General features: G+C 39.8%; 2 protein-coding genes and 1 long non-coding RNA gene across 6 annotated transcripts; 1 reads left to right on the top strand and 2 right to left on the bottom strand.

The window, feature by feature from the left end:
• Positions 1–5,359: 5,359 nt before the first annotated feature.
• Positions 5,360–47,523, bottom strand: LOC141569644 (uncharacterized). The gene is made up of 5 exons (XR_012493359.1): positions 47,388–47,523; positions 45,673–45,773; positions 11,046–11,086; positions 10,126–10,313; positions 5,360–5,935 (listed from the first exon to the last, which is right to left on the bottom strand). It is a non-coding gene; the product is annotated as an uncharacterized LOC141569644 (long non-coding RNA).
• On the top strand, positions 47,490–65,957 carry RBBP7 (RB binding protein 7, chromatin remodeling factor). 4 transcript variants are annotated; one of them, XM_074323771.1, is made up of 12 exons: positions 47,490–47,786; positions 48,611–48,755; positions 52,870–53,015; positions 56,893–57,066; positions 58,085–58,200; positions 59,934–60,094; positions 60,808–60,934; positions 61,053–61,130; positions 61,744–61,820; positions 63,943–64,000; positions 64,617–64,727; positions 65,500–65,957. In XM_074323771.1, exons 1-12 carry the CDS (start codon positions 47,771–47,773, stop codon positions 65,566–65,568), a joined length of 1,278 nt encoding a protein of 425 aa, XP_074179872.1. In that variant the 5' UTR covers positions 47,490–47,770; the 3' UTR covers positions 65,569–65,957. The 4 variants fall into 4 exon arrangements, with proteins under 4 accessions (XP_074179872.1, XP_074179873.1, XP_019601866.2 ...); XM_074323772.1 differs by having other exon boundaries at positions 47,497–47,786; positions 56,920–57,066; XM_019746307.2 differs by lacking the exon at positions 47,490–47,786 and adding an exon at positions 47,947–48,323 and having other exon boundaries at positions 56,920–57,066.
• Positions 65,958–66,803: 846 nt separating this feature from the next.
• TXLNG (taxilin gamma) lies at positions 66,804–110,200 on the bottom strand. The gene is made up of 10 exons (XM_019746309.2): positions 109,921–110,200; positions 90,112–90,415; positions 87,789–87,880; positions 84,171–84,341; positions 82,749–82,943; positions 80,678–80,797; positions 79,181–79,255; positions 73,124–73,216; positions 70,963–71,058; positions 66,804–70,001 (listed from the first exon to the last, which is right to left on the bottom strand). Exons 1-10 carry the CDS (start codon positions 110,020–110,022, stop codon positions 69,696–69,698), a joined length of 1,554 nt encoding a protein of 517 aa, XP_019601868.1. The 5' UTR covers positions 110,023–110,200; the 3' UTR covers positions 66,804–69,695.
• Between the last annotated feature and the right edge of the window lie 201 nt (positions 110,201–110,401).

Raw genomic sequence — 110,401 nt, 5'->3', positions numbered from 1 at the left:
AGAGAAGATAACAGATAAAATATGACAACAAAATTTTGAAATCTGGAAGGTAGATGGCCAAATGACATATGATGTAACTAAGCAGAAAAAGCTAAGTGCCTGCAAGGTGGGAACCCAATAAAAAGTAAGATAATCCATGTCACAGAACCCCCAGAAGAGTTTAGGAACTACAGGGAGAAGGCTGTCTGAAGGTGGAACGCAGGGTGGAGCCGAAAAAGAGTAGGTGAAAATTCCTTCAAAGGAACAGCTAGACCCCAGACCTTCATCCTAACCCTACCCATTTCCAAATATAGAATGGATACATGTTAAAAATTTTCACTTAATTATAACGAAGGAACCTGCAGCACTGCAAAGCTGGTGCAAAGATCATCAGAGAAACTGAAATGCATAGGAGGTCTGACAATGAAGTTCGCAAACTTTCTTGCAACGATGTTGCTAACCTTTTCTGATGTCAGAGGGATTATTCATTATGAATTTGTACCCAACAGGCAAACAGTTAACCAAGTTTACTATTTGGAAGGGCTGAAAAGGCTGCATGAAAAAGTTAGATGACCTGAACTTTTCACCAACAATTCATGGCTCTTGCATCATGACAATGCACCAGCTCACAGGGCACTGTCTATGAGGGAATTTTTAGCCAGTAAACAGATAACTGTATTGGAACACCCTCCCTACTCACCTGATCTGGCCCCCAATGACTTCTTTCTTTACCCAAAGATAAAGGAAATATTGAAAGGAAGACATTTTGATGACATTCAGGACATCAGGGGTAATAGGACAACAGCTATGATGGCCATTCCAGAAAAAGAGTTCCAAAATTACTTTGAAGGGTGGACTAGGTGCTGGTGTCGGTGCATAGCTTCCCAAGGGGAGTACTTCAAAGGTGACCATAGTGACATTCAGCAATGAAGTATGTAGCACTTTTTCTAGGATCAGTTCGCAAACTTAATTGTCTGACCTCGTATACCCAAGAAAAATGAAAACATATGTCCACATGAAACTGGTGTTGGTGCATAGCTTCCCAAGGGGAGTACTTCGAAGGTGAATGTAGTGATATTCAGCAATGAGGTATGTAGCACTTTTTTTCTAGGATGAGTTCACAAACTTAATTGTCTGTCCTCGTATCTACCACATCTTCTTTAGCCAATCATCTGTCAAAGGACACTTAGGTTGTTTCCATGTCTTGGCCACTGTGAATAATACTGAAATAAACATAGGGTACATATATCTTTACACATAAATGTTTTCAAATTTTGGGCGTAGATACCCAGAAGACGGATTGCTGGATCAGGTGGTAGTTCTATTCTTAATTTTTTGAGGAACCTACGCTATTTCTTTATTGGCTATTAAGAGACATCCTGTATTCTATTGGCTTTTGAAATTCCCACAGAGAACCTGTGTTAAATAAATCGCTGGAAAAGACCAAATCAGTCTCTGAGCATAATTTTGTTGCCCAAAACAAAACACCCATCCTCATACAGTATCATTCATTTCTTTCTCCTCTCTCTTCTAAAGTCACTGTTTATGAATAAACCTTATTCCCAACTCCTTTAGAGTTCTGCCCTTTGATTTACAAAAACCTTGCCTTTCTTCAAAAACCCTGGCTCACACAAATCAAAAGCATTGGTTTTTACAGTATGTCCAACACTGGCTCTCCCAAAATACCACCAGTATAAAGCACTGATGAGCAAAGCCGAGCTGACTGCTCATTGCAGTAAGGGAGAGTACTACCTTGACGGTCTTATAGCATCTCTGAAGAGCAAAAGCAAAATTGGGATACTTGCCAGGCTTTTTGGCAGGTCTGGTTTAAGGTTGGTCTTTTGATCCAGGGGCTTGATTAGCATTGAGTACGGATCAGGTCTTGCTATATGACATAGTCGTTTTAGGATTGGTGGACCCAATGTGGTGAGTGTTTCAATCAAATCTTAAAGAACCAAGAGTTGTTTGATGCTATCTATTGAGATATTGAGTTGTCTGAAATTCCTTTAAATCAAAAGGTGTCTGAACAGAACAATCAAGTTATTTACACTTATTTTCCTAGGGGAGTTTCCTGGGGCAAAGTCATTATTGATGAAGACATGGGAATCGTAAAGGCATGTTAATATAGGTAGTAAACTATGTGGGAATAGATGATTTTCACTCTCAACCACAACCTCTGAAATGGGTTTCAGAGCCTATTTTTGTGATTAAAAGCTAGACATTGACTTTCTCTTTGCATTCCTGCTGTTATAATGTTTAAAATCTTCAAGACAGTGGATGCCTCTGGCTTAGAGTGGTAAGACTTAGTTTTATAAAGTACCAACTTGAAAGCACCTCAACATATCTCTAGCTTTTATCTTCCTACATATTATAAATATGTTCAAACCTCTTGAATTTTTAAAAATAAATCTCTCCAGGTAACCTGGATGCTCACATGGCGCTCATCATTTTCTGTGATTCCCACTGTGTGTGGCTCCTCACCTTGGTCAGATACCTACTCCTGCAGGACAGGGAGGGTTTGCCATCTCTGCAGCCCAGTAGTTCCAGGAATAGCTCCTGTGCATAGCAGGTGGACCTCAGCTGCTTACAGAGCTGCATTAATAAAGTAGACAAGAGAGAGCCAAAAAAAAAGCAAACGAGCAAAGTCCCAAACAGAAACAATAACAACCTCCAAGCTTTGTGAAATAGAGGCCCACAGTCACTGTTGCTATTCTCTTTCCTCTGTCCCTTGCAATCCGTCTTCTGTCTCCTCCACTCTATTGATTTGGCTAAAAGTATGGATAACATCATAACTACTAACTCAATGGCCATTTCTTAGTCCTTATCTTGCTTCAGCTCCCTGCCCATCTAGAATTGCGAAGGAATTATCAGAGAGGGTGAAAAATCATCTGGGAAAGTATAGCATCATGGAGGTCTACAGAAGAATCTTAAGAAGGAGTCAGTAATCAACATTGTCAAATACTACAGAGAGATAGGACCAAAAAAAATCATCCCATGCTTTTGGGCGGGTAGGAAGTGATTTACTTGGAGATAGACTTCAGCCCGCTGGGATTCAACACTTCCCCCTGTGTTCTCCTGCTACAGCAGTTTCTACCATTCAACCATGGTTTGGCATTGACTGCAAATGCTGGCAGAGGCCTGTTCTCCTCCAACCAAGGATGATGCATGTTCCTGTTGGTTTACTACTAATTCCAAGAAGCCTATGCTAATAAAACCTTGCTTCAAGTTGTATTTGGGGATGTTCTTGTTTTATCTTTTTCTCCATTCTTCACGTCCTATGCAGCAGTACGAAGTGTACAGACTTGGTCAAAGCTCTCACAAAGACCACCAGAGCCGCTCCTTTGGTCACACAAAGCTGGGTTTATTAAACTTGCTGAGAAAGGGAGAGCCCAGCCTCAAGTTTACAAAGTCTTAGTAGCAACTTAAAAGCAGGGAGTTAGAGAAGCCACATACGTATAGGGCTCTGGGGCTGGGCTCTGATGTTTCTGAGGCTGGTGTAGGCAGGCAATGAACATGTGTCAGAATTTGTAAACCACACAAGTTGCTGAACCTTGGAACACATGGGTCTGAATGGGCTGATGTTAAAACAACTTGAGCTTAAGCAGTTTTTGTTACAAGTTTGTGGTTTGCCTTTCTGGGACAGATAGTTTATGTTAGCCATTATAGGAAATTATGCTATAAACAGTGTTCTAATATGACACTGAAAGAACATGCAGCCATCCTTTTTCCTATTTCTAAGTTTTGCTTTTTTTTTCTTAACAAAAGTAAGAGCTATGCATTAGAGGTCTGGGAGAAATATGATACGGTGCATAGATGACAACCTATAGATCCAACTCAGCGCCATTGGCAACAGTGCTGGGTTAAGGAGGATTTTGAGCCTGTATCTGGGATATTAAAGAAAGAATCCTGTGATCTATTACCACTTTCTTTTAGGGTGCTTTCTGTTCTGTAGAAATTGGAAAGCTAAAAACGACATTTTCGGGCCGGCCTGGTGGCTCAGGCGGTTGGAGCTCCGTGCTCCTGATGCCAAAGGCTGCCAGTTCGATTCCCACATGGGCCAGTGGGCTCTCAATCACAAGGTTACTGGTTCAACTCCGGCAAGGGATGGTGGGCTGTGCCCCCTGCAACTAGCAACGGCAGCTGGACCTGGAGCTGAGCTGCGCCCTCCACAACTAAGACTGAAAGGACAACAACTTGACTTAGAAAAAGTCCTGGAAGTACACACTGTTCCCCAATAAAGTCCTGTTCCCCTTCCCCAATAAAAAAAAATAATAATAAAACAAATTAAAAAAAAAATGACATTTTCTAGATTCCCTTGAAGCAAGAGTGTCAGACATACTTTGGGTTCTGCCAATCAGATGCCCTCAAGGCAGCAGGGCACGAGGCCTCTCTGTGCTGCCATGGATGTGGCCCCAGCTCCTCAGCTTCCCTGGTCCTGCTCACCCAGAGCATGGCTGTGCATGTCTTCTTTGGACTCCGTAACCCAAACCAAGACGCTGCCATCAAATCTCTTTTGTTACTTTAGTAAATCCTAGCTGGGCTTGCCCCCTTGCAACCAAGAGTCCCGAGTGACATCCTTATTGGCACACAAAAATTTATATTCCATTTCAGGCTCTCACAAAACCCATCCACAAACACCAGATTTAAAAGCCCTACTATAAGGAATGAATAATTTATCATTTTACTTTGTCTGTCTACACAATACTGAAAATCTAGTAGAAGGGTTATGAAATCCTCATCCATATGCCTATAATCAAGTCGTTATAAATAATACCTTTGAAAGTTTCAGGAAAAAAATTGCCTTATTCTCCTCCACTGACTCACCATAGTACCTGAAGCCTACTCTTAAGGATATATCTCTCAGTGTTAAACTAGGACACCTTATCTATTCTTTTTTTTTTTCAACAAATAGGTACTGCACCCCTACTGCAGTGGGCACGACACGACGTGAAGAATATGGAAATGATTCATATGCCTCCATGGAGTTTTCAGTCAAGTGGGGAAGAAAGACAAGTAAGTCGGGAATCTCTTATTTAAATGCCTCTGATTATCATCCATTACACTAAATAAGAAATTTATTTACAAAATATGCAATCAGTTTGGTATTATTTACTAAAGCTAAATCTATGCCATCCCATGACCCAGCAATCCCACTGCTAGATGCAGAGCCAAGAAAAATGGTGCATAGGTCTACCAAAAGACTTATACAAGAATATTTAAAGCACCTTTATTCCTACTAGCTTAAAACTGGAAACAACCCAAACGTGCATCAACAGAACAATGGGCAAACAAAGTATGGTATATTCATACAAAGAGAAAACTACACAGAAATAAAAAGAACAAATTCTTGCTACACCCTCCACATAATGATAAGTGAAAGAAGCCAGACACTAAAGAGTACATACTGTATAATTCCATTTAAATGAAGTTCAAGAAACTGATTGATGGTGATGGAACTCAGTAAAGTGGTTACCTCTGGATTGGGGAGTGGTATTGACTGGGAAAGGGGCATGTGGAAACCTTCTGGATGGCTTTAAATGTTCTATATCTTGATCTGAGTGATCTCTACATATGGGTTTGTATATGTCAAAATTCACTGAGTTTTACACATAAGATTAGCACATTTTTATTCACTTTACTATTGTTTTAGTTATCTATTGCTGCATAACAAACCACTCAAAAACTTAGTGGCTTAAAACAATGACAACTATTTCTGATCACGCACAGTTCTGTGAGTTGATTGGGTAGTTTATCCTCTGGGCATTTCAGTCCAATGGTGGCTGAGGCTGGGTTCATCTGGAGGCTCACCTGGGATGCTGGGATAACAGCTTCGCACCTGCTCCGTGTAGTCTCAGAACCTCTCCTCATCACCTGCCCTCTCCACATGGTCGCTGCAGTAGGACGGCTCCATGTAACAGCCATAGGAGTGGACCACTCAGACTTCCCTCACAACCTGCTGTAAAGAGCACAGTTAGCTGACAGCCTCCCGGGGTTATGCCTTTGGGATCTATCACAACCTTCACACCGAGGCTACGATTTCTCTGGGCCTTTCCTAGCCAGTGTTTGAGTGCAGTGGGGGTACTAGAGCTAGGCTGCCCATCACAAGACTTCTCTAATGGGCAAGCTTTCCTCTGGGGCTCCCCAGGAGCCTGGTCGAGAATTTCTCAGAGCCGCATTGTTTCTTACTGAATCTTCCTTCCTTTCCTCTCTCCTTTCACAAGTGTCAGATCTACAAGACAATCTGACGGCTTTCCCAGGCTACTCCTGCTTTCTCTCCCTTTATTCTCCACGAGCATTTCCCCCAAGTCTCTTACATATATAATTTGGTCTTGGTGTTTGCTTCTTGGACGATCTACACTGCGAGGGCTCCCAAAACCGAGTGTTCCCAGAGAAGGGAAGTAGAATGTAGGCCCAGAACTGGCCCAGGGCCACTTCTGCCACATTCTATTGTTTAACTCAAGTCCCAGACCAGCCTTTTCACCAACCAATGTGAAAGGGGAATACCAGGGCATGAATAGTGGGACCATTTATGAAGACCAGCTGCCATAACTGAATATATGTTGTACCTCAATTTAAAAAGTTTTTTTAAGTCTTACATCTGAAGAGGCTCTGAACCCTGGAGCGGGAGGTAGGTTGTATACTGGGGAAACAGAACATCAGAGGTGGGGGACGGGCCTCTCAAGGGCATCACCTGGGTTCCTGCCACATGGCAGTGCTAAAAGGAAGATTTGGAAGTGCCGCTGCCTATGTTTGGCTTCATATGTGGGCTTAACTGTGTGACCTAGATGTATTCCATTAACAGGGGCCATTCATCTGTCAGCTCAGCCTTGTATACCTCCTGGTGATTGAGGCAGGATATACAAAGGATGGGTTAAGACAAGCACTGGTTGATTTTAGCTGTGAGCTCTTGCCATAAAGTTTTCAATTTAATCATTATTTGAGTTTAATATAAACAGTAATCTGATCTAATTAAGTAATTACATTGCATCAGATTTGGCAGTTAGAAAAGCCAAACACGCCATTATGCTGTCTTTAAAAAAAAAAAAAAAACATTAGAGAGGTAATAAGACTCAAAAGAGACAACAATTTTTTTTCATGTATACATAGGGTGCCAAAAAAATGTATACACATTTTAAGAAAGGAGAAAACTATTAAAATTGTAATACTCAATATATACCAATAGCAAAAGATGAATACAGGTCACACTTGACTTCTGCAATTACAAGCGGTGCTCAAATGGTTCCCATCAGCATCCAGACACTTCTGATTATGGGAACTACTGCTTGAGCAACGTCAACCAATGTGTCTACTTGTATACGTTTTCGTGGCACCCCGGTATTGTGCCTTACCAAGAAGTGCTTGTAGTAAAAGGATCAAAGAAAAGCTAAGACAGGAAATCAAAATAAAAGTTGAGGCAGGAAGGGCAGCCTTTACTGAAACACTGAAGTAGGATTGGAGTTACACTGCAGGACCATCAGGTTCAGACAGGTAATCCATGGAGAGGAACCAGGTTGCTCCAGTGTGGATGGTAAAGAACCGCCTAGAAGGCCTTAGTCTGCAAGAGGATCTTTTGCACTGTATGTTATTTGGGCAGATATTTTCGTGGATGGGATGCGAGTGGGAGGGTCTCTTATTTTTTAAATTGAATTATAATTGACATAAAATAAACACATCGATGTTAAGTATTACAGTTCAATGGGTTTTGACAACTATATATCCAGGTAACAACCACCTAAATCAAGACATTGAATATATCCTTCTTCCCAGAAAGTTCCTTTATGCCTTTCCAGTCAATTCCCATCAAATCCCTAATCCCCTCCAACCATTTTCTGATTTTTACCACCACAGGTTAGTTTTGCTTGTTCTAGAATTTTATTTACATGGAATCTGACAGAATGACTTTCTTTCATTCAACATAATGTTTTTGAGATTCACCTATGCTGTTGTGTGTCTATTTACTTATTTCCTTTTCATTACTCAGAAGTATTCCATTGTATAAATATACTGTTATTTGATAATCCATTCTCCTGCTGATAGATTTTTGAGTTCTTTCTAGTTTGGGACTCTTATGAATACAGTTACAACAAACATTTTTGTACAGTATTATGGGGGACAAATGTTTTCATGATTCATGAGAAAATACCTAAGAGTGGAATTCTTGGGTCCTAGAGTAGAAGTATGTTTAAGTTTATAAGGAACTAACAAAAAGTTCTCCAAAGTTGTACCATTTTAAACTCCTACCAGCAGTTCAAGAAAATTCCAGTTGCTCCATATCCTTGATAATATTTGGTGTTGTCGGTCTTTTTTATTTTACTCAGTGTAGTGATATCTCAATTGGGTTTTAATTCTACTTCCATGATAACTAATGATGTTGAGCACCTTTTCACATGCTTATCGGACATTCCTATGTCTTCTTTGTGACGTGTCTGTTTTTAATGCCTTCAATCTGCCTTTTTTACAGCCTGCTTTATCCCCCTTAAAGAAGCAGTTATTCCAAGTTTGTTGTCTGAGAGAGTTCTGTGATAAAACAGATCAATTCAAGCAGTACATTTAGCCAATATTGCTTTTTATATTGGTCCAGTTTCACTGTTAAAAAGCAAATACCCTTGCTCAAATAAATTGGTGCGATCTCCCCAAAGAAAAATGCTGACTCTAGTATCTTATTTCCAACTCAGGGGTATATGAATGCACTCTAAATAAACAGTTTCAGCACAAGCACAACAACTGGAGGCAATGGTCTATTATAAATAAATGATGTTTTAAAAAACCAATCTATTTGCTTTTAAATGAACTCTGGCCTAAAGCAACATCGCAAATCATAAGTAATTCTATTCCCACAAAAAGAGGCTGAGGCAACAAGCATTATATATATACATACATATATATAAATCAATGGGTCTTCAAAGGCTTTACAGTAATTGGCATGAAATAAACTGTAGGGCCTCATAAAGGATGAACAAGAAAACTTTATTTTCATCCACTACAAAGTGTTTCAATAAGAATGAAACTCTTACAGAAAGCAAGGCTTGTATTTCTGAGGTAGGTTTACACCAATTCATCTCACTTGAATGTTAGGTATCCCAAGGTGACACCAGATACATCTTCAGACTTAAGGATTAATCAGTTTGAATGCTTGATTATACCATCTTTGCTCATGAAGACTTATTAATTGGTATTTTTATGTGCTGTAAGGGAGTTAATATTACTGAATGTAATCATAAATGCGATGGTAGAGTGTCGTACAATGGCCATCAGGTATGTCTCATCCACTTAAACTTCACACAAAAAATAATCTTTTTTTTTCCTGTGTATCTATTGCATTATGCTCACATTATAACATTTCAAACGTCTCTGATTTCTGCCTACTTATTCTTATATTTGGACTTGGTATTTTCTTGAGTACTGATGCCAATTGGTTCCTGCTTCACAATAATAACTTGTTTTATCTTGAGTAGTTTAGTCATGTTATACTGAGTCCCCCAGAGCAATGCTTCTCAAGGCTTTCTGTGCATAGGAATCCCCTAAAAATCTCGTTAAAATGCAGATTTTGATTCATTAGGTCTGGAGTGAAGCCCAAGCTTCTACATTTCTAACCAGCTCTCAGGGGATGCCCTTTCTGCTCACCCAAGAATCCCACTTTAGTGGCAAGGGGCTAAGAATAATCATAGCCTTGTCACTGTTGTGATACGTTAATATAATTTACCATTACAAATTTTTAGCTATACAAATACCACATTATGGCAGATAATGTACTTTGCCTACCCAATTGCTATCTCTTGTCCTCCAACCCTCATGCATCTTCTGTTTGTTGATAGAACTCTCATTTTATTCAGGGCAGCAATCCAATCTTGGCTATTCTGCTCCTTTTACTAAATATCCACTTTCCCAGGGCCCCTTGCATCTAAGGGTGGCCTTGTGACCCAACACTGGCCAGTGGGATGGGAGGAAAGAAATCTCTTAGGAGGCTTCTGGGAAAGCTTTTATTTCCCTGCTCAAAGAGACTATGATGCAAGAAACATTTTTCCCCCTGTAAATCAAATTAAACCTCAACAGCCAAACACTTTGCTGACAAAGGCTATATTCGTGTCCTAGGGCAGCCATAACAAATTATCAAAAATGTGGTGGCTTAAAATAACAGACACTTACTCTCACATAGATCTGGAGACCAGAAGTCCAAAATCAACGTGTTATCAGTGTTGGTTCCTCTCTCCTAGCTTCTGGTGGCTGCAGGCAATCCTTTGCATTCCTTGGCTTGAAGATGCATCACTCCAACCTCTACCTCCAACGTCAGATGGCCTTCTCTTTGTCTCTCTGCATGTCTTCTCCCTGTGTCTCTTATAAGGATACCTGTCATTGGATTTAGGGCCTGCCATAATCCAGGACGACCTCATCTTGAGATCCTTCCCTTAATTACTTCTCTAAGGCCCTTATTCCAAATAAGGTTACATTCTGAAGTTCCAGGTAGACATATCTTTGGGGGGGGACCCCATTCAACCCACTACACAGGCCTAATGTGTATTTTTGGAGGGAACCCTCCTTTAGCTCAGACTTGAAGAACTCTGGGGCTTACAACATCCAGGACATTTGGGAAAGGACTTCTTAGTCTACCATAGTCACTGTCCAAGCTCCTAGATCCCTATGAAAGCAGGGTTTTCTCTGGTAGATCCATTCATTACCCGCCAGGCTCAGCTTCGGGGATCTGCACAGTGACTCCTAAGGTACACCATGGTCTGTTCTCAAGTATTCCTGTGGCCTCCCTGTCAGAGGAGGAAAAAGTCCCCACCACTGCCACCACTTACTCCTTGGTCTCCCAGGCCTGGCTATATAATTCGTGGGACCCAGTGCAAAATGAAAATACAGGGCCCCTTGTTCAAAAATTACAAAGAATCTCAAGAGAGTCACAGTAGAGCATTAAGACAAGCATAGGACCCTGTGCAACTACATGGGTCATTCCCCCATGAAGCCAGCCCTGCTTCCCAGTCTCCAAGGGTTGGGCCAAATCCATCAAAATTCTCCCCTGCACTCCCTGTCCCTTTGGGAACATGAATGAAACACAGAACCCTTACCTCCCTTTGGGGCCTAGAGACTGGAACTCAGAATGCAGGGCCTGGTTGAATGTATAGAAGCAAGGAGAAAGTTGTCTTAGAAGTTATCTTTCTGATGAATCCACAGCGTAAAAATCAGATAAGATATAAAAGAGTATACAAATTAATGTGTCGATAACTTGCTCTGTTAAAAAAGAAAGGTGGCTAGGGATAGCCGGTTAGTTCAGTTGGTTAGAGCACGATGCTTGTAACACCAGGGTTGCCAGTTCGATCCCCACATGGGCCAGTTTGAGCTGTGCCCTCCACAACTAGATTGAAACAACTACTTGACTTGGAGTTGAAAAAACACACTTAAAATAAATTAAAAGTTAAAAAAAAAGGGTGGTTAAAATAAAAGCCACCTTCACATGTTCTGAGTATGCTGGAAATCATTAGTGTGGGTCTAGAAGTTAAAAACAAACAATGAAACCATGTAATAAAACAAAGAACAACCTCCTACCAAAATATCACATTACTTACCTTCTTAGTCCAACTTAAATGACTTTTTAAATTCTTAAATGTTCTATGGAATAGGGAAGTTACTGACCAAGTTCTTCTGGTTTATGTTTTAAGAACTGTCACCAAAGAAAATGTTAGCCTTGCAAAGCCAACCACAAGCTGAAATGCAAAAAGAAATGGGAACTGAGCAATTTAGGGTATTAAAAATAGAAATTATAACTAGTAATATAATCACCGTTTCCTGGGTTTTTCATTTCTTTCAGGAACACAAGTATGAAAAATATTTAACCTGTTAAAACTTTTTAAGATGATTGTTTTTCTGAATTTAAGCATTGTTAGAATTCTTAACAGGTACCCACCTACTCTAAAGGAAATGGACAAAGTTTTAATTTTTCCACCTAAGTAATTATTTCTACATTTAGTACATCATGTCAAGCTGAGTTTTATTTCTCTTAGGGCTATAGAGCTATATATTTCTGCTTTCAGTATAAGCAATAGCAGATCTTGTTTCCCACAAAGTTTGCTATGAAGTTTTCAGAATTTCAAGTTTGTTGTTGTACAAAGTAAATAAAACAAAATACATATGATGTGAAAACATTTCAGTTAGTCTCTTAATATACACAACCCTACAACTGTGTATAACTCACTTAAATACAAGTAAACTTTTATCCCATGAGAAAAATGAAAATATAAATATGTATATGAAGAACGCTTAATTTTACTAGTTATTAAATTATCCCATGAGAAAAATTTGCAAGTGGTAAATATATACAGAGGGTGCCAAAAAACGTATACACATTTTAAGAAAGGAAAAAACTGTATTAAAATTGTAATACTCAATACATACCCATAACTAAAGATGAATACAAGCCATGTTTGACTTCTGCAATTACAAGAGGTGCTCAAAGTGGTTACCATCAGCTTAACTTTAATACAGTTTTTTTCCTTTCTCAAAATGCGTATACATTTTTTGGCACCCTCTGTATATAAAAATACCTGATTTTACTAGTGATCTTAAAATGTACATTTTTTTTCTTTTTTGTTCCTTTTTATCGACCTCTTCCTATTTCCCCCACCCCTCCAGCCCCTGGCAACCACTCTTCTACTCTGTTTCTATGACTTTGACTTTTTTTTTTTCCAGATTCCACATACTTGTATGTGATACCACGTAGTATTTGACTTTCTCTGTCTGGCTTATTTCACTTAGCATAAAGCTTTCAAGATCCATTCATGTTGTCACAAATGGCAGAATTTCTTTCTTTCTCATGACTGAATAATATTCTATTGTATGTAGTTATCACATTATCTTTATCCATTCATTCATTGACAGACACTTAGGTTGTTTCCATATCTTGGCTATTATGAATAATGCTGCAGTGAACACAGGGGTGCAGATATCTCTCTGAGAACCTGATTTCATTTCCTTTGGATAAACACCCAGAGTGGAATTGCAGGATCATACAGTAGTTCTATTTTTAATTTCTTGCAGAATCTCCATACTGTTTTTCAAAGTGGCTATACTAATTTACATTCCTACCAAAGGTGCACAAAGGTTTCCTTTTCTCCAGATCTTTGCCAACACTTATTATCTCTTATCTTTTGGATGACGGCCATTCTAACAGGTGTGAGGTGATATCTCATTGTGGTTTTGATTTGCATTCCCTGCTGATTAGTGACGCTGAGCATCTTTCCATCTGTTTTTTAAAAATGTACGTTAAAACAATCTATGCAAATATTCATCATCTAAAAATTGCCAGCTAAGAGACTCTAGAGATATAAATACAAAAAAGATATAGTCCCTACCTTTGAGGATCTTATAGTCTACACAAAGGGAAACAGGCATGTTAACAAATGAATACAAAAGTTATGTAGGTGTAACATTAGAAATCTCTATGTTGTTCTATAGGTTCCAAAGATGGAAATGTTCAATTCTACCTCAAGGGTAGGGTGGGCTTCCCTAAGGAGGTACACCTTTTTCGGTCTTGAAAGATGTCCAAAAATCAATGTTAGATTAGTGTGTGGGACTCAGAGTGGGTGACTAAATTCCAGTTGAAGCAGCAGGAACAATGATATAGGGTGAGAAATAGTAAGGTGCGTACAGATAACTATAAAAAGCTCAGTTGCCCGGTATCTATGGTTTTGAGGACGGGGAAAGGGGTAGAGTGAGATAACTGGGGCAAGTAGTCATATGTCAGAGCTAAGGATTCTCTGAACTTTATCCCATAGGGACTCGTAAGCCATGGGCTAGTCATTTATATTTATTTCTTAGCCTAGATCAGTCTGATTTAGAGTGGCTATTAAGGTCAATGATTACTGTAATAGAGTGTTAGCAAAATGGTTGCCATCATTGGGCAATCCCTTTCACTCTGATTCCTGGCTTAGCCAGGTGACTTGCTATGGAAAATGAGACAATAACAAACATGAGACTTGAAACGTGTTTGCACTTTGAGGCTGTTCCTGGGAACCATTCAGCCATCACCATGTGAATAAGTCCAGGAGAGCCTGCTGGAGACACATGACCAGTCACCCTGATCACCCCAGCCAACACCAGCACCCACTCCAGATATGTCAGTGAAACCAATAGTTTTTCTTAACACATACTCATTAAGGAAAACCAAAAAGATAGAAAGAAGGAAACGTGTCACCCATAGTTGTGCTACCTAAATATAACCATTATAAGCTGTTTTAAGGCTCTTTATTTCCAATCTTTTTCTCTGCACAGATTTGTTTTCTATAAGGTGCTAATAATTCTATATGGATAATTTGGCATTGTGCTTTTCAAATTGTATTTTAAACGTATGGTTTTTTCATTACTTACTCTTCAAAACTTCCATCTTTAATGAAAGGATCATAGTCCATCCAGTGAATGAACCATAATTTCTTAACTGTTGTTGGGTATATGTGGCAGTAAACCTGCATAAGCATAAATCTCTTCCCCAATTTAGAATTATTTCCTTAGAATATTCACATTGAGTAATTAGATCAAAGGATATGAATATATTTTAGAGCCAATACATATTGATACGTTCACAGAGGATCTCATACCAAATTACACACTCATCAACATTGTCTGAGCACCCATTTCACCAAAGCCTCAGTGACTCCATGGAGTTGTTGTTCATTTTGTTTTGCTTTCCATCTTTGTTAATGTGGATAAGAAATTAATTCTAGTTTCCATTTTAATTATTTGAAAAGTTGGAAAATCACATTTCTCAGTCCCTATCACAGCACTGAACTAGTCGATTTCTCAAAATAACTTTATTATAATCCACACAATAACTGTTCCAAATTCCTATAGAAAAGTATCTAGAAGTAGCTATCTGTGTGAATCTGTGTTTGCACAGTAATTTACAAATACTGAGAAGATGTCAGTTACCTACATCTAAGAATGGGCCTGCCCACATGAAGATCATTGGTGAGAGGCCTAAACATCCCCCAACCTACCCCGTGGCATTGTTAAAGAAGAACCAGAGCTGGACAGCAGTTAAAGTGGTAAAAACAGATTTTATTCAAGACTACTGCAATAGAGAAAGGAGATCTCAGGATAGAATGGGGCTCAGTTCTGAATACAGCACAGGCAAGTGGGAATGTATAGCCAAGGAGCAGGCTGGGGGGGCAGTGGATGAAAAATTACTAAGGGGAAATATCAGGGTAAGGAGGATTCTGGGTAAACTGACCTAATGGAATTCCTTGCTGAAGACAGCCCAGGGTAATCGAACATCACCTAGGGGATGGTGAAGGCTGTGGAACCTGATTAGATATAGAGGGGGATCCAGTATAGGGGGTGGGGCTTCTGGTTAACCTGTCTTAGCAGGGTTCTTGCTAAAACTGGATTTTACAAAGGGAAGTGCACAGATGGTCCTAGTAAAATGTTCAAGAGCCTAACTAAAGTTTGGTCAAGCAAAGAATCTGTCAGCATCACCAGGGAATTCACACCCCAATATTCTTCCAATTTACAGATGAGTACCCTCAGCCTTGGGGATTTTAAGAAACCTGCTCAAGAGTCCGGATATAGAAACATCAAAGTGTGTACATAGAATATCAGGGCAGGGTAGATGGGTTTCTTGGTTCACAGAACAAAAATAAAACGAAGTAGCAAGAAGGGTAATACGTCATTACAAGATCTTTCTCATATATCTCAAATACAACCACTTCTCACATCTCTCCTGCTGCCACCCCAGTCCAAACCACAGTCATTTCACCGAAACTACCCCAGTACGTGTAGTCTGCTAACTAGTTCCCCTGATCCCACCTATGCCCTTCTACAGTCTTCTTCCACGTGTCTCCTAAATATTTTAGCAATCTTCATGTTCCTTTTATTCATGTGGTAGACAAGGAACCTTGCATAGATAATTCTGGCCAGCCTCTTCTCACAACTCTTTCATCTCTCCCTTCAAGAGAAAACAGAACTAAAAGTGTGTGAGCCCAAGCTGACCCATTTGCCGACTGTAGGACTTGGGCCTCGCCCATGCCCAGATGAGAAAGGCAGCCTGACCATTGTCTCAGCTGCCTTAAACACTCTCCTCACTCTCCTTGCTCAATTCCCAACCTACCAGATGGAGGGAAATACCTCCATTTTGGGGTTTTTTTTCCATAAATCTTAAGTATCTGCTATGGGACAGGTGCTGTGCTATTTACTAGGGACAGGATGGTGAACAAGACACAAATGGTCCTAGTATTTTGGACCGTACATTCTAGCAAGGGACACTAAAAAACCAAGTAAATAAACAAAATAAAGAGAAAGTTCACACAGTAAAATAAGTACCGGGAAGAAAGCAGAGTGTTATGTTAGATTAGAAAACATTAGAAAGGGAGCTGATTTGAGATTGGGTGGTTGGCAAAAGTCTCCCTGGGAAAATGACATTCAAGCTGAGACTCAAAGAAGGAGGAGGAGGAGTGGGGTTGGGGTGTGGAGACACAGAAAGAGAACAATAAGTTCCAAGGCCCTGAGGTGGAACGAACATTGGCAAGTTCAATCAACTGAAAGACCAGAATGTGCTTGGTGCACAGCGAGCATAAAATTTGCCTGAGAGGTGGTCGGGAGTCCAATTAGGTAAGGCCCTAGAGACTGCAGTAAGGAGATTGGATTTTATTCAAGGTAGAACAGGATGGTATTGCAGTTAATTAGGAAAGAGAAATAATCCAATATCTCTTGATAGTTTGTGGGAAATGGAATGGAATGGTGAAGGGTGACAGTGGGAAGACCATATAGGAGACTGGCTCTGGTCAGGTTAGAGATAATGGAGGTTGGAACTGGGCTGGTAGCCATAAAGATGGAAAGAACTGGGGAGATCAAAAGACATATTTTGGAGGTAGACTCAAAGGAAACTGCTTTCAAAAATCCACTTTCATCAAATAGTAATAGACTCAATTGTTTCGTTAGTAATAAAAAACATGAAATCCCTAAACCAAAATGGCAAAATGGCTATATATATAAAGAGTATCCTAGAAAAAAAAAGATAAGCTATATTGCCATTTGTGGTTTAGGTATAAAGAAATTATTCTAAAGGACTTAGACGAAATATGGTATTAAAAAATCTGTATGAACTGTTGCATAAGTGCCATCAGATTTGGAAAAATGTATCATTCTAATTTACCTGAAATGAGAAAAAAACACACGTTATATCCAGGCACTTATAACTGGATGACTGACAACTCACAAAATGTTTACTCATTTAAAAATAGTTTTAAAAGAAATTGCAGGTTGGATTAGATGTAGAAGGTAGAATCAAGAATGGCTCCAAGGTTTCTGGTTGAGCAATCAGTTGGTTGGTATTGACTTTTAATGAGATAAGGACAACTGAGCAGGGCATGAGGTAAAGGTTGTACACAGGGATTAGAAGTTCAGTTCTGGACACGTTAAGTTTGACATATGAGCTTAGTCTTTTTGACTCTGGACAAACACAAGATGGTTCTTGAGGAAAATAAATGTGACCTAAATTGATGCAACAACAAATTGAGAACTAGTAACAGAGAGACAGAAAAAAAGAGAGAAATCTGTATACGACTTTCCAAAAATAAAAGCACCCAGAACTGTTGTGTTTCTTAGAGAAGTTATCTGAAACTTGCAAATAATAACACTATGAAGCAGGTACAAGATTACTGCTCGCTTATAGATGAGTAAACGAAAATGGAAACTTTAAAAAACACATGCAAACTGCACAGCTAATAAGGGAATGAGTTAGGATTACATAAATTGTAATAATATATGGTAAATGTAGGATAAGATTACTTTATTTTTCTATCACCTTGTGTCAGACAGTATTTGTCCCCAGCTCTAAATCAGTCATATTCTAGCTGATGATGTCAGGGCTTGGAACTCTGCAAACCATATCTTTGCCAGTAGGGGGAGCTAGAGTAAGTGATTGTAAGTTTGGAAAAGGAAGAATAGCCTTGCTCCTCTCTGTCTGCTCCCCACACCTTGGCAGCAGCAGCTCCTTCCCACAGCAGCATCTGAATCCAGCTGCTAGCTTTTCCAACATTTGCAGAGCCAGCTTCATTGTCACTGCACCTCAACCCCAGAGACAGCAGCCCCAGTTGGCAGCACCCTTCCCCTGAGGTCTGGGTCCCAGTCCCCTCATCTAAGTTTCTAAGTTTTAATCATTCCAACCTCTTCCTTTTGTTCACTCAGCCATGAGACGTTTGAGTTATCTTTTTATCCGTTCATAGTTAATGATTCTTTATGTTAAATTTTTTTTATATTATAACGTATTATTTATTTTAAAACTGAATACAGAGTTATAGGATGCCCCTATAACGGTGATTTTTCCCAGGTTATCTTAAAGCTAAAGGGATAATTGCAATTTTTCAAGAAAATGTATTGCATAAAAGCTTTCTTTTTCCCAATTGATATAATACGACTCAATTTGGATTCCATACATAAAGAGAGCCCTCTTCCAGGTGACCTTTATTTTCCTCCAGTACTTATTTTGCAAAACTGAAATTTTGTTCCCTTTGACCAACACCTCCCATGTCCCCGTCCCCCCAGCCTCAGGCAACCACCATTCTACTCTCTGCTTCTACGTGTTTGACTCTTCTAGATACCACATGTAAGTGAGATCATGCAGTATTTGTCTTTTGTCTAAATAACTAATTGGGTTTCTGTCTCCTAACTGACCCTGATTGATACAGGCCTGAAAGATGAAAATTACCAGCCAATGTCATTTATGAATACAGAAAAAGCAGAGAAGCATATGATTTCACTGATATGTGGTATATAAACCAAAAACAACAAAAGAACAAAACAAACAAATGAGAAACAAAAACTCATAGACAGACAATAGTTTAGTGGTTACCAGAGGGTAAGGGGGCAGGGGGGTGGTAGATGAGGGTAAAGGGGATCAAATATATGGTGATGGAAGGAGAACTGACTCTGGGTGGTGAACACACAATGTGATTTATAGACACACATGTAATACAGAAGTGTACACCTGAAATCTATGTAACTTTACTAACGATTGTCACCCCAATAAACTTTAATTGAAAAAGAAAAGAATGTGTTTTCTAGTTGTTGAAGGCAGTGGTAATTTTTTTAAAAAAGATTTTATTGGTGAAGGGGAACAGGACTTTATTGGGGAACAGTGTGTACTTCCAGGACTTTTTCCAAGTCAAGTTGTTGTCCTTTCAGTCTTAGTTGTTGAGGGTGCAGCTCAGCTCCAGGTCCAGTTGCTGTTGTTAGTTGCAGGGGGCGCAGCCCACCATCCCTTGCGGGAGTCGAGAGCCCATTTTTGGTTGAGAGCCCACTGGCGCATGTGGGAATTGAACCGGCAGCCTTCGGTGTTAGGAGCACGGAGCTCCAACCACCTGAGCCACTGGGCTGGCCCAGTTTCTATTCTTAATAGCTTTCAAATTGATACATATGCATGTAAAATACTGAAGAAGAAAAAAGAAAAAAGTCATCCATAATCATATGCATCAGAGGCAAGCATTGTTCACATTTTGGTTTGTTTCCTTCCAGTCTTTTTTCTACACATATAGTTTTATTGGGTGAGAGTGTACTAGATTCCAAATATTTTAGCATTTCTTCAACACAAATTTGAACACTGCGGTCTGCTAGAAAGCAGTAGGGAAAGGGCAAAAGGCCAGTCTCTGGCCTTCCGAGAGCTCAGCACAGTGGTTCCGTTATATCAACTTGATAAGAGTACACAGTCATTTTCCCATGAATTCTGTGCTCCAGGAGGCTGCAGTCTAGCAGGGAAGAAAATGTAAATATAAATAATTATAATTCAAGGTAAAAAATATGAAGTGGCCGGAAAGGAAAATGCTATGGGAGTTGAGAGGAAGGAGAGGTGATTTCTAATCATGTCGCCTTCCCAGGACATTGCCTTCCCCAGCTGACTCACCTTTGCTCTGGAGCATCTCTTGAGATGCTACTATAATTAACCCAAAAAAGAAAAAAAGGACTCTAGATCACTTCTTCCCTTGGTCACATGTTAAAATCATCCGGGATGCTTTTAAAGATCTCAGACTGCACTGCAGACCAATTATACCAAAATTTGGGGGGAGAGATTGAAACCGGAGGCCAAACGAGTCCGGGGCTCGTGCTGCCTGTGCCACTTCAGCCAATAGATCAACACAGGAGTTGGGCTATAGGATAAGCGTTTATTATCAGAGCATCAGTGGTCTGAGAAGGTAGCCGATTTATACCTCTAAAAACTGCCATAACATTCTCAGACCAGCCTGGGGCATTTAAGGGAAAATCTGGGCATTCCTCCAGAGGCCACGTGATGGTTCCAGGGGTCTACATGGAACCTTCCCTCTGGCGACGTGGCTCTCCAACGTGCTCATCAACCCAGGAGCAGTGATGACAGTAACCTGGAAAGAATGCTAGGCCATAAAGATTGTGATCAGTAAGCATGGGGGTATTAATTATAAGTTTCAGGGTAATTTTCTAAAACAGGGAACTGGGACAGGGGACATTTCCAGCTCAAGCCTCAGGGGGATGATCTACTACTAAGCTTTAGGGCAAAGAAAGGTGAGGCTGAGGATACGGCGAGGCCTCTACTACTGGGGTCCCAACTGGGCCCTGCTTCGAGATCAGTGTTTTTTTAGTTCCCCAGAATTTTTATTCCAATGTGCAATGAAGGTTGAAAAATGACAGACTATTATTGTATCCAAAGCCCTGTGCTAAATTCTCTGCAGTGCTGTACGTGGAGGCACTGCGCTTTTTAATAACACGCTATTTTAACACAAAGTAATTTTCCTTGTACATGTCTGTCTGTTCAAGCAATTAAAGAGAAACAGGTTAGTCATTTGAACTTATAACTATTTGTACCTTATTAATTGCCCACTCTAACAGAACTAGTGGACTTAACATGCAAATGGGAACTACAAGTTCAAAGCTATCCAAAAGTTAATGATTTACTCTCCCCCACGTTGTTGCAGAAAGACGACTACCTGATAATACTTGTGTTTATTTTGAAAGCAAAGGAGATGCCTGCCATAAAGAACCATTCCAATCTCCACTCCTCTCATCTAGAAGTCTAAAGTTGTAGCTGCCTTTTTTAAAAAAAAAAATCTTTATTGTGAAATAATTTCAAATTTACAGAAAAGTTGCAAAAATAGTACAAAGAAATCCCACATATCCCCTTTACCCAAATCATCAATTGTTAACATTTTACCACATTTGCTTTATCATTCTCTCGATTAGATATATACATAGATACACAGATGTTGATATAGATAATTGTGATCCTATATAGATAATTTTAATCCTTATGAGAGTAAGTTTATACCTCTTTACCCCAAAATACTTTAGAGTGTATTTCCCAAGAATAAAAACACTCTCTTACATAATAACCACAGTTCAATCTCAAGAATCAGGAAATTTAATGTTGATATAATACTTTTATCCAATCTACAGTTCATATAGAAATTTTTCGCACTCTCCCAATAATGTCCTTGCTAGCACTTTTTTCAGTCCAGGGCCAAATCCAAGAGTACTATGCATGGCATTTAGTAGCCATGTCTCTCTAGTCTTCTTTCTTCTGAAACAGTTCCTCGGCCTTCCTTGCCGTTCTTGACATTGACATTTGTGAAGAGTGCAGGCCAGTTATGTTATGGAAGGTCCCTCAGTCTGGGTTTATCTGATGTTTTCTCATGATGAGATTGAGTTACTCATGTTTGGATGGGGATAGCCCATAAGAGAGTTTGTGTCCTTCTCAGGGTACTGTATTACAAGGATCATAAAGTCAGCTTGTCCCGTTCCCGGTGAGGTTAACTTTGATCATTTGGTGAGGCAGGGATCTGGTGTCTGCCAGCTTTTTCCACTGTCAAGTTACTAATTTTCCCTTTGTAATATCATTTGGGGGTGGGGGGGGCTTGCAGGGTCAGGACTAAAATGTGAGGTGCTTGGGGACAAAATGTAAGGAGACACTCACTCTCGGGGGCAGACAAGTGCTAGTCCAGCCCCTGATAAGGTGATACTATTCTCCCTACCTTGTCACATGAGCAATTCATCTGCTATCTCTTGTCAGGTTCAGGACACACTCTTGCAAACTTAAAATTATGTTATCAAATTTCAAAAATCTAATTTTGGCATCAAAGGTAATCTAAATGAGAAGACAAAGCAGGAAGCACAATCCAGATGGCCAGGGATAAAAACAAAGGCACAGCAAGTGGGAAAGGGTGTGTTGGGCAAAATGTCACTGATGTTTAGAGTAGAAGGTACGGGTCAGGATTACTGTGCAGGCCTCCTCAATGGGCCCCCTAAGTCCATCTCTGTCCCCCTTCAGTCCCTCTCAGCACAGGAGCCTGAGGGAGCCACCCCCATGTCGCTCCTCTTGTGCTCACCAGGCATGAGCCCACCCACCCACCTTTCTGACTTCTCCCACCATTGCCAGAGCTCCCAGAGCTGTTCTGCTAGAACAAAGCAAGCTCTCCTGACCTCTTTGTGCTAGGTCCTTGGCCAGGGACATCGTGTACTGGACAGCCATGTGGCTCCCTCCCACCCTCCTTCAGATATCTGCTCAGCGTCCTCAGTGAGGCCTTCTCTGACCACCCCAAAAATTCTTCCCTATGCACTCCCTAGCTCCCTTCTCTGCTTTACTTTTCTCTAGAGCACTTACTACCACCTGATGTACAAACGTGTGTCTTTGTTGTTTCTAGTCCATCCCCACTAGAATAGTCTCCTCCAATATAGGAATTCTGTCAGTTTTGCTCACTTCTGGATCCACAGTGGCTAGAACATGCCTGGTACATAAGAACTCATTAAGTGCGTGCGTGTGTGTGTGTCTGTGTGTGTGTGTGTGTGTGTGTGTGTGTTAGAGAGAGAGAGAGAGAGAGAGAGAGAGAGAGAGAGAGAGAGAGAGAGAGAATCAGATAAGGTGGTTGAGAAGTAGGTTGGAACTCAATGCTATTGCCTCTCTAACAGAATGGATTTCTCATGAAGCTAACAAAGCTTAAGGAAAGGTCCTCGCAATGTGTTTACGTGGCCATATGTTTAAATTTTTTTGCAAAAGTAAAATGCTTAAGCTGAAATCAGTGAAAACCACCATCATTTTCCATTCCAGTGACCCCTCACTCACACTTCCTGTAGTGGCTTTGCCCTGTATCAACTTAGCTAAACTGGAACTCTGTTCTCTTCCTTGTATGGTTGCAGGTTGGCGCTGGCCACCAGAGACACTTGATGGGAGGCACAGGCGAACCAGCAGCCATATTTTTGAAGCTCTGAAAGTTAATCAGGGTGCCAGGCACTGCAGCAGCTCGCATGCAGGGTCACTGATCTGATCCCCTACTTAGATGGCACTAGGCAGCACTTAGGCCCTCAGCTCCTTCAGCTGAGACCAGATTCCTCCTCCCACATTGAGCTCTCCTTTCCAACTGCGGGTCCATATGACCTATAGCAACTTCCACTCAACAACAGACAGAAGCAGCAGCTCACAGACTCATCCACCAGTTCCCATAGCTCCCAAAGATCAAACCCTATAATGAGTCCCTTATATCACTCATGGCAGTTCTGCTTCTATGATGAACCCTGACTGATCAGTGGCACTGGGTGGCCACGGGCATTTTGGAGGCCCAGCTAAGGGGAAGTTGAGTTGGAGATGCATTTCACTAGGATTCAGAGAGATATAGTTAACATAGTTTACAATCGCTTCCATGAATGGTTAGGTCACTGACAGCCATCCCAAGTAGGAATGCCTCCCAGGAATGCTCCTATGATCCACTGCCAATGGGCATATGGCAATATTATCATGTCTTAGGACACCTGGCACCAGAATTGTGTAGGTAGTGGACAGGAAACAAGGTTTATGTACAGAACCAGAAGCAAGTCTATTGGAAGTTCTTTCAATCACATTATGTAATTTTGTTTTAGATTTTGTGACCTTTCTGGTATTTGCCACCTTTTTAACACTTGCAATTTGTTATGATTTCTTTTCTCATTCCAAATAATTAACCACTTTTGTACCTAATATTGGATTATTGAGTTGGTTTTACTGTTCTTAGAGAGAGCCCCCAAACTGCATGAGCGTCGGGATCCATAAGACCTGGATCATCCCCTGCTCTTAAATACCAAGCTGCAGAAGTTGGCTTTTATCCTAGAAGGAATCAGGAACCATCACAGGATTGTGGCAGAATGGAATAATCAGACTTGCATGAAGAGAGGGTATGCTGGAGCAGGGTCACATTGGCTCATGAGAGCTATTACATTTTCAGAAATTTTACAGAGTGGTTGACATCGTATCGGTAGCTTAAAATCAGCCACTGTGGGAGTATTTATACCACAGAAATTGGCAACTGCTACAAATCAGGCCTTCTTCCACCCCCACTCCCAGAGAGTCGGTTGTTAAGCATATACCAACACATTACTAGCACCAAGTGATTTCCTTGGTCATAAATCTTCATGAGGAAATATGCCCATAATTAGTTTACTCTCCAGTGTAGCTGATAGAGATGGGGGCTACGGAAGGGAGAAAGGCTAGAGGGCATCACAGCGGAGATGGCGTTTAAGAGCTTTGAGTACCTGAAGAAAGGAAATAGAAAGGATGGGGAACTCCCAAGGCAAAACTGTACCCAGCCCCCTACTTTGCCTAAAATTAATCCTAATTGCTTCTCACCTTTTGGCTAAAATCAAGTGTAGATTAACCCTGCTTATCTTCAGTTTGATGGGGGTGGGAGGGCGGTCACTGTAGCAGAGATTTCTGAGTTTGCGTATTAACTGTCATGACTTGGTCACTTAAGGAAGCACTGATTATGACATATGCAATTTAATATTCTAAACTGGATTTAGAATCACAATATAAGGTCATTGTCTTTGCCTCTGGGTAGATTTCAAAATGTATATTAAATATAAAGAAAAATATTTTCACTGATATTCTAAAATTACATAGACCATATTTCATCTAATTTAAGGTTTCATGATTATAAGATACATATATAGATATAGATATATAACTAAGAAATATGCTGCCAGCTAGATACTGTGAAGTGTCATTGACCATCAGAAGAAAACTGATGTTAAAATGTGAAACTGTGAGTCTCAGCATCAGGGAAATATGAAATAGTCCTTGGATATCTCGTAGACTAAGAGCATTGTTTGAGAAATGAGGACATTCTAGCTCTGAAAGGGCAAACCATCTACTTAAGGTCATAGGTCAAGTTAGGAACAGAATTGGACATGGAACCCAGTTATCCCCCTGCCTAGATCAGAGCTCACGATAATAGAGAATTTCATATATCAGAGATAGCGCTGATATCAGGGTTGGTTTGGAGGTTCCTTCCAACTCTGAGAACATGAGGAGCACAAATATACCAATCATCCTCAGATAAATCAAAAAATGCTTTCTATATGGAACAGAATGATAGCATTTACTAAAAAGGCACCCATATCAAGCATTGGTTCCTTTTAATTTCCAATGTCTATAATAGTGCCTAGCTGATATATTTATTGCCATATTGTAGGTTCTCAAACAATATTAGATGGGTATATCTGGCTCAATGACTATCTTGAGGACTTTGGGCCAATTACTTCATCTCTCTGGAGTCTGCTTCTTCATTCATAAAATGGGCATACTAATATCCATCTCTCAGGTGGGTAGTGAGGGTCAAGTAAGATGGGTACATAAATATGCCTGGCACAGTAGCTGGCCAATGGTGGGCACATCAATGTCAGTTTCCTTTACCTCATAAGTTATTGTTGATAGATTCAGTTGTTTAAATGGCAACATCATAAAGCCATTCAGAAAAACCAATATTCCTATAGTCTAGTGCTTTAGACTTGTGCAGTCCAATATGGCAGCCACTAGCCACATGTGGCTATTTAAATCTATAATTAAACTAAAATTTAAAATTGATTTCCTCAGTCATATTAGTCTCACTTCAAAGACTCAATATCCACATGTGGCTAGTGGCTGATATACTGGACAGCACAGACACAGACCATTGCCACCATCGCACAAAGTTCTATCAGACAGTGCTGCACAACTCTAACAAGAATACAATACTGCTCATGGTTTTTCTTCTCAAACCCAAGTAAGGATGGTTCCATTTTATACCAAACTTCACTTGATCAATGTATTTGTGCGCCCTCCTGTGGCTAGAGATGGAAATTTGTATTTGAGGTGAAGCGGAACATTTATAAAAGGGCTAGTTTAGAAATCGTTAGTAATCTGCTAGAAAAAGTCACATAAAAGAGTACGTATATGCATTTTAAATTTTCTAGATACTACTAAGGGATATCTGTTTGAGAAGGTCTGATCACATAATCACATTATTCCTAAATCTCAGTATTTTTTTTAACTACCTACACTTGTGAGAGAGACACTCCCCGTTTAAATAAAGGACAATACTATATAACTGTTTAAAAGGGAGGAGAGACTATCAGGATTATTCAATGAATGATTCCAGGAGCTCTCTCAGTGGCAGCTGGCAACAAACAAGCTGGAACCTGTGGCTGCCCCAGTGTGGTGTATGTGCAGGGGTGTGTGTGTGTGTGTGTGTGTGTGTCTGTGTGTGTGTGTGTGTCTGTGTGTCTGTGTGTGTATGTCTCTGTGTGTGGAGAGAGAGAGAGAGAGAGAGAGAGAGAGAGAGAGAGAGAGAGAGAGAGAGAGAGAATGCACTAAACTGAGACTGGAGTCCCCACTGGATGAAAGGGGCACCTGTATCTGGGTGCCAGGAACTGGCCCTTCCTGGCACTCCCCTACAGAGCTGGTATCCCCTTACACAGCTGGCACCCAAGCTCACCCTGTTTGGTGTTTGATCCCAAAAGTTTACTCACCATCGACCCACTCGCCACTAGGCAGTTCTTACGCTTGCGAGACAAAAACAGAGAACAGTGGTGGTGAGGTGGGGCCTCCACTGGAGCAGTGGGCACCAGAGTTCAGCAGATCCACCCAAGCACCGTCTCCACTGGATGCACACAGTATCAGGGGCTTGGGCAGCCTATGACTCTTCTGCCCAGGGTTCCACCCTCGCCAGTGACACTCCTGGTGTGTGAGAGGGAAAAAAGCTAAACTTTGTAAAGGTTTATTTTTCCTGAAGACAACGCTAATATAGTATTTCCACCACCACCATCCCCCACCAAAAAAAGTCAGAGGGTGGTCTGGGTTGGTGAACACGTGGAGCTGCTGGGAGGGTTTACCATTGGGAGAAGGAATGGCAGCTCCCTGCCCTTTCCCCACACCTTGCCCTATGCTTCTCTTCCATCTGGCTGTTCCTGAGTTTTATCCCTTCATAATAAAAAAGTAATCTATAACAGATTATTCCTATCCTCAACAAACAGTTCCAAATTACACAAAAGCATCAAAGCTCTCTAATTCATGATGTCATAGAAATGATGGTGTGATGTCAGCCTCTTGAAATCTCCCCTGGAATTTACAACAAACTGAACAACTATAACTCCACAAAGGACTCCCTGCGCAGCAGACAGGCAAGACTAAGAGACGTGCAACTAAAATCATCTAAAGGTGGGCAAATTGGGTGAGCTGGGGAGAAGGGAAGCAGGAACTGGGGAGACGGGGCCACGCGGGCACAGGATGCAGACCGGAGCTCAGAGCTCAGAGCTCCCTGTATTCCGGAGCTACCACAGCTGCGGGAGAAGGAAGAACTCGGACTGCTAGGGCTCCACTTATGGCCCACAGTCCCGCCTGAGGGGGCCGCATATAACATGGCTGAACCCTACGCTCACAGCAGAGACCTTGGAGCAAAGATTGAGGGAAGAAGGGTGAAAACGGTCGTTTAAGCCCTCACTGGTGCAGAGAATGGAAGCCTTAGGCATTGAGACTAGCCGCCCCCTCCCTGCCCTCCCAGAGCTCACCCCACCCCCACCTGCCTGGTGCTAGAAGCAGAACAGTAGCAGTGTCAGATCAAAAGAACAGAATATTTGCTGTGCTGAGACCTGTGGTCCACAGCCATGGACTCGTACCTCAACTAGTTCCAGGCAAAGGGGAGAGAGACTTGGGTTCAGGACTGGCTGTGCTGGTGGTTGCCGCCATTGCTCAGAGCCACCTCTCACAACCCAACCCAACCCTGCCGTGCTCCTGCCTATCTGGACGGCTCCCTGCAGGGGTAAACAGAACCGCTGAAACACACAGGCCATGAATCTGGTGCAGGAAGAGCTTTGGAACTTCAGAAGCTCTCCACATCCCCTCATGGAGGTGGTGCCCTGAGACCCAGGTGACCTGCTCACAGAGGAGAAGCCCACCTTCCAGGGAATCCCCCATTGTGTGAGAAGCCAGAACAGTGCAGAGAAAAATATAACACTACAGCATGAGAGAGAATAAAAGGCTGCAGTCAGAGAGAAAATAAAACATTCTACCAACACCTACTGGAAAGCAAAAGACAGACATCTTCCTACTAACTTGTTGTAGAACCCACTCCTGTAGATGCCTAGGAAGAGAAATAATAATTCATTAATTTCCATGAGTAACCAAGGTAACAAGGCAGCTCAGAAAGAAAATGAAAAGTCTCCAGGAAATGAACTTAAAGACATGGAAATAAACATGTGATTTAAATGACAGAGAATTCAAGATTGCAGTTCTTAAAAAATTCAATGAAATGCAAGAAAACAGACAGGCAGTTTAATGAACTCAGAAACACAATCAAAGAACAAAATGAACATTTCACAAAAGAGATTGAAATTTTTAAAAAAAAGATAGAATTTCTGGAGATTAAGAACGCAATAAAAGAAATGAAGAACGAAATAACCAGCTTAGGTAACAGAGCTGACCAGATGGAGGAAAGAATCAGTGACATCGAAGATAAAAATCTGGAAATGACACAGATGGAAGAGGAGAGAGACTTGAATGTTAAGAGAAATGAAAGAATTCTACAAAAACATTCTGATTCCATCAGAAAGAGCAATATATGAATAATGGGCATACCAGAAGGAGAAGAAAGAGAGAAGGGAACAGAGAGTATATTCAAACAAATAGTCGACAAAAACTTCCCAAACTTGTGGAAAGAACTGGACCCTCGAATCCAAGAAGCAAATAGAACACCTAGTTACCTCAATCCCAACAGGCCTTCTCCAAGGCACATTGTATTGAAGCTGGCAAAATTTAACGATAAAGAAAGAATCCTCAAGGCAGCCAGGGAAAAGAAGACGGTAACCTACAAAGGAAAGCCCATTAGATTATCATCAGATTTTTCAGCAGAAACTCCATAAGCCAGGAGGGAGTGGACTCAAATATTCAAACTATTGAAAGAAAGAAATTATGAGCCAAGAATAATATATCCAGCAAAGATATCCTTCAGATGTGAAGGAGAAATAAAGACCTTTCCAGACATACGGAAGCTGAGGGAATTTTCTAACACACAACCTGCCCTACAAGAAATACGGAAAGAGGCTATTCGACCTGAAACAAAAAAGCAAAAGAATACAAAACCATGAGTAGTATTACTAACTGACAGACAGAGCAGGAAATGACAACCCCTCCACCAAATAAGACACTATAAACTTAAACATAACATACAGGGTAAAGAAGAAAAAAAAACACTTAAGATAGGGAAAAGACAACTTACTACTACAGCACAGAAATCAACTCACAGCATAAATAGGGATAATTTGCGACAACAAAAACATAAAAGGGGAGAGAGTAAGAGTCTGAATCGGCACAAGGGAATGGAGAAAGGAAGCATGCTGAAGAAAATGGAATATTCTAAATACGAAAGTTTCTTTTACACAAACTTAATAGTAAACTTAAAAAAACTTAAAAAAATAAACTTAAAAAACTTAAGAAAAATCCAGAACTAAAATACATAACATTAAAAAAGTAGAAACAGAGGGAAAAAAAAATCATAGAATACCACCACACTGAAATAATAGACAGCAACAAAAAGGCAAAGAAACAATGGAGATACAGTCCTACCAGAAAACCAAAGATAGAATGATAGTAAATCATCATATATCAATAATCACCCTAAATGTAAATGGACTGAACTCACCAATAAAAAGGCACAGAGTAGCAGATTAGATCAAAAAACTAAACCTGCCGGCCTGGTGGTTGGAGCTCTGTGCTCCTAACTCCAAAGGCTGCCGGTTCGATTCCCACATGGGACAGTGGGCTCTCAACCACAAGGTTGCCAGTTCGATTCCTCGACTCCCGCAGGGGATGGTGAGCTGTGTCCCCTACAACTAAGATTGAACACGACACCTTGAGCTGAGCTGCCGCTGGTCTCCCGGATGGCTTGGAGCGCATCTTCTCCTGCAGGGGGTGGTGGGCTGTGCCCCCTGCAACTAACAACAGTGGCTGGACCTGGGGCTGGGCTGCGCCCTCCACAACTGGGATTGAAAGGACAACAACTTGACTTGGAAAAGTCCTAGAGATACACACTGTTCCCCAGTAAAGTCCTGTTCCTCTTCCCCAATAAAAAAAAAAATCTTTAAAAAAAAAAAAGAAACTAAACCCAACCATATGCTGCCTTCAAGAGATGTATCTCAACTACAAGGACAACTATAAACTCAAAGTGAAAGGGTGGAAATTGACATTCCAAGCAAATGGTATTCAGAGAAAAGCTGGTATAACCAGCTTTATTCTGTTATCCGATGAAACAGACTTCAGGATAAAAAAGGTAACAAGAGACAAAGATGGACATTTCATAATGGTAAAGGGGACTATACAACAGGAAGACATAACAGTCATCCATATTTATGCCCCCAATCAGGGAGCACCAAAATATACCCAGCAACTACTAACAGAACTAAAGGGAGAAATTGACCAAAACACAATTATAGCAGGGGACCTAAATACATCATTGACAGCTATGGATAGATCATCCAAACAGAAAATAAAGAAATAGCAACCCTAAATGACACATTAAATAAAATGGAAATAACTGACATTTAGAGAGTACTTCATGCTAGAACATCAGACTATACATTCTTTTCTAGTGTACATGGAACATTCTCAAGGATAGACCATATATTGGGACATAATATCAGCCTCAGCAAATTTAAGAAGACTGAAATCATACCAAGCATATTCTCTGATCACAAGGCTTTCAAATTGGATTATCAACTGCAAAAAGAAAACAGGAAAAACCACAAATATGTGGAGATTAAACAACATACTTTTAAAGAATGACTGGGTCAAAGAAGAAATAAGAGGAGAGATCAAAAGATACATAGAAACAAATGAGAATGAAAATACATCTTATCAAACATTTTGGGATGCAGCAAAAGCAGTTTTAAGAGGGAAATTTATATCATTACAGGCCTATATCAAGAAAGAAGAAAAATCACAGATAAATAACCTCATGTTACACCTTAAAGAACTAGAAAAAGAACAAATGAAACCCAAAGTCAGCAGAAGGAAGGAAATAATAAAAATCAGAGCAGAACTAAATGAAATAGAGAACAAAAAGACAATAGAAAAAATTAATGCAACAAAGAGCTGGTTCTTTGAAAAGATTAATAAAATTGACAAACCCTTGGCTAGACTCACTAAGATAAAAAGAGAAAAGACACAAATAAACAAAATCAGAAATGAAAGAGGGGAAGTTATCATGGATGCCACAGAAATACAAAGGATCATCCAAGAATACTATGAAGGACTATATGCCACCAAATTCAATAACCTAGAAGAAATGGACAAGTTCTTAGAAACATATAACCTTCCTAGGCAGAATCACGAACTGGAAAATCTAAATAGACCGATCAACAGTAAGGAAATTGAATCAGTCATCGGAAACCTTACCAAAAGCAAAAGTCCGGGACCAGATGGTTTCACTACTGAATTCTACCAAACCTTCAAAGAGGATCTAATATTTGTCCTACTCAAATTCTTCCAAAACATTGAAGAAGAGACAATACTCCCTAACTCATTTTATGAGGCCAACATTACCCTGATACCAAAACCTGGTAAGGATAACACAAAAAAGAAAATTACAGATCAATATCTCTGATGAATACAGATGCAAAAATCCTAAACAAAATTCTAGCAAATTGAATGCAACAATGCATTAAAAAGATTATACATCATGACCAAGTAGGGTTCATCCCAGGGGCACAAGGATGGTTCAACATATGCAAATCGATCAATGTGATACACCACATAAACAAAATAAAGGACAAAAATCATATGATTGTATCAATAGATGCAGAAAAAGCGTTTGACAAGATACAACATCCATTTATGATTAAAACACTTAATAAAATGGGTATAGAAGGAAAATACCTTAACATAATAAAGGCCATATATGACAAACCCTCAGCTAATATCATAATTAATGGTGAAAAACTGAAGCCCTTTGCTCTATGTTCAGGAACATGACAGAGTTGTCCCCTATCACCTCTGCTTTTCAACATAGTATTGGAAGTCCTAGCCAGAGCAATCAGGCAAGAGAAAGAAATAAAAGGCATCCAAATTGGGAATGAAGAAGTTAAATTGTCACTTTTTGCAGATGACATGATACTATATATAGAAAACCCTAAAGACTCCACCACAAAGCTATTAGAAACAATAAACGAATACAGGAAAGTTGTCAGCTACAAAATCAACATATTATACAAAACTCCAATGCATTCCTATATACTAACAATGAAACCTCAGAAAAAGATTTTTTTTAAAAAAATTCCTTTTGCAATTGCAACAAAAACAACACCTAGGAATAAACTTAACCAAGGATGTGAAAGACCTATACACTGAAAACTAAAAGACATTTTTAAAAGAAATTGAAGAAGACACAAAGAAATGGAAAGACATTCCATGTTCATGGATTGGAAGAATCAACATAGTTAAAATGGCCATATTACCCAAAGCAATATACAGATTTAATGCAATCCCCATCAAAATCCCAATGGCATTTTTTAAAGAAATAGAACAAAAAATCATCAGATTTGTATGGAACCACAAAAGACCCCAAATAGCCAAAGCAATCCTAAGAAAAAAGAACAATGCTGGAGGTATCACACTCCCTGACTTTAGCTTGTACTACAGGGCAACAATAATCAAAACAGCATGGTATTGGCAGAAAAACAGACACACAGACCAATGGAATAGAATTGAGAACCCAGAAATAAACCCACATAAATATGGACAGATAATTTTTGACAAAGAAGCCAAAAACATACAATGGAGAAAAGACAGCCTCTTCAATAAATGGTGCTGGGAGAATTGGAAAGCCCCACTCAAAAAAATGAAATTAGACTGCTATCTGTCACCATGTACCAAAATTAATTCAAAATGGATCAAAGACCTAAACATAAGACCTGAAACAATAAACTGCATAGAAGAAAACATAGGTACTAAACTTATGGACCTTGGGTTCAAAGAGGATTTTATGAATTTGACTTCAAAGGCAAGGGAAGTAAAAGCTAAAATAAATGAATGGGACTATATCAAACTAAAAAGCTTCTGCACAGCAAAAGAAACCATTGACAAAATAAAGAGGCAACCAACCGAATAGGAGAAGATTTTTGCAAACAACACCTCTGATAAGGGGCTAATATCCAAAATATATAAGGAAGTCATAGAACTCAACAACAAAAAAACAAACAATCCAATTAAAAAATGGGCAGAGGACCTGAATAGACATTTCTCCAAAGAGGACATACAAATGGCCAATAGACATGAAAAATTGCTCAATATCACTAATCATCAGTGAAATGCAAATAAAAACTACAATGAGATATCACCTCACCCCAGTTAGAATGGCTATCATCAACAAGACAAATAGTAACAAGTGTTGGAGAGGCTGTGGAGAAAAAGGAACCCTCATACACTGTTGGTGGGAATGCAGACTGGTGCAGCCGCTATGGAAGGCAGTGTGGAGAGATTCCTCAAAAAATTAAACATAGAATTACCATGTAACCCAGCAATCCCTCTCTTGGGTATCTACCCAAAAAACCTGAAAACATTTATCCATAAAGATACATGTGGTCCGATGTTCATTGCAGCCTTATTTACGGTGGCTAAGACATGGAAACAACCAAAATGTCCTTCGATAGATGAATGGATAAAGAAGTTGTGGTATATATACACAATGGAATACTATTCGGCGGTAAGAAAAGATGATATAGGAACATTTGTGACAACATGGATGGATCTTGAGAGTGTAATGCTGAGCGAAATAAGTCAAACAGAAAAAGCAGAGAACCATGTGATTTCACTGATATGTGGTATATAAACCAAAAACAACAAAAGAACAAGACAAACAAATGAGAAACAGAAACTCATAGACACAGGCAATAGTTTAGTGGTTACCAGAGGGTAAGGGGGGTGGGGGGTGGGAGATGAGGGTAAGGGGGATCAAATATATGGTGATGGAAGGAGAACTGACTCTGGGTGGTGAACACACAATGGGATTTATAGATGATGTAATACAGAATTGTACACCTGAAATCTATGTAACTTTGCTAACAATTGTCACCCCAATAAACTTGAATTTAAAAAAAAAAACTCTCTAATTCATCTTATGAGGACAATACAACCCTGAAATCCAATCTTAAAGAATATAGTGGGGCAAGTCAACACCAAAAAAACAAACAATCCAATTAGAAAATGGGCAGAGGACCTGAAGAGACATTTCTCCAAGAGCACATAGACATGGCCAATAGACATATGAAAAAATGCTCAATGTCACTAATCATCAGAGAAATGCAAATTAAAAGCACAATGAGCTATCATTTCACACCTGGTTGGTCAGAATAGTTATCACCAACAAATCAAGAAACAAGTGTTGGCAAGGATGCGGAGCTAAGGGAACTCTCGTGACTGTTGATGGGACTGCAAATTGGTGCAGCCACTATGGAAAACAGTTTGGAGGTTCCTCAAAAAATTGAAAACCTTATGATCCAGTAATTCCACTTTTGGGTATTTATCCAAAGAAATCCAAGACACGAATTCGAAAAGAGACGTACACGCCTATGTTCACTGCAGCACTATTCACAGTAGCCAAGATATGGAAGCAACCCAAGTACCCATCAGTAGACGATTGGATAAAGAAGAGGTGGTACATTTATACAATGGATTATTACTCAACCATAAAAAAGAACGAAATCTTACCTTTTGCAACAACATGGATGGACCTAGACGGTATTAGGTTAAATGAAATAAGTAAGACTGAGAAAGACAAATACCATATGATCTTACTACATGTGGAATCTAAAGAACAAAATAAATGAACAAATAATGCAGAAACAGACTCATAGATACAGGCAGCAAACTGATGGTTGCCAGAGGGGAGGAAGATTAGGAGGCTGGGTGAAAAAGGTGACGGGATTAAGAAGTTCAAATTGGTAGTTACAAAATAGTCATGGGGATGTAAAGTACAGCATAGGCAACATAGTCAATAATGTTACAACTACGTATAGTGCCAGGTGGATACTAGACTAATGGGGGGATCACTGCATAAAGTATATAAATGTCTAACCACTATGCTGTACACCTGAAACGAACATAAAATAAATCTGAATGTCAACTGTAACTGAAAAAAATAATTAAAAATTTAAAAACATATAGTGGGGGGAAAGAGAACAGAAAAGCAAGATGCTAGATGAAGAACTGTTAATAAAATAATAGCAAACAGAATTCAATAATACATTAATAGAATCATTCAGCATGACCAAGTAGGATTTAAACCAGGAATGCAAAGTCTTGTTTTTCAGGTCATTTTACTAAAAAAGAAATAAAATAAAATCTTCTAGGTTAAAAAATCAGAAAACAGAGAAGTATTTTACAAAAATGAAGATCACCCAGAATCCTGTCACCCAGAGAGAAATCACTTAGTAATGTAGCTAAATATAAGGTCGCACTACACATTGTGGTATTCCCCTCCTCACCACACACACAATAATTTACTTAGCTTTAAAAAGATACACAGCAAGCAATGCACGTGGCCAAAAAGCAGCTGCCTCATGGGGTCTGGCCACAAGGTCAGGCCAGCTTCAGTGTCCCTCCACCGTCGGGGGCATGTTCACTTGCAAGCACTGGGCTGAACCTGGTGCAGAGAACAACTGAGGGCAGCCACCTCTTGGATTCTGCACCTACATGTCTACTACGCTTGGTGCATTGCCTCTGAGAATAAGTGCCAAGTCACATCCCCCACACTGCAGCTGCAACTCATCAATCAGGGGGTGCACAATGAATGTTTTTGAAAAACAGGTACAAGTTGTCCCGCTAACAGTCCACACTTATCTTAGCTGGGTACATTCTAGGTGGCAAACACAGAGTTGCTTTGTCTTTGCTTTTTAAAAAATAGCTTTATTGAGATACAATTCACATACCGGACAATTTGTCCATTTAACATATACAGTTGACTGGGTTTTAGTATATTCACAGGTTTGTGTGACTATCACCACAATCTAATTTTAGAACATTTCATCCTCCCTAAAAGAAACCCAAAGCCATTAGCAGTCATTCCCCATTTCCCCTCAAACCTCCCAACCCTAGGTAATCACTAACCTCCTATGTATCTCTAACCGATTCGCCTATTCTGGACATTTCATACAAACAAAATCATATAACATGTGGCTTTTTATGCCTGGCTTCTTTCACTGAGCATATTTTCAAGGTCCATCCATGTTGTATCATGTATCAGCACTTCATTTCTTTTTATTGCCAAATAATATTCCATTGTATGGACAGACCACAATTTATTTATCCATTCATCAGCTGGGGGACACTTGGGTTGTTTTCACTTTTGGGTTATTATGAATAATGCTACTATGAACATTCCTGTACAACTTTTTGAATGGATAAGTATTTTCATTTCTTTTGTGTACATACCTAGGAGTAGAATTGCTGGGTCATGTGATAACTCTGTGTTTAACTTTTTGAGGCACTGCCAAACTGTTTTCCAAAGCAGCTGCCCCATTTTACATTCCCACCAGCAATGTTTAAAGGTTCGTTTCCCCAATATCCTTGCCAACACTTGTTATTGACTGTCTTCTTTATTATACCCATTCTTGTGGGTGCAAAGCGAGTTCTCACGGTTTTTATTTGCATTTCCCTCTTCACGTGCTTGTTGGTGACAGAGTTCAGGACACACTACCCAAATTTACTACTCTTAGCTCATACTCTTTTTGTCTTATCATATTTTCCCATGACTCTCTACTCTTCATCAAACCTAGCATAAAAGCACTCAGGTTTAACTGCTTCGTCGGGTCTTCATTTCCTGATGAAGGCTCCTGTGTCATGTAAAACTCATATTAAATAAATTTGTATGCTTTCCTCTTGTTAATCTGTCTTTTGTTACATGAGCCCCAACTGAGAGTTTAGAAGGGTAGAGGGAAATTTTTTTTCCTCCCGTACATTATTTGTACATCTTTATTTGAGAAATGTCTATTCAGATCCTTTGCCCATTTTTAAATTGGGTCATTTGTCTTTTATTATTGATTTATAAGTTCTTTATAGGGCCGGCCCAGTGGCTCAGGCAGTTGGAGCTCCATGCTTCTAACTCTGAAGGCTGCCGGTTCGATTCCCACATGGGCCAGTGGGCTCTCAACCACAAGGTTGCCGGTTCGATTCCCACAAGGGATGGTGGGCTTCTCCCTTGCCCCTGCAACTAACAACGGCAACTAACAACGGTAACTGGACCTGGAACTGAATTGCGCTCTCCACAACTAAGATTGAAAGGACAGCAACTTGACTTGGGGAAAAAAAGTCCTAGAAGTACACACTGTTCCCCGATAAAGTCCTGTTCCACTTCCCCAGTAAAACTCTTTAAAAAAAAAAAAAAAAAAAAAACTATGTTAGCTTTTCTGGGTCCCTTGACCTTCCATGTGAATTTGAGGATCAACTTATCAATTTCTGCAAAGAAATTAGCTGAGATTATGACCGGGATAGCACTGAACCTGTAGATCGCTCACACTATTTTATAACCTGCTTTCCTGCTTTTTTTCCTAGTTAAATATATTATGGACACCTTTCTATTTCAATAATTACAGTGTCATTATCTTTTTTTCTTATGTAATAATTCAACAAATATTTATCAAATAATTATAGGACACAAGGTGGTCTGGTTGCAGATTATACAGAGACGAATCAGGCACGTATCCTATCTGTAAAAAGGAGCTTTCTACCTAAGAAGGTAAATAGGGCATGAACATAAATAACTGTAGTCCACGGGGCCGGCCCAGTGGCTCAGGCAGTTGGAGCTCCGTGCTCCTAACGCTGAAGGCTGCCAGTTTGATTCCCACACGGGCCAGTGGGCTCTCAACCACAAAGTTGCTGGTTTGATCCCCACATGGGCCACTGTGAGCTGCACCCTCCACAACTAGATTGAAACAACTACTTGACTTGGAGCTGATGGGTCCTGGAAAAACACAAATAAATAAACAAAATAAAATAAATTTTTAAAAACCCATAAATTAAATAAATAAATAAACAAACAATGTAGTCCAGGTATGAGAGAGAGCGCTAAAATGCTACAAGAAAGATTATTTACAAGTATGAGGAAGGAGGTAAAGCTTCCACATAGATATAGATATAGTCATTTAGCTAGACTAGAGTGTCTCAATCTTAGCACTATTGGTATTTGGGGATCATTCTGTGTGGTGGGGCCATCCTGTGCACTGTAGGATGTTTACAGCGTCCCTGGTCTCCAGTAGCACTTCCCTCCCCCAGTTGTGACAACCCAAAATGTCTCTGGACATTGCCAAATGTCCCCTGGGAGGCAAAACTGATTTCCATACTAACTATGGGTTAATCCAAATTTAAAGTTGTGGCCCCCTCAATTCAAATTTCCCTGACTTCTTAGGAATTAAAGGATTCAACAAAAATCATCCACATTTTTATATGCTTGCAATTTAAATAGCATTGTGGTATACATTAAGATGGTTGCCAATGTTTTTCAATTTAGTTCTCTGGTACCTCTTTCTTCACTCAGTTTGATTCATTAAATGTCATTATTAAACATTTCTGACTACCCATAGGGAACATGGGACATGTGGCTTATATAAATGTTGTACCTCCTCTCACTGAGTAGAAGTTAAGAGTGGCTTTATTTCATATCAGGATAACACAATAAGGTCCCTGTTACCTATTGGCTTTACATTATAATAAAAATCTTTATGTTCGTTTAAGACTAAACTATTGTGATGTTTAGTCACAAGGCATAGTTAATAAAGGGTTTCACTGAAACTATAACTAAGATTTCCCCCAAAGGTCAGAATATTTACTCTAACTTGAAATGATCATCTTATTTTCAAGGTCACTGAAGGCAAAATTTTAGATAAACACACAAAATGGCTTTCAAACTAACACAGACAGGAAACATTTGATACAGATATAATAGAAAAAAGTTTTCCCTAAAGTTATAAAGTACACCAAAAAGTCTTGATAAAGGAAACTCTGGAATTTTCTGTGTGAGTCTGTTCTTTGCCAGAACTCCCACAGCCAAGTGATGCCAGCTCAGCTGATCTATCAATGCAGTCATTGAAAGCCTCACGGCTGGGACAGATACAAATCATAAAGTAAATCCTTTGGGAAATGTAAGGGGGGAAATTAATCTCTATTTCTAAGGACAGAATTTCTCTGACATCTAGTCCAACTCCTCACTTCTGAGGCTTGGAGAGGATAAGACTTTCTTTAATTAATAGACTTAATTGTTTTTAGCAGCTTTAAGTTCACAGAACAATTGCATGGAAGTACAGAGTTCCCATATAGCTCCTCACCCCACCAATCCAGTTTCCCATGTTAATCTTGATTAAATCAATTTCACACGTGTTAATCTTGCATTTTTGTGGTACCTTTGTTACAAGTGATGAGCCAATATAGGTACATTATTGACATTAACTAAAGTCCACCGTTTACATTAGGGTTACCTCTTTGGGTTGTACGTCCTATGGCTTTTGACAAACATATTTACGGAATCATACAAAATAATTTCACTACCCTAAAAACTCTGCGTCCCATCTATTCATCCCTTCTTCCCTCCTCCTGAAACCCTGGCATTCTTTTTACTGTCTCCATAGTTTTTAGCCATTCTAATACGTGTGTAGTAGTATCTCATTGCTGGTTTAGTTTGCAATTCTTTAATGACATATGATATTGAGCATCTTTTCATGTGCTTATTTGCCATCGATATATCTATTTGGTGATATGTCCATTCATTAAATAATGAGATGTGATATTTGCATCAAAATAATGAGCAATGGCAGGAGTGGATGGAGGGGAAAATGAAACACATTTCACCATGAATTGATAGTGATTGAAGCTGGGTGGTGTGTGCATGGGTGTTTGTTCCACTATTCTCTTTTCTTTTATGTATGTTTGAAATTGTCATAATTTAAAAGTTTTTTTAAAAACCCACACATGCTAGAACTATTGTCTTTACTTCCATTAATAAATGCAACAAGACTAAAAGTATCACTACGTTTTTTTTATTGCTCCTGAACACCACTTTTCATTTTAATTAAAATTTTTGAGATAATTGTAGGTTCACATACAGTTTAAGAACTACTATAGAGACATCCTGTGTACACTTTACCCAGTTTCCCCAAAACATAACATCTTGCAAAACTATAGTATAATATCACAACCAGGATATTGATACAATCCACTCATTCAGATATCCCATTTTACTTGTACTCATTGGTGTGTGTATGTGTGTGCTATACTATTTTATCACCTGTGTAGGTTTGTGTATCGACCACCACTGTGAAGATTCTGAACAGTTCCAATGCTACAAGCAGAAGGATTCCTCATTTTGCCCTTTTCTAATCACAATCATATTTCCTGAACCCTCACCCCCAATCCCTAACCCCTGGCAGCTACTAATCTCACCTTGATTTCTAAAATTTTGTCGTTTCAAAAATGTTATATGGATGGAATCATAAAGAATGTGGCCGGGGCCAGCCCAGTGGCTCAGGCGGTTAGAGCTCCATGCTCCTAACTCCGAAGGCTGCCGGTTCGATTCCCACATGGGCCAGTGGGCTCTCAACCCACAAGGTTGCTGGTTCAACTCCTCAAGTCCCACAAGGGATGGTGGGCTCCGCCCCCTGCAACTAAAATTGAACACAGCACCTTGAGCTGAGCTGCCGCTGAGCTCCCGGATGGCTCAGATGGCTCAGTTGGTTGGAGCGCGTCCTCTCAACCACAAGGTTGCTGGTTCGACTCCCGCAAGGGATGGTGGGCTGTGCCCCCTGCAACTAGAAACGGCAACTGGACCTGAAGCTGAGCTGCGCCCTCCACAACTAAGATGGAAAGGACAACAACTTGAAGCTGAACGGCACCCTCCACAACTAAGATTGAAAGGACAACAACTTGACTTGGGAAAAAAAAAAAGGCCTGGAAGTACACACTGTTCCCCAATAAAGTCCTGTTCCCCTTCCCCAATAAAAATCTTTAAAAAAAAAAAAAAAAGTGGCGTTTTGGCACTGGCTTTTTTCGCTCAACATAATTCCCTAGAGACCCATCCAGATTGTTGTGTGTATAAATAGTTTCTTCCTTTCTATTGCGGAGTACCGTGTTTCCCTGAAAATAAGACCACGTCTTATATTAATTTTTGCTCCAAAAGACACATTAGGGCTTATGTTCAGGGGATGTCATCCTGAAAAATCATGCTAGGTCTTATTTTCCGGTTAGGTCTTATTTTCGGGGAAACACGGTAGTACTCCATGGTATGGCTATAGCTGTCTGTTTAATTATTCACCAACTGAAGGCCACCTGGGCTGACTTCAGTTTTTGGCTATCACAAATAAAGCTGCTATGAACATTCATAGATGTATTTTTCATCTAACATTTTGTTTTGCTACTAGTATACTAATTTCCCCTTCTATTCATTAATTACAGAAGATTGGTAATTTTGCAAACTTTCCAAATAAAATCTGTTGGCTTAATCGATCTATACATTTGAAGCATGTATAATTTCTCTTAAGTGAGATTATGAAGTATTTTCTTGAAGATATAATTAATTTCTCTCGCTTTTCTTCTAACATATTTTGAAAAGCAATTCTCAATAGGAATTTGTAAATGACCTTACAATTACAGACCTTTTGATGACTAAGATAGTTTTACATCAATGCTGGTTTCCTCTTTGTAATAATCAAACGAAACAATCTTGCTATACCTCCTGCCCCTCATAAATATGTATCAGGAGACAAATTTTCCAACTGATCTATCCATATGCCATCACTAAGGGCCAGAGAACATGTTACGGGTTTAAAATTTGCGCCCTGAGGTCCTTCGGCATAAAGTACAATAATGATGTAATTTACATTCAGCTACAGATATATTGAAAATTTCCAATTCACTAGAAAATTCTATTTTCAAAAGCCATTACTGATCCTTTTAAAAGCAAAGCATGCTTTTGTCGTGACTTTTTACCCGCCATCTCTTAGCTCTAAGCTAACCCTTTTTTGCTCTGCTCTTTGATGCCTGGGCTAGGACCCTGCAAATTGCTTTTCCCAAACTCCCAAGCCCGTTGCCTTCCTGGCAGTTTTTGTCAATGGAATGGGAGGTTCTGAAGGGAGATTATAAGGAAGGAGATAGGACCTCTGGTTGTCAGCTTCCATCAAGAGCCTTACCCCACACCCCCGACCCCAGGACTCCAGCCTCCAGCTTCTTTCAGCTTTCCCAGCATCACCATACCAGGTCCCCACAAAGGCAGCAGCACGCCGCAGCCATGCCTGACGTGGTGCTCAGAACAGGGGCTGTGTGGGGTGTCTCCACTAGAGATCCGTGCACCAGCCAGCACAGGACCTGTCCTCCAAGCTCCCAGGTTCTGGTAATCTCACTTCTTTCCTTTTGTTCCCCCAGCTCTAAGCATGATAGCTGCTTCTCAAAGCTACTAATATCATCCCCAGGGGTACAGGAAGCAGTGACAAATATCCGGGTTACCATGTTGTCCCCCCTTTCAGCCTTCTAACACCCATGTGACCCAATTATCTCTATTGAATCGCTCTACTGAAAACACTTAGCATGGCTTTCTGTTTTCCTGTAGCTTCTATACAATTGCATACAAAACTTTGTAATATTTTGGTATCTTATCTATTTCCTCTCCAACTAGGTCATGGTCCTTATTCAGGAGAATCGGTGGTTGAATACAGGACTTTGGAGGAGGGACAGGGAAAGGGTTAGGTGACCACCAGAGATTCTTTGGTTGTAAGCCACAAATGGACTCAGGCTAACTTAAGCAAAAAGGGAATATGGAAGGATATGAGGAGCTCACAGAATCAAAGGAGTGGGATTTGGAAAGGCTGGGAACCAGAGCCATTCCAGAGTTCCAGGAAGTACGAACCAATGGTCGGCACCTTTTGGTGCTTCACCAGTAGGAATCTACGGAATCCACATTCCAGGAAGGGCATAGCTGACTGGCCCCCACCGGGGTTAATTGTCTAACCTTTGGCTGGCGGAGAGCAAGGTATCTTGATGGACAGTCCTACTAAACTGCAAGAAGGTTGAAAAAGGAAGGAGGAGCTCACCCAAAAGAGATTTAGCACGCTATTTCCAGGAGAATGAAAAATGGTTGATGGCCAGCAATTAACAATAAATTTTCACTACAGTGAACTGCAGAAGAGGTCTTCACTTGTAAATTACAATGCATTGTATATTAAAACTTGCTTGGGCTGGAAAGCTCAGAGCAATTTTTCTAAAAGAAGGTTCGCATGTGAAGCTTCCTTGTCACTGCTTATGGATTGGGATGAGGCCAGGAGGAGTTCCCTATTCAATATTTTCTGTTTGACAAATATTTATTTACTACGCCCCAGTGATTCTAAGTCTAAGCCCCAGGGATTCTGGTCTAGGTCATTTGCTTTATTCAGTGTCACCAATGAGAAGCCCACATTGCTTAACATTAGCAGCTAACACAACAGGGTAAGTTGGCCTTTCAGAAATCCAGAGGGACACCCTACAAAGATTAAATATTAACACATTTAGAAGTATAAAACAATTACTTCACTTTACTTAAATATCACAATAGGAAATGAAAACAAAGTATAGGTTCAAACAAGTACAGTGAGTTTTTACTTTACAATAATTTTCCTTCAGCTCTCTCTCACACAACTGCATTAAACAATATTTTAAGAGAAATTACTTAGCATTCTATCACACTAAGACAACTCTTTTCATTTGTCTGCATTACTCTTCTACTATTCGTTTATCTATTTTTTTCTAAAATGTATGGGGGTTTTTCTGTTTATAAGAGTAATGCCTATCCATTGGAGAAAATTTTTAAATAAAGCAACATATGAATAAAACAACCAGCATCCACAATAATACTGGTAACCAAGAGACAATGGCTATTAATATGTTTGGGTGTTTTCTTCTGCTGCTAATGATTTGAATGAAAATGATTTGGCCAGAAACAAAATTGGTTTTCATTATGCTCCTCTTTTGCTTGTGTAATTTTCAGTTTTTCTGTAATGAGCTTTGATTTGCAATAAGAAAATCAAATGATAAAGGAATGTATAAAAGAGCAGGTGCTCTATATGTCTTGTTCGTTCCAGGTATCTCCAGAACACCAGTTGGCACACAGTAGGTACTTCAAAAATATTTCTGAATGGCTAAGATTTTCTCCAAAAACTAGTGAGACAGGGATGCTAACGAACACAGAATCACTGGGCAGCCATGTTTGGGGATATTCCCTCTCTCATTCCTTTTGGTAAGCAGTTCATTCTAACATATACAATCACTTTTGCTGTCTTAATACAAGACCGATTGAATTCAAATTCCAACTCCAACACTCACTAGCTATGTGACCTTGGCAAGAAATTTCACCACTCTCTGCCTGAGCTTCCTCATCTGGTAAACACTGGCCCAGGTGCTGGGAATACAACAAAGCTAAGACCCTGCCATCCATTTACATTCTAGGGTAGGAGGAAAGCCTATGAACAAACATGTGTCAGGTTATGATAAGTGCTATGAGAAAAAAAAAATAAAGGGGACAGAGAGTGATTACCTGTGGAGGCAAGATGAGGGAGTGTTGCTATTTTATAAAGGGTGTTCAGGCGACTAGCTAGAGGTTTCAAAAATATCCTAGTGTCCTGTGTTTTTCAAACTCCAAGTTGTGACTAAGTGCGATCACAAAATCAATGTAAAGGGTAACTTACATATTTTAAAAATGACATAAAATACCAGCGTGCATCACACATATTAAAGGTCAGCACTGTTTGGTGTAACTTGTTTAAGTTTACATACAAATGTACTAGTCTGTAAAAAACCATCAGCATGGAGAAATGGTGGTTAACACTGCAGCAATTTGGAGGTAAGCAGTCTTAGAGAAAGGTAGGTGCCTAAATAGGGCCTCTCTGGGTTAAGGTAGCCCACACCTTGTACGTGCACCTGTTGGTGCCTTACTTGATGAGTAGACTAAGCTCAGTGCAAGTGAGACAAAAAGGCAACCACAGAGAAAGTGGAAGAAAAGATGAAGACCAAAGCTAAGAAGTTGGGGTGAAAGGCAAAAAACAAAACTGAACAGTTAAAACAATTCAAAAGAGAAAACTGGTATTACATTTTTGATGCAAAAAAAGTACCTGACTGGAAAAAAGACCCAAAAAAATTTAGAGAAACAGAATTGATAGAGTCAACACACACACACACACACACACACACACACACACACACACAGCTAATGCAATATGCTGTGCATGATACTTTTGGATTAAGTGTATGATAGTGCCTGCATATTTGCAGAAACTCCTAAGTATCTGCTTCATACTCCCTTCTCTGACCCTCAGTGAACTGGACAGTACAGAGATTTTAAAACAACATCGTCTGGTAAAATTTTTCAACTCTTTAAACATTTCGTAAGTTTTGGAAATTATGCTCACCCATCAGAAATAAGTAAAATATATTAAAAGAAGACTGGAAATCAAATCGTCTGCCAAGTCTCTCTTGCTGTGCACGTGAGGAGGCACCCACTGAAGTAGAGCTGTAAAACACAATTATTCCAGAACAAGGTGGGTAAACTACAGTCCTCCGACTAAATTGAACCCTCTGCCTGTGTTCGTATGGTCCATAAGCCACAAAATTTTTCATTTTCAAGTGGTTGAAAAAATTCAAAAGAATATTTTGTGACACATGAAAACTACATGAAGTTCAAATTTCAGTGTCTATAAAGTTTTATTGGAATACAGCCAGGTTCACCCATGTTATCCAGGGCTGCTTTCTCGCTACAACGCGGCCGTTGAGTAGTTACCCCCAAAGCCTGAAATACGATCTGGTTAGAGAAACGTTTGCCAACTAGTATCCTAAAACATGAGCATGGCTGTATTGTTTAAACACCCTCCCAACTGTCTTCCCTCTCCAGCGCCTCCCCTCCTCGGCTTTGGTCTCTTAAGATTCCTGGGCCTGACGTGAAGGCATATCGTATAGGAAATCAAAGACACCCGACAGTAAATTTCTATATAAGGTAATATGAGTGGTTCTGCCACCGACTAGGTTTAACGTCTGGGTTTGTTTCCCGATCAGAAAAGTGGGCATCACAGCGGCAAATGCACGATTTCGTTTGAAAATCACCATGGTGACTTGCATGAAGGCACTTGGAAAATATCAAGGCAGCAAATGTTCCGCGGGATGCTTATACAGGGAGAGCCTCTCTCGGAGTCTGGATATAGACTATTGTTCCCTTTGCACGTAGCACCACGACCACCTCCTCCTACCCCGTCCCCTCTGCCCGGGCCCTTTCAGCCTTGTAGCCCGCTTTCTCCTCACCCCAACGCACTCCTCAGGGGCTACCAAGCTCCCGGGCAGAGGAGGGCTCAGGAAAGCCAGCCCAGGTTAGTTTCGCGGAGCTTTCCCCAGCCAGCTTCGGGTGGGTTTGCTCTAGGACACCCCGCAGGTGCTAAGAATGACTCAGCAGGGGCCTGGGGCTGGGAAGGAGACAATAACTCCAGTGCAGGGACAAAATCCTCTGAATACACGAGAGGCTGCAAATCATCGTCTGAAGGACCCAAATGTGTGAACAAACGAAAATGTAATTCAAGTCAGCTTTGGGCCTTTGGCGGCCTGCCACAGGTTTAACCTAACAGGGAGGCCCGCCGTCTTCTGCACTCAAAAAACGCCCGCGGCCTCTGCAAAAAGTCTTTGCCTCCGACAAACCCCACCTAGGCTCGCCCAGGCCTCAGGAAAGGCCAGTCGGCAGGGGGGAAACCTTTCGGGTGCACAGAATTGCATGCCCGTGATTATCGGGGAGACTTTGAGGGCACAGTAATCTCTCGAGACTAGAAACCATTTTCTTCTCTCGCTCTGAGATTTTGCTTGGCTAAGCGGTGGCAGCCTCCCTGCCCCCCTTCCACCCCCACCGCCGCGGCCGCTGCAAGCAACCACGCCCCGCGGCCTCAGGGCTCGCCTCCTGGGCTCGCAGCCCCCGCGCAGCCAGCAAGCCTCGCCTCCAGTCGCCCCACCCCCGCGCGCCCCCATCCACCCCCACGCCCGGCCCTGGGAGCGCAGGGCGAGTCCTCGCGCCTGCGCCTCGCCAACTTCCTGTCGCGGAACGCCCCGCCTACCCCCAGAAGCCCGCCTCCAAACGCCGCGTGAAACCTACCTATCACACGTCATTGGTCGAGACGACGATGCCGTCTGCTCTCAAGCCCGCCCCTCTACCGCCTCTTACTTTTCCCAGGACGGGTGCGCCTGCGCTCAGCTGCCTGGGCGGGCTGGGAGGCGCGGGTTGAAAAGTCTCGTTCCAAGTTTGGAGAGAGAGAGAGAGAGAAGAGCTCCTCAGTCCTCGGTACCCGTGAGCGGGGAGGAGGCGGGAGAGAAGGACTCTGCGTCTGGGGAGCACCCGGGCCGTAAGACAGAGCTCAGGCTTCGAGAGCTAGAAGCGTGTGGCGCGCCTGGGAAAGGCAGGAGCGCCTGCAGTTGGGCTGCTCTTGGCAAGCGAGGGGAGTCCGAGGCGGCGGCGAGGGGCGAACAACCCGACGCAAGATGGCGAGTAAAGAGAGTAAGAGGCCCTGCGGGGCGGCGCGCGCCGGGGCCGCGGGGGGCGGCGGGCTCGCGAGGCCGCGGCACGCGCCGGCGAAAGGCGCGAATTGGCGTGCGGAGCAGGGGGCGGGGCCGGGCGCGAGGCTGGGCGAGCGCCTCCAGGGGCCTACGCGGGACGCGGCGCGGAGCGGAGGGCTCTGAGCACTTCCGGAGTCGGGCGCGGGGCCGCGAGTTGGGCCCCCTTCCCCCCCTTGCCCCCCCCTCCGGCGGCAGCGCTCCCTCTGTCGCCCTCGGCCCCCGAGCGGAGGCGGCCTTCGCCGCCGGAAAGCGGGCACGGCGGCTCCTTCCACGCGCGCGCCGACGCCTCGGGGTCGCGGCCCTTGTCCGGGGAATTCTGGAACCCGCCGGTCTATGGCTGCCGGAGCCGGCTTTGTGGGAGCGGAGGCCTCTTGTGGGGGATGGAGGGAGCGGGTCGGTGGCTTTCTGCTACACGTGGATTCGTCTCCCTGCGTGGGTCGTGGAGCCCCTCTACGAACGGGTCGTCATCTTAGAACAGGTGCGAACGGCTGTAATCGGCAAAACAATTTCGACGTCCGTGTAATTAATTACCCAGTTCTGTATACGCAGGCAATATTGATCTCGAAGTGCAAAAAATCAGCTTCCTGGTATTAATATTCTTTCCATGTTCTGGAAGAGCAGTTAGTTGTTCGAGTCCAAATTAGAGGTAAAGAGAAAGAGTAGATTAGGTGTGGCCTTCTCGAGGTGACCTCCAGTATCTGTGTACAGGTTTTGACTTCGATCCCTCTCAACCCTTTAATCGTGTGGGCTTTCTCCAAATTTCAGTGTTTGAAGATACTGTGGAGGAGCGTGTCATCAATGAAGAATATAAAATCTGGAAGAAGAATACACCGTTTCTGTATGACCTGGTTATGACCCATGCTCTTCAGTGGCCAAGTCTTACCGTTCAGTGGCTTCCTGAAGTGACTAAGTAAGGGTTCCTGGCAACTTTTATTTTGCACAAATTTCACTGTTGGCCTGAATTTCCTACTTTTGGCATTTTATACGTAGAACATAAGCATGTAATCAATTTAGCCCTTGGATGAGGTGGCAGGTGATTTTTTATTTTCAAAACTAACAAGCGATTTATGGGATGATTTCTGATGTATAAGTGTGGCGTTGAAGTGGGAGAAAGAATCTGTTGTGAGATTAATGATATTTGCTGGAAGCACCAAATATATTTAACATTTCTTGGGCTTAAATATAAAACAGCATCTCTTTGGGCCCAGATGAATGGATTTCTTTCAAACTTTGTTGAAAAATAAATGTACAGAAGAGTGCACAAATCATAAGCATATGGCTTGATGAATTTTTACAAAGTGAACACACCCATATAACCAGCCCCCAAGATGCGTAGGTTTTAATTGGCAAAGGGGAAAAGAATTTAGCAACAGTTCGAAAAAAAGGGGGGGATATTATTGGCTTACAGTATGGAATACACTTTGAGGTTGCTATTGGTCTTCATAAGAGTGTTTTGTTTTCAGCTATTTCTAAAATTTCTCTGGTAATTGCTGACATTTATTGAGCATTTAGAACAGGGCCTGGCACATCTACAGTTTTTTATGTTGTTATTTGGTTTAGTATTCAGAATAAGTACTTTGATTACTTTTTATCATCCTTGTTTTACTGATGTTAAATAACGCCTAAGATTGCACAGATGGCAAATGGTGGAGAGGGGCTTTCAAACCTAAAAGAGGTAGCCCCGGAGTTTAGGTAGTCCCTGCACTAGACAGACAACCTTCCTCATACATTTGGACTTTTTCTTGTAGGAACTTGACCATGCACTTTAGAAGCGTATTAAACTTGGGTGTCTTGTGTATATAATTTAATGAGGATTAATCAAACTCTAGTACGGGATTTTGCAACAAGTTACAAAAATAGAGTAAGTTAATTTTATATAAAATTACTCGTAATGGCCAGATTCTCCATATACGAACATTGACTTCCATACAGTTGGGGGCTTCCTTTGAAGTTCCCAAAGAAATCTCAGTGTAAAAATATAGATGTGGGAAGAGTAGCCAAGAACTAAATAATGGAGTCTTCTAAGCGTTGACATTTAAAATAACTTTGAGCATCAATTACTTAAGGGCACTCACGTGCATTTGACTCTTTGTGTCTTCCTATTAAGCGGATTTAAGTTTTTAACTTAATTTACATTCTCTTGGAGCTTTTTGACTGACTATAACAATAGCAAAGAGTGAGGGCTTTAAGGTTAGAGACCTGAGTTTGAATCCTCCCCCTTTTTAGTAGCTTTGTGAATTAGGGCTAGTTGGTCAGTCTCTATCCCTGAGTTGTCTGGTCTGTTAATGGAGGTGCTGATGGTACTAACTGCCTACATTTGAGGGAATTAAATAAGGTCATGAATGTTAAAGTGCTGGTGCAGGGTAAGTACACAGCAGTGACTGGTGCTGACTCCTATTCAGAAATAATTTGTTAGAGAGGATGCAATAACACTGTTTCTCCATTTGGATTTCAATGAAAGCTGCTTACTGAAGTCTTTTAAATGGTACCTATAATGTGTTTGCATAAAGATTTTTTTAAAGATAATAGATCTGTATGTTCTCAGTCCAGGTATTGCTTTTATACGAACCCTTAAGAACTTAGCAGAAAATACTTTAAGTAAATTATGTATTCCATGGTGTTCTTTGCATGCAAAGAAGTGGGATCTGGTTGTGGGATGTGCAGTGGCTCTGGGAATGCAAGAAAATGCCAGCCAGCCTGCATTCTTGGATGTTGAGGATGGCTGTGTGTGCTTTGCAGGGCTCTTTTTGGAGTATGAAGGGACTGTGATTGTGTTTTGTCACTATACAGAGCAGCAGAAATGTTGGCTGCTGTTATGGTTTGGGTCTTGGAGGAACTCGACCCTACTCACCCTACTCAACCTCACAAGGCCTTCTGCCTACATACAACCTTCTGAATGATTACTTGCACTTTCTGAGCTGTTGTCCTTAAATCGAGTTAGGTAATTGTCCACTTTTTAAATTTTTTATTTAGATGTTTCTTAAATTACTTTTCAAAACTGGTAGATCATTATATTCCCTTATTAAATAATTTCTTAAACGTATTGAGACTAATTTACTCTCTACCTAAAAAGCTTTGCAGTCATTCAAATTCAGATGGTACGAAAGTGCATAGAGTGAAAACTAAATCCCCCTTCCACATTCTCCTAGTTCCCTTACCCAGAGTGGAGTCAGTTGTTTGCAATTTCTTATTCATCCTGCCAGCATGAAGTACTTACATATATCTTTCCTCCCATCTTTTTCTCTAGTAGCAAGTTGTTCGCTTGACTTTTTAGTTAGGGATTTATATTGGAGATTTTTCCTATCAGCATGTTTAGATATGCTCTTTTGTTTTAAGGACTCCATAGAATTCCATTTATGGGTATACTATAATTTATGTCACCGGTTCCTTGTTGATAGATATTTAGGTTGTTTTCAGTCTTGCTGCTTCAGACAATGCTGCTGAGAGTAACCTTGCGATAATCTATAATTGTTGGGTAAATTTCTTAGCAGTGGAGTCAAAGTGCTCAAGATTCTGGCACTGAAAATGAACAAGGTCATTTATCATTAGTCTTCTGCAGCCTTAGGCATATCCAGTATTGGAGGAAAATAGTGTAATATTGATTGGTTCAGGAAAATAGGCTTGTATTTTAATGATAGAGACAAAAGGATTTGTAGGAAAAAGAAAAATCCTTATATAATGATTGAGTCGGGAAAGCGGAATAATTGAATTTTAGAGTTGAGGAATTTTTCAGATCCTCAGGTCCATCTTGGGACCATGCCCCTTAGAAATGTCCTGTTATGAACTGACCTGTTTATCTGCAACTTTTACCTGTTGGTCTTAGTTTTTCTGTGTAACGCCATAAAAAACAAGTCATTTCCTCCTCCCTTTTATGTCAGCACTAACGTTGCTCTGTGGTGCCTCCTTTCTCTCAAGCATTCCTATTTCTTTTCAAATGGTTCTCGTGAGATATGTTTAAGTTCCCTTTCATTTTGAGCCACTATTCCCTGTAAAGGTTTCATTTTGTCTAAGTCCTCCTAAAACACATTGCCTAGAGCCTCATTTTCTAAGTGTGGTTTCTCCAGTTAAAAAAAAGTGGACGAGTGCTCATGCACATTGCCTCCCCCCATGTAACTTTTTTAAAGATGGAATTAGTTACCTTTTTGATAACCACACCATATTCTTGGCCACTGAATATAAATCGACTAATACTCATGTCTTTTTTTCCATCAAGCTGTTGTTGCTTAGCCATGGCGGCCTTATTCTGTTCTTGGAGTTGTACGTGTATTTATTGTTCTTTTTTTAATCTTAAGCCAAATCTTGGTAAAATTTCATCTTGTGTTTTTTAGTTATTACTAAATTACATGCCTCAAACCTTTTTTCAAAATGACTGAATCCTTTGTACAACTGAGCTTGAGGAACAGATAAGTAGCTGAACTTGTCTGGTGTTGGGGCCCAGAGCCCTACTTCTCAGCCCTCCTCACTGAGGTGGGACCATGGGGCACAGGTAAAAGTTTCTATTCCAGATAATAAAATGGGAAAGCATTGTTAATTGACATAGATGCAAAATCACTACCCAGACCAGGGTGCCAAGAGGCATCAACAGGTTCTTCAGCCTCAAAGTAAATTTCCACAGAACTAGTAACAAAGACACCTGCCCCATCCAATTGAGAACGCCCATTTTATAAACTTGAAGCACCGTAAACATAAATAAGGGGGTTTCACATCATGCCACTTGCACTCATAACCCGTTTTTTTAAGTGAAGAAACAGGCCCACAGGGAAGTTGTGATTTAAGGAATTGCATATAGCTAACCTTAGTGTGAGCCAGGATTTAAACGCAGTTTTTCTGACTCAATGCCTTATTCTTTCCATTGCACCTTGTTAACCTTTTATTGGGATATCAGAAACATCTAGTGTATTAAAATGGAAGATATATTTTAGGCGAGAAGTCATGATTTATGAGTACAAAGATTGATGACGGACTGAATTTGATAGCAACTAATTTCTTGTAGGATTAGTGTGACTTATTTTGTTTCCAAACAGACCAGAAGGAAAGGATTATGCCCTTCATTGGCTAGTGCTGGGGACTCACACATCTGATGAGCAGAATCACCTCGTGGTTGCTCGAGTCCATATTCCGAATGATGACGCGCAATTTGATGCTTCCCACTGTGACAGTGAGAAGGGTGGTAGGTATATCCCAGATATCCCCGTATTGGTGTCTTAAGGGAGTGTGCCTCTGTATAGTTGTATGTTACTAAAACTTGATACTAATATCTTTTTTGGCTCAGCAGTTTAACTACTAAGACTTTATCCTACAGAACTACTCTCCCACATGTGCACAAGGATTTCATAATGGCATTATTTGCAGGATTGAAAGAAAAATTAGAATCAACCTACCGTATTTCCCTGAAAGTAAGATCTAGCCGGACCATCAGCTCTAATGCATCTTTTGGAGCAAAAAGTAAAATAAGACAGGGTATTATATTATATTATATTATATTATACCAGGTCTTATATTAAAATAAGACCAGGTCTTATATTAATTTTTGCTCCAAAAGACGCATTGGAGCTGATGGTCCAGCTAGGTCTTATTTTTGGGGAAACACGGTAGTAAAGCCACCCAGATATTAGTTCATAGGAAATTGGTTAAACGCATTATGGTATGTTTGAAATATTGTGCAGCAGTTACTGAGAATGAGATAAATCTGAAATTTTACACACGCACACAAAGAATGAGAGAAATCTGTATGCAGTGGGATGGAAAGATATCCAAGATAAATTGAGTGACTGGTGTATGCATAGAAAAAGTCACGAAGCATATATACCAAACAGTTAATCAGTTAATGGTGGGTTTTTTTATGGAAGCTGTTGACTTCCGTGGGTGTTTTCCTTCCTCCTATACAGTTAATCAGTTAATAGTGGGGTTTTTTTTTAATGGAAGCTGTTGACTTCCATGGGGTTGTTTTTTTTTCTTCCTCCTGTCAAACATTTTTATTTTTTTGTTTTGTTACTCCCTCCACCACCCAAGTTCCAAGCTCGGTGATAACAAATTATATTCATGGCTGAAGTTTGTTACAATAAAGTGTACAGAACAAAAGCATCAGGAAGAAGATACACATCAGGGAGAAGATGCACATCAGGGAGTACAGGGAGGTCTGGTACAAGGGGAGGCCAGGGCTGCACAGGATGTGCTTTCTGGCAGCAAATGACAGGGCCACGTGCAGAGTATCCACCCAGGGAAACCCATGCCAGTGTCAGGGTCTGAGGCTTGTATGGGGGCTGGTTTCGTAGGCACATCCTGCTGGCAGCCAGCCGTGACCCTGGAACTCAGGACCCCAATAATAAAACCAGGTGTGTATCATCAATCTTGATATTTGTGCACAGCAATCCAGACAAACTGTTACAGCATGGTCCATTGCTCCAGGTGTACATCTCAAAATCATCAATCCATCAATGACAACGAACATACAGAGGGCCGCGTTCCCAGGGGTTGCCCCAGGGTCACTCATGGTCCCAGTGTCCCTCAGCTACAAGGATTAAGCAACCAGACCTGCTGAGTTAGTGCTTTCCGCCCAGCCACAAAGGTTTTTCTCTTTCTAAGTGTGTAACTGGTTTTATGTTTTTGACATTTTTTTTTCAGTTACAGTTGACTTTTCAATATTATTTTATATTAGTTTCAGGTGTACAGGGTAGTGGTTAGACATGTAATTTATGAAGTGATTCCCCCCAATAAGTGTAGTACCACCTAAGTCTACTACCCACTGGCACCATACACGGTTATTACAATATTATTGACTATATTCCCCATACTGTACTTTACCTCCCTGTGACTATTTTGTAACTACCAATTGTACTTCTTAATCCCTTCCCGTTTTTCTCCCAGCCACCTCCCCCCCCAATGGTTTAATAGATAGACCTTAACATTTTCCAGTTTTTGCTTTTGGTTTTTTTTTCTTATTGAAAACACTACATTATAGTTCAAGTCCCACCACGCCTACCCCATCCCTCCCTCCCTCTCCAGAATTCATCACTGTCTTGCAATTAGCGTGCCGTTTTCAACTGTTTGTATTTTTATTACTCATACAGTAGTTAAATACACATCGTTTTGCAGCTTGCTTTTTCCACTCAGTGTTGTTTTTTATGTGTATGTATACCATGTTGATGTCTGTCATTCTTTTAACTGCTGTGTAGTGTTCCATTGTGATCAATTCTTCTACCAAAGGGCAGTTGGGTTATACCTACGTGGTTTTTTGGTCTTAGAAACAGTGCTTCAGTGAATATCCTTGCCATGTTTCCTTGTCCACATGTGGGAGAATTTATCCAGTGGGGTGAAATTGCTGAGTTCTATGGTGTGTTTATTGTCAATTTAAAATAATATAAAACTATTTTCCAAAATTATTTATATGGTTTACCACTCCTACTATTCAGTCCATTCCTCTACAAACATATGCATTATTTCTGTAAATATTGCTATAATCAGAAAGTTTTTAATGGCTTTTAGTCCTAAAGTATGTACTTATTGGACTTTGTCTTAGGAATTAGTCTCTATGCATAATATGTGGACATATATTAAGTTACTAAAGTCCCTTCTCCAATGTATTACATTCTAACAAGTAACTGAAATAATTCAAAGTTAACACTTCTATTATGGCATTTTTTAATGTCATTAAGATAGTTTTTCTGACTTTTTCTTTATAAAGGGGAGCTGTTCAGGTTGGTTTTCCTAAAGGGGTTGGGAAACTTGAGTATCTTCATAACAGAAGGAATCCTTGGAGTCCATGGGGATGGGGGCAAGTTTGGAGCAGGGTCTCAGGAGGTGGGAAGTGAGCAGATCAGGAGGGGTGGTCTTAGAAAGGCTGAGGCACATATAAGTATCTCCCATGGACACGGTGGGCAGGGCAAGTGCTGAGAGGGAAATAAGTGACTACATGTGGCTGTTTGAGTGTCATCATCGTGTGGAATGGGAGATGATTTTCAGCCACACAGAAATAGTGAGCTGTGTTTGCCATTCTGGTATTAAGCCATGGGAGCCATTGTTCATTAAGCAATCCCACATAGTAAGAGCTGGCGGAAACTGAAATGGCTTACTGTTTTCAGTGTTTTCTCCAGGTCCCATACAGTCTGTTTGTCTTGTTACCTGCCTGGCTTCATTAGGCATTTGAGTTAGTGTTCCCTGACCTGAGTCACAGGGTGAGCTAAAAGGAATGTGCAAAGAAGAAGCAATATAGGTCAAGAAAAAAATAACAATTATGTGAAGCCTCCAACCTTTTTAAGCGTCAGCAACTAATTCAAGTTTTTATCTATGACCACAAAAATGTTCTTGTTTGCTATTATCTGCTTAGATGTTCTGCTTATATTCTTTCTGCTATCATCTTGCTGCTTCCCAGACATTATCATACTTTTTATGTGGCTTCCTTACTTTCCCAAGGCCTTTTTAATAACTTTTTAACACTAGTAGTCTTATTCCCATACCAGATAGAAAGGCTAAGCCCCTCGTTTTAGCTTTGGCACTCCACTAGCAGTTGAATGAAGTATGCTGGTGAAACCAACATGTATATGTGTCTTGGGGGTGGGCAGGGGTTACGTAGCATGGGTATCTTATTTGAGGCTGCTTCTGACTTGAGACTCTAGGAGTGTTTATACTCCTGAGGGTGAAACCTTCCTTGTCTTAATGAAACTAAAATAAGATGCTAATTTACTGCAGCGCTTCCAAATGAGTTATATTTGCACTAAAAGGCTGAGGTGTGTTTCTTATGTAGTTATTTTAATTTTAGTGAATAACTACATCGTCTTCACAACTGAAAGAGGCCAATTTTTAATTGTTTTAAATCCAAGGTAGAACTGAATTAACTTGCATAAAATAGCTATCAATATTTTCCAATGCAAATGGGCTTTGAGAATAAATTCTCAAAGTGGCAAGTGAACCCATATTTTTGTGTCTTCTCTTTTTCTCTGTCTCTCTCGATTTGTTGTATTCTGTCAGGCTAAAATTGGCTGGGTTGATTAAGTGAGTTGTGAATTTTAATCGTAAGTGTATGTGTTTATTCTTTCTTCTCACATTAGAATTTGGTGGCTTTGGTTCTGTGACAGGAAAAATTGAATGTGAAATTAAAATTAACCACGAAGGAGAAGTCAACCGTGCTCGTTACATGCCGCAGAATCCTCACATCATTGCTACCAAAACACCATCTTCTGACGTGCTGGTTTTTGACTATACAAAGCACCCTGCTAAGCCAGGTATGTAGTAATAAAATCACACCATTGCTTGACCATTTTTCTTGATTAGAAATAATTGCTTTGAGGTCATTCAAACTAAAATTTTTAAAAGTTAAAAATTATTTTGTGTATCCCATAACCACCCTCAAATTCAGTGCTTTAATAGAAGGACCTCATAGCAGGTTACGCACCTGGCAGCAAAGGATACAGAGCAAAAGCCAGGAGAAAAAAGATACACATCATGCAGAGTCCAGAGAGGTCAGACACAGGCTTCTGGCTCCTTCCCCACTGGGGCCACACACGTTTTCTCTCTAGTAGCAAACCACAGGGCTGTGTGCTTAGTGTCTGCCCAGGAAAGCCCGTTTTGAGTCTCAGGGTCTGGGGTTTTTATGGCGGTCTGGTGACATAAACACATCCCACCTACTCTATGGACCAGCCATGTAAGGGAAACTCAGGACCCCAGCAGTGAAGCCTTGCTAAACAGTCCTACAGGAATCTTGCTAAACAATCCTACAAGTCCTGACAAGCTGCCACAGCATGCCCCATTGCTCTGGGCGTACACAACTTCGTCATTCAGTGACATGAAGAATTTTATGAGGGTTGTACTCCCAGGGTCTGGCTAAGGGTCAGTTATAGTTGCAGGCTACCCTGGAGACAGGCAAAGACTGAGCAGCCAGACCTGCTGTGCCGTTTTCCTCACAAAAATATTTTTTAAAAATTGACCCAGGGGTGGGGCAGGTTGTTACCACACAAATTTGTAGGATAGCTATAGTTTTCAGTGTTTTGTATTAGAGCTAGTACTAGGTTTTGCAAAGAAACCAGTCATTTTCAGGTCATGAGATCTGGTTTACATTGAGTATTTGAAACGAAGCACAAAGAACAGCTTTTTAAGGTGCCTGTGGGTCAGACCGAGTCCTTGTGTGTGCAGTGCTTTTCCACGTGTAATAAATGTCACAGCTCACTCAGGAGTGAGACTTGGCTCTTAACTGGTTCTGATAAACAGATAATCAGTAGTTAATGTATTTCTTTTCTTCTTTAGACCCAAGTGGAGAATGTAATCCTGATCTTAGGTTAAGAGGCCACCAGAAGGAAGGCTATGGCCTTTCCTGGAATTCTAATTTGAGTGGACATCTCCTGAGTGCATCTGATGACCATGTGAGAAACCTATTCTTCCTAACCTACTTGTGTGCTGAGAGTTAAAGACGGTGTCACACTGAAGGAATACTACATAGATGACAGCTTTTGTAGGGTGATACTACTGCTTATTGTGATAATGTTTGCACAGGATTTAGAACAGTGGTTATCAGACTGTCCTTTTGGAGCCTTAGAATTCCACAAAGCTCTTTCAAAGCAGCCTTAGAATGGAGGGAAGGTGGGCAAAAGGTGTCCCATTATGTAAAAGTGGACCTCTATAATGGAAACTACAAATATGAGGCCTGATTAATATAAATTACATCTTAGTTTATTTTGTATTGTGTACTTATCACTACTAATTCTAAAACATTTTCATCAAATGTCACAGAAAGAAACTCCATACCCATTAAGCAGTCACTCTCCAATTTCTCCTTCTCCTATCTACTAGAAACCACTAATATACTCTATCTGTATAGATATGTCTATTCTTAATATTTCATATAAATGAAATCATATGTGTGGCCATTTCTGTTTGGCTTCTTTCATCAAAGGTCATCCATGTTAAAACATATGTCAGTACTTCATTTCTTTTTATAGCTGAATAATATTTCATTATGTAGATCTACTATAATTTATTAATTTAACAGTTGATGGACATTTGGGTTGTTTCCACTTAGGGGCTATCTTGAGTGATGCTGTGAACATTTTTGAACAAGTTTTGTGTGGATGTATGTTTTCATTTCTCTTGGGTAGTTACCTAGGAGTGGAATTTCTGGATCATACGGTAACTCTGTGTTTAACTTATGGAAGAACTGCCAGCCTTTTGCCAAGCAGCTGCACCACTTCACATTCCCACCAGCAGTGTGCCAGGGTTCCAGCTTCTCTGTGTCCTCACCAACTCTTGTTACTGTCCGTTGTTTTGAGTCTAGCCATCCTAGTGGATGTAAAGTATCTCGTTGTGGTTTCGATTTGCATTTCTCTAATGACTAATGATGTTGAGCATTTTTTCATGTGCTTATTGGCCATTTGAACATCTTTGGAAAAATACGTATTGAAATCCTTTGTCCGTTTAAAATTTTTTTATTGAGTTATGAGTTCTTTATATATTTTAGATACAGATTCTTTATCAGATACATGATTTCACAGAATTTTCTCCCATTCGGTGGGTTTTCTTTTCACTTTTTTGATGATGTCCTCTGAAGCACAAGAGTTTTTAATTCTGAGTCCAGTTTATGTATTTTTATTTTGTCTCTTCTGCTTTTGGTATCATATTTAGTAAGAAACCATTACATAACCCAACATCACAAAGATTTATACCTGTGTTTTCTTCTAACAATTGTATAGTTTTAGCTCTTACGTGTACCGTGTTTCCCCAAAAATAAGACCTAGCTGGACCATCAGCTCTAATGCGTCCTTTGGAGCAAAAATTAATATAAGACCCGGTTTTACTTGACTGAATGTATGTAATTAGAACTCCAACCTGAGTGTCCCTTGCTTGGCAGCATGCTCGGTCTCCCCCTGCCCTCGTTACAGTGTATTTTCCTTTCCTCCCCATCTCTGATCATGGAAGCTTACACCCATGTACTCTACTGTTTGTGAAGCTTCACTTTTGTTTATATTACTCTCCCTCATGTTTACTTTTAACATTTATATAGTTAAATAAATAGTTAAGTTTTTAACAAAGGTGTTTTAGATAAGACGTTAGCATTTAAATTCAGTCTCGTATGGCTTTTGTTGTGTTTTTCTTTCTTTAGACTGTCTGTCTGTGGGATATAAATGCAGGACCAAAGGAAGGCAAAATTGTGGATGCTAAAGCGATCTTTACTGGCCACTCAGCTGTTGTGGAGGATGTGGCCTGGCACCTGCTGCATGAGTCCCTGTTTGGCTCTGTCGCTGATGATCAGAAACTTATGATGTAAGGTGGACAGCGGGGTCTTTTATGAGTGTCCTGAATGACCACCAGGGGTTGTGGTGGCCTGTGCTTTCATTTCTTTTTTTAAAGTTCTGTCCTGGCCTTTAGAAAAGAAAGGGGTAAAAAACAGCTTTAGTGAGGTAGAACTGACATATAATAAACTGCACATATATAATGGCCTTTTCACATAAAAGTTACTGTGCTATGTGAATGTACACAATTTTAAAAACGGAAAGAGGTATGTAAACGTGAAGAAACATGCTCGGTGTAGTAGTAAATACCAGAATTGGGATCAAGGTGACTTTCGTTGAAGATGAGGGCAGAGAATGATTATATCAGGGCATGGCCACAGGGCTGCATTCAACCACCTGTTGAATGCTTTTTGTCTCATAAAGAAATACCTGAGGCAAATAAGGCTAAATACTGAAGTTAGACAAAGCTAGGTTGTACATGTTATTCTCTACATCGTCAGTATTTTGTGTATGCTTGAAATAGCTGGAAAAGTAAGACAGGAATCTAAGAAACAAGAAGCCAGAAACAGTAGCCCTAGTTGTTCTCTGTAGGTTTAGAACGTATCACTCAGTGGTCGGAAGTCTGAATTGCCACTCGGCGTGGGTGGTGTCTGTGAAGGGGCGAGTGAAGCCGTGGTGTGGAGTGGTGCTAACAGGGAACGTGGCCTCCTTGTGTGCTGTGTGCCTTGTTCCTTTGTGTTTTAGATGGGACACCAGGTCCAATACCACCTCCAAGCCGAGCCACCTGGTGGATGCGCACACCGCCGAGGTCAATTGCCTGTCATTCAATCCCTACAGCGAGTTCATTCTTGCAACTGGCTCTGCAGATAAGGTTTGTAGGTGTTTGCGTATTTGGTGTTTACAAACCCACTTGTATGGTAATCAGATATTTTAAAATTCTTATGTAAAGTGCAAAAACGAATTCCTTTTCATTTGTTACTGTTCTTCAGACTGTGGCTTTATGGGATCTGCGCAATTTAAAATTAAAACTCCATACCTTTGAATCTCACAAAGATGAAATTTTCCAGGTATGTCACAGTTTTCTGATGTTTCTATGTCAGGTTTCAGTAACTTTTTGGTAAGGGGAAATGTAAAAAAAAATTTTCTTTTATATAGCGGGTATGGGACATTTTATTTTTTTAAATGCTCCTCTAAGTCAACTGGTTAACTAGTGGGAAATAACTTGGAGGTTTTTGAGAGATTAGTTCAAAAGTAGAAGAAAAAGCCTTGCAAAACAGGATCAGTTTAAAATTCCAAGGATTCTTTGGTTAAGGTATGCGAGTGGTGGCTCCTCCAGGGAAAAAATATCTTGTACATGGTTTCAAGTAGAGATTTGCATAGGTAAAGATACACTTCATTGAAAATTTTAAAAGCTTCTGGGATGGTTATGGGGCTGGATAAGCTTATTGGGACCTTTAGCTGAGTTCCTTGGAGCGGGACCTTCCTGGGGGCAAGCCAGGGATAGGGGCCATTTAAGAGCATTTAAAAGGATAGACGCAGGACAAAGAGGGCCTGAGGGCTGGAGGCCAAGGGGAAGATGCAGAACATGTCACGGGAAAAGACTAAAGATTAGATCAGGACAATAGCCACAAACCTAATAAGAACAGATGGTTCTTTACATTTTCAAATATGTATTGCTAGGTCCACTGGTCTCCACATAACGAAACTATTCTGGCTTCAAGTGGTACTGATCGCCGCCTGAATGTGTGGGATTTAAGGTAACTCAGAATCGGTGACACGCTGCATCAAAATGCTAACCTGGCAGGTTATGGGCTTCATCAATTTAGAAGAGCAATTTGCTAACCCCAGCCTAATAAGTCTGATATTGAAGTAACTTTTAAGTACCTTCCTGAAGAGTCTTTGTTCCATAAAATAGAAGTGAATCAGCACATGGACTGTAAAATAAATTTATGCAGTGTTTTGTTTTTATATTGATATTCAGGCATGAAATTGGGGGAGGGGTGCATTTGTGTTTTAACATCCCAATGATTGATTGAAAACCCTTTTGCTGTAGAAAGGGGTAAAGATACTAGCTTTTCATGTGTCCTTAGATCTCATGTACACCTATAGGGAGTAGTCTTTCTCTGTTTTTCTACCATTTGCTCTTCTGGGCTTTCATTGATTCATTTGGCAGATGAGCTCCTGCTGTGGGTTATGTAACTGCTGGGGATACACTGGGGAATAGGATAAATACAGCCCATGCTGTCAGAGACCTTATGTTCTCCTGGGGGCTCATGGTATAAAGAGTTTCTCCCAATTCTTAAAGCTCTTTGACTTCAGAGTTGCCATTCTAAGAATTTCAGACTCCTTTCCCTTTTTTTGGTCTCAGCCTTTAGAGCGATTAATAACGTTGCTCAGTTACATATTTCTCTGTAAAATGTCATTATCTTACATTTAGATCACTAAATTACCAAAGAATAGTTTTTTTCCTAGCTGTGTTAAATATATTGCTTTGAAATGGACTAAGTTTTCAGTGTAGTAAAACCAAGGCTGCCTTTATTACAGATAGTAAACCCATCCTTCAGTGTGCGGCACAGACAGTGCAGAATAAAATGCTGGTATTGTAAAATTTGTAACCATTGAAGTTTCTGTGTTCTCATGGAACAAACTCTGGCCATGATAGATGCTTGAAAATGTAGAGAATCTTTGAAGCAGATATTTGAGTATATTCTGTTTTTTTTTGTTTGTTTGTTTTTTTTAATTGGGGAACAGTGTGTTTCTCCAGGGCCCATCAGCTCCAAGTCATCGCCCTTCCATCTAGTTGTGGAGGGCGCAGCTCAGCTCCAAGTCCAGTTGCCATTTTCAGTCTTTAGTTGCAAGGAGCGCAGCCCACCATCCCATGCGGGAATTGAACAGGCAACCTTGTTGTTGAGAGCTTGCGCTCTAACCAACTGAGCCATCCGGCTGCCCCCTATTCTATTTTATATGAAAACAATTTTACTAGTAAACTTGGAAACCTAAAACAAAAATCTGTAGTGGTTGTATGAGGTGGTACAGCAAGGTTTGGAAGTCTTATGCCCTGGCAACTGGATTGTCCTTAAAGGTGTCAATAATAAATTTGCAGGCATTGTATAATTTCTTCTTAAAATCCATCCATGACTTGCTTACTATTAAAATTGCATTAGATAAAATTACAGATGAAAATGGTGTGAGCACTTATACAGTTGTCTAGCAGTCCACGTGTTTGGTTTGATTGGTTTTATGGGAAGGAAAAAAAGACTACCACTTGGAAGACTGTGTTTTGGCTATTTTTTCCAGCAGTTATTACTAGCAAAGTCCGCCTTTGGGCTAGATATCAGATGGGGCTGTGGAACTTATGAGTGATTTCACTGTTGGGACTGCTGCCAGATTCTACAAATTGAAGTTTTATTTAAGAGAAGGAAAAAACTTAATCTTTCCTTGACTTATATATTTCAGTTTTGTTGTCATATCTTTAGACAGATCTGTGGGACTGCTGTTACTATATCTCACTCTTGGAATGAAAAAGGCATTAAGAGTGAAGTGTAGGGACCAGGCCTCATTTCCTCTGTAGGTATTTTATATACTTGTCACCTTTTAATTCTAATGCAGTAAACACCACAGTAAAAATATCGAATGAATTTTATTTACTGAATTTCTATTTTGCAACATCAGTGATAAACAGCTTTTACCTGTTTCCCGAAAGTAAATACCCCACACTTCCACCAAATAATATAAAAACTAATTGATAGCAGTATAGAAAGACGTCGTATTTACAGTATGTGTGTGTGTTAAGATGTACTTTCTGGGCTGGTATTGGTTTTGCAAACAGTCATGCTACAAGAATTTCAGTAACGAGAGCATTATATTCTTTCTTAATAGCAAAATTGGAGAAGAACAATCAGCAGAAGATGCAGAAGATGGGCCTCCAGAACTCCTGGTATATGTTGGCTTTCTCATATGCAAGATGAGAGGTCACATTTCGATTAGAGTCTGTCATTGATCCATGTATATGGAAAATGAGTCAGAACTTCAAATTCTAGCTCTTGATGATTTCAAATTGGAGGTCTTGGAAGTTACTGCGATTGGAATTTGATATTTATTGAAAATAGGAAATGGAGCTCAGTAGGTTTTTACCCATGTTTCATTAAGACTAATTTGAGCTCCTGGAAAATATAGTAATTTCTCACTGATTTTAATTGTTATGTTTCTGAGGGGTGTTTTTTTTTTTTGGTGGGGTGAGGGGCACAGGTATTGGTATTCAATTAGCAACACTTCACACTAACAGTGTGGAAAATTTTTAATGAATTGATTTTTAAGTTCCCTGCCCAGAAACGAAACTTCCTTGATCTTGTTGATGTCAGCAGTGCCCACCATCTCCCTCCTATTCGTAATCGAATCATCTCAGCATCTCCTAGGCCCCTTGAAGGTTCATATAGTAGTGTACTAAGCCCATACCACCCTCCCTCCAAACAACAGGACAGTGACCACCCCACCCCCTGCTGTGGCAAGACTGGTGCTCTAAAAACTAACTTTGAACATTATCTTATCAACAGTTCATTCATGGAGGACACACTGCGAAGATATCAGATTTTAGCTGGAACCCCAATGAGCCTTGGGTCATTTGCTCAGTGTCTGAGGATAACATCATGCAGATATGGCAAATGGTGAGCTAAAATATTGTTTTTCCTAAATAACTGTCTTGTAAAGGATTTACTAATGACATAATGTAATAGAAATATTTCAAACATCTAAGTGTATATTATACCAGTATTTATAGAAAGGAAACAAATCTTTCAAAATTCTGCCATTTTAATGAGTCTGGTTCAGCATTCATCTGTCAGGCCAGGAGAAATCTGTACACAGATGTAGACACAGCATGTGCTGATTTTCATAATTATTGCACTCTTCATCAACTGGGCTCTTGGCGTCGCTGCTCTGTCCCGAGTTTGCTGTGTCACAGGCATGAAGGATACAGGGAGAAAGTGTCCACGCCTTCACATGATACTGACTTGTCTGATGATGAGCACTAAGTACATGAATGACATTTCTAAGGCATTGAGTTGTTAACCAACCCTTTCAGAAACCTCAGGCCTAGCGGTCTGTAAAGGATGCTTAAAATGCTTTGGGGAAACACCTTTTATGACCAATAATTGAAATACTGCATGGGCAGCTAGGTATGTATGTGAAATTACACACTGGCGAATAATTTTTGAGAGCACTGGCCTGCCTTTCCTCATTAAATTGACCAAAAGTCTTTGGGGGAAGAACATGCAAAAGAAAGTACTAAATAAAATAAAATGTCTGCATTTAATTTCCAGCACTGAAACACATTGACACATGAATCCAAAAATCTGGAGATTAAACACTATTTTTAGATAATTTATGTTGTAAAAACCATGGGGAGTTTTACCTGTGAATTTATTTGGTTATCTCCAGGCTGAAAATATTTACAATGATGAAGAGTCAGATGTCACCACATCGGAACTGGAGGGGCAAGGATCTTAAACCCAAAGTATGAGAAACGTTTCTGTTGAATGTAATGCTAACATGAAAGCTTGGTTTCTCAAGCACCAGAAAGCATTGTATAGTAGTAAATGTTAAGTGGGCTGGCATATGGCATTCTTTCTTTACCTTCTGATTCTAGCACTTTCAAGTGAGCTATTGCGTACTGTATCATATTGTAGCTTTTAGGGAAGAAATGAAGGTTGCTTAAGAAAGAACATCACAGTTGTTTTAAAATACAAGTAGCAGGGTACTGCCTTTGATTCAACTATTTTAAGTCCTTGTTTTCTCAAACTAAGTGCTTGCTGTTCCTGAATATGCAAGAATAACTTTTACACTTTTTCCCTCCAACACTTATTGATTGGCTTTGCAGAAATAAAGTTTTAAAATAATTTTTATTGTATTCTTTTAGAACCTGGGTGTGGTGGTGTGTGTGTGTGTGTGCGCGTGCGCGCCTCCTTGTAAGGAAGCTGTTAGGGACCCAGTGACAGTACCGTAAGTCCAGAGGTGGGGAAAAGTTAGCCGTCTGTTTTGTGATTGGTCCATTTGTAAACCTAGAACTACCTTAACTTCCACATCATTTGCCCCATATCCTATTTGTGCCTTAACTTGGACAGTTTTAAACAAACTAGATTTCTCCAACAACAAAAAAGATATTTGTTTATATGACAGGCTTCAGCAGAGGGGACAAAATTAGCCTGCAGGTTGGCCCCTCAACCTATTTTGTAGGGCCTGCCAGCTAGGAATGGTTTTCACATTTATTTTTAAAAGTTGGTTTAGATAGAAATATGCAACAAAGATCTTGTGTGACCCACTAAGCCTAAAATACTTACTGTACCTGACTTAAGAGAAAAATTTTGTGGACCCCTCTTATATGTGATTGTATGTTACTTTTTGCTCATCATCAATTAAGATCTTTCCTATGTGCCTCTGTATATATAATATGTACACCCAGGAATGTGCTGAGCAGCCAAGACTAGAGAAATCCATAGTCCTTGTTTTTTAAAGCTCTGACAGCAGCGACACTAGAATTTTTCTAGTTACCTATTTTGCAACAGTGAGTAGTCTGACTATGAGTCTGCTGCCACCCAGAGGGTAGACGGTTAGCCATCCCTTATTAAATTGTACAGTAACTAAAATACTTTTTAAAGTCTGAGAAACCAACTATCTACAACTGTCTTTGGACTCAACTTATAAAACTAAGGTCACGTGGGTAACGAAAGAATACACAGAAGCTGTTAAATTTATCATACATATTTACTTAATCTATACAGAATCGAGTAGATAAAATCAGATTCACATTAGTGAAAAATCTCTACAAAATGTCTTTGAAAAGCAAAACAAGACTGCCTCTTAACAATTTGTATCCTCATGAAAGACGTGGGCTGTAAAAATAAAGCAGTGTGTTTAGCACAAACTAGAAGATATCTGCATCATTTTTTCACAGTTATTTCCATCTACAGTCTGAAAGAGGTAGATTTTTCTGCAACACCTGAGAACTGAATTGTGATAACCAGGTGTAATAAAGGCAGTTGCATACATAACTAAAACATACTGGTCTCAAGACCAAGAAATGTACTCCTACAAGTCTGAGGATGAAATGGTCCATTATTTCAAGACCCAAGTTTTCTTTACACCTAGGAGTCTACTGCCACTATAAATAACACACATCAAGACTCCATGACGGTGCAACAAATGCAATTGAAGTGAATTTGAGATTTAAACCTTTTCTGAGCCAGCCTAGTAGCATTACAGTGTTCTAGAATATGGTAGATATAACAGGGCGTGCTACAAAGCCACAACACTGGGCTGGTGAGGTGATTGCTTTAGGAGGGTGACCTCAGAGGGTCCCATTTGTTTTTATTCACAGGATAATAGGACAGATTCTGAAAGGACACCAAACGCATCCCAGACAGAATCCATATCCTTTAAACACCATGACAGCATCTAGCTAAAAATACATAGTGTAAGCCAAAAGCAGCAGGCCAAGTACTGTTAATCACGTTGCTTTATAAAGCCCTTGAAAATAGGCAACAGGTCCAAGAGTTACGATCTTCCACACAGCACAAGCACCACAGAGATGTGGTGGGCTACACAAATGGCTTAGAACGTTAAGATTAGCTATACGTCCAGCAGAATTCTTGTGAAATGTGATCATTAGTACTAATTTTAAAGTAGATATGTAAGAAATATATATATACACACACACACATATATATATATAAAATCTATATAGAGGGTGCCAAAAAAATGCATACACATTTTAAGAAAGGAAAAGAATTGCATTAAAATTCTAATAATATATACCAGTAACAAAAGATGAATACAAGTCATGTGCATGCATTTTTTTTGGCACTCTTGGTATATTTGTCTATATACATATATATGTGTATGTGTGTGTGTGTGTGTATATATATGTATATATATCTACATTTCCTCCTGGGAAAATGAGTCCAATGTTTCAGTTAGTAGTCAGGGGGGGTATTTCTAAGAGGCTGTTGGAGGGAGAGTATGTTTCTGCTTTCAGTCCATGCTGAGAGTGATTAACCTACTTTGTGGATTTCTTTTCCTCCACTGTCCAGCCCCTTGATTAACATGACGGATGGTGGAAGCTTACATTTAATCTTCCACTCCAGGCGCTGTTTCCCTATCTATTGGACAATTTTCAATTCTTTCAACCTAGTTTAGATCATAAATGTGACAGGACTTTACAAATAAAACTTTAACATAGAGAAAAACCCTTGAACTGGACAGAACAGAGTTTATTCAGTCCAGTAAGCAATTTAAAAAGTGTCAGTGTGACAGTTTTGCTCAGTGGGATGTGCTAACATCAGTTCTAGTGGAGCCTTTTTATTTCACAAAGTATTTCAATGCAAATTATACTAAGGACAGAGTCAAAACTTTCATCACTGAAGCTTGATGAACTATTTGCATAACTTAACCATATTCAACACTGTAAACAAAGTTAATCCAAAAGTGATGTGCTTAATTTTGATAAGTTCCCGCATTCCAAGTATAGAGACCTTGATAATACTGGTTTTTTTCTTTAAAAATAAAAAACAGCAACTAAGAAAACGGTGAGAAACAGACAGAAAGCATATGTAATAGATTCTGACTACTTAATTCTGCTAAGTTTTCCCAAAGTTAAAAAGGTTAGTTCCAGTCTCTTTGGGAAATGAAAGTTTGTTAGTGTGAGCCATAATGAAATCCCCCATTTAGATAACCCCCTTTAAGATAACCTAGAGAACTTGATTGGTGGGACTCTCCTAACAATTGAACACCAACCAATTTCAAGTAGCCAGAAGGCAGTGGAGGGACTTTTGCTTGGTGAAAGCTACACATTGATCGGTGACTGCTTTCTTTGGAAAGTGGAAGATGTGTATCCAAATCCCAAATGGAAAGCAAACAAAGCACCTACCCCTCAGAAGCATTCGAGTGGTCCAAATTCAGCGCTGGTTCTAACTGTAACCTGAAGCCAAAGCAGTATGACTATTGTTAGTCACACAAACATTAGGCCTGCATGTCTGGTGATTTGCCTGTATATACTACTTTGTTTAGAAGTGGTGCCATTATGTACATGTTTTGCCAAAACAGGAATTTGGAGGGTTGTGGCCTGATCTCAATTTGTCAAGTGATACAAATATCAAAAAATCAAATACGCTGTTTCTGGTCCAACCCTAGAATTTTGTTTTTTACTTGGGATTTAAATGGGCTATTAGACAAAACTAATCATCTTGATATTTTTCGATTAATATTGATGGGGAGGCAGGACGTTTAAATATTGTTTCACATCAGAACAAAGTTCCCTTGTAATGGTCAGCCCTGTCTTGAGTGAAATTTTAATTAGGATGATTCTGTGCAAGGAGCAGGGAAGAAAGGACAGGGCAGTGACCACATGCATTCCAATGAAGGGCAATGAGGCTGATGTGCCACACAGCTGAGGAAAACGTAGTCGAGTAAAACTATTCAAAACTGCTAAGCAGCCTCCTGTACCACAGAAGTCCAGTAGTTCTAAGAAAATACAGATATGGTAGAAAAAGTAAGAAAATTTTCACCACAAAACCAATAGTTACTACTAACAGAGAAAATTATACACAAAATAGAGCTCTCAGTACAGTGATCATACTTTCTCAGTCCACTGACTCGATGGCTGGCCCGGCGCCTGGGGATGCGGCCTTGGGCGCCGCCTCTGCAGGGACTCGGGGGCCCCTGTTTGAGGCTGCGTTCAGCTGCTGGGGAGAAAGCAGGGCGCCAGCACAGGGCTGTGTCCCACGAGGTGCCGCGTCCGCACCGGCCGCTTTCCCCAAGACCTGCTCCTTGAGGACTTGCACCTTCTCGTTGAGCTCATTGCGCTCTGTCTGAAGAGCCCTGCACAGCTTCTCTAACCGGTCCAGTTTTACTTGAAGGGCCTTATATTCTTTGTCACGGACAGTTTTCTGTAAGGAAAAACAAAACAACAGGATTTACATTAAGTTCACGGGGTATGGATGCGGTTCCTGGATACCAAAAAATTAAGTAATCTGAGCTATATCAAAACGATTTATTCTTGAACACGTTCAGTTTCTTCAAACACCTAACATTCGAGGTTGCTTCGCTGCAGATGTACCTACAAATACATTTGTAACAATACTGTTCTAGGGTGATGGCAAAGCATTTTTTTAAATAACCAAAATCCACTTTTTTAAACATTGACAAAACATTAAGGAAATTCAAAGTACTCATCACAAAGACTAGCAGATAGAAAATTAAGGGCCTGATTAAAAAGAGAAAAGGACTCAACTTTGCAGTTTTTCTGTTCTACCAGTTTTTAGATGACCAGATTGAAGGCGTGAAATCTAGTGCTGTAGACAGTACATTTCAGCTTTGTAAGACTGGCAAAAAGTACTTGGCTGCCTTTTTGAAAGGACTAAGTCAAGGCAGAAAGAAAGAAAGGCACGTGAGTTATTCCCTGGGGAAGCTGATCAGTGCTTGATGCCCTGCACGCCCAGTATCAACACCAACAAGGACACCCCGCCCCCTTGGGCTTAGTGAAACCGGGTGGAGCCTAGCAATCTGGGCTTTACTTCAGCTGCAGTTTGATGCGAGCTCAAGGTTGAGAAACCACTGCTGTAGAAGCAAGCAAAATCTAGATGCTTTACAGCTGTCTCCAACACAAGCCTGGGCCCACCCACTGGGGACTGGGAAATGTAATGCCGCACACAGGCCCTACACCTACGAGCCAACTTATTGCAGGAAAGTCAGCGTACACTGTACTCAGCGATCCTCCCTGCCCCAGCTCTGGCCAGAGTCCTCAACTATCACCAGTGTCACAACACGTGTCCCATGCCCTGCCAGGTACCTGCACTTCATGAGTCCCCCTGACTAAGAACATGCCTCAGTGGCAGGAAACCACCTCACCTCTTCAGCCATTTGCAGAAGAGCTTTGTTGTTGTTTTCCCATTTGGTGCGCCATGTTATTGTTTCTTTTTCCAGTTTTTTTATTTTCTTTGTCATCTGTGAATCAACACAATTGCAAATTTAAATTCAAACTCTACACCCTGCACCACCACAGAAAGGTCTGAACGTTCCTCCCCACCCCCGTCACTGCACCTGCCTGGCCCAGCTGACAGCTGTGCCTGTCTGTTGCTAGCAGAGCTTATCTCAGAAGCTCCTAGGAACCAAAGCAGGGTTTCGTATCGTGAGGAAAACAAATCGAATCTCCCCAGTTTCTGAGGCAGCAGCACGTGGAGGAAGCTGGCAGACACCAGAGCCCAGTTAAGATGAAGTACATCTTTCATCCCATATGTGGGTAGCAAGAGACGAGATCCCTTCTCCCCAGTTAGAATGGAAAAATGGCCATGTTCGTGAGTTTTGTCTGAATCAGATACAGGAATTCACCTGATCCTTGTAAGGACTGAGGTTTTCAGCCACCCAAAAGATTGAGAATCGTTCCTCTACCACAGCCTCCAAGAACACATCAGTTTCAGAACTAAAGGAAGCGTAATTTAGGTAAGACTCCACTAACCAAGAAAAAAAGTAGTTAATCCTTAGCTTTGGTCATCCTCACAACTCACAAGACTGTTTTACTTCTGATTTTGCTAACAATAAAATGGGTCCCAAAATTAAAAGGTTCTGAAATCTGCTACAAGAACCCAGTTTTCAGAGATTCAGAATGAGATGTATCTGCCCGTCAGTGAGCCCCATTTTCAGGATCCCTTTATGCACTGTTGACTGTGCCCCAGCTCTGATCCCAGACACTGGTAAGGGAAACAAGGATAAGACAGAGCCAGTGCCCTGGGCCACGGGGTAGTCATCCACAAAAGTCTACCACAAAGCCGAGTGGGACAAACGCCGTGGGAAGAACACGTGGCATATATGGGTTGAGTGCTGACCTACTGTATACGCTAGCCACTAACACGGAGGAAAGTCCAGAGAAGTCGCCAAAAGGATACTGAATGGGGGAACCCACGTCTTAACACAGTTTGGCCTCAACAGCACGTGTGCTGGAGCCCAGCTAAGCCCAGCTAAGGCGTTTGCTGTGTAAGAGTCCCCCTCGACTGGAGCCTCAGCTGAAAGGACTGGCAGGCAGAACTCATCTGCTGCTCACTGAATTCTCCAGATTACTGGGTCTAAAAATATCTGAAGGTGGTAATCTGAGAACTTAACATGGCCAAGCACTGTCTATATGATGTTATAAAGGGTAGGGATTTTTGTTATTTTTAACGAGGAAGGAGCAGAAAGACAGGTTAAATAACTTGTCCACGGCCACATATGATGCCCTGGGACCTTAACCCAGGGTGTGCACTCCTGGCCACTACGTAAAACCTAGTGATAGTCACGACTAACATCTACTGAACGCTTACAAAGTGCCGGGCGCCGCTGTACTTCTCCCCAACCCACCAGTTTTCAGAAGTCCCCATTTTAAGGGGAGTATGCTAGATAAACTAAGGAAGGAAGGAAGGATGGATGGATGGATGGATGGATGGATGGATGGATGGATGGATGGATGGATAGATGGATGGATATGAATGTATTTTGGTTCTCAGCTTGGTATCAAGGATGTCTCTTTCCTTACTGTAGGAAGGAAAATGAAATCAAAGCCAAAGAATTGGTTTGGTTGAGGGAAAAAGAATTCAGTGGGAGTAATAGTTAAGAGAAAAAAGCTAAAAGGGCAAAAACACTAATATATACATATCAACCAACCAAAATATGTAATTACTGCTCTGGGTTTGGATATCTTTTGTTAAGGGAAGGGGGTGGGGGCATGGGAATGACCTGAAGTGAATAAAAAAAGACACAACAAACAAAAGAAGAAACCACTTTATTTCTAACAACAAGTTGTATTTAATAGAGGAATTCATTTTAATAAAGATAGAACTTTAGAAGCACAGAGATCACCAGCTACATGGGGATACACTGAGGGCAAAATGACCAAACGTGATGCCAATGGAGGATCAGAAAAGATGACATTAAGACGGTACCGTAACAACATAAACTCATCCAAGTAGTGATCGTGCTTAAAATAGCTTCTTATATAAATTCCCTTTTAAGTAATATTCTACTAAAAATATGCAAATACCTTTTCCATTTCCTGCCGGAAGGTTGTAAATAGTTCATTGCTTTTTGCCATGGTAGTCTGGAATTCTTCAAACTTATCCATATAAAGAGAAAGCTACAGAAAAGAGTATGAAATATTCTGAGTTCCCGATAAATGATTTAAAATCCCAAAGACTTTCAAAAAGAACACACTATCATTAAACGTTACTTGTTTTATAGGTGACAGAAATAAGGAAAAATGCATACCCAATCCTTTAATACCAGACATAGATGGCTGAAGTTCTAAAAACCCAGTGAAATGCACCGACTGTTGACTTAGCCATCTTTGTAGATGTAATGTTTAAAATGCACAAATATTTACTAGTTCCATTCCACCAATTATAATGAAAACTGAGGGATGTGGTATAGCTATAAAATTACATGTAACTAATCCTTTATGAACTACCCCCCCACCCTTCCTTACATCTGAAAAATTGTCCTTGGAAAAAGATCATTCTTTTAGAATACCACCTGCACAGTTCTTAGCTTGATATCAAGGATATTTTATTCCTTACTGTAGGCAGGAAAATGAAACAGAAGCCAAGAATTGGTTTGCTTTGGGGAGAAAGAATTCAGTGGGAGTACAGTTAAGAGAGAAAAGAAAAGCTAAAAGGCAGAAATACTGATTTTTCTTTAAACTCCTATCCTCAAGGAATTTTTATTCTAGCTGGGAAAATAATGCTAACCAACAAGTCAAGTACAATATAGACTGTGGAATCACCATTCACTCCCCCTAGAACAGGAATTCGGAGAAGAGGGGCACAGGAGGGCTCAAAACAGAATAGTCAGGGAAAGTTTCATGTGGGCGAGGCCTGAGCTAGGCCTCAAAGGTAGGCTGAATTATTTTAGACCAAGAGGGAACCCTTGGAAAAAAAAAAAGAGGGAACCCTTGAGCTCATCTAACGTAACTACATTCAATTTCAGGATGAGGAAACAGGCCCAGAGGAATAAAGTGTTTTGCTCAAGATCACATAATACATATAAGGAAAGCAGAGAAGAATAAAGGATCATCAGAGGCCAAGAAATAGCATAAGCGATGCCTTTCCACTTTCAGCAGTGCTGCGTGAGGAATTATTAACCAGAACCAGTGAACAGGATGGGAAGGGGGTAGGTGTGATGGAGTGGAACCCGCCCACCAGTTACCATGTTTCCCCGAAAATAAGACCAGGTCTTATATTAGGGCTTATGTTCAGGGGATGTCATCCTAAAAAAAAAATCACACTAGGGCTTATTTTCCAGTTACATCTTATTTTTGGGGAAACACGGTATCAGGTGGGATGGGCCATGTGGGGAGCACTTAAAAGCAAGCTCTGCTTATGTGGGAGGGAGAAAGACTGAAAGCACTGATACCCGTGGCAACAGGCTGGACAAGGGGCCTGTAAGATCACCAAAGCATGCCTGAAGAAAGGTGAGGGCAAGGGCAAGGATGAATAGAAATTTCGGGGCAAAGAAGAATGCAGGGGACTTCTGAGCACGCACTGTCAGTGCCTCTGAGGCTGCTGGCGTGGACAGAGGAACAATGGTGGCGGTGCTCAGGCAGAACAAGGGAGCAGTGCTGGCACTTGAGGGACATTAGAAGGCATGGCAGTTTTAGCGCAGTCCTTTTTTGTTGAAGATGGAACACCCAGGAACACTGTCCCGTGTGAGAATTCAATGCTGGCCATACTGGGTAGTCAGTCAGTGGGTGCTTCCATCACACCTGAACTTATGTGGCCAGATTACAAAATACTAACACTGTGAGGTCATCAACAAATGCTGAAAACTGACACGCTAAGGGTATAGAAGGAGACCGACTCTTGGGAAGGACAGCCCCATTTGGGGAGCAGGAAAAGGAAGAGGTGACAGCAAAGGAAAAGAAATTAGTGCTTAGAGAACATGACTGAGGGTGACAGAGATCAGACAATAGAAGTGGCACTGGTAACAGTACAACAATCAGAGTTGCCTGTGAGCTTGACAGATGGGCCCTCTGACCCTTTGCACTGGAGAGTTAGCAGTGATGCCGCCAGCACTCAAATCCATTTTCCATCTTCCCAAGCCATGTACAAACTTTTTATACCTTTTCCACATAGATTCTCTTCTCCATTTTTATGGATAACTGAATTTATAGAGCTAATAAGACGTTCAGCTTTCCTATAAGTATTCTAGCATGATCGTAACTTAGGGTCGAAAGTTCAAAAGACGTCCTGAACTTTCACCCTAAGTTATGTGAGCTTTGTAGGAAGTAAGTATCACCACAATGTAAAATGTGCCAGACAAATAGCACTCCAAGGAGGTGCTCACAAAGATCCAGGCCAATCTCTATATATCAGTGCATTTTAGAACTAATTTAGAGTCCTTACCTTAAAGAAACTGATTATATAATACATTTTTCAAATTAACAATACTTTTTTCAATACAATGCAATCTAATTAACTGAAAAAGGGTGATTTATAAGTACAAGCCTAATTTTCCCCGTCCATAAGGACATGGGAAGTCTTTTCTGTACCTCTTCTTTGAGTGGGAAGGCAACATCTGGTATCCTTAAATCACACAAGGCAACCCCACAGAGGAAGATTGCATTAGAACAAAACCAAGGCGTCTAGATTGAGTAGGGAGGCAACAAAGAAAACCCTAGGCCCCAGTGGCTTCACGGGTGAAGTCTACCAAACATTTAAAGAAGAATTAATGCCAACTCTTCTCAAACGCTCCCACAAAATTAAAGAGGAGAGAACACTTCCAAACTCATTTTACAAGGCCAGCATTATCCTGTTACCAAAGCCAGATGATGATACGTACAAGAAAAATTACAAACATTCCAAATGAAAATAGAAGCAAAAATTCTCAACAACATACTAGCAAACTGATTCAATAGCACATTAAAAGGATCACACACCATGATCAAATAAGATTTATCCATGGGATGCAAGGACGGTTCAATATATGCAAATCAATAAATGGGATACACCACATTAATAGAAAGACAAAAATCATACGATCATCTCAATAGATGCAGAAAAAGCATCTGACAAATTTAACATCCAATCATGATAAAAACGCTCAACAAATTGGGTATAGAAGGAACATACTTCAACATAATCAAGTCCATATGTGACAGACCCACAGCTAACATCATACTCAACAGTAAAAGGTTGAAAGCTTTCCCTTTAAGATCAAGATCAAGACAAGGGGACCCATTGTCACCATTTCTATTCATTCAACACAGTACTGGAATTCCTAGCTAGAGCAATTAGGCAAGAAAAAGAAATAAAAGGCATCCAAATTAGAAAGAAGTCAAATTATCTGTTTGCTGATGAGATGATCTTATATACAGCAAATCTGAAGACTCCACCAAAACACTGTTATAACAAATTCAGTAAAGTTTCAGGATACAAAAATCAACATACAGAACTCAGTGGCGTTTCTATATACTAACAACAAAATACCTGAAAAAGAAATAACCCAATTTACAATAGCATCAAAAATAATAAAATACTTAAAAATAAATTTGACCAAAATGAAATACCTATACACTGAAAACTGTAAGACACTGAGGAAAGCAATTGAAGAGGACAACAGTTAAAAGATATTCCGTGTTCATGTATCAGAAGAGTTAATTTTGTTAAAATGTCCATACTATCCAAAACTATACATTCAAATGCAATACCTATCAAAATTGCAATGGCATTTTTCACAGAAATAGAAAAAAACCCTAAAATCTGTATGGAACCACAGAAGAGCCCAGACAGACAAAGCAATCCTGAGAAAGCACAAAGCTGGAGGCACTATGCTCCCTAATGTCAAACTATACTGCGAAGCTAAACTAATAAGAACAGTATGCTACTGGCATAAAAACTGAGACATAGACCAATAGAACAGAACTGAGAGCTAAGAAATAAACCTACACAAATATGGTCAACTAATATTTGAAAAGGGAGCCAAAAAATGGGGAAAAAGACTGTCTCTTCAATAAATGGTGCTTAGAAAAATGTGTAACCACATGCAGAATAAAATTGGACCATCTGAACCACTCACAAAAATTTACTTGAAATGGATTAAGGATTTAAGATCTGAAACTAAAACTCACAGAAGAAAACATAGGTAAAAAACTCCAACCGTGGTCTTGGCAATGACTTTTTTTGCATATGACACCAAAAACACAAGCAGCAAAATCTAAAATCAACAAACAGAACTACATTGAATTAAAAAGCTTCTGCACAGCAAAAGACACAACAACATGAAAAGGCAACCTATGGAATGGGACAAAATATCTGCAAACCATATACCTGATAAAGAGGTTAATATCCAAGTTATATAAGGAACTCATACAACTCAACAGCAAAAAAACAAACAATACAACTTAAAAATGGGCTGATGACTTGAATAGACACTTTTCCAAAGACATACAGATGGCCAACAGGTAGATGAATAGATGTTCAACGTCACTAATCATCAGGAAAAAATGCCAATCAAAAGCACAAAGAGATATCACCTCACACCTGTTAGAATGGCTAAAACTAAGAGAGAACAAATGCTGGCAAGGCTGTGGAGAAAAGGGAACTCTGTGCACTGTTGGTGGGATTACAAATCGATGTAGCCGCTATGGAAAACAGTATGGCGGTTCCTCAAAAAATTAACATTAAAACTACCTTATGACCCAGCAATCCCACTACTGGGGACATATCCAAAGGAGATGGAATCGGGATCTCACAGAGATCTCTGCACTCTCATGTTCCCTGCAGCATTGTTCACAATAACCATGGTACAGAAACAACCTAAGTATCCGTTGACAGATGAATGGATAAAGAAAATGTGATATATATATACACACACACACACACATTATATGTATACACATTTTCAGAGATGTTATCTATGTATTACTTTTCAAAGTTGAACTAAATTACAGTAGCAACATGTAGTATGACATTCGCTCAAAAGATGGCGTTAATCAAATGAATGTTTAATAGTTTTTTGTGCTTTTTTTTAAAGTGCGTTTTCCCACTAGCTCCAAGTCAAGTGGTCGTTTCAATCTAGTTGTGGAGGGCGCAGCTCAAAGTGGCCCATGCGGGGATCGAACCAGTAACCTTGTTGTTAAGAGGACCGTGCTCTAACCAACTGAGCTAACAGGCTGCCCCTTTAATACAGTTTTTTCCTTTCTTAAAATGTGTATACATTTTTTTTGGCACCCCCGGTATATACACACACACAATGGAATATTATTCAGCCATACAAAAGGGATATTTTGCCATTTGTGACAACATGGATGGACCTTGGGGAAATTATGCTAAGTGAAGTCAGAGAAAGACTAATACGGTGCACTCTCACTTATATGTGAAATCTAAAAAAGTCAGTCTTAAAAACAAAGAGTAGAATGGTGGTTGGCAGAGATGAGGGGTGGTAAAAATGGGGAGATGTTGGTCAAAGGGTACAAACTGCCAATCATAAGATGAAAAAGTTCCAGGGATCTACTGTATAGCATGGCGAGTATAGTTAACACTGTATCATATACTTAAAAAAAAAGTCAAGTACGGAGGGCCCCCATTAAAAACACCTCCAAAGTTTCACCTGGGACTAGAACCGTATGATCAACAGGCAGTTGTTAAACTATATGAAATTGCCATTTTGTAGATCAAAGAAGTAGCAGCAATTTCATATGGTTCCACTTGATACAAAAAAACTAAATAAAATCTGAAGATTTATCAGTTTTTTTCCTTAGTTGGAAATTAGCTGACACACATGGGAAGACTGAGAAAGGGGAACAAGAGCTGGAATATTAGAAAGGGGACACTGCAGATGACATGAGCAATCTTCCCTATCTGCCTGAGACCTAAGTGTTTCCTGGGACACAGTACTTTGAGTGCTAACATCAGGAAAGCCCTGGGCGAAGGGGGGATAAATTGGTCACCCTAAATCAAGGGGAAAACTCCAAGAGGGACACATGAGCTATTCTCTCAGTTCTGGCTGGGAACAAGCAAAAGAATCTTAGAGGAGATATGAAGTATATACCAAATGAACCACAGATTTTTCCTACAAATTCTACTATCCCCTGCTGTCAAGTTACCTGCTGTTTTAGTTGTACTTCTTGCTGCTTCATTTGTTCGTATTTGTGCCTCGATTCTGTTGCTTCTTTTAACAACTAGAAAACAGAAACATTCTGGCAAAACACTAATCGTAATTACAAGTATGACTACAACGTCCAATGACCAGATAGTCAGGCTCAATCCTTCCACTCATTATTTCAGCAAGAACCACAAGTCTGTAGGTGAAATACTGTTACATCAAGCGCCAGCTACCTGTATCTTCAGTCTGTTCCACTTGTTAACACTTAGGAAAGCAGGAATAACCTTATTGCTTAGAGACAGTACCGTGGAAGCCTAATAATAGGTTTACAAAACTCAGGGTTAAATTGTGTTTTAGGTGAAAATAATAAGAAGTGTAGTATTAGCAGAAAGCATGGTTAGGAATCTTGACATTACCTGGGTGATTCAGAAAGCCCTTCTACCCCATAGAGGCAAGATGAAGCAGGGTGAAAGGTTATGGAGCAAAGCAATGAAATCAGAGACCTGGTTTCTGATCACTTTTTAACAAGTGGGGGAGAGGGAGGTGGGAGCTTTAATTTATATACTTGGGTTTTCAAGAAAATTATACAGTGAAGTTTCATACATAATAGGCAGCTGTTAAATTCAGTCCCTGAAGTAAAATGTCACAAAGTCAAAATAAGCCTCAAAAAGTCCTTAAACCAACCAGAAAGTATATATGTATGCACATGTGTGTGTATACATGAAATTTACACTCCAACTCTGAATATGACAACCACATCATCGGTTATGCACGGGACAGCACTGTCAGTTCACATGAAAGCACTCAGCACAACATGTTTACATCATGAGGGCCACTCAAGGAACCAAGTCTTCATATCGGCTCACCTCGGGGCCGAGGCTACTGGAGGGAAAGCTGGATGAACAGTCCTCATTATAACCATTTCTTGCTTTTATTGCTGAATTTGAATTTATTGTTGAATATACATACCCAATGAGATTCCACTGTATTCACAATTATGAACAGGCAATAAAATCTGAGCACACACTCTGAGAACAATTGAGTGATTAGGGTATAGAGAATTCTGTTAAAATGTTATCTCAGAAAATTTTACAACTAAACAAATAATTTCCCTAATTTCAAAACAAAATGTACCAGTATTATATGAAACTCTTGATATTAAATTGAATTGCTAAATTTAATGTGCGAAAATACTGGTATAATTCTTGAACTTGATGACTATTACCTAAGAAGTAAAATAAATATTCTAAGCACAGAAAAGTCAAATAAGTGCAGATCTTTCCAGTAACGTGGTCTAATCTCTCCAGTGTATCTTCTACATAAAAAGGTAAATAGAAATAAAAAGCCAAATGCCTTTTAACACACACATGCCCTTCTCAATCTAGAGCAAAAAACCAATGAGCATGACCCATGTGCTACAATAAATGTAGAATAAGCTTACATGTTTAAATGGTTTGGGTTACAATTTGGCAATAATTTCTTTTTTAAGAAAACTTACGAACTCTCTCTCTCTTTGATGTTTTTCATCAGCTTCTTTTATTAGCTGTGTCGTTTGCTGAAGTTTGGCGTCCACAAGCTGCTGTTGCAGTTCCTTATGTTTGAACACTTTATCAATATGCTGTGGGAAAAATCAAATTTCTTCCATCACTCAATGAAAAAGGAGCACAATGACGAGGAAACATAACACGAGTTACAATGCCTTGCTTCTTACTCTGCTTTTCCCGCTAATGCCACCAGAGCTCATAATAACTGTCTTTCTGTCCTGCACCTAAGCAGCTGAGCCTTCCCTTATCACCCCCGTGCCCCTCCCTTTCACAGGTGGGCCATCAAGAGCCCTGGCAGCCACATGCCTGTACTTCCTATTTTTGTCCTCCAATACCAATGAGGCTCAAACTGTCATCAAGAAAACAATGGATAAGGAGCTCAAACTGTTAACCCACACATCATACCCGGAATTCTCGGAGAGTCTTTCTACGCATTCAATTTTCCCAAACTTCTCAGTTGGAGGCAGCATGCTGTGATAGTAGGAACGGCCCCGGGCAAGTTCCTCAGCTCCCCTACCTATGGGGGGATGACCACAGCCACGCCACAGAGCTCTCAAGGCCAAGGGTTACACTACGTTAAGGTGTTTGGTAGGAGTAAACATTTGGTAAAGGGATGTTATTTCCAAACAAAATTGTTAAGTGGCTATTTATGTACAATAGTCATCAGAACATCCCTTCTCAAATGCAGAAAGAGTTCTTCCTGACCAAAGATAATATTCAAAATACATAACTCACAAGTAATGTGATTTAAACATACAATTTTCAAATTTTCTACATCTATGATTGTGGCAGACTGTCATATTAAACAAAACTAAAAGAATAATTATAAGAAAATTGAGGGCTTTATAATCTAATAGAAAATTTATTCTCTAGGATTAAAAAAAAGTCTTCAATAAACACACTGCAATAAAAAAAGAGAAAAGGAAATCTTTATGTGAGAGACCTGAGACATACCAACCAGTGAAAAGGACAGACTTTATTTGGATTGTTATCCAAATAGTTTTAAAAAAAAAAAATGGGGGGGAGACAACCAGAAAAATCTGAATAATGACTAGGTATTTAATATTAAATAATTATTGTTAATGTTTTAGGTGTGAATATGGTATTGTGGGTAAAAAAAGTATCCTTATCTTTTTGAGGTACACCCTCCAAAATCTATGAGTGGCATCGTATGACATCTTGGATTTGCTTCAAAATAACCCAGAGAAAGGTGATGGGAATATAGCTGAAACTATGGTTTCATCTACTGAAGCCACGTGAATTGTCAGACCTCGTATTCTCTACTTTTGTTTAAGACTGTAATTTTCCATTATAAAAAGAAAAGGAAAAAAAAAAGGCAGAAGAGTGATAAAATCATTTCAAAAACTAACAGTTTTTGAAGGATTATATGTAAAACTCCAAATCAATCTAAAGTTTGCCTTGAAAACTGGATAAAGTAACGCCCAGAAGATGACACAATCTTAAGTCTTAGCTGGAGGCCAACAACCAAGATCAGCAGCCATGGGTCCCTCCAGTAAACTCTTTACTTCAATGGGTATATGTATGAGGGTTTAGAAATAGGTTCTTATTTTCTCCCAAACAGTATAAAACCCCCATTAAAAAAATATCTGAAATACATAGATGTCATGCAATGATGGTATAGACTGTATAGATTATCACAGATACCTGAGAGATGGGGTATTTGGGAGCCAGATATTTATTCATTATTTGTCTAGGTAAGTGGGAAAAAATCTGGATGTTAAAATCAGTCTTCCACAGTATCCCATGGAAGACAAGTAGTACTTAACATGTCTCCAAGAACTTGCCTCCCGTACCCAAACCCACTGCCTCCCGCACCATCTGTGACAACCCCAGAGCACCCTCCTGTTGCTGTGGTGACTGAGCCTTTCCTAATAAAGGTCCGCCTTCCACTACTCATATACCAAAGTTCTAAAACACCCTGTGACAACAGTTTTGCTGCTTTAGTAGTCAATGGTGGAAAGTTCTAGCTAATCACAAGAAGCTGTCAAAACAAAACACCTTTACCTCCTCCCTCAGTGCGTACTGTTCAATGAGCTTCTTCAGCTTCTCTCCCAGTTCAATGTTTTCCTGGCGGAGTTTGGCATTGTGGATGTCATGCTGTTCCAGCTGTGCTTGGATTTCATTTAAAGTAATTTGGAAGTGTGCAGTTGCTTCTTTACGTCTTTCTTCCTCCTCTCGTGCCTGCTGCATATTTTCTTCCTTATTATTAAAAATAATTTCTGTTAATGGTATAGACCTATGGATAAGATGCTCACAAAAGCTGCTGCTGCTCTGTGGGTTCATTTACTGCTGCCCTGAAATGTTACTTCTGAACTGGAATTCCTTCCCTTTATTTATGACCAGAAGGCTTACATTTAAAAGCAAGCAGCTTTTCCACCGTAGATAAAACAAGAGACACAAACTGCCCTGCCATAAGTAAGTGCGACCGGTATGTGACCATCTACAATTCACTACACTGAAAAACAGGGAGTTTGCCCACGCAGTCAGCTCCCCCTACCTATGCTCCCAAATACCCTTCTGGCTGGTTCCACAAGGCAGCATCTAAAATCAGCTTCAAGAGACAGATCCCCTCTTGCTCCTTACTTTCTGGGTCATACCTTCTACTTTCTGGAGGGCAACGGGACAAATGGAATCTTTAAAAGCCTACCTGCATCTCTTACTAGGATACAAGTGTTAAAAGACTTTTATGTGTCTTAGCAGTTATCAGTCCAATCAAAATAATTGTTTTGCTAGGGGAAAAAAATACCACCTACTTTAATTAACACCTAAATCCAAGGGTTCCCATTTCTGAAGACCCATTTCCTGAGTGCACCTGGATTCCAGGGCCTTAGGGGTTTGCTGTGGTGGGCAGTCTGAGATCCTGCTCAGTCAAAATCAAACCAAACTGTACACAAGGATGGGCCTGCCCCCAGGCCTGCTTTTTCCTTCTTCCCCTGTTGGTACCAATAAATCTTTGGGTGTCTGCTCCCTCTTCCTTTATGATCGGCCAAGGCGTAAGCACTATTCTAAAAGTCCTTAGGAACTGAGTAGTTGGGGGTGAACGGACTAGGGCAGCCCCGGAGGAGCTCAGCACATGCCTTCCTTCCCAGACTCATTCTGCCTCAAGTCTGTTCCCACTCGCTTCTCATTTCATGTCAGCTTCTCATACATGGTAATTAACTACGTCAGTGCTCAGCAGAAACCTGGCAACTTGGAGCTTCCTAAGCCATGGCTCCAAGCAGGAGAGCTTGCACTAAACATCAATCTCATCTATATCCCCAGGACCAAGTGTGGGGGGCACTAAGCAGCAGCAGGACAAGCAAACAGAAAGCAAGGTGGCAGTTCTGTCTCCAAGTAGAGACAAGGATTTATTTAAAACAGGTACATGGTAATTATAAAATGAGCTAACTCGTTCCCCCTGAAAAACAGAAAAATGAACCAACTAACCTTTAACGTCTTGTTGTGACGCTGAAGTTCCCTGCAAAGAGACTCTAATTTGCTTCTCGCCAAGATAGCCTTGCTGTGTTCACTCTGCAAGTGAACTTTCTCTTTCACGATCTGGGCTTGCTTCTTCTGCAGAATCTTCATTTGCTTCTGAACATTCCTGCTCTCTTCCAGCTAAAATAACAAGCACTTTACATTTAGGAAGTACAATGAAAACCTTTGAGTTATGGCTAGAAGAATTACAGTAAGAGCTATGGAACACATTTTCAAGAACCAAATATTATAGTGTAATATTTTATTTTGTTTCATGCCATTCTAATCCACCAACCTTCCTTTTTCCAGTTATGATAGGAAAGTAAGCAAATAACTTAGGGTAAGAACAAAACAATCTTAATCTCTATTTCTTCTTAAAAATAATAAAAATGGTATTTTCGGAAAACTTTTTAGGAAGCAACACCATAGAGTTTTACTTTTCTGAAAATACACACAGGCTGCTTTAATGAAACAGTCCTCCGACTAGAACTTAAGCAGCGCTTAGGGTTCTTTGCAGTGAGAGGGGAATCACTGCAAATTAGGTTTGGAGCAAATGAGTCTATTTCAAGGTTAAATCAACACTTAAAGATAAGATGGCAGACTCACTGACCTTTTACTGAAAGAAATGATGCTGAGTCACAATTTCAAGAACAAGAGTGACACCTTGTGGCCTATCAAAACATACCAAGCATATTTACAGGAGATGTGCTTAGTTATTAAAAATACCTTTATGTTTTTTTGTTTGGTTCCTTCATTTATTGCTTTCTGTTTTATATTCTACATGAGTGAAATTATATGGTTCTTTTCCGACTGACTTATTTCACTTAGCACGATACTGTTAAGATCCTTCCATGTTGTCACAAATGGGCAGTATTTTATCTTTTCTTATGGCTGAGTAGTACTCCATTGTATAAATGTACCACATCTCAAAGGAGACTCAACTTTGGGTGATGAGCACACAATGCAATGTACAGATGATGTATTATAGAACTGTACACACTTGAAACTTATGTAATCTTATTAACCAGTCATCCCAACAAATTTAATTCAAAATGCCTTTATGGAAATCCCTGCTGGAAAATTAATTTTGTTTCTGTATAATACTTTCGTAAAGTAATCTTACTATGGACCACGGGCTGTGGCACAGTTCCGAGAGACGACCGGTTCTGCACCTGCCATATTTAACTCCAGCCCTCCCGACTCAAGGTAACTACAATCCTGAATCCTGGGTTCACTACTTTTTTGCTCTCCTTTTATGGTACATGAATCATGTGTGTGTGGTCCTAAAAGAAATCATTTTGGTTTTAGTTGTTTTGACTTTATTGTGGCTACTGCAACGGAGGAACGAAACTTTTTATTTTCTTTAATTTAAATTAAGCTTAAATAGCCACACATGGCTAACGGCTACTATTTCGGACAGCACAGGTATAGATGACATTGCCTAGGACACATCCAGATTGTTCGCATGTAGCTATGGATCAGGGGACAGCACACGTTTTCTGTAAAGGGCCAGAAAGTAAATGTTTTAGGCTTTGCAGGCCACATATGGAATCTGTTGCGTCGTCTTTTCCTAAACAACACTTTAAAAAGGTAAAAACCATTCTTAGCTTGTAGGCAGTACAAAAACAGGCCTCTCTGGATTTGGCCCACAGGTTGCATTAATATTCCACTTTTAAAAAAATATACCACACACAACACATTATTGATCTGTTCTCTTGTCAATGGGCATCTGGGTTGTTTCCACATTGTACTATAATGGTATGAACATTCTCATGTGTTTCCTGGTATACACATGCAAGAATTTCTCTTGGGTGCAAACCTAGAAGTGGGGTTGCTAGGCAGTGATTTCTATGTGTTCTATTCCCATGATAATGCCAAACTGTCTTCCAGAGTAGCTGGCAAATTTCTTCTCCATCAACAATTTATAAGAGGCCATGTAGATGCACTTCCTCTCCACAACTCGTGCAATCAGAATTCTTACTTTATGCCACGGCGTTGTGGTCCCGATTTGCATTTCCCTGACCACTAATATGCTCAAACATCTCTTTGTGTTTATGTACCTTTACATTAAGCTATCTGTATATCTGCATGTTTTTCCATTTATGTAAAATACCTCTTATATGTCTCTTGCCCAGTTTTCCATTGGGTTATTTATTCTTTTTCTGTTTATTTGTAGGTGTTCCTTAGATATTCTTGATACTAAACCTTCTGTAGATTATATTTGTTAGAAATGTTCTCCAAAGTTTGTAATGTCTTCTCACTTTCTTTTAAAGTGTCTTTTGATGAACAGCAAGTCTTAATTTCAATATAGCCAATTTTTTGCAATGCTTTCACTGAAAGTGCTTTCTGTGTTATAAGAAATCCTTCCCTTAACCCAAGTTTGGAAAAATACTCCCCTATTAATATATCTAAATAAATTTAAATGATAGCTAAGATTTTTAAACCTTAATTTTTGACATTTAAGTCATTAATTTATTTGGAATTGATCACTGTGTATGATACATAAGGATCTAATTTCATTTTTTTCATAAGGATACCCATTTTTCACTTTCCTTTAATTTCACGAGGATGTGAAGTATCCTCCCAAATGCACCCACAGATTCCAGGAAATGCAATGCAAAATCCCCAAGTGGTATTTTATCCCTATGGAACTAGGAGATTGAATCTAAAATTTTATAGAGTAAAGAGCCAAGAATAGTCAAGATTGCTAAAGGTTAGTAGAAGAAAGGGCTAACAGTCGCCTAGGGCAATCCTTCTCAGCTTCACACAACTCACTGGGACTTTTGTTAAAAGGCACATTTTGATTCACTGGGTCTGGGTTGGGGCCTGAGAGTCTCCATTTTAACAAGCTCCCAGGTGGTGACCACGATACGGTCAGCTCTTGGATCACACTTTAAGTAGCAAGGGTGTAGGGTGTTTTCGTTTGTGGCTTTTATGTGTAATTCTTCGAGTAATAAACAGAATTCATTTTTAGAGCTGGTCAGTGACAAAAAGTAGTGTTTATACCATGGAATAACTGCTTTAACAACAGATGAAAATGCATATAAATTGTCAATGATAATTAATGCTACTTGAAATAACATAGGACCAGAACAAATGAGGTCAGCTTCTCTGCAAGATGGAAAAAGGAATGCCTGGCACATAGTAGATGCTAAATAAAAATTTCCTGAGGCACAATACTGTTTTAGAAGACTACTTCATCTAACTCACAATTTCAATCATAATGGCTAGAGCCTTTATCTCTAGAATTCCCTTGGGAAAAAAATATAGGAACCACTACACCCCAAATGACAAAAAGCATCATAACACAGGCATGAAAAGGCTGACTTAGAAATACACTAAGACTGAATTTTACAAAATCTATACCATTATCTTAGCATTATACTGTTCTGTATGTATTACCTTATAAAATGATGTCATACAAGCAACAAAAAAAGCCCCAAGGAATCAGATTCTCCTCTCCAATTTTTGAATAAAATACAATTTTACATTTAAAGCTACATCAAGTCATATTTTAAAACTCTTATCAAGCACATACACATTTTGCTATACTTTATATGGACTTCACGCCCTTGATTTAATACTCACGAGATCAGCGTATTTCTTACAAAGAGCTGCCAGCTTCTCTTCTGGAGTTGAAAGGGTGTTTAGGGCTTGCATCAATAATAAAACTTCTTTTCCTGATGATGAACAAGATAAGAAGTAAGTCCTGGAAGAAGAATGAGATCAAATCTAACCTGCAAATTCTGCATAACACTTCCTATGTTCTGACACCCAGAGTAAAATAATTTATGCCTATAACTAGAAATAAGAGATTTAAGAAAGCTATTTTTAAATTCTGGATTAGCAGGCACCCCTCTCTCCCCACATCACCCCCAAATGTCTTCACTCACTAACACTGCTGGCTATTTGTAAGAATTCTTGCTTAAGGCTTAAAAAGTCCCTTGCTTAACCACTAATGTCCAAGTTAAGACAAAGGGCAAGTTACAAAGGGCAGAATATTTTTAAAAGCTTCCTCCTAACCAAGTACAAATACAGAAGCAAGTTCAAAGGGAATTTCAACTGGTACTCTGCCTAAGATGCACATAATTACTTGTGACACATCTGTTTTTCTATGAGCAATTTCAGTAATTTCTGATGATTTAGTAAGCATATTCTGTGTGCTAACCAAGTTCATTGTAAATAAAAAGATGTCAAGATAGCTCCTCCTTGGGGGAAAAGAGCTTAACAACAATACTTAAAGACTTTGGCAGGGAGAAGCAGGTGGCTTAGACAGGAGGGGAAAAATGGTGTTTCAAAATAAGTGACAATGTTTTATTTGTTAAGCTGGGTGGTAGGTACCATTTTTATTTTTTTAAATATTTACTCATATGTAGGATATTACACTAAAAACATATTAAAATGACTTTGGTATATGGTATTCAAACTGCTATGACGAAAAAAGCAGGCTGACTTCAAAATAGAGTACTTTTCTATCCACATAAAATTTTAGTAACAAAACCTTCTTTCAGCCCAAGGCCAGTAAGAATTTTAAGAGATCACTGAACATTATTATTGAATATAATTAGAAGTAACCGTAATGTAACCTGCAATTTTTATGATGATTTTTAAATTCACACTCCCATCTGGGTTTTTTTGACATACAATTCACATACCAAAATATTCACCCTTTTAAAGTATATGATTGACTATCTTCCCAGGGTTGTGCAACCATCAGCACTAATTTCAGAACATTTCATCACCCCACAAAGAAACTGCACAGCTATTAGCAGTCACTGCCCACCGCTCCTTCCTCCAGGCAACCACTACTGTAACTTTCTGTCTCCATAGATTTGCCAAATACTGGACATGTCATGTAACATGGAATCATAGAATGCCTTTTGGGTCTGGTTTCTTTCACTTAGCATAATTTTTTTGAGGTTTACCCACAGAAGATGTATCAGTACTACATTCCTTTTTATAGCCGAACAATATTCCACTGTACAAATATACCACATTTTCTTATCCATTCTTATCAGTTCATGGTAACTGTTGTTTCAACTTTTTAGCTATTTTGAATAATGCTGCCACAAACACTCGTGTACACGGTTTTGCATGGACACATATTTTGAATCTTCTTGGGCACATTTCTAGAGGTAGAATTTCTGGGTCACATGGTCATGTTATGTGTTAACTTTAAGACTATCTGCTTTTACACACACAATTGGGGCTGCTAACTTTGAAGTAATTCGTCTTATTTGTAAGGAATTAAAATTATTTTTGTATTTCCATAAATGTTTAAGTTTTCTAAGTTTGCAGAAAAATGGATTTAATAAGGATAACTCTAATTTAGCATATAGAAAACCATACAAATCAAACACTGTTAATCTTAGGTATAGTAAATATAAAAAACTTAGGGGCAACCACTAAGACTAAACTAAAAGGGGATTTTAGATTTCATGCGATTCAACATATCACATTCTTAGTACTCAATGTCAAACACAGCAGGAGAAAGAAAACGTACCGTTGAAAGCCAGTCTTAAACCACTTTCTGAACTACAGATAACACTATGTCGCCTCTAAAGTTTTATGACTAATTTTTAAATAAAGTGATCAAATAAATGTACAGTTTTCACAGTAAATGTAGGTTGGACTACATGAAAGATGCAAACAAGGCAAGTCACGTTTACTTCTATCAAGTTGGCCCCCAATGTTTTCGCAAAAGCCAGTTCTTGGTTACTTAGAATTCCCCACTCCGCTATCTTGGCACCCACACATAACTGCAGCAGACAGACAGACCCCACGACAGACAACAGATGCAGCAGCCTAACAACACCACCTCAGTACTGGCCACCTCATCATCACCTGTGCTGCAGGAATAAGTAAAGGAGCTGCGTGGGCCAAGGCCCAAGCACTAAGCAGAGGTTATTACCTAAGGCTTTTTCTTTGTTCCTGCTGCACTCTGCATCTTGCTGACCATCAGGGGGATCTGTTCGAGCTTCTCGCCCAGGAATTTCCTCTCTTGCCTCTGGTGTGCAGTACGCTGGACTCACCAAACTCCTGTTCTTTGTTATAAAGTCACTGCCTTCATCCTCTTCCAGTGAATGCTTGTTATTTGTGCCACCATAATTTGAGTCTTGATGTTGAAGAATAGCGTTTGACTGAGAATTATGTAACATATCCGCTTTCACTCCTAGCCCGCACATTCCAGCTTCTTCCATTGTGCCAATCACAAACTAGAGGGAAGGGAGGAGAAAAAAGATGGAAAGGGGGGTTAAATCAAATGTAATCAATGTTTACAACCAATGGCACACCACAGGCTGACAGCTTTTTTCTTTCTTAGTTGTTTGTAAAACGGATGTACATGAAGTAGGTAGTTCCTAAATTTGAATGAGAGGTGAACCATCTGTAAAGTGTAAAAAATTTAAAGTTAAAACAAATTACACAAGAAAGTCGTACTGAAGGAAGCAAGAAATGCCATTTATTTGTAAAGCTAAACTTCTTTCCCTATATAAAGCTCACCACTTAATTAACATCTCAACAGACATGCAATTATCCCAAGTTAATGAACATTAATTATTCTTGTCTTGATGATAACTAGACTTTTGGTGGTGATCACTTTGTAGTGTATACAGATGTTGAATTACAATGCTGTACATCTGAAACTTATATAATGTTGTATTCCGATTTTACCTCAATTAAAAACATTATTCTGGTCTTAGCTTCAAGGAGATGGTGCAGCAGAGAAGGCTCCCTAGTTATCCAGCAAAAACCTACGCTCCTCCAATATCCTGTGAGCTGGCGATGCTGGCTGGACAAGTGCTCAGCCAGGGACCACATCTGCCAGGCCTTACATCTAGGTGGGAGTCCCAATGGAATGTGAGCCCAAGTGATGACTGTCCCTTCTGCAACAAGACTTTTATTCTTAGAAGCACACATTCTAGCTGAATGCAGAGGTCTCCAAGACCCTCAGAAATAAAAGCAGCCTGGGGCCCTAAATCCCATGTACTGACAAGCAAAGTCACGCTTTTACAAAGAACACCCACACCACAATTATTAAACTACAAGGTTTCATGGATGAACCTCGAAACCATTAAGCCGTGTGAAAGAAGCCAGACACAAAAAGCCACATACTGGCCACACCAAAGCCACTAATAGAGAAGCAAGAAAATAAATTTCTCTCATGTTAAGCCACAGAAATTTTGAGAATAATGTTTTAAACAGCTATCCCTACCCTAATACAGATGGTAGTAGGCATGGGAGAGAGCGCTTTATTCTAGTATTTTATTGTCCAATCAGTAATTTTACCTTACGCTCTCTTCTATATTGTTAACCCCATTTATTTATGAGTTTTTCCCCTTTGTTAACACTGCTTAATCATATGATGTGGCACAAATTTAGTTTCTGTACATTTCCTCTCAGTATCAAAGAGGGCTTCTTCCTGTTTTGAATAATACAATTGAGGGGGAAGGTGTCTAATATCTTTCTCTTACCACAAGTGGACAAAAGCTACTTTCCAAAGTTAATGGGAGAACAGAGATTATTTCAAGTTATAGTAATATCCAACTGAAAAACTAATTTAAAGTTTCAAAGCAGAGAATAGAAGAGAATTAAATCCCTATCTTTTATAGCCTAACATTGATAAATCAAGTACTGTGCTTTTTAACGTTGGTACAGCCACTTTGAAAAACTCTTCAGCAACATGGATGGATACCTTCTAACCCAGTTAATTCTAATCCTAGGATTTTACCCAAATGTGTACATATGTACAGCTGAAGGCCAGGAATGTTTAGAACAATGCTATTCGTAACTACCCCAAAATGGAATCAACCCAAATGTCTATCAAAAGAAGAATGGATATATTCTAGTATGTTCATACCATCCAGCAATGAGAAGAAACTACTACTAGATAAAGCAACACAGATGAGTCTCATAGACAGAATGCTGCAAGGAAGGTGCCAGAAGAACACACTGTAGGAAACCATCTATATGTATAAAATTTAAAAACCATCTATATATATATATATAAAGCTAAGCAGTGGTGCTGGAAATCAGGATGGTGGTTACTGTAGAGGGTAGGGCTTTCTGGGGTCCTTGGTAATATTCTATGTCTTGATCTAGATGGGGCAACACAGATGCTCACTTTGTGAAAATTCATTAAGCCTAAACATTTGTGCTTTGTATACTTTTCTGAATGTATGTTTGATAAGGTTTATTTTAAAAGTTGTAATTTATACATTATTCCAAAGTTATGAAGGACCAAAACAGAAATATTTCCCTATGGGGAGAGAGATTAGAGGTGTGCTGCTTTTTATGATATTTTAAAAATAAAAATAATATACACGTAATACTTTCATTTAACACTTTTGCTGTGACATTCATATATGTTTTCCTGTGGCTTGCACTAAACAACAAAGATGATTTGTATATGCCATATTGTGTAACATTTTGTAATAAATTTTTTATGTCATCAATGCCATTTGATTCTAATTTATACTTAAATCTAATTGATGCCACTTGGTATGTTTTGAGAATTTTTGCTAAAATTCAATATAATGGTAAATTTATTATTTAAACCATATAACAAAGGTTTAAAATAAATATAATGTCATTTATGTACAAAGCAGTTCAGAATGTTATTAAAAACATAAAATAGTCAAAATTATCAACTTTTTATTTTTTGCAGATTTCTGACACATTTTGATTAAAAAAACCTTGAAACCAATTAACGCAGTGAAAGAGTTAAGTAATGCATTATGGGTAAATGGGTTGTCTATTTTCAGAGTTACGGTTTGACGCCATACTCTAAACCTAATTCAGATTTTAAAAACTTACAAAGTAGTAGTGAAGAGTCTTAAATTTCAAAAAAATTAAAAAATTCACTTTAAATTTTTAATTCACTTTAAATTTTTGTATGTAATGCATTCCACAGTAGTGTTTTCAAGTATAATCCATTGGTATTAAGTTTATTTAAAAATTCATGATGAAGGTTTAGGAAATGCCCTTTGTTAAATTCCATTAGTGCAGAAACTTTTTAAAGCCATTAAGATACCCAAATAACATACTAAAGAAGTATGACTAGCACACCAAATGCAAAGTGATCATTTTAACACCACCTTATATATATAACTACTAGTTCCACCTCTACTTTATGTCAAATATTAAGCTGCCATATACTAGTTGGACACATAGATAATGTTAATAGAGACCCTTTACACAAAGGCAATGCAGAGGGGGAAAAAAAAAAGAGTACAATTAATACCACCTTCCCCGATTTTTAAAAGACAATTTTCAAACCTATTCTCTGAAAACCATTAGTATTAAGAATAGGGTTACAAAACCACAATGATGGCTTTAAATATTGATGAAAGTCTGTTAAAAGGTAATTAAAATAAAGATACATTCTCTAACACATAATAGAATTTCTCAGATGTGTAATGATAAAACCCACATAATACCAGAAAGTGTGATGTCAAACCATATCAAAATATAATGAGCAACAATTTGGTGGAAGACGGGGAGCATACATAATTTTCACCAAGGAAAACCTGAGGACTCTCCTAGTATCAATTTTAAGAAATCTACGTGAGTAAGGAAATTGGTTAATTTGTAGTTTTTCAGTTCTATTAGTGATTTTTCCTAACACCTTTGTTGAGATAAAATTCACATACAATTCACCAATTTAAAATGTACAATTCACTGGTTTTTAGTGTAGTCACAGAGTTGTGCAGCCATCACCACAATCATATTTAGAACATTTTCTTCACCTCAGAAAGAAACTCAGTACTCTGACTATAAACTCCTAATCCTCCCATTACCCCCAGCGCTAGGTAATTAATGTACTTTCTGTCACCATGTATGTGGTTATTCTGGACATTTCATATAAATGGAATCATATACTATGTGGCCTGTTGTGTCCAGCTTCTTTCACACAGCATAATGATTTCAGGGTTCATCGATGAAACCCTGTAGTTGCAACATATATCAGTACTTCATTTTTCCCCCCTTCACGCAGAAGATTTTATGTCAACATTTGTTTACATTTCTCCAGGGTATTCACCTAGGAATGCAACTGCTGGGTCATATGGTCACTCTGTATTTTAACCTTCTGAGGAACTGCCACACTGTTTTTCAAGTGAGTGAGCCATTTTACATTCCCACCAGCAGTGTATGAGGGTTCCAATTTCTTCACCTCAACACTGTCCTTTTGATGATAACCATCCTAATTGGTGTGAAGGTATCTCATCTAATGACTAATGATGTTGAGAATCTTTTCATGTGCTTACTGGTCATCTGTATACCTTCTTTGGAGAAATGTCTCTTCAGATCCTTTGTCTACTTTTTAATTGGGTTGTCTGTTATTTTATTACTGAGTTGTAAGAGTTCTTTACATGCTAGATACAAGTCCCTTATCAGATATATGATTTGCAAATATTTCCTCTTATTACTATTTTTCATTCTCTCAATTTTGGACAAAAGGCACAATACATTCACCTATTTCAAAATGCCATAGGAGATTTAATTAAAAGTTACTCTGGCTTTCAGATTAAAGGCACACAGGTCAACTACAATTACCACAGACAGAGAAAAAAAGTTTAAAGATTTTAGAAAGTCCAAAACATTCAACCAACTCAAATTAATAGCTGGTGGCACTGAGCATAAAGATATTAAGTTAATCTGTACAGTGCACAACCATCATATCTCATGTTGTCCTAATTTTATCTCATCAATCTCTATCTCTATTTTTAGTTAACACTTCTTATTTTTTGTCTTTCCAGATACTCCTTTCACCTCTAAACTTCTGTCACACATAGTATACTATCACTTATTTGGTAAGCACATCCTCCTAGCAATAGTTTATACATAAAAGGTACTCCAATGCCAGTTGATGGAGAGCACAAGGGACCAAAAAGGCTGCTGAAAACCAGCCATGGAAAGCACCTAAGCGTTATTACAGAAGTTAGACAAAAATACTGTTATTATTTTATCATTAGAAAAGCAAGACAGTATTTTATTTCCCTTCTCTCCCATGCAATTAATTTTGATGTATTTTTCACATTTGCTAATAGAGGACTTACTTTGGCTCGACAAAATCTTTTTGTTTATGAATAAGCCCAGTTCCAGATGGGCTTGATTCAAATCCTAGTCTACAAATACTCTACAGCAGGCCCGTTTGTAAAGACTACTCTTTCAAGAACCAACTTGAGGTTCTGCATTGGGCTGATATGAAGCAAATTTTGAGGCCAACAACTTTACTTAAATTGTAAACGATTTCTCAGCCCTCATCTCCTTAAGCAGAGAATTCTATATCATGTGGCCAATACAACTCCTGTGCTGCCCTCTCTGATACCCATTCTGGATGCCTTTTCTTAGGTACATCGCTTGTATAAACAGCAGCAGTAGCTAACACTTACACCACAAATACCACACCCAGGCATCACTGTAAGCACTTTCCTATATTAACTAACTGAATCCTCATAATAATGCCACAAGATAGGTACTATTATTGCCTCCATTTTACAGGTGGGCAAACTGCAGCATGGCTAAGTATCCTGCCTAAGGTCAGTTAGTAAATAACAGCAAAGATCTGAACCCTGGCAGTCTAGCTTCTGAGTACACATTCTTTTTTTTTTTTCTTTTTTTAACATTTTCTTTTCTTTTCTTTTTTTTATTTTATTTAATTTTATTAAATTTATTGGGGTGACAATTGTTAGTAAAATTACATAGATTTCAGGTGTACAATTCTGTATTACATCATCTATAAATCCCATTGTGTGTTCATCACCCAGAGTCAGTTCTCCTTCCATCACCATATATTCGATCCCCCTTACCCTAATCTCCCACCCCCCACCCCCCTTACCCTCTGGCAACCACCAAACCATTGTCTGTGTCTATGAGTCCACATTCTTAACCATAACAAGACACTGCTTTCGTGACTACTTGTCTTCTGGACACACATCTATGTCCTGGCCCAGCCATCTTACAAAAGTCTATTTACTAACAGGGAGAGAAGTTCCCAAAATACTATGTATAAAACTAAATTACAAAACAGTATGCACCATATATTTTACACATACACACATATGTGGATGTGTACATACATATATACATATACATACATATATACATATACACACTCACATAGAAAGTGTTGGGAGGAAATACATCTACATATTAATAATGGTTATTTTTAAATAATATAATTATGGGTGGTGCTTCTTTTTGCTTCACTATGTTTTCTAGCTTTACCACAGTGAATTTTTATTACTCCTGGAATCTAAAAAAGCATTCAAAAAGAAAACTACTTGCACTAATAACAGAACACTGGAAGCACCACAGAACATATGTAAATTGTACTAAAAATGCTAAGCATAGATAAAAATTAATCTTCTATTTAACATAAATGGATTCTCAGATGAATTAAAGAATGCTAAGACCTATAACCCAATAAAAATGGGCAAACGATATGGATATAAAGCAAGAATTCACAGAAAGAAAATACAAGTGTCTTGTAAACATATGCTTAACTTTACTCACAATAAGAGAAACATAACTTAAAACTGGCAGATCCCCTTTTTCACATCAAAAACTTTGACCACATTCTGTGGGAGAGGGTGTGGGTTACTCTCAAGCATTCCTGGCTGGGGAATAAATTGGTTTAACCACTAAGGAGTCCAGTTCAGGGTGGAGATTGTCTGGGAAGGGGCACGAGGAAACATTCTGGGCGATGGGAATACCCTGTGTCTTGATGAAGGCTTGGTTACAGAGAGAGCTGCATGCATTTGTTAAAACTCAGCATGTACATACTTATCACCATGGCTTCACGGGGGAAGAGACAGATGGATAGAGAAGTGGAAAGTCAAGTAAAGTGTCAATGGTAGAATCTAGGTGGTGGCAATATAGATTATTCAGTATCAAATTCTTTGAATTTCACTGTTTGAAAATTTTCATAAGATGTTGGGAAAAAAATCACCATGCCGCATGTGGTTTGACCAGCAAATTCATTTCTTATCCATTTTTCCTACCAATAAACCAGTACATTTGTGAAATGATATACATAAGGATATTTATGCAGCATTATTTGTAGTAAAAAAAAAAAACAGAAATACCCTAAATGTCAATCAATAATGGACTAAACTGTGGTATATCCATACAATGGAGTACAATAGCATCTGTTCAAAAAGAATAAGACAGTTGTATAATTACTGATCTGTAAGGACAGGTTGAAAAGGGAAAAAGAAAACTACCCCATAGTATGCACTGTATGCCACAATTTGGATGCACGTGGAGGGGTGTATAAGAAATATATTAATGGAGAGAAACTGGGTGAGTGGGATCAGAGGGGAAGACCAGGGGGCATTCACAGCATGCCTGTTTTCACCTTTTCACCATGAGTTACCTTCATTACATTTTTTTTTTTAAAAATACCAAGATGAACAGAATTCTCTAATATAGTACCTATCATTATGAAAGACAAGAGGAAGAGAAAATGTTTATTTAAATTCCAATCTTAAATAAAAATGAAACTAACAATAAGTAGTTTCAAGATGAATTTCTATTTCAACCTTCCCTGAACAAAATCATAAAACAAAAGCTATCACATTTTTATTTTGTTGATCAGTCTGTAGTCAGGGGCAGCATATATAGCTTTGTAGCCTGACAGACACTGGAGAGCACACCATTTGGCCCCAGAAGAGTTTACTAGAACCCTAAACCCCCATAACCCTTCCTTCCCCCAGCCACTCCCCTTCTGTCAAAGGATACACTTCTCCATCTTCCCTCCACTGACTCAATACTTGGAGCTAAGAGGACTCCTTCACCGAAGAAAAAATGCCTTCAAAATGGACAGTCACCAGTTTATCAACAATTCATTGTAGAAGCAAAGAATAACTATTACAGAAATTTTTGCAAATGAACATGAATATTCTGTATTCATCTATTACTTGTAATAGCTTCTTGGATCAATACATTTGAAACTGAGACTGCATGTGAATTAAAAGCCTCAAAGAAAAAAAATTAAGTTTATTTCCCTGTACTCTGTGAATAAAGAGAAAGAATAATTTTATATTTGAAACTTTCAGTTATGTTCTTTCAAATACTGTTGAAGCTAAACACCATATTTTTTTTGGCTTGTTTTGTTTAAAGAGCTTAAATGTTGTCAGTAATGGTTGTTCTTTTACTAAGACTGGTCTAAAAAAAAAAAAAAAAGCCAACACCCACATTCACTTCCTAATTATTTCAACTACCATCTGCTTAAATGAGCTAGAACGCCTTCAGCCAGTGGCAGGCATGTGCTGAAAGCAGAAATCACAGTGCTTGCCACTGGGGGCTCAGCCAGGCCTTTGAAGAGAGCAGGTATGAAGGCTTGTGCACATTTATGCATTTTCCTGGGGAGATATCCTTAGCTTGCCTTGGGTTCCCAAAGAAATCTATCAAGTAGATAAAAGGAACTTTCAGAACTTAAGCCCAGTTGCCCCACATTTAACCTTTCCCATCCGACTGCGGGGTAAGCCTTATTGTTCCTAGATAAGGAAAATGAGACTTAGTGAGGTGAAGCAACTGGCCCAAGATCAGTAGAAAGGGCCCGCAAAATTCAAAACCAGGTCTGTCAAACTCAAGAGCCTATGTTCTCTCCACTGCACCGCTCCCCTCACTTCATTCGTCAGCCTTGGAAAGTCAAAGGTCAAAGTCAAACAGATCTCTCATGCAGTTATAAAATGAATCTAAGAAGTTAAAACATCTAAAAATACATAGCATGCTAGAGATACCAGTATGACTAGGAAAACATTGAGAAAGGCCCATACCATTTTTAGTAGTGATTAACTCTGAGATTGAGGAAGGTGAGACAGGATTAATTTGGGGGTACAGATATCCATAAACAATTTTATGTGATTATTTAAGGCATTATGGTTGCATTTTTAAAAAAAAACTTTGCATCTTAGGATAAATTATCTCTAAAAACCCCTGCAACCCTGCTTCTAATAACTTACCCTAAGAGTTGTCAACTACCAAAGAGGAATGGGAGGCCGCGAGTGCACGCTGGCCCACTCAGTGTGAGCCAGCAAAGGAAGCAGCAACTTACAGGGAAACACTGACAACCCCGTATCAGCTCAGGACACCCGTGAGCCGCTTTTAAATATGAACCTCCCTCCTGAACGTTTCCAGTATTTTCAGGGGCTTTTACATTTCCAAATACAAATTTTACAAACAACCCTATTTTAAAAATTGCATTTTCATGTGCTTCTTTATTTTTTTAATAGGTGGATGGAGTTGGTGGGTTCATGTGCTTTTTAAATTAGAAAAGTGACTTTAGCCTTATATGAGTCACTTAAAATAGTTTGTATGATAAAACTATATTTTAATATTTCAAAGAATTATTCTGGATAGCAAAGTTTTCCAGACAGCCAACGCTTTATCAATCATTCATCTCAAAATTCTGCTTTAACCATTTTGGATCAAAGTCTTTAAAATATGTATTATATAACTCAATGCCTCCCTTAAATAGTAGTCTGTTTTACTGTGTTAGAACAAAGGAATGAAATAAAATTAAAGGGTTTTTATTTTTAACAGATAAAATGATATATGATTGTGCACTAGTATATAATTATATTCTGGTGTACCTGTCTCTACAATATGCCTGTACTCTTTCAAACAATAAATTCCTAATATCTCAAAATATAAACTTCCAAAGATGAGATCTTATTTTTATTTCAGGCATGAAATACTTGTCTGAGACTTCCTAATTACATAGCACTGTCTTCAAAAACAGACCACACAGACCCATATATGGGAATTTACTATATTAAAAATGATGTAATTCCAAATTAAAATGATTTGAAGGAAAGAAATGACTTGAGGTATCTCCAAGCAATACGGAGGGGGGGGGGGAGAGTGATATCCTATCTCACCTCTCCAAGACTGAAACATGAAAAATGAAAACCACAAAGAAATAGAAGTCCTAAGTAAAAATCTTTTCATAACCTTGGCATGGGAAAGGCCTTTCTAAGGAAATCAAAAAACTCAGAAGCTATTTTATTCTTTAAAGGAGAGTAAAATCAATTTACTAAATAATTGAAAACTTTGCACTAGCCAAAAGACATTAGTAAGGGCTTCAAATGAGTCAGGGACCCAATTTTCAAGGGTTTTTAAACAAGCAAACACAGTTAAATTAAAAATGCCCAACATACAAAAACATATTCAACCTCATTCATAATTAAAGAAATACAAATCAAAACGCAAATCAAAGTAAGACACTATCTTCTAACTACCAGATTTTAAAGGATTTTACAAAACAAAGCAAACTTTGGTGTGGGCAAACAGGTCCCTCAGTACAGTCCTGGGGAGTGTAAGTTGGCAGAGCACTGGTTTTGTAGAGGTGTTTAGCAGTATCTATCAACGCCTGAATGCACATTCACTTTCACAGTGGATTCCACCACTAGTTTACTCCACAGATACTCTCACTCAAGGGCAAAGGCTATTTATTCACCAAACCACTGCTTGTCTACCAATAAGGAACTTGTTAAATAAATAATGGTCATCCATACAAGGAAAACTGTGCAGCTATTAAAAAGAATAAGGTGTATCCGTGTCAATATGGACAGAATGCCAAGGTCTCAGTGAGTAGGCAAAAAGATAAACATCTGGTACAGGACGAACATGTCAGTATAAATAAGAAATGTATTCATACGTAAGACAGTACATGGATAAAACTTTTCTATAAGGATAGTACCAAAATTACTCACCATGTTTATCTCTGGAGTGTGGACCTAGAAATTGGAAATGAAGGGAGACTTACATTTTCATTTTATACCTTTCATTCTATTTTAATTTTTTTATTATGTGAATGTATGACTTGCACTTTTTTAAAAAAGACCTCTAAAGTTGATTAGTTAACTGTAATGAAGTTAGTTTTGTGTTGATAATCACAGTATTATACTTGTTCATTTTTCCACCACTACCCCAAGCTCAGTCTGAAGATTGCAGGAGTTTGTATCTCATTTCATATCATATTCTCCCTTCACCCTGCTCTACAGACCTCTGGGTCTGTCCCCGCTAATCTTTACACTCAAGTCTTCTACAGGATGATAGAAGTGGGATCTACTAAGAGTGAAGTTTTGTAGCGGTTCTCATTTATTTCCTTCTTAAAACAATTCTGCAAATTGAAATATCTCATTTAAACTTGGCCTCGATTTATAACTATGGCTAGGATATCTGCCAAATCACTGTTTAAAAAAATTCAATCATGGATAATTAACTATTCCCAAGTGGAATCACATGGTCAATATCTAAGCCTACTGTTTGAGATACATGGAATAACAACAGAGCATTAACATAGTATATCTAAGGCTAAGTTCTGAGCGAGAGGAGGAAGGAAAAAATCCTAAAATTTACTAATTGCTATGTGCCATTAATGCACTAAGTTTTAATGTATTAATGGCATTTTAATACATCATTTAGTTTAATACATTATTTAGTTTAGCCATACAATTCTAAAATAGTGAGAATATTACTCCATTATATAGATAAACTAGGGGGAAAGTAGGAAGGGGGGAAAAAGCCATTATTTGAGACCTACATTCATTGAGCGTGGTATGGAGGTAATACTTCTATGGGGGAAGTTCTAAAGGATCACATTTAAAGTTAAGAATCATGATTAATACCCAAATGTCCATCAACAGATGGATGAACAAAATGTGGTATACACATACATTAGAATATTATTCAGTCTTAAAAAGGAAGAAAAAGTTCTGACACATGCTACAACATGGATGAACCTGGTAGTCACTATGTTAAGTGAAAAAACCAGACACAAAAGGACAAAACATTGTATGATTCCACTTACATGAAATACCTAGAATAGTCAAAATCACAGAGAAAGAAAATAGAATGGTTGGGTGCCAGGGGCTGGGGGTGAGGAAAATGGAGTACAGAGCTGCAGTGTGGGAAGATGAAAAAGTTCAGATGGGTGGTGCTGTTGGTTGCACAACGCTGTTAATGTACTTAATCCCACTGAACTGTATGCCTAAAAATGGTAAAAACGGTAAATTTCATGTTACGTATATTTTACCACACACAGAAGAATCATGATGAATATATTTTGGTTTAGAACGTTCTTTAAGCCTTTAGCAAATAAAAGCTAACTTTATACTGGTCCTCAGGAATTAAACGTAAAAATATTTCGGTCGCTATGTTTACTGAATCGCTCCACTAGCAAGATGAAGCAGCTGAGTCAGTAATAACTGGGATGTAACATTTCTAAGAACAAGTCTTAGGAATAAGGCCATGAATAAGAAGCCTATTCTCTTCTGACAGCATGGTCGTGGGAAAGATGAAACGAGGAAAAGCAGACCCCACTTCAGATAAAACCCTGGTGCAGTTGGTTCTCAAACTACAGTCCGTGGACCCTTCCAGGTAGTCTGCAAGCTCAAATTCTATTTTCATAATAATACTGAGATGTTATTTGTCTTTTTGGCATTGACATGTACACCAGTGGTGCAAAAGCAATAATGAGAAACACTGCTGCTGGCTCCTTAGTACAAATCAAGGCAGTGGCACGAAACTATACTAGAAGTCATGGTTTTCTTCACCCCCATGTATTCACTGGGGGCGGAGGAGGCGGAAACCATTTTTACTTAAAAATGCCCTTGAAGAAGCAATAAAAAATTTCAGTTTGTATTAAATATCAACCCTTGAGTACACATCTTTCTATGCAAAGACACAGAGAGTACACATAAAGCACTTCTGCCGCACACCAAAGTCTGACTGGCAATCTTGAGGAAAAGTACTACCATGTTTCCCCAAAAATAAGATGTAGCCGGACAATCTTATATTAATTTTTGCTCCATAAGACGCATTAGAGCTAATTGTCTGGCTAGGTCTTATTTTCGGGGAAATAGGGTAATGCAGTTGTTTGAATTATGAGCCCAAGTAGCAGCTTTTTTCATGGATTACCTTGTTTCTTTTTTTAAAGACAAACTGGTTGTTTATTCAGACTTGGGTATTTGGCAGACATTTTCTCTAATATATGAAGTGAGCCTATTACTTCAAGGCAAACAACTGACAGTATTTGTTGCCAATATAAAACCTGAGTTTTCAAGAAAAATTTAAAATTTTTGAAAATTATCTGCCACCACGAACTTGAAAGCTTCCCAATACTTAAATACTTAAATCTTGTATTAATTGTATGGTATGTGAATTATACCTCCTTAAAGCTCTTATCTAAAAAATTAACAAATGAATATACGAGTAAAGCCAGAGCAATGACGGACTTCTGAGTGATATAAATTGGAGGCAAGGTTAAGTTGTAGTTGTCCCAACTCCTCACTTTTGGCAGCAAAAGGCCCCAGAAAGATATGTCACAGTCTGCATGAGGACAGGGGTACACATGGAGGCATTAATAGGTAAATGACAAAAAAGAGGAGCAAACCAGTGCTGACGTCAGGATGAGGGAACCTGACTTCCCCCGCTGGTGAAGGACACAGCTGCTTTGGCCTCATGATCTCTTGTAGGTGAAATCTAGTGGGGCTACTACCTATAGCAATAGGTGCTAACATCTCTATTAGACTGTGCACAGCATTTGCCTTTTAAAAAATGAGGATGATGGCATTAGATTTCACATTTAGCTTCTATGGCTATTTCTTTTATAAAAATGAAGGCTGCTGGACTCCATGATTTGCAAAATCACTTCTAGCTCTAAAACCATAATTCAATGATTATCTACAATCTGAGCGGTACCTGTTAGCCTAAACACCTATCTAGGAAGCAAAAGGAAATTCAAAGATTTTAATGCCCAAAGCTACTGAAATATGCTTGGGCCTGACACACTTTGCACAGGGGCAGGGCCAGGTCACACAATTGGCATCTTTAAGCCACAGACTCCTGGGATGTAAAATGGTCCTCTGCTTTTATGAAGTACCTAAACTGAACATCCCTGTCCCAACTGATGGAGTCACTCTTCGCCAGCTCCACGTGTACCCATGATGCACCTCTGAAACATCAGGTCTTGTTTCCTTGTCCTACTGACCCAGACAACTCCAGCTCTTTGTTAACATGGTGTCGTGGGGCCCTTAAAAGGTTTAAAATAGGGGTCTCTCTAAACCCTCTACCTTTCAATTTATCCAAATTACACACGGAGGTGCCTTTGCAGGGAATTATAGTACAGCACGTGTCCCAAGTCATATGTCTTAAGTTCAACCTAGGGCCTAAGTGAATGAAACAAAAGGTATTAGACCTATAAGGCTCAAAACTCCCCTGGTTCCTGTGTTACAATAGCTTTTCCGTACCCCTAAAGACCCAACCCCACCCTTCATAATTTGTTTTCATACCTACCCCCAAGTTTTGCTCACATTCAACAAGGACCACATTTTTATTTACTACCCTCAAAAAATGTGTTAAGAGAGCACAAACTAAACGGAATAGGGGGAATGGCTGTCACTGAATATACCACTTACTACCTCCTGTGTGGCCAGGAAGAGGTCAATCTCTCCGTTTCCTCCTGTCAACTAGGGATAAACAGTACCTACCTTCTAAAGTAGTAAGAATATTAGATATAATTAATATAAATTGCAAGTGTGCAGAACTGTTACAATAATATCTGAATAAGGATGCATTTGCAAATCATGCAAAACACCTATATTCTCCCTTTTAATATGGCCCACACGTCAATCCAAAAAATCCTTAAAGAAATGTACTTCTAAGCTACTGGTACATCTTCCTTGCCAAACCATTCTACTTTGACCTTCCTGAGAGGAGGGAAAGAAGAAAATTGAAAAACTAGGGTTTAGCAATATTACTCATGGCAGACTAGAGCAGGAAGTGGGGGATGAGGGTCATTCTGGGGACATTTTGGAAATGAAACAATGCAAATCAACACCCTGAGCAAGAAATGCTAATAAAATTATTTTGATAGCACAGGAGGACAACACTGGTCATTTTATATATCTTTTCCTTCAAGCAATAAAATTTAAGTAGTTGTAAGTACCAAGAGAATTTCAACTAGGAAATAAATTGAATCATTAAAATATACTCTCAGGGTTCAAACCCTTAAAGGATCACCTGACCTATTTTTATCCTCTTCTGGAAATGTCCCACTTGGGAATATTTTAAACATAACTAATTCTCAATATTGATAAATACTATATTAAATGTGTACACTACACATTTTAAATACTGTCACATTAACTAAAAGTTACTAATAATCAGAAAAGGAACTGGGGGGAGGGGGGTGGGAAGGAGAGGAAGAGGCAAAGGGATTGCTTCAGGATAGTGGGTGAAAGCTTACTAGGTAAGCAGAAACTGTCCATGCAGTAGGGTACATCAGTTGCACTATCAATTACACACACCAACTCTAGGTCAACATCACCAGCTCTGAGCTATGTTATTTAAGCAAAGGGTTTTTTGTTGTTTTTTTATCCCTGACTGAGCCTCAGATGCTTTATCTACATACCTGGGGATACCACCTACTATGCAAAGGACATATTCATATGCAAGCACGTTGTAAGTGCCAAGCACAGTGCAGGAAACAGTGAGGACTCATAAATATCTTTCCTTAGAAACACAACTCTAAACAGTGTAAAATCTGAACAGTATATCCATTGAAAAGAAATCTATTATAGTGAATCCTGGAAAGAATCCCACACAAAAGCAAATCACACACACTCTGTTACGGCATCTGGATTTGACATGCATTCCTAAGTAAAACTTCTCTAGCCAAAGTCAATATAAACGACACACAAAATAATATATGAAACACCTTTCAGTCACATACAATAAATACACGTAGCATATTACAGTCTAAAACCGTGGTATTACTAGAGGAATATGCTGTGGCTGGTCTGCTCTCATTATTGCTTTGCCTGTTTGGTTCCCGTGAAAATGAAATTTACCAAAGCTTGATGACAGAATTAAGACGACAATGTTGTAAATAGAAGATCACTTTGATTCTTACTACTTCATCTCTGTGCCAGAAGAGTGGAAATTCATCAAGTCCGCAAATGGGGAGAAAAACAAGATAATGAAATGGTTTCTTCCTACCCCATACTCTTGCCCCACGGTGAACTGATTTCTCCTCATTGTGTCTATCACAGATTCTGGGAAGAGGGAAGAATACAAAGGTTGGAAAATGGATTTACAAAATTAACAGCACCCTAAAAGACAAATGGATCTTTCATATAGTCTCCCCTTCAAACGAAGTAAAATTCTACGTGCCCAACACTGCTGAATGATTCACAACAACTCTTATTCTTCACAACAATCCGATGTGGTCGGTATTAGCGTCACCCCCACTTTAAAGATGATGCAACTGAGGCTTAGAAAGATTGAGAAACTTGTCCAAGGTTGCACAGCTAATAAATGGCAGAGAGCCAAGAGTCTTGACTCCAAAATCCATACTATTTACCAACTACTACACTACTTATTACTGTAGTGTAGATGAAAGAATATTTATTGGGTTCCAGACTCAGCTTCACCCCTTGGGCAAATCACTGGACCTTGGTGAGCAGTTTTGTCATTTGTAAATTAAGGGCAATGACAGCTGCCCAGCCTTCTCCATAGCATCCATGTGATGCTGAAAGAGTTAATGTGTGTGCAAATATGCAGTAAAAACTCAGAATGTACACCACCAAGAAACCCTCATGTAAACTATGGACTTTAGTAATAGTATATCAACATTGGTTCCTCAATTCTAACAATGTACCACACTAATGCAAGATGTAAATAATAAGGAAAAGGGGTGTGGGGGGATATATGGGAACTCTGCAATTTATGCTCAATTTTCCTGCAAACCTAAAACTAACTGCTCAACCTTTATAAAACAAATTCTACATAGGGGTTTAGGAAGTAATATGAATGAGGCTGGTGTTCTAAAAAATGCCTGGAATACCTGATAATGTGCATCCCATCTTTTTAGACCAATGTCGTCCATTAGCACTTTATGCAATGATGGAAATACTCTATCTAGATCTGCTCTAATACAGTAGCCACTGGACCCACTGACTACTTAACACTTGAAATGTGGCTAGTATGACTAAGGAACGGAATTTTTATTTTTTTACTTAATTTTAACATTTAAGTAGGCACATGTGTCTAGAGGCTATCATATTAGACAGGACAGTTTTAGACAATTCAAGAGACCCCCTAGAAATAAACTGTAATATTAACTTTAGAAGAAAAAAGTTACCTCAAAAGACCATTCAAATGGATTTAGTTATGAAACAATGCCACAATTAACCTAGCAGGTCAAGAGTGACTAAGCAGATGGTTAAAACACCAGGAACCAATAAAGCCCACCTCCAATTGCTTCTCACTTTAAGTCTCATAACGTAACCGAAGAGTGACAAAGCAGTTGGTCATTTTTCTTTTAATTCCTTCAATATTTTCAAAACAACCCAATTAAACATCATTTCTGCTTCCTGAAAAATAGAGTGGAGGTCAAGTTAGAATTAGGAATATTTTTTCAATTCAGTGACCCAGAGAAAATAAAAAATTAAGGGTCATAAGGAAATAACTTGAGTGACTTTTACAAGCTATTCACCCAATTTTTTAAATGAAAATTCAAAAACTAATATTTAACCATGTATTTTAATTCCTTATCACAAGTAAATTGGAAATCAGAAGGAAAAAAGATGCCCAGAAAGAAAAGCATGAGCAAAGACGGTACAAGTAAACAAAAATGAACAGCACAGACACATGACTATTCATAACCAGCTGTAAACCAAAGGGCTGCCTCAAAGAGTCATTACCTCTTATCTCTGTCATTTAAAATGCTAGTTGCTTAAACCTCAGTTCCTTATTCAGACTTTTTGTCCTTATCCCAGTGGCATAAAAGGGAGGTTATGTCCTCAATTGCGTGGCTTTTTGTCAGAGTCCTCCCCTGGGGGACCTATGAAACCAAACACTGAGATTGGCTCCCCACCCTCAGGGAATGCCTGAAGTGTCCAAAGTGACAGTGTTGAATCCCTAGAGTACTTTTGGTCCACAGCTTCTTTTTCAGTCCTGCAAGTACTGGATCTTTCTTTTAGAGTACAAAGAGAGGGAGAGAAAGACAGGTAATTGAGAAGTAGTAACACCCTCATGCAGAGACGTAAAAATACCTGACCTTAGAAACAGGGCCCAAAAAGCTAATTCTTGACACTTGCTCACATGTAAACTGAACCTTTGTTCTCCTTTTTCAAGTTCACGAATCACATTAGAAAAAAATATTATTTCGTAATTTTATACAGAAGTGATTTTTACAAGTATTCAAATGCATAATTAAGTACAGCTGACCCTTGAACAACACAGGTTTGAACTGCGTGGCCTGCTTATACGCAGTATTTATTTTCAATAAATACCTGTACTGTTTTCCATCTCTGGTTGGGAGTCCATGGACGCAGAGAGCCACCAACTGTACACACTGATCTTCGCCATTTCATATAGGGTTATTGAACATCCCCTGCTGGATTTTGGTATCTGCTGGGTCCTGGAATCGATCCCCCTCGGATACTGAGGGACAACTATGCAGTTAAGTTTTGCGGGAGTCAAAAGTTAGTCGGGGAGGAGGTGCCCCTAACCCCCGCATTGTTCAAGGGTTAACTGTAATATTAAACAGCCCTGAGTGATCAAGCAGGACGTCCAATGTTTCAAGATGTTTAAGGTGTAAGGAAATAGAGAGGGGGTTCCCACCTGCCCAGCCCCTTTCCCTGCAGTTCTCCATTCCTGCACCCTGAAAGCCCTGTTCGCCATTCCTTGTGCAATCTTTTTGAAACTCCACCCACTGACTCCAGAACAAGTGGAATTCTCCCATTCTGAAGGTCTCGATTTTCCTGTATCCAGGGAGACACTGAAAACTCCTTGACGTGAGTCAAGTAAGGCAAGGGGAACGGTCTAGCCCGTCTCCAGATTGAGAGACCAAAGGGCAGGGTCAGGGAGACGGTCAAGTTCGCGCTCACAAAAAAATTGGAAAAAAAAAAAGGGAAAGAAAGAAAAGGGGAGGAAAAAAGAGCAAGAAGGGTGAGGAGGGGCTGGATTGGGAAGACCAGCTACCACGCGATGCGGATCCCAACTCTGAGGGACTCAGGTCCTCCAGCATCGCCCCCCTATCGCCGGCCCCACGTGCACCCAAGCCGGTGGCGCCCCGAGACGACCCCTGGGTGCCTGGGTCTGGGGACCGAGCGGCCCCTCCGGACCCGCGACGACCGCCCGCGCGCTCAGTGACAGGGAGCGCAGGGGGGCGGGGGGAAGGGGGGCGCAGAGCAGCTCCGGCTCCCGCGCGGTTATCTTACTGCGCAACAGCCTCGCACGCGCACCCCGCAGCGCTCCCTGCGCACCTGCCGGGCGCGAGGGCGAGCCCGTAGCCCCAACCGCAGACCCCAATGGCAGCACCCAGCACAAGAAGCACAGGGAGCAAGCGGAGGGCGGGGGTTGTGAGAGAGACCTGGTGCCAGCGGCGCCGGCCGCACGTGGCTGTCACACCTGGCGCGCCCCCGCCTCGCACCCCTTCCCCCTCCCAACCGGCTGCGTCCCCTGTCCTCCCTCCCCCTCCGCCGCGCGCCCCAAAGCCCCCACAGTCGCCCCTTCCCACTCCATACATCCCAGTCCCACTCCTTCCACCTGCTCCCACTGTCGTCACCCCCGAGAGAGATGAGGGCCGGATGTTCGTCCGGTGGCTAAAGGTAAACCGGGGAGAGTGAAGAGGTGGACCCCGAAAAAGCTAGCCCGAGCATTCCCCCGGCCCAGCAACAACGCGGACGCCCCCTAGACTGACCTTCTGCCGCGGGCTGCGTCGCCGTCCTCCCCGTCCGGCCTCAGTCGCCTCCTCGGCACCGCCGCCTCTTCCCCGCGCTGCTTCTTCTACCCGCGTCGCCATGAGGTGACGGCAGCAGCCAAACAAGCGGCCCGACAAGGGGCACACAACCTCGCAGGGCCTTGCGTCCCGCCCCTGAAACCCTACGGCCAATCGCCGCACGTCAGGCTCCCCACGTGACCGGAGGAGGTTGACCCCCCGAGGGGCTGGAGCAGGATGGGGGTGGGGATCTTTGAGGCCGGGGCCGGGCTTCTGCAGAGCCACTAGGCGTACAGAGACCGCGCGCGTCTGCGCAGACGGAGAAAGGAAACTCTAGCTGACTACAAGTCCCAACAGGCTGTGCGGCCACGGCTACAGGCCCGGATCGGGATTGGAGCGTAATGCGGCGTGCTGAGACGGGGAGAGTATCCGCCGTAATGTGCGCGCAGCCTACTGGGACTTG

Source organism: Rhinolophus sinicus, chromosome X, assembly GCF_036562045.2.
Source record: "Rhinolophus sinicus isolate RSC01 chromosome X, ASM3656204v1, whole genome shotgun sequence".
Classification (NCBI taxonomy): Eukaryota; Metazoa; Chordata; class Mammalia; order Chiroptera; family Rhinolophidae; genus Rhinolophus; species Rhinolophus sinicus.
This window is presented reverse-complemented; position numbering and strand designations above follow the sequence as displayed.

Bases quoted from the DNA above. Each gene is read 5' to 3' on its own strand.
- RBBP7 (XM_019746305.2), top strand. From the start codon at position 48,179: ATGGCTGCCGGAGCCGGCTTTGTGGGAGCGGAGGCCTCTTGTGGGGGA. The intron at 60,935-61,052 runs GTTTGTAGGTGT...ACTGTTCTTCAG, and splicing joins CAACTGGCTCTGCAGATAAG to ACTGTGGCTTTATGGGATCT. The intron at 64,728-65,499 runs GTGAGCTAAAAT...GGTTATCTCCAG, and splicing joins TCATGCAGATATGGCAAATG to GCTGAAAATATTTACAATGA.
- TXLNG (XM_019746309.2), bottom strand. From the start codon at position 110,022: ATGGCGACGCGGGTAGAAGAAGCAGCGCGGGGAAGAGGCGGCGGTGCC. The intron at 90,416-109,920 runs GTCAGTCTAGGG...CCTTCCCTCTAG, and splicing joins GACGCAGCCCGCGGCAGAAG to TTTGTGATTGGCACAATGGA. The intron at 70,002-70,962 runs GTGAGGTGGTTT...TTTTCCTTACAG, and splicing joins TTCTGCAAATGGCTGAAGAG to AAAACTGTCCGTGACAAAGA.